The 144,179-nt window shown below is 44.1% G+C and overlaps 1 protein-coding gene across 1 annotated transcript; it reads right to left on the bottom strand.

Moving 5' to 3' along the window:
- Positions 1-35,983: 35,983 nt before the first annotated feature.
- On the bottom strand, positions 35,984-127,483 carry LOC125447247 (vesicular glutamate transporter 1). The gene is made up of 12 exons (XM_048521515.2): positions 126,841-127,483; positions 93,032-93,284; positions 89,339-89,457; positions 70,480-70,594; positions 66,962-67,049; positions 64,545-64,631; positions 61,525-61,667; positions 58,898-59,047; positions 53,537-53,669; positions 51,130-51,240; positions 50,793-50,920; positions 35,984-46,622 (listed from the first exon to the last, which is right to left on the bottom strand). Exons 1-12 carry the CDS (start codon positions 126,900-126,902, stop codon positions 46,299-46,301), a joined length of 1,713 nt encoding a protein of 570 aa, XP_048377472.1. The 5' UTR covers positions 126,903-127,483; the 3' UTR covers positions 35,984-46,298.
- Between the last annotated feature and the right edge of the window lie 16,696 nt (positions 127,484-144,179).

Below are 144,179 nucleotides of genomic sequence, written 5' to 3'. Positions count from 1 at the left end.
CTCCAGCATCTGCAGTTCCCATTATCTCTTAAAAATATGCCCCCTGGTTTTGAACTCCTCCACCCTAGGGAGGAGACCCTTGTCATTCATCTTATCTATCCCCCTCGGCTTTAAAAGAGCCTTAAGTTACCACCTATAATGACACTGTATGGGGTGGCGTGGTGGCTCAGTGGTATAGCACTGCTGCGTCACAGCACCAGGGACCCAGGTTCAATTCCAGTCTCAGGTAACTGTCTGTGTGGAGTTTGCACATTCTCTCCATTATCTCTGAGTGACTTCTCCCTGGGTGCTTCAGTTTCCTCCCACAGTCCAAAGACATACAGGGTGGGTAGATTGGCCATGCTAAATTGCTGTGCAGTGTGCAGGCTAGTTGGATAAGCTGTGGGAATTGGTGCACACTCAATGGGCTGAGTGTCCTCTTTCCACACTACAGTGATTCTACATGTGGATGTTTGGGGATGCACAGCAAATGACTTAGATTTACCATTGGGTCCCCCTCATAGACACTGTTACAATGTCTTTCATAGCATTGTACCTTGTACCTAATCACAAACATGCAATAAGTTCCATCTCGTTTAAGATATGGGCCTCTTCTCTTTAGACCAACACTGGCTTTTGCTTTTTTAATCACACCAGACCCAGCGTGCCCTATTCTATATTACCCTAAAAGAGGATGAAAGCAGTAAGATTGTAGCCCAGTGTGCTTCTTCAATACTCACTCCCTCCACCACAGACGCTCAGTAGCAGCAATGTGTACTATCTGCACGATGCACTGCAGAAATTCACCAAAGATCCTCGGACAGCGTCTTCCAAACCCATGACCACTACCATTGGGGAAGGTGGCAGATACATAGAAACACGACCACTGCAATTTTCCCTCTAATCCACTCACCATCCTCACTTGGAAACGTATTGCTCTTCCTTTAGTGTCACTGGGTGGAAATTTGGGGACTCCCTCCCTTATAACACTGTGGGTGTCTCTACACCACAGCAATTCAAGAAGGCAGCCCACCACTGTCTTTCCCAGAGAAATTAGCAATGGTTGATAAATGCTGGAAGCAGTGCCCATGTCCCATGAATGGATATACAGCGTCCTGCCTTTGTCTGACTCCTCGCGCTTGCCAAATAAGGGATGTCACCATTCAGGGTCAAGTGCCTGGTCGGGTTGGTACTTGCTGAAAGTCTCCTTTATTCATTAACAGGATGAAGACATCCCTGGCTAGGCCAGAATTTATTGTCCATCCCTAATTGCCCAGAGGGCAGTTCAGAGTCAACCACATTGCTGTGGGTCTGGAGTCATATGTAGGCCAGACCAGGTAAGGATGGCAGCTTCCTTCCCTAAAGGACATCAGTGAACCAGGTGGGTTCTTCCGACAATTGGAAATAGATTCACGGTCATTGTTAGATTCTTAATTCCAGATATTTTTTATCAAATTCAAATTCCACCATCTGCCATGGCAGGATTTGAACACAGGTCCTCAGAATGTTACCTGGGGCCACTGGATTAGCAGTCCAGCGATAATACCAGTAGGCCACTGCCTTCCATAATTTCTTCAAGGAACAATGTTGTGTTCCAACTCAGATACGAGATGCTTAGGGGAATCAAGCCGAGGATTTTCTGCACTGCATGGCTCACCTGAGCTACTTTCTACTCTTCAAGTGGGATGGCGGAATCATCAGCACAAGAGGCCATTCGTCCCAGATTCAGTAACTTCCCCTTGGCTAGCGGCCTGTGGTTTCGACTGAGTCTCTCCCTCTCTCTGCTAAGCATTCATTCAGCTTTCGCACACTCAATGATGCACCGCAGCCAAACTCTCCAGTCAACTTGAACATTCTCTGGTGTGTAAATGTCGTTAACTCTCTAATGGCTCCTGAAATAGTCCAGCAAGCCACTCAGTTCAAGGGTAATTAAGAACAGCAAACAAATGCTGGCTTTGCCAATGATAGCAATCTCCAATGAAAGAATAAAAACAGTTCTTTCACTGTATCAATTCTAAGCATTTACCTGATTTCATTCTCATTCCTTCTGTTGGTCATCCCTCCAGCTAATGGCATTTTATATTTTTTGACTGTCTTTCCAGTCTAATTCCCATTTGCACCAAGCTGAGCAGGCCCAGTGCACAGCACTGGCTTGGGCCTCTTGCTGAGAAGATAGTAATTCCTTAGAGCTAGCCATCCAGAGATTCCAGGCAAATGCTTTAGGGAGACATGGGTTCAAATGTGCAGCTGATGGAATTTGGATTCAATTGGTAATTCTGTAATTGAAAACTATCTGGACAGGTACATGGATGGTCAGGGAGCAAAGGGATACAGACCCTTAGAAAATAGATGGCAGGCTTATACAGAGGATCTCGATCAGTGCAGGCTTGGAAGGCCGAAGGGCCTGTTCCTGCACTGTAATTTTTTTGTTCTTTGCTCTTTGTACTCTCAATAACAGTGCTACGAAGCCTCCCATTATTGAAAAAGCCCATCAGATTCACTCATGTCCTCTTGGGAAAGAAATCTGCCATCCTTAACCCTGTCTGGACTATCTGTGACTCCAGACCAATGTGGTTCATTTTCAACCACCCTCTAAAATGGCCCTAGCGAGCCACTCGTTTCCATGGCACTTGAGGACGGGCAATAAGTGCTGGTGTTGCCAGAGGCTGACAGATACACCATAGTAAGCATTCTATCTGGATGCATTGCAGCTTGGTATGACAGCTGGTCTGCCCAGGAACCATAAAAAACTATGGAAAGTTGCGAACACAACCCATCATGCAAGCTAACCTTACATCTATTGACCCCATCTAGACTTTTGATGCCGCAGAAAAGCAGCCAACATCATCAAAGACCCATCCCATGCTGGTTATAATCTCTTCCAACCTCTCTCGTTGGGCAGAAGATACAAAAGCATAAACACACGCACCTACAGCTTCATTCCTGCTGTTATTAGATTTGTGAAAGGATCTCTCGAATTTCAAATCTAACGTTAATCTTGCTCTTTGTGCACCCTCTCTGCAGCTGTAACTTTGCATTTCTTGCTCTGTTCTTTATCCTCATGCACTTTGTGTGATCTGCCTGTAATATAGAATAGGGCATACTGGGTCTGGTGTGATTAAAAAAGCAAAAGCCAGTGTTGGTCTAAAGAGAAGAGGCCCATATCTTAAACGAGATGGAACTTATTGCATGTTTGCATTGTGTGATCTGCCTGTACCGCACTCTTAAAACAAAAAAAACTTTTCACTGTGCTTAGGGACATGTGACAATAATAAATCAAATCAGATATTCACACCCATGAAAGATTAACTAAAAGAATGAATATTGTCACAGCTCTGCATGTTTCCCTACTGTGTGGAAACAGGCCCCTCAACCCAACAGGTCCATACCACCCCTCAGACCATCCCACCCAGACCCATCCTTCTATAACCCACCTAATCTAAATACATCCCTGAACACTACGGGCAATTTAGCGTGGCCAATCCACTTAACCTGCACATCTTTGGACTGTGGGAGGAAACCGGAGCACCCCCACACAGATGTGGGGAGAACGTGCAAACTCCACACAGACAGCCGCCCGAGGATGGAACCGAACGCAGGTCCCTGGTGCTGTGAGGCTGCAGTGCTAACCGCTGAGCCACCGCGCATCAGTGATTTTGCATTTCTGAATTGCATGCGTCGGTCTCACACACAATCAAAGGATTTGGGGGGAGGATTTCACTTTGCAAATATGCTGCCCTGGTGTTAGATCCCAAGAGGGCTGATGTCTGCTCTCGTGTTGGTCCTCAGGTGCTGTACATTGTTTCCAGGCTGTGAAACTGTCAGACACCAGTGGTTAATTAGTGGAAGATGATGCATGCTCTCCTGCTCTCCAAACTGAGGGCTGCAGGCACATTCCTATAACAGGATGCCAAACAGGGGGTGGTGAGGCTGCTACGGAAAGGACAGAAGGTGAGGAGAGGAAGACCAAAGCGCAAAATGCACAGAATACGTCATTTGCAGGGAGAGACAGAGGGAAAGGGAAGGGCAGTGAGACAAAAAGACAGATAGGGCAGTGAGACTGAGAGTGAGAGAGAGCTAATGGCAGGCGCAGAAAGCAGAAATGGTGTTTGGGAGGCAAAACGAGGAGAGAGAGGCAGCAAAAAAGAAAAGCAACTCAGAAAAGAGAGGAGATAAACCAATCAGTGGCTTAGAGGCTGAGAATAGATGAAGGAAACACAAGAAAGAGAGCAGGCAGAAAGGGACGGAGACAGAGGAAAAGAGAGGTTAGTTAAGATTTACATCGATAGAGGTAATGGTAGTTATTTTTCCTGAGGATGGGGGATTTGAAGACAGGGGGCATATTTGTAAGATGAAAGAAGAGACATTTCTAAAAAAGAGGCGTGAGAGGCAATTTTCTTTTTACCCAGAGAGCAGTTCATGTGTGGAATGTACTTCCAGAGAAAGTGGTGGATGCAGGTACATTTACAATATTTAAAAGACATTTGGGTAAGTACATGAATAGAAAAGGTTTGGACAGATGTATGCCAGGAGCAGGCAGGCAGGACTAGTCTAGTTTGGCGTGGACTGGTTGGGCCAAAGGGTCTGCTGTATAACCCTATGTGCCGAAATACAATGAAAAGTATTGTTCTGCATGCTGTTCACATGCTCTTGCCACTCTCCGCAGCCATCTGGTTTAAATAGCATGCTAAAAACTGCAATAGCCTGGTATTGCTTAATTTTCTCTCAATATCGACTTGCTTTCCGTCCACTCTTACTGTTCCCGACCACCCACTTGGCCGTGAACCCCTGGCCTCAGCCCCCTCTGCTGTTGCCAGAACCTCTCAACCTATCTGTCTCCTCTATCCATCTTTGACCCCTCTCCCCCTCTCTCCCTATTTATTTCAGAACCCTCTCCCACTCCCCCTTTTCAGATGAAGGGTCTAGGTCCGAAACAACAGTGTTTGTGCTTCTAAGATGCTGCTTGGCCTGCTGTGTTCCTCCAGCTCCACACTTCAGTATCTCAACCAAGTCTGCTGTGGAAGGGGACTGTGCACCCATTCTCCCCGTTGGAAGCGCCAGGCAGCCTGGTCCTGGCATCGCCACCTTTCTGCCCATCTTGTTTGCAGCTACCAGAATCTAGCCAAGGCCAGGTCACTGCCCATCCGCACCAAAAAAATAGTCAGAAAGATCCAGAAACACAGAGAAGGTACAGGTGGGAAATTAGAATAAGTACAAGTCAGAGAATATTAAGAATATCTGCTAGAAGGCAGGGGGCCTAGTGGTGTTATCGCTGGACTGTTAATCCACAGACCCAGGTAACATTCTGAGGGCCCAGGTTCAAATCTCACCTTGGCAGATGGTTGAATTAGAATTTAATAAATATCTGGAATTAAGAGTGATGAGCGTGAATCCATTGTCGATTGTTGGAAAAACCCACCTTGTTAACTAGTGTCCTTTAGGGAAGGAAAATGTCATTCCTTACCTGGTCTGGCTTACATGTGACTCCAGACCCACGGCAATGTGGATGACGCTGAACTGCTCTCTGGGCAATTAGGGATGGACAAATGCTGCTGAGCCAATGAATGAATAAAAAATAACATCTGATAGGAGGCGGAGGCCTAGTGGTGTTATCGCTGGACTGTTAATTCAGAGACCCAGATAGAAGCAGGGAGGGTGTTTCCACTGGTGGATGAAACTACAGCCAGGGGAATAGCCTCAAAATTAGGGGGAGAAGGCTCAGGACTGAGCTCAGAGGAATGTCTTCATCAAAAGTGTTGAGAATCTGTGAAGCAGTTGGGGCGACCTTGTTAAATGCTTTTAAGGCAATTAGATTTTTGAACCATGAAGGAATTAAGAGCTACTGTGAGAGGTTGGGTTAGTGGAGCTGAGTCCACAAAGAGATCAGCCATGACCTTATTGAATGGCAGAGCAGGCTCGAAGGGCCTGATGGTCTACTCCAGCTCTTAGTTCTTACGTTCTTATGGCGCAGGTAATGTTTGGGGACCTGGGTTTGAATCCCGCAACAGCAGATAGTAGAATTTGAATTCAATGAAAATCTGGAATTAGGAGCTTAATGATGACCATGAAACCAGTGCTAATTGTCTGGAAAAGCCCATCTGGTTCACTAATGTCCTTTAGTGAAGGAAACTGCCATCCTTACCCAGTCTGGCCTACACGTGATTCCAGACCCACAGCAATGTGGTCGACTCTGAACTGCCCTCTGGGCAATTAGGGATGGTGACTAGGCGCTGGCTTTCACAATGGCACCCTCATCTCATGGATGAATATAAAAAAATTTATCAAATGACCGACAGACTGAAAGTGCATAACAAAAGAAAGATTGATGATATGAAAGAGATACAAAAGGAATTGTTACGGGAAAAGCCTGGTATGGAGGGAAGGTCTTACGAGGAAAGGCTGAGGGGCTTGAGGCTGTTTTCATTCGAGAGAAGAAGGTTGAGAGGTGACTTAATTGAAACATATAAAATAATCAGAGGGTTAGATAGGGTGGATAGGGAGAGCCTTTTTCCTGAGATGGTGACGGCGAGCACGAGGGGGCATAGCTTTAAATTGAGGGGTGAAAGATATAGGACAGATGTCAGAGGTGGTTTCTTTACTCAGAGAGTAGTAAGGGAGTGGAACGCTTTGCCTGCAACGGTAGTAGATTTGCCAACTTTAGGAACATTTAAGTCATCATTGGATAAGCATATGGACGTACATGGAATAGTGTAGGTTAGATGGGCTTCAGATCGGTATGACAGGTCGGCACAACATCGAGGGCTGAAGGGCCTGTACTGTGCTGTAATGTTCTATGTTCTATGTAATACACAGTGGGAGAATGAGGGAGGCTGGAGAGAGACTAATTCCTGTACTGCGGAATCAGCTTTGAGTCATATCTGAGGTGATTGCAGAGAGCGTCAGCCTCTTGCTATCTGCTGTCAGTTTTCCCTGAGCTAAAATACACTGGAGGGTAGGATCGCACATATCAATAGGTCACAATTCCTCCATTATTAAGTTGAGATCTTGAAGTGACAACGGCCCTGAGTTTTGGGTTTAATGTTTCCAATTTTGACAGAACGTCTATATACATTTTGTTGATATCATCCCAGTTAAAATTCAAGCAAGCATTTACAATTCCTAATATCTCTGAGCAGAGAGCTCAAGCAGGCTATGAAGTTCATTTATGGCATTTGGGGAGGGATTGATCTGGAGGAAAGGAAGGGAAATAAAAAAAATTCCACACTTAAAACAACACATAAAGTTTCAGTCACAACAAATCTGTGGCATTTTGATAACATACCCCTTCTGCCTGCCTTCTAGCTATGTAGAGACTTAGAGATATACAGCATGGAAGCAGACCCTTTGGCCCAACTGTCCATGACGATGTCCTAAGTTTATCTAGTCCTATTTGTTAGCATTTGCCCCATATCCGTCTAAACCCTTCCTATTCAGGTACCCATCCTAATGCTCTTTAAATGTTGTAATTGTACCAGGCTCCACCACTTCCTCTGGCAGCTCGTTCCATACCAGCACCACCCTCTGCGTGAAAAAGTTGCCCCTCAGGTCCTTTCTATATCTTTCTCCTCTCACCTTAAACCTATGACTTCTAGTTATCTTTCCAATCCACACTTATGAAAGTTAATAAAACAATCCTTTCATGTGAGATGGGCATCTATGACCAACGTTTGTTGTTCATCCCTAATTGCTCTTAAACTGAGTGGCTGGCGAGTGCCATTTCAGAGGACAGCTAAGATTTAGCTGTGGGTCTGGAGTCACAGGTAGCTCAAGTGGGCCGAAGGTAGCAGATTTCCACCTCTCCAGGGAATTGACAAACCAGATGGGCTTTTGCAACAATCGATGAACGGTTGGCATAGCAACGATCACTAAGACTCTGCATTATATTCCAGATTAACTAAATAAAACCAAATTCCGCCAGCTGCCATAATGGGATTTGGAAATCCTGACATGGAGAATTAGCTGCGGCCTCTGGATTGCTATTCCCGTGACATAAATATTGTGAAGGGCTTTTCTTTATTTATTCATGAGCAGGATGAGGGTGTCACTGGCCAGTCAGCATTTATTGCCCATCCCTAATTACCCAGAGGGCAGTTCAGAATCGACTTGTGGGTCTGGAGTCACACGTAGGCCAGACCAGGTAAGGGTGGCAGTTTCCTCCCCTACAGGGCATTAGTGAACCAGTTGGGATTTTTCTGACAATCGACAATGAGTTCATGGTCATCATTCGATTCTTAACTACAGATTTTTTTTGAATCTAAATTCCGCCATCTGCTGTTGCGGGGTTCAAACTGGGGTTCCCAGAACATCTCCTGGGTCTCTGGATTAACAGTCCAGCAATAATACCACCAGGTCATCACTTTCCTGAACCCCGGTAATGGTTCTGAAGGGGTTATGTTCATTTTATATTGGCTACATCCTTTCTATTGATATCATCGAAAATCTGGTAATGTAAACAAGGAATTCCACTTCAGATTTTGGAGGGAGCAGATGTATCTGTACCAGCTCCAAAAGGTGCTGGAATCATCCCTAACCCAATATAATTATGTTTCTTTCTGTCTTTATTTGTTCATTTACCAGCCAGTACTTATTGCCCATCACTAACTGGGCAGAGACCAGATGAGAATTAATCACATTGTTGTGGGTCCGGAGTCACATGTGGGCCAGACTGTGTAAGGATGGCAGATTTCCTTCCATAAAGGACATTAGTGAAGCAGGAGGGTTTTTCCGACAATTAGCAAAGATTTCATGTTTATCAGTAGACTCTTAGAGTCATAGAGTCATGCTACAACGAAACAGATTCTTTGCGCCCATGTTGCCTAAACTGAGCTAGTCCCATTTGCCTGTGTTTGCCTCATATCTCTGTCAACATTTCCTATTCATGCACCTCTTCAAATGTCTTTAGATGACACTTATCCCAAATTCTTCTTGAATTCAAATTTTACCACCTGCCAGGGCAGGATTTTACTCTCTGAATGAATAATCTAGTGAGAATGTCTCAAGGCCAACACCTGCTCTAACATGTAATTGACCTTCTTGTTATCTCAGGGCAATGCCTCTTCTGTATGTACTCTTACCGTCAAGTCTCCTCTGTCATTAATCACAGGATAGGCCCAAAAGGAAGCAGAGACAACAGAGGATTGATGGCAGCAAATTACCTCAAAGTGCCTTCACCCAGTAATACAAAAAGGTGGAGATGGCAAATCCTGCAAGGTGCCAGGGGTGATTGTCTTGAAAAGCACCCACAATTACCACTGTGCTACCAGTCCCTTTATTGATGAGTTGAATACTTAGGAATGGAATTAATCCAGTAGCTGCCCATGAAACTTTCATTGGGGTCACCATGGGTGGCTTAGTGCTGCTGTCACATAGTGCCAGGGACTCGGGTTCGATTCCACCCTGGGGCAACTGTCTGTGTGGAGTTTGCACATTCTCCCCGTGTCTGCGTGGGATTCCTCCGGGTGCTCCGCTTTCCTCCCACACTCTAAAGATGTGCAGGTTAGGGTGGACTGGCCACGCTAAGTTGCCCACGGTGGCCAGGGATCTGCAGGCCAGGTGGGTTAGCCATGGGAGATGTGGGGTTACAGGGATGGGGTAAGTGGGTGGGTGTGGGAGGGATGCTCTTCGGAGGGTCAGTGTGGACTGAAATGGCCTGCTCCCACATTGTACGTAATCTATAAAGTCTGAGACATTGAAGCAGGCTTGCACTTGGGGAGCCAATGGCATTAGCTACATTTCACAAGGGGAGAGAGGAAGGATAGTAAGGTTTACATTGACGGGGTCAGATGATAAGGAGCAGGAGGGTGCTCAGGTGCAATGTAAACATGAGCATGGACTTGTTGGGCTGAATGGACTCTGCTCCCCTTCCCTCTGTAGTCCCTGGAGAAGCAGGAGAAATCCACCCCCCCCCACCCAGCCCCTGGGTAGATTGGAATGCTGAATGTTGTGATGTTGCATGTGGTGGGGTTGGTCTTGAGACGGGACCCTCAGCAGAATCTAAATGCCCCCCACCCCACACCACACCATACCACAGACAGAGGCATGTGGGTAGAGCTGGGTGAAGCTTGCCAAAGGGAAGTGCAAATAGAAGCTGGTGCACCAGTGCTGAGTCAGCATGTTCCTAAGCCATTTTGACAGGGTTCTCATTAAAAATGTACCAACTCATTGATCCAACAGATGATTCAGCAGTTGGTGCACAGAGTGTTCCCTTCGACTCATGGTTGACAAATCAATTTCTGTTCTGTAATGCGCCTTGTTCTAAAAGTCCAGGTCTCAAGGTCAGTGTGAAGTAAATCCTGCTACACAGCATGAGCTGGAATACAGTAAAAACAGTTTTCATTCTAAATGTCAAAAGAAAATTCAGATATATATGCAAATGAAAAATGTACTGCGCTCTGAGACACAGAGCACCAGGGACAATTGGATGGAGCTGGAAGGGACACAATGGGGTGGTGTTTCCTTTTGTGCTATAGATTCCTATAATTTTATCAAAAAAGAAATTAATTTCAGCCTTAGTTTTAATCCATGTTCATTCAGGAATATTGCACATTTTCTGATGAGTTGTCACTGGACTCAAAGTGTTTATTTCTCCCTCTCCGCCGTTACTGCCAGATCTACTGAGTTTCTCCAGCAATTTCTGTTTTTAGTTTCGGATCTCCGGTATCCACAATTCTTTGTCTTGCTTTACTGCACATCGTCTACTTTAGTTACAATAGTTGGATGTGAGGCGACAGCTGAAATGATTAAGATTTGTCATTTCCTTGGGGTTTCTGGACGTCCTATCCCACACAGTCATACAGCACGGAAACAGAACCTTTGGTCCAACCTGTCCATGCCGACCATGTTCCCAAACTAAACTAGTCCCATTTGTCTATGTTTGGCCTCTATCCCTCCAAACCTTTCATATACCTATCCAAATGTCTTTTAAATATTGTAAATGTACCTGCATCCACCACTTCCTCTGGAAATTCACTCCACTCATGAATCGAGTGTTAATTCAGCTCCTCCTCTGTGTTTAAAGCTATGCTGGCCTTCATCAATCGGATTAAACAGAACTTCCTTCTAATTAATTGATATGAAGGTCTCCACATCCCCTCACAGCTGAAGCTAGCTGCAGATGCAAGCTCAGAGAGAATATTATATTGCCTCTACAGCCCTGCACTGAAATATAGTATGTTGTGATCCCATACCAGTATCAGAGCTTTATCAGTTTGGATTTCTCTTCCAGTGCAAGGGATCTTAATACTGGACATGAAACTATATCTGAGAACCAGAGGAAACGTCAGAGACTTCCAGGTAAATACAGAGCAAAGCTTCCTTTTGACTATCCTCATCAAACATTGCCAGGACCAGGGCAACATGGGGTTGGATTCAGAGTAAAGTTTTCCCTAATCTTTTAAGCCAAAAGTAATTTTTCCTCGACACTGTCCACAGGGCAGGAAGCACAGTGTTAGATACAGAATAAAGCTTCATCTACTATTTTAAACTGAAAATAAAGCTCTCCCTGCACTATCCCCATCAAACAAGACCGGTATAGCACAGGGCTAGATACAGATTGAAGCCTCCTTTACACTGTCCCCATCAACCATACCCAGGTCAGGTATAGCATGGGATTAGATACAGAGTCCAGCTCTCTCTTTTAAACGAGAAGTAAAACTCCCATTTATCTTTTAAACTGAAAGTAATGCTCCCTTGACCCTGTTCCCATCAAACACCCCAGGACTGCTACAGTAAGGAGTTAGATACGAAGTGCAGAATCTCCCCTGACCCTGACTGATATGAACAATGGTGAGAAAGTTGGGAGAGTCACAAGGGTTGGACAGTGAGAATCTTCCTGACTCCAGCTTAGAGCTTGAAGTCCCATTTTTCAAACAGGCCTTGAATGATGAGAGGAAATTCTTGTTGGTGAGCGGTCAATTAGAGTGCATTAACAGCATTAATGTAGGAATGTAGTTTCCCATTCTCCCACTGGCTGCATCGAATTGAGATGGTGACAATTCATGGCATGAAAGCCAGTGCAGGTACCCGGTGACTCCAGCATGCCAGCTGCCCGTCTCTCTTTCATTGGTCATCACCATCTCAGGGAACCCTCCATGGGCTGCGACTGGATGCCAATACTTCCTCTCTAGCATGCAGACCCTTTAAGGTTCATGCACAGAAGTGACCTCCAACACCTGGGGTGGCAATGTGGCCTTAGAGGGAATGCTGTGGGCACATGCCCGTTTCTCCATTCACCTCCAGATCCCTGTCGACAAACCTGAGTGCCAACTTGCTGCTGTCTGACATGCCTGGGACAAGCAATAGGAGCTGCACAGGACAAAGCAGACTGCCAGCTTTGAATATGGCACCAGTGTCAGGGACACTAGGAGGTTTGGGCAGTAGCTCATATGTTGTCCAGTCGTAAATGGGAGACTAAAATGAGCAGAGGATCACTGGGTGTGGTGCATAGGTAATGAGGTAAGTTTGGAAAGATAGTGCGAGAAAACCTGTTTGGTCTCATGGAGAGATAGCCTGTATGAAATATACCAAAAATGGACACTCAGCCAATTCCTGGCATCATTAAGCTCAGAATAAAGCTCTATCAAACTCTCGGAGCAACCTGCAATATTTTACATTGCGCTGAGAGGGCTCAGGGTGTTAGTATAATGTCTCAACTGAAAGACAGTGGTTCTGACAGCTTAGCACAGCCTCAGTACTAGCACTGAACCACCAGCCTTGACCTGAAGTTCAAATGTCTGGAGTGAAACATGAACCCTCAATTTTCTCAGGCAGTTGTGTATCTAAACAATTGCTTGAAGAAATGAAAATAGTGAATGTAAATTTTATGGTTTGTTTGAAAGGGTTTCTGATTAAGGTGTTTGAAACCATGGAGGTAATTTGAAACAAAGGAGTGCTTTTACTAGTTATTTAATTAGTAACTCGAATTTGCTGAGCTCAGTTGGATGATTGGTTTACAACACAGTTCATTTCCTGCATTGACTGAGGTTACCGTGAATATGCTACCTTCTCAACCTTTGCCCTGGGTGTGGTGGCCTTCAGGTTAAGCCCAGCACCGGCCATCTCTCTCCATCATGAGAGATTGGGACTATCGTGACTTTACCTCAGCTGGTAATAAAGAGGACAAGAACAAGGAAGTTATGCTGAACTTGTGGAAGAGACTGGTTGGTCAGGTCATAGATGCCCAGCGTGGAGCTGCAGGCCTGATACAGGAACTCTCATTGAGTCCCCAATGCCCGGTTCATGGACCAAAGGTGAGGTAGAAGCCTAGTGTGGACGATGTCTTGATTGGAGCTTTGGAGATCCGGCACGTGGCAGCGGCTGAAGGCTTAGCTTGGAGCTTCGGCAGTCTGAGATCCCAGGAGTGAGCCCAACATGACGATGGAGGTTCCCCTGACATCAGTAGCGATGGTGAGAGCGGGGGCAATCGAGCCAGCAAGGGGGGAGCACATGCTAAAGGGCTTTTCTTCACTGGAGAGTAGGAGGTCAAGAGGTGACCCTGCAGGAGTTTATAAAATCAGATTTGTGGTATAGATAGGGCTAATGGTATATGTCTTTTCTGTAGGAAGGGGATTTCAAGACGAGGGGGCACAGTTTTAAGGTGGGAGGAGAGAGATTTAAAGAAGACACAAGGGGGAAATTTTTTTTACACAGAGAGTGGTTTGCACGTGGATCGAACTTCCTGAGGAAAGTGGTGGATGTGGGCACAGTAACAGCATTTAACAGGCATTTGGATAATTACATAAATAGGAAACATTTGGAGGGATACGGGCCAGGACCAGGTAGGTGGGACTATCTTAGTTTGGGATTATGTTCAGCACGGACTGGTTGGACCAAAGGATCTGTTTCTGTTCTGTGTGACTGTATGACTCAGTGAGATTGAGTCCTTGTGGGAAGTGAAGTCCCAGCATGGCTAAATACTCAAGAAAGACTGTGGGTAGAACTTCTGGCATTATTTATTTTTTGACTTAATACTAAGAAGAACTATAATGTTTAACATTTAACTTTGTTCCTTATTTCTTTCTATCAGGTTCTTAATTTTTTTGTACTAAGGTTCCCGTACTTAAGAGGGCACTGTTTATGGTGACATTGAAAACTTTTCATTATACTTCTGTACTTTTGTACTTCAGCACACATAACAATCTAAATCTAAATCTAGTTAGATCCCAGCTAGAGTATTGTGTACAGTTTGGAGCGCAGTACAACGTGAATGATGTGAATAAGATGGAGAGAGTGCAGAAGAAGTGTATGAGGATCATCCCATGAAGGAGATATTCTAGTTATGAAGACAGATTGAGAAGTTGGAGAGAAGATAGTCAGGAAATTTAATGGAAGTTTTCAAAATCATGAGGTGCCAGGATGGGATAGATAGGGAGAAACTATTCCTGCTTGTAAGTGGATCAAGAACTAGAGGACAAAGGTTTAAAGCAATTTGTAAGAGATGCAAATGTACATGGAATGAACTGCCTGGGTGTGTGGAGGTTCGCTTGAGGCATTCAAGAGGGCATTAGGGCTGATGATTTGAACAGAAACAATGTGAAGCGTATGACGGTGAAAAGGCAGGAGAATGGCATAAGGTCATGCTGCCCATTCAGAGAGCCAGTGTAGTCATGATGGACCAAATGGACTCCTTTTGCCATTCTGTGACCCCATTGGAAATCAGTAACTGTGGTGAATAAACTTAAATAAAGCAATAGGCCCAAGACATTTGGATGCAAATAAAAAAAGAACACGCTCAAACCAAGGGTCTGAAGTGGACTTCTCAAGAGTATGATGGAAACAAATTCAATTGTGCCTTTCGAAAGGGATAAGTAAATGAAGGGAAAATGATCTAAAGTAATGGCAGGGTCATAGGTTTGCGTTGTTGTTGCAGAGATCCAGCACCACCAAAATGGGCTGAATGGCCCACTTCTGCACAATGATCGTTCAATAATTTTATGATCGTAGGTAACGGAAGTGGAAATCTAGAGCTCTCTCCCTAGAATGCTGCAGATGCCGCTTAGAGGGCACTCTCCTGGGCAATGTGTAGCTTTGATTTTTCTCTCCTCAAGTGTGAAAGGGGTTTGTATTGAGACCATGAGGGTGAGGTTGGCAATGCGGGGGCCCAGGTTTGTCCTGAGCCTGCTTACCATAGCAGAATTTCAAAGCCCACCATCCAGCTGATGGAAGCTTGCCAAGGGGAGCGTGTCAGTGAATTCCCTTGTCTCTTTGATCCGAAGGGTGTCTGAATGGTGGGATCTTGCTCAATAAGGTAGTTCCATATGGGTCACTGAGATAGGAAGTGTGCATTTGGTGGGGAGGAGGGCAACCATGGAGTGGGTAAGGAAAGTGCAGCACAGATGGTTTCAACCAACCCGTTGGTTGGCATCAGTCCTTGATGTGTGGGGGGGTATGAAGCCTCTGAAAACAGGAAGTCAGGCAAGATGTCTTGGGACGGTTCCAGTTTTGTTTCACAATCTTGCGTTCTATTGAGTGTCAGTTTGTGTGTGTGTGTGTGTGTGTGTGTGTGTGTGTGTGTGTGTGTGTGTACGGGTGTGAGTGTGTGTGTGTGTAAGAGTGTGTCTGTGTGTGTGTGTGTACAAGAGTGTGTGTGTGTGTATTTGAGTGTGTATGTGTGTGTATATGTGTATGTGCGTGAGTGTGTAAGAGTTGTCCGTGTATAAGAGAGTATGTGTGTGTATATGTGCACGTGTATGTGTGTGTGTAAGACAGTGTCTGTGTGCGTGTGTGTGTGCATAAGAGCGTGTCTGTGTGTGTATGTGTGTGTATGCATGTGTGTACAAGTGTGTGTGTCTGTGTGTGTATGTGTGTGTCTGTGTCTGTGTGTGTGTGTATGTGAGTATGCATGTGTGTGCGTGTGTGTGTGTAAGAGTGTGTCTGTGTATAAGAGAGAGTGTGTGTGTATATATTGCATGTGTATGTGTAAGAGTGTGTCTGTGTGTGTGTATGTGTGTCTGTGTGCGTGTGTGCATAAGAGTGTGTCTGTGTGTGTGTATGTGTGTCTGTGTGCGTGTGTGCATAAGAGTATGTCTGTGTGTGTGTATGTGTGTGTGTGTATGCATGTGTGTACAAGTGTGTGTGTGTCTGTGTATGTGTGTGTGTGTGTGTGTGTGTGTGTGTGTGTGTGTGTGCGTATGCATGTGTGTACAAGTGTGTCTGTGTGTGTGTGTATGTGTGGGTGAGAGAGACATTTGGGAGACAGATGCACACTGAGTTAGGGAGTTATGTTGGGTAAATGGATGATGAAGTAGGTGCGAGGGGATGATTGACCTCCTCCTGGAAAAGCCTCAAAGGGCCAAATGGCCTCCTTCCTGATCTGTTACCTTTTACAGGCTGTCTCTCAACCCACCACTTCCCCAATGAAAGATATACATGACCCTTAAGCAACCAACACAAGGAAAAGACAGGTTGGGGGGGGCTCTTCGGGCCTGTGATGATGACCAGGAGGTTGCCTAACATTGGGGGTCAATGGACTGAGTTTGCTGGACAGCTGGCTTGCAATATAGAGTGATGCCAACATTTTGGGTTAAATTCACACACCAGCTGAGTTTACCACATTCTTGCTCCTTCCCTGAAGCATGTTGACCCTGAGGTTAAACTCACAACCAGTTCATTGATTCCCTAGAGTGTGGAAGCAGGCCATTTGGCCCATCAAGTCCACACCAATCCCCCGATGAGCATCTTGCCCAGGCTCACCATAACCCTCCCACCCTACTCGCTCCGTATAGTCCTCCATTTCCCATGGTTAAACCATCTAAACTGCACATTTTTTGGAGGAAACCCACACAGACACGGGGAGACAGTTCAAACTCAGCACAGACAGTTACCCGAGGGTGGGACTGAACCTGGGTCCTTGGCACTGTGGGGCAGCAGTGCTAACCCCTGAGCCACCGTGCCATCTAGGTGTCTAAGTCCAATGACAGAGTTGTCCTCTGAGACCAATGGTGACTTTACCTAATGACCAAAAGGGTTCCAACATGACCCACAGCCTTAAGGCGCGACTTCAGCAGCAAAAGTCAGTGAAAGTGAGAATATTAAATTCACCCTCGCTGCATCACCCAGGCCACCTGCACTCCCCCAACCCCCCACACCATGTGACTAGCCCAATCTCTGCCTTCATCCTATGTCCCTTGGGTTCATTCCAAAATAATGGATTATCCCTGATGTTGCCATGGCAACTCAGAGGGTTGTGGGAGAGAAAGACGTCAACACATTCGTGGTGAATGAATGAAGGAGTCAATTAATCAAAAGTAAGGAAATGTTATGTCATTTGGAAATGGTTCAATTTGAGTGAATGGGCAGAGATATTGTGCAGTACAGGAGTCTTCAATTTCTTGAACTCTTCCTTCCTCACAAGGTGACCCCCTTTCCTTTCAAACATAAACTTATCCCCAGGATGGATAGATGTCAGGCAGGTTGGGGCTGTGACGATCAGAGAGTCACCAAAGAGTGAGCGAGTGACGCAAAGTGGCCGGAGATGTTCTTGGAAGTTTCATTGGCTCCTGATTTAATGAAATTCATCTCAGCAAGCCTTCTCCCAGTTTAATCACACGCGCACACTGCGTGAATAATGCTTTCTCCTGCCAGGAACTGTGCTCACATTTCACTGCTTATTCCTCATCTGTCACTCTTCTGGCAAGTGATGGAACCGTCTGTCACCAGTCTGTCAGCAAATGACACTCTCTACCACTCACTACGCAGCACCCCCCCACTCCATTCCACCACTCAGCCTCATTTTGCTGAAGACCTGTCTTACACTTGGCTACAGTAACTTCTCACACCACTTTCGAACAGCACACACCATCTGATGCAGTCAGTGACATTTCCTGGTGCCTAGATTTAAGATGGCATCAATGCATGGTGACTCTTAGAGAACTCCCTACAGCAGATGTTATTCCTACATAACTTACTATCATTTTGCTCTTTTAAACCTCAATTATTCCTCGCTGTGTTCCACTACCCTTATGCACTTTGTATGGTGTGATCTGACTGTACTGCACACAAAACAAAACTTTTCACTGTGCCTAGGTATATGTGACAATAATAAACCAAATCAAAATTCAGGGATAATGGGAACTGCAGATGCTGGAGAATCCAAGATAATAAAATGTGAGGCTGGATGAACACAGCAGGCCCAGCAGCATCTCAGGAGCATAAAAGCTGATGTTTTGGGCCTAGACCCATCATCAGAGAGGGGGATGGGGTGAGGGTTCTGGAATAAATAGGGAGAGAGGGGGAGGCGGACCGAAGATGGAGAGAAAAGAAGATAGGTGGAGAGGAGAGTATAGGTGGGGAGGTAGGTAGGGGATAGGTCAGTCCAGGGAAGACGGACAGGTCAAGGAGGTGGGATGAGGTTAGTAGGTAGGAGATGGAGGTGCGGCTTGGGGTGGGAGGAAGGGATGGGTGAGAGGAAGAACAGGTTAGGGAGGCAGAGACAGGTTGCACTGGTTTTGGGATGCAGTGGGTGGAGGGGAAGAGCTGGGCTGGTTGTGTGGTGCAGTGGGGGGAGGGGACGAACTGGGCTGGTTTTGGGATGCGGTGGGGGAAGGGGAGATTTTGAAGCTGGTGAAGTCCACATTCATACCATTGGGCTGCAGGATTCCCAAGCGGAATATGAGTTGCTGTTCCTGCAACCTTCGGGTGGCATCGTTGTGGCACTGTAGGAGGCCCATGATGGACATGTCATCTAAAGAATGGGAGGAGGAGTTGAAATGATTCGCGACTGGGAGGTGCAGTTGTTTATTGCGAACCGAGCGGAGGTGTTCTGCAAAGTGGTCCCCAAGCCTCCGTTTGGTTTCCCCAATGTAGAGGAAGCCACAACGGGTACAGTGGATGCAGTATACCACATTGGCAGATGTGCAGGTGAACCTCTGCTTAATGTGGAAAGTCATCTTGGGGCCTGGGATAGGGGTGAGTGAAGAGGTGTGGGGGCAAATGTAGCATTTCCTGCGGTTGCAGGTGAAGGTGCCGGGTGTGGTGGGGTTGGAGGGCAGTGTGGAGCGAACAAGGGAGTCACAGGGAGAGTGGTCTCTCCAGAAAGCAGACCGGGGTGGGGATGGAAAAATGTCTTGGGTGGTGGGGTCGGAATGTAGATGGCGGAAGTGTCGGAGGATGATGCGTTGTATCCGGAGGTTGGTGGGGTGGTGTGTGAGAATGAGGGGGATCCTCTTTGGGCGGTTGTGGCGGGAGTGGGGTGTGAGGGATGCGTTGCGGGAAATGCGGGAGACGCGGTCAAGGGCATTCTCGACCACTGTGGGGGCAAAGTTGCGGTCCTTGAAGAACTTGGACATCTGGGATGTGCGGGAGTGGAATGCCTCATCGTGGGAGCAGATGCGGTGGAGGCGGAGGAATTGGGAATAGGGGATGGAATTTTTGCAGGAGGGTGGGTGGGAGGAGGTGTATTCTAGGTAGCTGTGGGAGTCGGTGGGCTTGAAATGGACATCAGTTACAAGCTGGTTGCCTGAGATGGAGACTGAGAGACCCAGGAAGGTGAGGGATGTGCTGGAGATGGCCCAGGTGAACTGAAGGTTGGGTTGGAAGGTGTTGGTGAAGTGGATGAACTGTTCGAGCTCCTCTGGGGAGCAAGAGGCAGCACCGATACAGTCATCAATGTAACGGAGGAAGAGGTGGGGTTTGGGGCCATCAATGTAACAGAGGAAGAGGTGGGGTTTGGGGCCATCAATGTACCGGAGGAAGAGGTGAGGTTTGGGGCCATCAATGTAACAGAGGAAAAGGTGGGGTTTGGGGCCATCAATGTACCGGAGGAAGAGGTGGGGTTTGGGGCCATCAATGTAACAGAGGAAGAGGTGGGGTTTGGGGCTGAGATGCTGCTGGGCCTGCTGTGTTCATCCAGCCTCACATTTTATTATCAAAATTCAGGGAATTAATTCTTTAGACAATACATTGTTTTTACTTGTTCCTAAACAATGAGTGTTTTTGGCAAACGCTCGTATTTATTTATTCATTTGTTGCCTGCCCCTAATTGCCCCTTGAAAAAGTGTTGGGGAGCCACCTTCTCAAACTGCTGCAGTCCATGTGGTGTAGCTTGACCCACACTGCTGTTACGGTGTTATTTTCCCAGGTGACCATTCCTGGTGTCTTGTGACATTTGCCACTTCTACCAGTGTGTGGGGCTGGGAAAGGGCTATTGGAGGCAGCTCACTGCAACTAACCTTCCCTTGTCTATGTGGCCGCCTAGTGATTGCTGTTGGTGGACTCACCACTGTACAGGATCTACAGAAGAGACACCGTTTATCGATATCAAGAAGGTTAGTGTATGATACTTAAACCTATCTGGTTCACTCACACCCTTTGGAGAAAGAAATCTGCCTTCCTTACTTAGTTTGGCGGACATGTGACTCCAAACACCAGCAATGTAATTGACTCAGAGAAGCCCTAGCAAGTCTCTTAGTTCAAGGAGAATTGGGGATTGGTCAGGCAAATCAGGGTTGGACTTACACTCAATATTAGAGTGCTGGGAAGTGTTGCCTAACCAAGAGACCTCAGTGCACAGGCTCATAGTCCTTTGAAGGTGGTGTCACAAGTAGATAGAGCAGTGAAGAAAGCATTTGATACACTTGCAAGATAATAAAATGTGAGGCTGGATGAACACAGCAGGCCAAGCCGCATCTCAGGAGCACAAAAGCTGACGTTTCGGGCCTAGACCCTTCATCAGAGAGGGTCTAGGCCCGAAACGTCAGCTTTTGTGCTCCTGAGATGCTGCTTGGCCTGCTGTGTTCATCCAGCCTCACATTTTATTATCTTGGAATTCCTCAGCATCTGCAGTTCCCATTATCTCTGATACACTTGCATTGAATTTCGGAGTTGGGAGGTCATGTTGTGGCTGAACAGGACATTGAGTAGAGAAATTTTGGAATGTTGTGTTCAGTTCCGTTCTCCCTGTTATACGAAAGATGTTGTTAAGCTTGAAAGGGTGCAGAAAAGATTTACAAGGATGTTGCTAGGGTTGGAGGGTTTGAGCTATAGCGAGAGGCTGTGTGGGCTGGGGCTATTTTCCCTGAAGCGTCACAGGCTGAGAGATGACCTCATAGCGGTTTATAAAATCACGAGGGGTATGGATAAGGTGAATAGTCAAGGTCTTTTCCCCAGGGTAGGGGAGTCCAAAACTAGAGGGCATAGGTTTAAGGTGAGAGGGGAAAGATTTAAAAGGGACCTGAGGGGCAACATTTTCATGCAGCCGGTGATGTGTGTGGAATGAGCTGTCAGAGGAAGTGGTGGAGGCTGGTACAATTAGAACATTTAAAAGGCATCTGGATCGGTACATGAATAGGAAGGGTTTAGAGGGATATGGGCCAAATGCGGGCAAATGGGGCTAGATTAATTTTGGATATGTGATCGGTGTGGATGAGTTGGACCGAGGAGTCTGTTTCCATGCTGTACAACCGATGTAACTCTAAATGTTGGCTATGCCAGTGTTGCCCACATCCCATGAAAGAATAAAGAAAACAAAACACAAAGTAAGTATGACCGCATTTGGTCAGGCATAATGACTAGGACTTTAGGGAGCTGGTACACGCGCATCTACTCCCTCCAAAAGCTACATAGAACTCTATATCTGCATACACTGTCAGTGTGTGAGACATCAGTAGAAGGGGTGGGAGCAGTGAAATATGAACTTTAACCCCATTACATTACCTTGTACAACATTTAAGAATGGAGCTCCAGGATTTTGACGCAGTGACGTTGAAGGAACAGGAATGTCATTCCAAATCAGAATGGTAAGAGGCTTGAATGAGATAATGGGAACTGCAGATGCTGGAGAATTCCAAGATAATAAAATGTGAGGCTGGATGAACACAGCAGGCCAAGCAGCATCTCAGGAGCACAAAAGCTGACGTTTCGGGCCTAGACCCTTCATGGCTTGGATGGGATGGGAATTCAGAGGCTATAGTGTGCCCAAGCATTGCCATCTTTGTCTTTCTAGCTGTAGAGGTCACAGGTTTCGAAGGTGTAACCAAGGTGTCTTGGTGAATTGTGGATGGTACATGCTGCTACTTCCCTGAGCTCATAGTGAAAGGAGTGAGTGTTGATGGTGGGGAATGTGGAGCTGATCAAGACAGGATTGCTTTGTCCTGTCTAATGTTGACGTTCTTGAATGTCGTTGGAGCTATACTCATCAGACAAATGGTGATTATTCCACTGCACTCATGATTGTGCTTTGTAATTTGGGAATTCGGGAGGCGAGTTGTATTGGAATTCCCAGGCTCTGACTCGTTCTAGTTTTAAAGTTTTAATGTGCCTGGTCCAGTTAGACATATGTTCAATGGGTGACCCTCAGACACTGAAGGTGGAGGATTCAACAATGGTAATCCCACCAGTGAGTGACCCAGGTTAAAAAGTAGCCATAGGATCATTTTAACAAAGGAATAGCTTTTGATTTTTTTTTAAGTTCATTATAACGTCAGCTGAAATAAATGTAGCACAACCTCAACTAAGTCTCCAAAAATACAAGCATTTTGGTGCTGAGTAAACAGAAGTATCGAGAATAAAAGCAAATAAGTTCCACTAAGCCTTAATAAATCACTGGTTAGGTCTCTGCTTGCTATGGATAACATAATTGTGTCCAATTCTGGGCACCACATATTAGCTGGAAAGAAAGGTGTGGGGGTGGGGCGTTAACGGCACAGTGGCTCAGTGGTTAGCACTGCAGCCTCACAGCATCAGGGACCCAGGTTCAATTCCACCCGCAGGCAACTGTCTGTGTGGAGTTTGCACATTCTTCCTGTTTCTGTGTGGGTTTCCTCCGGGTGCTGCAGTTTCCTCCAAGGGTCCAAAGGTGGGTGGGCTGGGTGGATTGGGAATACTAAATTGCGCATAGTGCTCAGGGATGTGTAGATTAGGTGGGTTATTGGGGGATGGGTCTAGGTGGGATGTTCTGAGGGTCAGCGTGGGCTAGTTAGGCTGAAAAGTCTGTATCCACACTGTAGGGATTCTATGAACATAGGGTCTGGCAGTAGGCTGTACAAAGGGGCAGCATGAACTTAATGGATCAAATGGCCTACTTCCACACTGCAGGGATTCTAAAACATCAAGACCTTGGAGAAGGTGCAAAGGAGATTTTTCAGGGATGGCACCTGGAACAAAGAACTTTAACTACATAGAGAATCTGAGGAGGTTCTGTTTGGAGTAAACAAGATTAAGCAGGCATTTAGTGGTGGTGCTCCTCATTGATAGAGCAAGTAGGAAGGTAACATTTTCAATGGTAGATGGGTTGCTGACAGCAGGTTGGTTTTCTTTACTCCTTCATGGGATGTGGATGTCATTGGCAAGGCCATCATATACTGCTCATCCTTAATTGGCCTCGTACTGAGTGGCTTGCTGGACTGTTTCAGAGCACCGTTAAGGTTGAACAACATTGCTGTGGGCCTGGAGTCACGTGGAGGTCAGACCTGAAGGTAACAGGACATGCTGAAGGAGTGGTTAGCCAAGGGTATGGAATAGCCATTAAAAACATTCCAGGTTGAGTTGGCCAAAGATTATGGTTGGACACAAGGGGAAAGTGGAGTGAAGGACACAATCAGATCCTATTCAATGGTGGAGCAGGATTGAGGAGTCAATTCTTTTGTTAATATGGGGCCTTGGGCTTCCTAAATGGAGGCATTGAGTACTGCTGTGGTTAGGCCCAACCTTTGCATTGCCTTCAGTTTTGGTCACCACAGTTTAGGAAAGATGTGAGTATCCTTGAGAGGGTGCACAGGAGAGTTACTGGAATGGCTTCAGAGATGGGGGAATTTTAAATTGGAAAGTCAGAGTGAAGGAGTCGGAGGGTTTGTTTTCTTTTGATGCTATATGGGGAAGAACCTTCTTTTCACATAGTGAATGCTGATACCCTGGAACCTGCTGCCTGCAAGGAGAGTTAAGCCGTTGAATGATTTCAAATGGAAACTGGATGGGAAGTTGAGGAAAATGAACGTACAGGGAGATAAAATAGGGTCAGTGTGGATCTGAGATGCTCTCCAGTGAGTTTGCATGGACTGGATGAGGCGGATGGTCTGCTTTGGCACCGGAATGCCTCTAGGAGTCGTTTGCCCACGTGGGCCATTTTCCCCCCGGCTGCAGAGCTACAGATGGATGAACGGAGTCCTCAGTTAGATCTGAGTTCTGAAGAAGAGTCAGTCTGGTCTCAAAACATTAACTCCCTTTCTCTCTGTCCACAGATGCTGCCAGGCCTGGTATGTTTCTCAAGCATTCTCGGTGCTTGTTCCTGAGTTGGGTGATCAGCCATGATTGTATTGAATGGCTGAGCAGGCTTGAAGGGCCGAACGGCCTGCTCCTACTCCTATTTCCATGTTCTGCTAAGGATTAGACACCCATTTCAATGGCATCAGGAATACCACAGGGATGTTAAGACCGTTGTTTTCCAAATTCTTCGAGGGAGCCGTTTCCCAATCTCTTTAACATGCCCTTGTGACCTCACCAACTGTTTCCTTTTAAATGCAGTGACAAAATCATCCTCATCACAAACGGCAAGACCTTCATTAACATTCTGAGTCCTAGAGACGTGGAACCCCATATCGGAGTGCAATATTATGAGGTCGTACCTATTTATTTACAGTTTTAAGGCTGTTGCTCAGTAACAGTAAGTTTGTTAAGCAAACGCAGAGTTAAGTCAGATTATCTGCTGCGGTTCCCCTGGCTCATAACCCTTCCGTGCACTGTGCCGAGCCCTGCACCATGCTGGCTAAGCTTGAGTTGGTCCACGCCCAGAAAGATGCCAAGTGTTCTTTCCCCTTGGGGCCGTACCCGCGCTACACCTGGATCCATGAGGATACCCCCGAGGACGGCCTGGACAAAACTTGCTACGAGATCTGGAAACGAGTCCAACAGCTCTCGGCTCAGCTGGATTCCAACCAAAAGGAGGCAAAGGAGGCTGAACTGAACCGGAGTGAGGTCAACCTGGAGATGGAGGGCGGCAGCGACAACCTTAAGGGTGCCCTGGACGAGAAGGTGTCAGACAGCAGCGGTAAAGATGACGTTTCGCTCCTGGTGCATTTGGAATACCTAAGCATCATGGGTGAGGAGGCCAACGTGGATCTCCAAAAACCCAAGCCCTTCGAAAAATGCCAGGCAGCGTCTGTCCTGGAGCACCCTGCGAAGAGCGACAAGGAGCTACAAAGTTCTGGCATGGAACTGCTGGATAAGGACAACTTCCTAAATAATATCCTGAAGTCTGTCAGCGGTGCGGAGCAGTTGCCCAAGAAAGGCGGCTTGGTCGAGGAAGAGGCGGCCGAACCGATGCCTACGCAGTGCAGCCCGAAGGATATCCTTCAGCTCGAGGTGAGCACGGCAGGCTCAGTGGCCTCCAACAAAGAGATCTGCCAACTCCTTGCCCAGTTCTCCCTGAAGCACATCAATGAGGCCGAGGCTCCCGACAACAAAGTGGTGATGGAGGAGGCTCAGATCATCAAAGAGTTCCTCCAGAACAATATGTTCAGCTCTGCTGGGGACAAGAAAGTGGAAGCATCCCCCCCACCGCTAAGCTCTGGCGAGTCTCAGGACGAGCAGTCTCGTCGGCAGCTGCCCGTCTTTGCCAAGCTCTGCGAGGAGCTGGTGCCAGCCTCCAAGTCAGACAGCCGCCAGCTGGCTGCCCTCGAACGGCGCATGGAGCCCCCAGCGAGAGCAGCCAGCCAGGCCACCCTGTCGGACGCCCGGATTCAGGAGCTCTCTGAGGCCGGCAGCAACCTGGTCAAGTTGCTCTGTGCGGGGCAGAAGGAAGTCTTCCCCAAGGAGCTGGGAGGACGGGAGTCACCTAGCGCTTGCTCTCCGGAGCCCAGGGATAAGGCCCAGGGAGGCGCCTGTGTCAAGTCCGAGCACAGCTACAGCACATCACGCCACGCACTGAAGGGCATGGCGCCGTCCGCCAGGAAAGGATCTGCCACCAAGGAAGCAGGCAAGGCGAGAGACCACTCGGCGGCCAAGAGCAGGGAAGATTTTGCTTTGGCCAAGTGCGGCGAAACGGGGAAGGAACCGGCTCGCAAAGTGATGGGCTTCGTCTTCTATGAGGACGGCAGGAAGGCTGGCAAGAGAGATGGCCTGGCTCTGGAGAAAGCCAACGACCAAGAGTGCGAACCGATGCCAGACCACGCCATCTTGGACTCAGCTGGGCCTGAGGGCTCGGCCGGTGGTGAGAGCGAGGAGGCTGCTTGCGGGCAGGGCCTGCAACCTCCTCTTCCTCCACTACCGCCACCACCGCTGCCGCCCCTGGGGCCTAAGGAGGTTGAGACCCGGGGCCCCGGGGGCGGCCTGCTGCCTGAGGCGGAGGGCACCGGAGTGGAGCTGGTGCCCATGGCCTACCAGGACAAGAACGCAGCATCGACCGGGGGCGGGTCCAACTTGCAGCCGCTCCCTGGGGTGGCGTACGAGTGCGGGGGCAGCGGGGCCAGTAAATATGTGTACCCAGGCCGCTTCCCCAGCGGCACCTTGCCACTGCCGAGTCGGCCTCCGCTGATTAACTACCCCCCGGTTGCCCCAGCCCCCGCGGCCGGCCCCCAGTCCACTCCCGGATACGCTCAGCACCAGACGTTCTACCAGCCACGTACCATGCGAGTGGCCCACCAACAAACCGCCACCTACCAGCAAGCCAGCTGCTTTGTGCGCCCCACCAACCCATACAACTACAGCCAAATCGCACAGGAGTACGTGCCACGGCAGGCCTACATCCGGGCCACCTATGCGCCGCTGGTCGGCTACTGGTCTTTCGTCCCCGAGTACTCGTACACGGCGCGGAACCCACCCAAGCCTCTCACTCCAGTTGGTGGTGGTGGCAGTGGAGGAGGCACTGGGCCTGGTGGTGGAGCTGGCAGCAATAACAATAGCAACAACGCCCCTCCCCCCATGGCAGGCGATGGGCCCCAGTGCCTCTTCCAGCCTGCCTATGGTTACCTCGAGTCCAACATGGCAGCCACCAGGTTCAGCTCCGGACGCACGGGGCCTGTTTACAACAACAACAACTTCCCCATGTACTACCCAGCTGACGGCAGTGGGTACAACTATTGGTAATTTGGCCTGCTCCCTGCCCAGGTGGGGTTTGAAGCCAAGCCTCCTTGCTCAGAGGTAGGCACGCTACCAGGGCACCGCCAGAATCCCCATTTGTACATTATAGTTGTTTCAATGTTCAGTTATCTTCAATGTGTTCATGCCTCTGGAGAAGGTGTGCCTTGAAGCCCTGGCCTCCTAACTCAGAGGTAGATGCACTACCACAGCACCAGCAGAACCTGATTTGTACATTATCGTTTTTCTTCAATCAACCTCTTGATTTTAATGCCCATACCTCTGGAGCAGGTGGGCCTCCTGTCTCAGAAGTAAGGACACCACGTCTCCTATACCACAACTCCCATTTGTAAATTTTAGTTATTTTGATGTTTGTACCTCTTCAGCCCTGTCCGTACCTCTGGAGCAGGTGGGATTTGAACCCGGATATTCTGTCCCAGAGGTAGGCCCACTCCCACTGCACTACCAGAGCCTCCATTTGTAAATTAAATGCTTTGTAAAATAGAGAGAGAGTGAAAAAAAGTGTGAGCACAAGCACCTCTGCTAACCATATCCAATAGAAACTAAGCTAAGATATATTGAAGGTGTTGAAATGTTCCTTTTTGGCGTATCACTATAAGGCTCTGTTAAACTTCTAAAAGTTCTCAAACTTCTCAAGTGTCTGATGTGTCTCTATTCTTCACAAATGTTCCCAGATCACACTGTTGGGCCCTACAGCATGTATGTGCCTACAGTTGATCTATATGCATACTTTAACTATCTATAGAGCAGAAATACTTCCGTAGTTGACCGGATACATATAATAGATCTTCATATGATGTACATACTTCTCTAAAGTTTGCCGAAATAATGTTTTGTGTCTCTATATGATGTTTTTTCCCCTTTAGCTTACCTGGAGTGTACCTTGGGTTGTTCTGAAATGTATATTGTCCGATAGATTGTATCGCTTATCAACAGGGAGTTGCAGGACTCCACACTGTGTGGCTCTGCCATTACACCATGATGTTAACACGGGCATCAGGCAAATTCAACGGTCTAGGTTCTACGCCACCATTATTTTAGTCCATGCTAGGAGTTTCAGATGTGAAGAACACCTTTGCTTGCTCATCAACACTAGCCAGATATGATTCTGAGGCCAAAGGTGAACTATGTGTATGCATGTGTGAGAGAAACTCTTTCTAAGGCACAGAATTTGTGGACTAGTCACCAATAGATCAGGTCAGTTTCAGACGCTTGTTGGTGCTCAGTTAAAAATTAATAAATGCATCCATAACTCCAGTCCAAAAAAAATCTCAGTTTCTCTTCTTTGTGCTTCTGAACAAGTCTTCTGAAGTTATTTTGGAGTTCAGCAATCTACTTAGACACACCAAAGTCGCACCAACTACAATGTGGTCATAACCAGGTAATCTCCATGTGTTTCTGATTGAGATATTAATATGCGCCCAGAGAACAAGAGAAAATTCTCATTTTCTTCTTCAAAATAGCTGCCAGGTGATTTTCTTACATTCAACCACTCATTGAATAGGAACTGGCCAGGATGCCTGAGACCAGAGGGACCTAAGGGCTAGATAGTCAATTAAAATTAAGGAGTAAGTGCGTGATGATTTGGGAACAAGTTTGTTGAGGCTTTGAAGCTGTATGGGCCGAAATAAAACTCTGACCAGAAAAACCTACGCCTGGTGTGCAGTGAGTAGCTTTGGTCCGCTAACTTGAGGAACAATTTCAATTAAAGAGAAGGTTCAGTAGGATGGTCCCCATATGGAAGGCTTGTCTTAAGAGCAAAGGTTAAACAGACTCTACTCATTGGAGTTTAGAAGAGTGAGAGGTGATGTCACTGAAGCACCTTAAGGAGCTTGACAGGTTAAATGCTGCAAGGATGTTTCTGCTCATAGGTGAGTCTAGGACCAGATGGCATAGTCTCAGGGCACCAATTTAAGATAAAGGATGCCAACTTAAGACTGAGATGAGGAAGAATTTCTTCTCTCAGTGGGTTATGAGTCTTTGGAATTCCTTGCCACAGAGTGCTATAGGGGCAGAGTCCCTGTGCATATTTAAGGTTTAGAGAGATAGATTCCTGATAGGTAAGAGAATCACGAGTTACATAGAAAGGACAGGGAAGTGGATGTGAGGAATATAGGATCAGCCATGATCCTATCAAATGGTGGAGCAGGTTCAAGGGTCTGAACGGCCTACACCTTTTCCTATTTCTTGTGGTCTCGTAATTTTATGGTCTTCGGTTAGGGGAATTGAGGGTTGTGGGGACAGGGCAGGGAAGTGAACATGAGGAATATCGGGTCGGCCATGATGCTATTGAATGGTGGGGCAGGCTTGAGGAGCCAGATGGCCTACTCCTTGTGGTCTTATGGATGCTATCTACCCAACATTTCAACGTCTGGTGCCTAATAAGGTTAACTATCTCATCTGTGAGATGGTACGTTTAGATGGGCAACATTGCCTCAGTATTGCAGTGCGGAGCACCAGACTACATGAGCTGCTGTCTCTGGATATTGTGACTCAGTAGGCTTCCTAATGACTGCAAACCGCTGAGCCACAATTGATGCTGTTGGTGACACAGGGCTACCTCTCAATGTCGCGGGTGACACAACCAAGGAAAAATGGGGACCCCAATGTGTTGATAATATCTGGCCTGCTGACTGGCGATAACCTGAGTAGCTCAACGATTGCTGTTACTTCTTAATTAAATCTAATGACTAAGTTTGGGGGACATCTTGTGGTATAGTTGTTGACATCAGCCTCTGACCCAGAAACCCCTTGCACAGTGGTCTTTCATTCCCAGACAGCAGTTGAGGCGGGGTGGGGGGGTCACTGAATATTTTTTGGTGAGAAGTAGAGAGGTTCTTTGTTAGATTAAGACTGAGGTGGGAGGAGTGTTTTTTTTCTATTCAATAACGGGATGAGGGAATCGATAGGTAGACAGCATTTATTGCCCATCCCTAATTGCCCAGAAGGAAGCTGAGAGTCAACCACATTGCTTATAGGCCTGGAGTCACATGTAGGACAGACCAGGTAAGGATGGCAGTTTCCTTCCCTAAAGGCCATTAGTGAACAAGATGGTGTTTCTTTCATGACAATCAGCAATGGATTGAGGAGTTAAGGCCACCATCATAGAATGGAATCATTGAACCCCTACACTGTGAAAGCAGGCCATTTGGCCCATCGAGCCCACACTGACCGTCCAAAGAGCATCCCAAACAAACCCACTCCCCTATCCTATCCCTGCATTTCCCATGGCTAACCCACCCAGCCTTGGATACTATGGGGCAAATTAGCACGGCCAATCCACCCTAACTTGCGCATCTTTGGGCTGCAAGAGGAAACCAAACTCCACACAGACAGTCGCCTGAGGTTGGAATCAAACCCGAGTTCCCTGTTGCTGGGAGGCAGCAGTGCTAACCACAGAGCCATCGTGCCAACCTGTTAGATGAGCCATGATCTTATAGGATGGTGGAGCAGGCTCAAGGGGCTGAAAGATCTATTCCTGCTTCAAATTTGTGCATTTTTATGTCAATCCTGTCACAGGATGAGAAGGTGTCCCTGCCAAGCAACTATACTTTCCTGGTTTGATGTGCTCACCTCCCCCGGCTCCGCCAGGATTTGGTGGTCATGGAAGCCAGGTTTATAATGTGGTCAAGGAGTTTGAACACCCAACCTACCAATCCTGCCAATGCATGCCATTGGAAGGGATTCCTGGTTAGAGACAGAGCGGTAACCCCCACCATCACTTTCTATAACTCCGAGCTCCAACATGACCATAAATGTGTAGGTTGCCACGGTAACCTGAGCTTCCTGGCGGATCTGTAAACACAACATTGTCGATTACTGTAGCCTTATCCCTCCTTAAGTAAAGAATAATTTGTGGAAACGACCAGCAAAACAACTTTTATAAATAAGTGAAGCTCAGACAATGTCTTTACATTCTGGCAGCTTTCCCACTGAGATTAAGGTTATCATGATTTTACGGTAAACTCATGCTGGGAGGTAATAACCTGCATTCTGGAATTCTCTCCCTAAACCTGTCTGCCTCTCGCTCTCTTCATCTTAAAATCTTCGACCTTGACTGAGCTTTTGACCGCTTGATCTGATAGCCCTTTCAATGGGTCGAGTATTCTTCCCTTGTACTTTCTTTAGATTTCTGTTCTATGTTGCTGGAGCTATATAAATGCAAGAAGGTGTGGCTGAGGTCTTGCTGCACTACCCAAAATGTTTATCAGGACTTGGTGGACACTTGCTTTCTTCCTGAATTGTGAAGTGAACACTGTGAGAAACCTTGTACATGGTTTTTAGACTAACTCCCACTGCCTTAACCCCATAACACTGGGAAAGAAAAAGTAGAAGCATTATCTTCTGAGGGGAGGCTAATCATGGAATCCCTATAAATGTGGAAGCAGGCCATTTGGCCCACCAAGTCCACAAGAACCCTCTGAATAGCTTCCCACCAGGACTGTTCTATCCCTATATTCCATGGATAACCCATCTAGCCTGCTCACATGGGCAATTTGGCATGGCCAACTCACCTAACCTTGCATATCTTTGGGCTGTGGATGGAAACCAGAGCACTCAGAGGAAACGCACACAGAGAGAGGGAGAATGTGCAAACTCCACACAGTCACCCGAGGGTGGAATTGAACCCGAGTCCCTGTCACTGTGAGGCAGCAGTGCTAAGCACCGAACCACCAAACCGCTCTAGATCAGGCCGAATAAGTCAGCATTCGATGGATCTTAGTAGATTGAGAAGTGATGTTTTTGCAGAATAGAAGATCCTGAGATGTCTCAACAGACTGATGCTGCAAGGAGGCTGCCCCTCATGGGACAGAATAGACTGTAGGGATAATATTTAAAAATAAAGGTATTCCCTCCAAAACAGAGATACCTCTCCAAGAAGGTCAGGAATCTGTGGAACTCTCATCCCTCAAGGGCTGTGGAGGCAGGGTTGTTAAATATTTTCAAGGTGGAGATAGATCGATTCTTGACGGGCAAGGCGGCCAAAAGGAATGGACGATAGGCAAAAAAGTGGAGTACAGGCCACGCTCATAAGAACATAAGAAACAGGAAAAGGATTAGGCTCTTCGGCTGCTCCAGCCTGCTCTGCCACTCAATAGGATCATTGCTGATCTGACATTCCTCCTTCTGCTTTCCAACTCTCGCCCTGTAACCCTTCATCCTTCTACTGATTAAAAATCTAGCTGTCTCAGCCTTAAATATATACAGGGCCTCTGCCCCCACAGCTCTCTGTGGCAAGGACTTACAAAGACTCTCAATTCTCCGACAGAAGAAACTTCTCCTCCTCTCAGTCTCAAATTGGTGTCCCTTTATGCTGATCAGCCATGATCTTATTGAATAGTGGGCCAAATTGAAAGGGCTGAATGGCCTGCTTCTGATAACTTGTTTGATGCCACATAAAGAAAGGAATATAGGGACAGAAGGAAGCCATCCAGCCTTAGAAAACTCCTATAACGAGCATCTGTCGATCTCAGTTCTGAAATTATTGATTGATTTGCAGCCTCAACACTTTCTTACCTGGTACCCCATTTTAATTGATTTGGTTTGATATCTTACCGTCACACGCACTGAAGTACAGTGAAAAGCATTGTTTTAGGTGCTTTACAGGCAGATTGTACCATACACTTGTCTCGGGGTAACAGATCAGAGTGTGGGATACAATGTTACAGCTGCTGAAAAGCTACCAAGAGAGGTCAACTTTAACGTTAGGAGGTCCGATCAAAAGTCCGATAATAGCTTGAGTCTGTTTGTACGTGTATGCAAACCTTTATATTTTCTGCCTGATGAAAGGGCATGTAACCCATGGGTGGGAGGGGCATTTGATGATGCTGGTTGCTTTCCTGAGACAGCAGGATGTATAAATGGAGCCAACGGTTGGAAGGCTGGTTTGCATGAAGAACTGGACTGTGTTCGCAACTCCCCGCAGTTTCTTTTGGCCTTGGGAAGGCCAATTGCCTTACCATGCTGTGACACTTCCAGATATTTGCTTTCTATGTTGGTTCCAAAACACATTTGTAGGAGTCTTTATGCACTATTGGCAGCTTACTGCCAGATTGCAAAGCCCCAAGCTCTTGAAATGCCCTCTAGACCTTTGTACCTCTCGCTATTCCTTCAAACCCACATCTTTTGTTTATCTGTTTCTGTACACCCTTCTATATCTTGGGATCAAATTTTGCTTCATAATGCTCCTGCGAAGTACCCTGTGGGGTCATTTTATACTACATTCAAGAAGCTATATAAATGCAAGTTATTATTGTTGAGAGAGTTCCACTCTCTTTATGGGACAGGACGAAGGAGACAAGTGATCACGGGGTGAGGAAAGAGAGAGAAAAAAATCAGGTGGAAGGCAGGAGGAAAACTAAGAGAAAGCTGGAAAGACATACGAAGGAAGGGCAGGGAAATGACAGTCGGAAACTCAAAAATGGGGAGAAAACGGAAGGATGGTGCGTGTGGAGAAGGCAATAAAGAATGAGAGATGAGTGGAGGTGAAGAGGGGAGAAGCCAAACTCTAATTCCTGCACTTGTATAATTTCTTCATGAGTTTTGGGGCCAGGGAAGCATTTTAACACACTTTAGGTGCCATATGAATATAAGTAGTTGTTGTTGGTATTCCACAGTCAGCATACGTGTTATTTATGTTTCGAAGAGAGAGTAATCAAGAAGGACTTTTACATCTTTGAAGAAATGTAACACGTTTTTGTTCTGTCTGGAGTTTACACAGCCCTGCCTGAGGAGATCTGCACAATCTGTTCTCTGCCACATTTGTCATTCATTATCCGATTATTCATTTCTCCCCATCTGTCTGCGGCTCCAAACTAACTGGGGCAGTGTGAGCGTAAAAGAGCAACCGTGGCAAAGATACAATGCGACCAGTAAAGCAGAGATCCAGGCTAATGTGCTCAGGGACGTGGGTTTGATAGCCAGCTGGTGGGATTTAAACTTTAAAAAATCTGGAATTAAAAGCTAACCTGTAATGTGTAACCATTGCCAATTGTCATTAAAACCCAGTGAGCTCTGCCATTCCTTTTTTCGGGAAGGAAACCTGTCATCCAGGCCTGGTCTGGTCTGTATGTGACTCCAGGCCCACAGCAATGTGGGTGATTCTTCAGCACCCTATGTAATGACAGAGCAAGCCACTCAGTTCAGGGCCCTTACAGTGATTGGAACCAGGTTGACCTCATTGACTATGAGGTTCTTGATTGGGATTGATAACCGATCAGGAAAACCTTGGCTGACCAGGATAACCAGGAGATTGAAATTTCCTCATAGGAGGACTGACTGTGAGCTGGCTGATCATAGCCAGTGTATTGTGCAGTAATAAATAAAAGGTGACTTGGTGATGGGATACCGACCTCTGTGCAGTTATTTCAGCAACTAAGGAATAGGAAATAAATACCAGCCTTGGCACAACATCGGATCCAATAGGAATAATAAAAAAATCAGGCTCTCGAACTAGCAGCGAGAGCCCCTTGGGGTCTTTTTGAAAACACAAACTGGGTTTTGGGTATGTGAATGAAACTGGGGTAGAAATAGCACGAGTGGTGATGTAGAGGGAACTTAACAGTACATCATTTCTTACTCCCCAGCTGTGAAACTTTCCATTAGCAGAGTCTCACCACCCAACTCTCCTAAGTTTTACACATAAAAAAGAATCCCTGCTTCTGTTTTGAGGAATGTTGCTCTGGTGTAGACTGTGAATTAACAATTTGCAGTTGGGGAGACTCAGACAGAACAGTAACTTAGAACAGTGATAACAAAGTGTGAAGCTGGATGAACACAGCAGGCCAAGCTGCATCTTAGGAGCACAAAAGCTGACATTTTGGGCCTAGGTCCTTCATCAGTGATGTCTACTGCAAGATCACCATGTGTATAATGTTTATAAATAGTTTGAAGAGACACATTGAGGTCTGGTCTGATCAGACAAACGCATATTAAAACAGTTTGAACTTCTTTTTAATGAAAAGGACACAATATATCCCTCTCCCCACCCTTCTCTGCCCTCTTCCCTCTGAGGTGTCTCCCCTTCTTTCTCGCCCTTTCCTTCCAGGTTATATAGAAGAGGTCGTGGAAGATCTACTGCATTGCCTTGCCAGACCTTACTGGTGAGCGAGAGAAAGGCTTTGCGTGCTTTCAGTCGAACAGAAAGCCAGCTCTCACTTCCCCCTGTCGAGGCACAGATGGTCTATCTTATGCAGGTTATCCTGCCAGTCCTATCAAGGGCAGCAGGCTTGTGTCAGAGTCTGGCCTGGGGCTGCAGTAGACGGAGCGGGAGAGTGGTTGGAGATGTGGAGGGAGCACTGTGGCATGTCGGGAAGTGTAAATGTTGACTCACGGCACTCGTGATGTCAGAGCCCAGCTGTTCCCTACATCTCTGTGGACTCTGAGAGAACAGTAAGCCCTGTTTAAACAGAAGGAAGACTTACGGCAGGGCTTCTTCCAAAGGAAGATTTAAACGACTGACTTAAAAAAAATGAGTTCAACAACATAATTAGAACTTCGTTCATTTCAAGTTGAGAATTTTGTTTCTGATTTACTGAGCAATTATTCTCATCATTGACCCCCACCTTGCCAGGTCAGAGAGTCATACAGTGTGGAAACAGACCCTTCAGCCCAACTCATCCATGCAGACCAGGTTTCCTAATCCGAAGTAGTCCCATTTGGATGCCACTGGATCGTATCTCTCTGATCTTCCCTATTCATGTACACGTTCAAATGTCTTTTAAATGTTGTTATGTGAGACATCAAGTTGTTAAGGAGCAACACCTGTGAATGAAAATAAATTTATGTGGTAACATTTGCATGCATTCTTGTTCCTGGGTTCAACTCCTGGCTCATGAGAATTTGGCATTTTATGGGTCTAGGCGTTTCGGGCCTAGACCCTTCATCAGAAAAAGGATGAAGGGTCTAGGCCCAAAATGTAAGCTTTTGTGCTCCTAAGATGCTGCTTGGCCTGCTGTGTTCATCCAGTTCTACACTTTGCTATCTTGGATTCTCCAGCATCTGCAGTTCCCATTATCTCTTATTCTGTTCCCCTTTTTGGTAGGAATGATAAAGCACATTGCACAATTATTTTCTTTTTCTTTCACTTATTGCATACAATTTTTGTCCCCTTACTTGCGGAATGATGAAGTTGAACTGGAGACTGTTCAGAGGAGTCCACAAGATTGATTCCAGAGGTGAGGGTTTTGTCATAGGAAGAGCGATCGAGCAGTTTAGGCCCATATTCTCTAGAATTTTGAAGAATGTGAGGAGATCTAATTGAGGTGGGTGCGATACTGAAGGGAAGTGGCAAAGTAGACATGGAGAGGATGTTTCCTCATGTGGGGCAATCTAGAATGAGAGGTCATAGTTTTAGGATAAGGGATTGCAGAGTTTAAACTGAGATGAGGAAGAATCACTTCTCCCGAAGAGTCATGAATCTGTGGAATTCATTCCCTCAGAGTGCGGCGGATGCCGGGTCATTGAGTAAGTTTAAGGAGGAGGTAGACAGATTTTTAATTCAGTAATGGGTTACGAAGAGTAAGCGGGAAAGTTGAGTTGAGGTTAGCCGTGTTCATATTAAATGGAGGAGCAGCTTTGAGGGGCTGAATTACTGACCCCTGGGTTCACTGGACACAAGTATTGCCATCAAGGCCAGAACTCGTTGCCCTTGACCTGATGTAGCTTGCCCAAACACATTGCTGTGGGTCAGGAGTCACACGTAGGCCAGCAGATTTCCTTCCCTGAAGAAACATTAGTCAACCTGATATCTTTTTACAACATTTGTTGATAATTACTACAGTCACCATTATTGAGACTGGCTTTTTACTCCAAAGTTATGGATTTAAAACCCACTATGCCGTGGAAGGGTTTCAACCATTTTCTTCAGAGGATTCGATTTATCTCTTCTTCAGAGGATTCGCCTGGGGGCTAATGTCAATAGCCCTAGTGACTTTACTACCAGGCCTCACTCTCACCATCTATGCGTCAGCTCTGAGTCTGAGTGGTCATTGCATGAGAATGGATTTGGGTGCGACGACTCCCACAGTTGAGCAGACTGCTGGCACTTGCTGGCCTGCTCAGATGTCAAGGTCAGTCACTCAGTTGAGGTAACAGAGAGTTCTGTTGAGCTCCACCATCACTTTATGTGACTGACTGCATCTCTGTTGATTCAGCCCCCACAGACTGAGAGGCTTGGTAACCCCTCTCACATTACCGTACCGTTCCTGACATTAATGCATCTCCCTGCAATGTTGAGTACAGTTACTCCTCCCAACATCATGTCTCTTCTGCCTCGCCCCTGTCCTTGCATCTTCATGTGGAAAACAAAAGCACAAACATGAACAGGGAGGTTGAAAGAATGAAAAGTTATCTTGCAGAGCAACTCCCGACAAGCTTTGTCACGAAACAGTTGCTTAATAATTAAGCTGAGGTTAATAAGCCTGGTGTAACGACAGCTTTATTCACTGCGCAGCTGGGACAACAAGCCTGACTTTGACCTTTGAACTCTAGGCGCATGTCGGAAACGTACATCAGGGACAGCAGAGGAGGCTCCTTTGATGTCCAACTCATGTTGCAGCCCCATTTGTATACATGGGGCCATCAGGCATCTCTGTGATTTGATTAATACATAATATGGAGCCCCTCATCAATTGTCAGTGTAATTACTGCTGTCATTGACCACTTGGGAACTCTGGAGTCTTGACCCTGGGCCTACATTCTAGGAACAAAGAGGAATTCATCGAAATTTATTGCTCTTCACGCCTTGTAATATGGGAAATTGCATTAAAATGTCTTGTTGCAGGTCTAAGCCGATTGAATTACTTATCCTCCAGGCCCTATTAAATCTTTTCTTAAGCAAGATCTGCCCACTTTCTCTCTTGCAGGGCTTCTGCCAAAGGAACATCTAAATGACTGACATTTTTTTAAAAAAATGAGTTCAACAACGTAATTAGAACTTTGGTTATTTCAACTTCGAGAATTTTGTGTGTCTTTGTTTTTGTTTTGCTGAACAATTATTTTCACTGCTGAGCCCACCTTGACAGGTCAGGCATTGATACAACATGGAAACAGACCCTTCAGCCCAACTCATCCATGCAGACCAGGTTTCCTAATCCGAAGTAGTCCCATTTGGATGCAACTGGATCCTATCTCTCTGATCTTTCCTATTCATGTTCACGTTCAAATGTCTTTTAAATGTTGTTATGTGAGACATCAGGTTGTTAAGGAGCAATCCCTGTGAAAGAAAATAAATTCATGTGGTAACATTTGCATGCATTCTTGTTCCTGGGTTCAGCTCCTGGCTTAAGAGAATTTGGCATTTTATGGGTGAGTTAACTGGAATGACTGGTTTGCAATGCAGGGTGACCCTAGTCAGTGCGTTGAGTATAGGCGCGGCGAGGTTATGTGTGGCTGTACAGGACATTGGTGAGGCCATTTTTAGAATTCTGTGTTCAATTCCGGTCAATTCAGGGCAGGACTTATAACCTTAATGGAAGGTTCCAAAATGTCCTTGCGTGGCATGTTCATAGTCCCTGGAAGATGAAGTCACAGATACACAGGCTGGTGAAGAAGGCGTTTGTCATGGTTGCCTTCATTCATCAGCATGTTGAGTATAAGAGTTGGGAGGTCATGCTGCAGCTGTAAAGGACATTGGTCAGGCCACTTTTGGAATACTGCATTCAATTCTGGTCTCCCTGCTATAGGAAGGATGTTGTGAAACTTGAAGGTGTTTGGAAAAGATTGACAAGGATGTTGCTCAGGGTGGAATGGTTTGGGCTACAGGGAGAGGCTGAATAAGCTGGAGCTATTTTCCCTGGAGTGTCAGGAGTTGAGGGGTGACCTTACAGAGGTTTGTAAAATCATGAGGGACATGGATAGGATGAATTGCCAAGGTCTTTTCCCCCGGAGTGGGGGGAGTCCAAAACTAGAGGGCATATGTTTAAGGTGAGAGGGAAAGATTTAAAAAGGACCTAAGGGGCAACTTTTTCATGCAGAGGGTGGTGCGTGTATGGAATGAGCTGCCAGAGGCTGGTACAATTTCAACATTTAAAAGGCATCTAGATGGGAATATGAATAGAAAGGGTTTAGAGGGATATGGGCCAAATATTGGCAAATGGGATTAGATTAATCAAGGTCAGTGTGGATGAATTGGACTAAAGTGTCTGTTCTGTGCTGGACATCTCTATGACTGTATGGCTGAATGACTTTTGTTCTCAACCTCTCCCCTCGCTTTGGGCATGGTGATTTTCAGATTAAACCACGAACAGTCATCCTGCTGTAACGGTTTGGTAAGACTAAATTGACTTTACCCTTTCATTGCATGTTAAGGTGTGCATAATAGCCCATCTGATGTTAGGTCCTGTTGTTAGAATGTTCTGGATTAATTGTGTCCAGCAGAGTGACAGAATACATATATTTGACACTAATTGTTACAACAACCTCAAAAGATTCTGTCCGCGTTTCTCATCCACTCTCAGGAAAATTCCAACCCCCTCTCAAGATCCTTCTTATACTTGTTCCACTATGTAGAATTCCAATGTCTAACCACTTTCCTGCCCATTAAATTCCAATGGACCAATCTGCCCTTCCAGAGTCCCAGGCTGAACCCCAGAGTTAGGCATTAGGCCGAAAACTGAGGATGTCTCCAGGCCACCCTTGGGCCTAATGTGAGTGATCTAACCCCTGAGACAAACCAGAGATAACAGTTTGGAGCTGGAGGAACATAACAGGCCAGGCAGCATCAGACGTTTCAGGTCAGGTCCCTTCTTCAGAAAACCAGCTCTTCTGGCCACTGATGGAAGTCCACAAGCAGAAGCTTAACCTGACCAGTTTGATCATTCCGAGGAGACAATAAAATGATCTGTGCTTAGTATGGATTTTTTGAAACTCCCGCCGGCAAACCCACTAAGCGCTTTCAGTCAGCAGGGGACCTTGGGGTAACTTGTTTCACAGGTAACATGGCAGAATGGCCAGTCCGTCACATGAAATCATAACAATTAGCAGCAAACATACATAGCTATTTGGCCCATTGAGACTGTTCTGCCATTCAATAAGATCATGTCCTGATTGTAACCTTGGCAGTGCTTTCTTGCCTGTCTCCATGACTTGTCAGTCAGAAATCGAACTCAGCCAAGAATACATTTAATGACCAAGCCTCCACTGCTGTCTGAGGAAGAGGATTCCTCAGTCAAATGACACTTTCAGAGAAGATTTCCACCTCGACTCCTATCCAATGGTAGACCCTTTATCTACAGACTGTGCTAATCTAGTTTTAGTCTCCCCAAAACAGGGAAGACCCTTAGTTATAATTAGTCAAGATTTTGTATCTCTCAATAAGATTGCCTTTCGTTGATCTAAACTCCAATGAGTGTAGGTCCAATCTCACCCCCAAAATGCACTGCTGACGGTGGTAGTCGAGTCAGATACATTAGGGACATTTAAGCGACTCTTGGATAGACACATGGATGACAGATAAATGAAGGGTATGCAGGGTACTTTGTTCTGAAAGTAGGATAATAGATTGGCACAACATTGTGGGCTGATGGGCCTGTACTGTGCTGAGATAATAGGAACTGCAGATGCTGGAGAATCCGAGATAACAAGGTGTAGAGCTGGATGAACACAGCAGGCCTAGCAGCATCTTAGGAGCAGGAAAGCTGACTGTACTGTTCTATGCTCAAGTCCTTCCATCCTAGGAGTCAGTTGAGTGAGCCTTCTTGGAAGGTTTCTGAAGCAGTGATATCTCTTCAGAGACGGAAACTGTGCACAGCACTTTAGGTGCGGTCTCACCAAATGTCCTCACTGTTTCCACTTCATTAAGTGGTAAACATTTGGACAACCCTGCATACAGTCAAGAATCCAGATTCTGATGGAGAGGATTATGTGTCAACATGAAATGAGTCCTGGGAACTAATGAATATATCTCCATTCTTTTATCAATTTTTCTGTGCCTGATTTTCCAAACTTAAAAGTGTGGAAAAGAAATCACTACCCAACATTGGAGAGGAATGAGAGAAGGCATATACAGGCATAACTGAGGGGTTTTTTTATGGACATATGGCTTCGCAATCCCATCTTTTATGCACTTCCTCTGAATATCACCTTAATCTTTACTGCTTTTCACAACATGCTCTAGTGATGTTGAATGACATCTGAGAAACAATCATGAAAACATTACTTTTTAAGTAGTTTCCTTGTGCGATATTTTTATTCAATTTTCTTTGCGATGGTTTGTGAATAACAAAGGTATTATAATCGGCTACGGGGGACGTGTGATGTGGGAGAAGGGGTGGGGGAGGGATTTGGTGGGTGCAAAGCGGCAGACACAGAACAATGACATTTCAGCTGAGGCCAAAATACAATGAGGAGGGTGAAGAGGGAGGAGGGTAGCAGTGAACCAGGATTCTGTTTCTAATACGATCAGAAGGAGACCATTCGGCTCTTTGAGCCTGTTCCTATACTGAATCGGTTCTCAGCTGATCTGAATCTCAATTCCATTTAACCTGACTTTGTTCAATTAAAATCCTGAACTGGAATAAACATTTATGATTTGTTTTGAGATAGCAAAGTGTGGAGCTGGATGAACACAGCAGGCCAAGCAGCATCGTATGAGCACAAAAGCTGATGTTTCGTGCCTAGACCCTTCATCAGTTCCCATTATCTATGATTTGTTTTGATACCACTAGGTGATGGCATTTGTTGGCAGATTGGTTGGGATGGTAGCTGGTGGTATACTCTACTAATAGGCAGTTTGAATTCCTTTTATGTTTATTGCTTTGCTTCTCACACTGTCCCATATTGTTCTCTTGTTACATTTCCCCCTTTGTATGTTCTTCTCCTTCACTGTCGAACATTTTGTTCGATCTTCTTCGATGTGAGTTTTATTCCCTTGGTTTAGGTGTTTCAAGCTGACTTTCTGGGCTCTTGTTACTTTGGAGAATGGGATGTTTGCTTCTCTGAGGAACTTCTGAAAAACTCCTTGACTTGTTTTGTTTTATTTGTTTCATTGGATTTGGCCGTTGCTAGCTGGGCCAGCATTCAATGTCCATCTCTCATTACCCAGAGGCCACTTAATGATCAGCCATATTGCCGAGGGTCTGGAGTCACACATAGGCTACAGAATGTAAGGATGGTTGATTTCTTTCCCTAAAGGGAACTAGTGATCCTGATGGGATTTTTTCGCACAATCAACAACAGTTTCATGGTTATCATTGTGCTAACTTTTTAAATACCGATCTTAGCGAATTCAAATTTCACCATCGACCACGTTGGATTCAATCAATGTTCCTCGAACATTGACCTGGGGATCTGGTTCATGGATCCTGTGACATTACCTTTTTGCCATCACCACTGCTATTGCGACCGCCTCTCTAAGCTCCAGCTGATGACTTGCCTTTGTATTTGCACTTTGAGAAGCCAAACAATCTGACTTCATGCTTCTCTGGCACTTCTGACTATGGGTTGGGTCATTGGGCTGGGATCTGTGTGTGTGGGAATTCCACAAATATTACATGACATTAACCAGTCCCGCTGTAGTCTCTAGGTTAGTTTGACACCACCTTCTAAAAATCTGTAACCATCACCATCTTTAAGGACAAGGTCAACAGATTAATGGGAACATCACCCCTTCAAGTTGCTCTCTAAATCACACACCATCCTGACTTGGAAATATATTGCTGTTTCTTCACTGTCGCTGGGTAGGAGTCCTGGAAATCCCTTCCCAACAGCGTAATGGGTGCCCCAACAGCACATGGGCTGTAACGGTTCAAAAAGCAGCTCACCACTATCTTCTCAAGGGGCAATTAGGGATGGACATTACTGATGCTGGTCCAGCTAGTGACATCCATTTCCCGTGACAGAATTCATGAATAGTGTTCATATATCCTGGATAAAGTGACCACACTCACCAATACTTCCTTAGCTATGGAACATGTTGGAATATCCTGAGTCTATGAAGCAATATAGAGAAATGCCACTCCCCCCCCCCCAACTTGCCCCCTTCCCTGCACAATACAGCAGTTAGGTTTATTTCAAATGTTCTTGGATGGATCTGCCACATCTTATCCTCTACAAATGTGAAGTTACCTAAAACTCTGCCTTGTCTTAACTTACACTGATCCCTGTTTACTTCTCACTGACAGTGCTCACTGGCTTACTTTAGCTCAATCTCAAGCAATGTTTTGATTTTGAAGTTGTTTTTATTCATTCACAGGATGTGGATGGCCCTGGCCAGGCCAGCATTCATTGCCTATCCCCAATTGCCCAAAGGGCAGTTGAGAGTCAGCCATATTGCTTAGGTTCTGGAGTCACATGCAGGCCAGGCCAGGTGAGGATGGCAGGTTTCCTTCCCTGAAGGACATTAGTGAACCCTTGCCAATCTTGTTTCCGAATTGCTTCATGTCCTCATCTCTCCCTGATTCTGTAATCTCTCTCCAGCCTACAAACCTACAAGATATCTGCACTCCTAAAATTCCAACCTCCCAACTTCTCGGATTTTAATTGCTCCACCCTTTGTAACTGCAGGTGCCTGGGCCATATGTTCTGGAATCCTCACCCAAACATCTCCACCTTGTGTTACCCCATTAAGACATTTCTTAAAGTCTACCTCTTTGACCAAGCTATTTGCACATCTGACTTAATCTCCTGAAGAGGCTCAGCATCATACTCGTTTTACAACACTCCTGCTTTTAAGGGACCTGCAAATAAGTGGAAGGTGCCATATAAAAACAAGTTGTTATACAGTGGCATGGTGAGGTGATAGGCAGGAGCCTCTGTTTGGAAGTCTGTTAGACACTGTGGCATGATGAGGGATAATAGAAATCATTGAATCCCTACTGTGTGAAAGCAAATCATTTGGCCCACTGAGTCCACACTGATCCTTATCTCCTCCTATGCCTGTAAGCCCACTTTTCCCATGGCTAATCCTCCTAGTCTACACATACCTGGAAACTAGGGGCAATTTAGCATGGCCAATCTACCCAACTTGCACATCTTTGGACTGTGGGAGGAAACCTGCACAGATTGTCACCTGAGGCTGGAATTGAACCTGTGTTCCCATTGCTGTGACGCAACTGCACTAAACCACTCAGCCACCATGTCATTTATTGGAAGATCCTAGTTCTAACACTGGAGGCAGCACTGGGACTGATTCACTGGAGGGGTCAGTGACAGTGACGTCTCATGCCTAGTCTGGAACATGGATCACACAGGAGATTTACATTGTGGTCATTCAGTATTTTAGAGATTAGCCTCTTAATGTGGGAGGAGGCAGAGTTATGGAGTCGGGTATCCATGGGGGGAGTGACAGAACCTAAATGAAAAGGAACAAATGTACACAAATGTACAGTCATATACATACACTCTCAACGTCCTTGCCCATTATAATATCAAATTGCAAGGGAAATTTGGTCCCCAGTATTGGCCCCCAGGTACTTGGTGGTATCAGTCAATCAGCAGCTATCAGTTCAACTCAAATTCCCTCCCCAGCAAAACAGTGGGTGTACCTACATTGGCCTGAAGGTCACATCTATCTTCCCACATCCCATGAAAGATTAACAGAGAGATCTCCTCCGTAGCACAGCACGATCTCCTTCCCTGCCACGGTGTTAGGAGAAAGGGGAGAAAACTGGTGGACAGTGTAACATGCGTACATAGTGCTGTTCCTTTCATCTCTCTGTGAATGTAAAAACAGCTGGGCTGTCTGCTCAGTGAAGTTTCCCAAACCTTTACTTTGTGAGAAAACAAATTACCATTGCTTCCACAACAGCACTGTGGGGTTGTACATGGTCTGCTGTGGTTCGAGTACAGGAGCCTCCCCACTACATTCTCAAGGGTACTAAAGGGGTAGGCAGCAAATGACAGACTGGCCCGTGCTCTTTGAACACATGTGAATAAAAAACAGAGGAGGAAACCATAGCATTAGCCACAATGGACAGGGCAGCAAGTGTGGGTCTTGGAGAGCCCAGTTTCCCTTGTAAGGGGAGGTCACAGTGGGTTTCAGGGGATGGGGTGGGCAAAGAAACCATAAACTCCACTTCACCACGTGCCCTCATTTCTAGAGGGAGTGGGGGGAATGGAGTGTCCTTAGTTGGTAGGTGTGCTGGCAGTGTTGCTTGTGAATCAGCTTTGATTGCTCTATCTCCATTGTCACAACTACCTGGGAGATACATCAGGGCTCACTCACTGGGGTGCAGGAGAACTCGGGCTGGGGGCAGGTCCTCTGCGCTTTTTTAAAAAAAATTCACTCATAGGATGTGGGCTGCACTTCTGCAGATCCCTAATTACCCAGAGGGCATTTAAGAATCAACCACATTGCTGTGGGCCTGGAGTCAGACGAGGTAAAGATGACAGATTTCCTTCCTTAAAGGGCATTAGCGAGCGGATTTTTCCAACAGTTTCCTGGTCATCATTAGACTTTTTGTTTTTTAAGAAATCAAATTCAAATCCACCATTTTGAATGTGGACCCCAGAGCATTACCTAGATCACTAGGCTAATAGGCGAACAGCAATATCACTATGTCACCATCTTCCAGTTTCTCAACCTGTGTAAACACACACCCCCTCACACACAGTCACATACACCCACCTTGCTTGGGATGCAAAGTAAGGTGGAGTTCCGCCATTAAACATTTGATTTGAGCGAGACTGTGTGATTTCTGTCCCTGCCTCTTGCTTAACACCATCCCTCCTTTTGCAATCGGTAATCCCTGTCCTCTTCCACCTCCCACCCAGAACAACGAAGGGAATTAAATACAGGGGAGAAGCAGTTAGGACAGGAAGTGGTATGTTATGAATTGAAGGAGAGAGACAAACAAAGTTTTCAGTTGAATGTGGCCTGGCATGTTAATAAGGAACAAATTACTTCCACCACCCGTCTTTCTTGGATAACAAGGTGTGGAGCTGGATGAACACAGCAGGCCAAGCAGCATCAGAGGAGCAGAAAAGCTGACGTTTCGGGCCTAGACCCTTCTTCAGCAGTCTTTCTTGGCTGTGCAAACACACACACACACACACACACACACACACACACACACACACACACACACACACACACACACACACACACACACATACACACACACACACAAAGTCATTGGAATAGAGGGCCTTTCAAACCTTACATGGGGTGAAAAATAAGGTGAAGTTCCCCTTTAAACAATTGGCTATTTATATACATTAGTTTCTACCATGCCTCCTCCACAAGACTCAATGCCCGCGGAAGTATCAGTTGATGATGGGGAGGGGAGGGGGGCTTGGTGTATTATTGTGCGCGAGCTGTGTCTCCCCACCCCAAAGCCCTTGGACCCAGCCCCAGCTCAGGATAAGTCTCTGTCTTGGACACTGCCATACATGTAGGGATCTTTGCCCTGCTCCTGGACGAATTCCTCTTTCTTATCCCACTCGCTGGTCCATCCACCGTTGGTGATACTGGTGGTACCCGTGGTACCGTAGCTCCCGTAGCCATCCTCCACCTCGGCCGCCAGCTCGTCTTCGTACATGAAGCCGCATTTCTCGTCGCTGAGCTCCTCGGGTTCTGCCCAAGGCTGCTTCTCCCCCGACGCGAAGATGCCGTAGAATATCACCCCGGCGTAGTGAACCAGGGAGGCGATCAGGAAGACGTACTGCCACTCTTCGCGGGTCTTTTTGTGTCGCAGGGGCCAGCGTGTCAAAGAGAGAGAGAGAGAGAGGGAGAGAAAATAATCAAACACAATGGCTCATTAGAAAAGGCTCAGAAAAGAACCTGGCAGACTGCCACGGTGGGACACTTCGGCCGAGAAATTAACCACGTCAAACAACAGATGGGAGAGGGTTAAAACATAATCACTAGAATTGTGGAATCCCCACTGTGCAGAAGCAGGCCATTCGGCCCATCGAGTAAGAGCATCCCACCCAGACCCCACCCTCTCCTACCCTCTCCCTGCATTCTTCATGGCCAATCCACCCTAACCTGCACACTGGGGCAATTTAGCATTCCAATCCACCCGAACCTGCACATCCCTGCACACTATGGGGCAATTTAGCATGGCCAATCCACCCTAACCTGCACATCTTTGGGCTGTGGGAGGAAACAGGAGCACGCGGAGGAGACCCACGCAGACATGGGGAGAACGTGCAAACTCCACTCAAGGGTGGAATCGAACGTGGGGGGGAGGTCCCAGGGTAGGAATAGGCAATGTCAACATTCTGCATTTTTTAGTATAACAGTGAATGTTGTGGACCGACAGAGTCCTCTCATGAATGCTGGAGGTTACTTTTACAAAGATCCTTTCAGAGCATGTGAGCCTGGCTGGCTAGGCCCCTAGTTAACCTGCTGAAGTGGGTGTTTCACTGCTGTCTTGAACCGCGATAATCTGTGAGGTATCAGGATACCTACATACAGCACTGTTAAGGAGGGAGATCTAGGATTTTGACACAGTGAAGCTGAAGGCCCAGTGCTAAGTCAGGATGGTCTGTGGCTCACAGGGGAACTTGCAGGGGGCTGGGGAGGGGGTGTTGGTGGTGGTGGGGAATGGTGGTATCCCCATGTATTAGTTATCTGTGTCCTTCTTGGTAGTAAAGATGGCAGGTTGATTTAACCTGGGCACTTGACCTTGTGTTTTGGAAATTTAACATTGATGGTCATTGCATGGACTCCCTCAGGACTTTGGGAGGCTCAGGCAGAGGTAGGGAGATGAGATTTGCAAACTCCACGAGATTCCCTAGGCTGTATTACTCCCTCCGCCTGTGGGCCAGAAGTGAGCAGGTGTGCTTTCCCAAGGCCTTTCAGTATAGTGTGCCCCTGCCCCCCCGCCAAAAACAGGACTCTATTCCTCGGCGTGTGCCCTCAAGCGGCTTCAAGCCTGTAGCTTCCTTCCATTGATTTCACCTCCCCACCCAGACTTACCCTGCAGTGCAGAGACACATGGGAACACCACCATCTCCAAGGCACGCACTGCCCTGACTTGGAGACATGAGACCATCCCCGAATTGCCAGTGAGGAGGGGTGATAAAACCTGGGAACTCTCCCTTTAACAACGCTTGAGTTGGGAGTTGGAATACTATTCTCTATGGACTGCTGTGGTTCACGAACATAGACCTGCAAATTGACAGGCCGAATAGCCTACCTGTTCTCCTACATCTTATGGATCTAATGGCTGAGATTGATAGGTTTTTAATCAAAGAATCAGGGGTTATAGGGTAAAGGAAGGAAAGTGGAGTTGAGGATTGTCGGATCAGCCATGGGTGCATTGAATGGCAGCGTGGACTCAGTGGGATGAATGGAGTACTTATGTCCTTAATGGTCTTAGCACCTTTCCAAGAATAAGAACAAATGATAGGAATAGAGGGAGGCCATTCAGTCCATTTGGCCTGTTCTGTCATTCAATGAGTTCATGACTTATCAAGAATGCCATTTTATCCAATCACCTTTGCCCTATAACCTCTTAATACCACAAAAAAACTATCTATCTCAGATACAAAACTAACAATTGTTTGAGTTATCAATTGCTATGTGTTCTAAGGAGTGGCAAATGGAGTTAATTTAGATAAATGCGAGGTGCTACGTTTTGGAAAGGCAAATCAGGGCAGGACTTATACAATTATTAGTAAGGTCCTGGGGAGTGTTGCTGAACAAAAAGATCTTGAAGTGCAGGTTTATATTACCTTGAAGGTGGAGTCACAGGTAGATGGGGTAGTGAAGAAAGTGTTTAGCACGCTTGCCTTTATTGGTCAGTGCATTGACTATAGGAGTTGGGAGGGAGGTCATGTTGCAGCTGTATGGGACCTTGGTTTGGCCAATTTTGGAATACTGTGTTCAGTTCTGGTCTTTCCTCTGTAGGAAAGATGCTGTTAAATTTGAAAGGGTTCAGAAAAGATTTACAAGGATTTTGGAGGGCTTGAGCTATAGTGAGAGGCTGAATAGGCTGGGGCTATTTTCCCCAGAGCATTAGAGGCTGAGGGTTGACCATGTACAGGTTTATAAAATCATGAGGGGCATGGACAGAGTGAAGAGCCAAGGTCTTTTTCTGAGGGCAGGGAAGTCTAAAACTAGAAGGCATAGGTTCGAGGTGAGAGGGGAAAGATTTTAAAACGGGCCTAAGGGGCAACTTTTTCCCACAGAGGATGGTGTGTGTGTAGAATCAGCTGCCAGAGGAAGTGGTGGAGGCTGGTATGATAACAACATTTAACAGGCATCTGGATGGGTATATGAATACAAAATGTTTGAGGGGTATGGGTCAAACGCTGGCAAATGGGACTAGATTAATTTAGGAAATCTGGTCAGCATGGACGAGTTGAACCGAAGGGTCTCTTTTCGAGCTGAACAATTCTATGACTCTATGCCTCTATAAATGTCTGCCATTCTTTGTATGTTGAAGTGTTTCCATTTGGTCCTGTAAGGCCTGGCTGTAACCTTTAAGCTACATTCCCTAGCCCTAGAATTCACAACTGAGTTGGCAGAATGTCAAGGTGGGCCCTATCTTCATTCCCCTACCTCATTCAGCCAAACTATGCTTTAACACTAAAACATATACCTTGCAACATGCCCTCGCTTTGCTTGCCAAATTCAGAGCCCTATAGAGGGAACAGACCATCTTTAAAGCTATCCCTTTGACAGAAGGTTAAAATTAATAATAAAAAAACACAACCTCAGCTAAGCTTACTGAACAGTTGGAAAAGTATTAATAACTCAATGCATCCTCAGGGATCTCCAAACATAGACGAGTAACATTTGCACCACGCAAATGTCAGGCAATGATCATCTACAATAAGAGATAATCTAATCGCCATCCCTTGACATTCAATGGCGTTACCATCACTGAATCACCTGCTATCAACATTATTGAGATTACCAATGGCCCGAAACGCAACTGGACTCACCATATTAACAGTGGCTACAACAGCAGGCCAGGAATACTGCGGTGAGTAATTCACCTCCAGGCTCCTCAAAGCCTGTCCACCATCTACAAGGCACAAGTCAGGAGTGTGATGGAATATTCCCCACTTACGTGGATGGGTGAAGCTCCAACAACACTCATGAAGCTTGATACCATCCAGGACAAAGCAGCCGCTTGATTGACACCACATCCACAAGCATCCACTCCCTCCACTACTGACGCTCAGTAGCAGCAGTGTGTACTATCTACAACATGCACTGCAGAAATTCACCAAAGATCCTTTGACAGCACCTTCCAAATCCACGGCCACTTCTATAAACAAGGACAATGGCAGCAGATACAAGGGACCACCATTACCTGCAAACTCCCCTCCAAGCCACTCACCATCCTGACTCAGAAGGATTTTGACATTCCTTCAGTGTCACTGGGTCAAACTCCTGCAATTCCCTCGCTAGTGGCATTGTGAGTTAACTATAGCTCAGATACTGCAGCAGTTCAAGGCAGTAGCTTGCCCCCACCTTCTCAAGGGCAACTAGGAATGGGCAATAAATGCTATCCAGTCAGCAATGCCCACATCCCACAATTGAATAAAAAGAAAGTTTGTTAATGCATATTCCAATTTTCTTGAAGTATGTTGAGAATGCTGAATGTCTTAACTCTGAAACTACAGTCTTAAAGGGAAACAGAAAATGCTGCTAAAGCTCAGCCGGTCTGGCAGCATCTGTGGAGAGAAACCACAGTTAACGTTTCCGGTTGAGTGACCCTTCCTCAGAACTGGGGTCATTCGACCCGCAACGTTCAACTCTGTTTTCTCTCCACAGATTCCGCCAGACCGGCTGAGCTTTTCCAGCGATTTCTGCTTTGGTTTCTGATTTCCAGCGTCTTTCGGCTTTTATTTAATCTGAACCTGTGGCAATGCCTTCACAGATTGCTCACCTTGTGTTTTGTCATTGCTCCCACAATTAGAGGGCACACCATCCCGGATAAAGTGCCCACACCGTTGGATAAGCCCATTAAGATGCTGGCGTAACGTGGCGCAATGTCCAGATGGTTAACGTTGAAACCTTCAGCACAAAGGCAAACAGAAGCAAGAGATGAGATGGATTAAGTTGAGTCACGTCCCCATCTGTGGGTGCTAAATTGTGAGAGAGACAAACATATGCTAACTTATGGTAATACAGTCGCATTTATGCTAATGGCTCATGCTGGCAAATTGGGTCCCGAACAGTACCTGGTAAAAATGACAGGAACTGGGGATGAGATCACTAATCACCTGAAATTGCGAACCCACTGAAGCCAACAGCAAGGATGAGAAACGAAATGGCCACTCCTTTCGCGTGAGAGAAGCCCACCACTAACAGGAATGTTGCTTCCATTCCGAAACCTTGAGACAGGAAAAATAAAAATGAACAGTGGAGCATTACATTAATTTTATTGAATATTCCATACAACAGCCTGCATTTATATAGCATCCCAAGGCAGGTGCACACCAAATAAAGGTTCATCACAGGGCGATGCTTCCCGATCTGAGGAAGAGTCTCAAAATGTTAACTCTGTGTCTCTCTTCACAGATGCTGCCAGGCCTACTGTCTTTGTTTCATATTTCCAGCATCCGCAGTATTTTGCTTTCGTAATTCGATTTTAGGGGAGGTGACCAAACCTTTGGTCAAAGAGATAGCTTTTAAGGAGCATTTTAAAGGGAAGGCAGATGGGTATGAGGAGGAATTTCGGAGCTTAGGGGCTTATAGGAACTATTTTCACAGTTGACAGTTTCGTGGCATTAACACTGGGCTTTTGACCCAGAGACCAAGGTAATGTTCCAGGGATCTAAGATCAAATCCTGCTGTGGCAGATAGTGGAATTTAAATTCAAGTAAAGTCTGGAATTAAGAGTCTAATGATGACCATGAGTCAATTGTTGGGAAAAACCCATCTGGTTAACTAATGTCCTTTAGGGAAGGAAACTGCCATCCTTACCTGGTGTGGCCTACATGTGAGTCCAGACCCACAGCAATGTGGTTGATTCTTAACTGCCCTCTGGGCAATTAGGGGTGGCCAATAAATGCTGCCTGGCCTGTGGCACATCCAGCGTATGTATAAGTTTAAAAAAACTTGGTATGCAGTAATGTTAGCACCAAATCGTGGCCACAAGACCACTGTGGATGTTGCCATAACTACAGAACTGTGGGCCCAGGGTTTAAACATGGAGCCAATGTCAGGAATAGTCCAGGATTCCCATTAGTGGTGGGCACTTTTGCTTCCCCTTGTTGACAGGGTTGCCTTATGAGAACAGATTGAGTAGACTGGGACTGTGCTCATTGGAATTTAGAAGAATGGGGAAGAATCTTATAGAAATACATAAAATAATGCAGGGAATAGACAAGATGGAAGCAGGGAGGATGTTTCCACTGGCGGAACTAGAACTGGGGGCATAGCCTCAAAATAAAGGGGAGCAGATTTAGGACTGAGTTCAAGGAGAACTTCTTCATCAAAAAGTTTATGAACCTGCGGAACTCCCTGCCCACTGAAGCAGTTTAGGCTACCTCATTGAATGCTTTTAAGGCAAAGATAGATTTTTGAACAGTAATGGAATTAAGGGTTACGGTGAGCGGGCGGCTAAGTGGAGCTGAGTCCATGACAAGATCAGCTATGACCTTGTTGAACTGCAGAGTAGGATTGAGGGCCAGATGCCCTACTCCTGCTCCAGTTTCTCATGTTCTTACATAAAGCCTTTAATGACAGCAGGACGTTCCAAAGTATTGAACAGCCAACGAAACACTTCTGCAGTGCAATCACCGAGGCAAAGTGGGAAGCATGTGGTTGGCTATTTTTGAGCTAATATTGGAGATAGTCCTTTTGTGTTCTCCCTGCTCCTTGCTAGCAGCTTCAGGTTGCTCTTGGAACCTTAGAGTTTGAACTGCTTGGTTCTGTTGTGAAGAATGGCTTAAGGCAAGCTGCTTAAGCTTTATCCATCCGTCTCTGTAACTAACCATAGTCTGTAAAGGGAGCTTAGGCATCTTTCTCTCTCTGTTAGGGAAGGGGGAGGCAAGTGGCTACAGCTGATGGGCATCAAACGTGATGGACCCGCAATTCTTTGGCCGCCTGCCATCAATGTGTTACAAAAACGGGCAATTTAATTATCAGTCTACTGGAGCCAATGTCATGAATGCATGGCCAGCAACCTGGTACTTCTGGGTCTGAGAGAGGGTCATTACCCACTGCATCTGAAGCCCTGTCCAATGCAAATGATGGAAAAAGGGAGAGTGGGGTGCTGCAAATTTGCTGTCATGGCGTTAGCTATTCCAGAAATGTAACGCTTTTTCGGGTGCATTTAATAGATAGATATCAATTTTTGAGCAACTGCTTTCATTTATATAACACCCTAGCATAGTTAAACAACCCAGTATTTTGTAAGGAGTTTTATCAGAAAGAAATGTAGAAATGGTGTAGAAATGTTGCCTTAGGGTAGGGGCTACAGTAGTTTGGATCACCTTAAATTTCTGGAGCCGGTAACCAGGCCAGCTGGTAGCATTGGAATAGTTAGGTCCAGAGGTAGCAAAGGTATGAGGACATAGAGTATTGGTCCATACACAGTCCCTCATGCATATCTAAGAGTTACTAATGCAGTTGATGATGGTGACGTAGAGCAGCAGATTGCTGGCCTGGCTCGCAGAAACACACCTCCACAGTTCATCATCTTCCTGACGTTGGTGGTGGACATGATTTTCTTGGCTCGGAGGTAGTCCGCTAACTGTCCACCAATGGGCACTATAATCGTCATGACGAGATGGGGGAGAGCAGACAACAAGCCGACCTGTGTTGAAAGGGAGTCGAACACAGAATTAACAATCTGAAACGAGAATGGTCGCTTACTGGAAAGAAAAGAACCTGATGCCAAAGTTTTTATTTTGGTCTTGGATTCATCAGGACATATGCAAGAATGCCAAATTTCATACCACAACAACTCATACCAGAAGAGAAAGGAATGCTGATTGGCTAGCCTCAGCTATGTCTTGCCAATCAATCAGCATAAAAGTCCAAATTGTTTCAGGGTTCTGAAATTTGACATTCTTGCATCTGTCCTGACAATTGCAAGTCGGAAAGCTTCAGTACCATGTCTCTCTTATAAGAAATTGTCAAATCTGAAATCCAATGGGTCCATGTACTATCGGCTCTTTGTCTACTGACATTGGCAGACAGCTTTTCAAAGATAACACAGAAACGGGCTATTTGGTCTATTTGCTTTATACTGATATTTATACTTCACATGAACCTTCTCCAACCCTCCTTATCCCACCCTATTGGCCTATCCTTCCATTCCTTTCTGCGTCATGTGTTTATGTAGCTTTCCCTTAAATGTATCCATGCTTTTCACCTCCATCGCATAGCATCAATGCCACATCCTCACTGCTCCCTGGGCAAAGATGTTTCTCCAGAATGTACTGCTGGACGTATTAGTGACCATCTTACATTTATAGCCCTGAGTTCTCATTTCTCCCACAAATGGAATCATCTTCTTTACATCTACTGTGTCAAATAATCTTAAAGGCACCTTTCACATCTCTTTTCTAGAGAAAAGGGCCCCAGCCTGACCAAGAGATTAGCAATAACTGTAGATACTGGAGTCAGGGATAACACAATGTGGAGCTGGAGGAACACAGCAGGCCAGGCAACATAAGAGGAGCAGAAAAATTGACATTTCGGGCCGGGACTCTTCTTCAGCAGTGAACACAGTTGTAGTGTTCCTCCTGATCCACACTTTGTTATCCCAGCCTGATCAATCTTTCTTAACAGCCAGATCTGCTCAGCTCTGGAATCAGCCTGGTAAAACTTGCATCGCTCCTTCTCTAATGTTTTCGTTCCCTCTCAGTAGACTTGAAGAATACAAGAACCGTGCTCTATCATCTTAAGTGAGGCCCAAATGGAAAGTGAGTATAGGGGAGATCCAGTTTTGAATATACAGACCAGGTTCTGATGGTTTTGTTATGGCCTGACTGCAAGCTTGTCCCAGGTCTGTGTGAATTGTCGTTCTCTCATGACTTATAGTAAGTCAGTTTGCGATAGCAGAACAAAAAGTTCAGGAGAAATCAGCAGGTCTGGCAGCATCTGTAGAGAAACAGACTCACCTTGAAGTGTCACATTAAAAATCAGGAGTAGGCCCTTAAATATTGAATATTATCATGGCTGATCATTCATCTCAACACCATATTCCTGCTTTCTCCCCAGACCCATTTAAAACCTAAAAACTATCTATCCATTTCTTGAATATATCCAGTGAACTGGCCTGCACTGTCTCTTGTGGTCGAGAATTCCAGAGATTCACTATCCTGGCAGTGAAGAAATTTTCCCTCATCCCAGTCCCACACAGTCTACTTCATAACCTGAGACTGTATCACTGGTTCACGATCATAGAATCCTAACAGTGTGGAAGCAGGCCATTCAACCCCGCAAGTTCACACTGACCCCCCCATTAAGAGCATCCCATCCAGACACATCCCCCTATATATCCCATGGCTAACCCCTATATCCCTGGGCATTATGGGCAATTTCCCATTGCTAATCCACCTAACCTGTACATCTTCGGACCATGGGAGGAAACCCATGCAGACACAGCAAGAGCATGCAAAGTCTGCACAGGCAATTGCCTGAGGGTGAAATCGAACCTGGGTCCCTGGCACTGTGAGGAGCAGTGCTAACCACTGAGCTACTGTGTCGCCCACGATTTTGGAAAATTGTATCCATAAGCATAAGTTAGTTCTGGTCTCCCCAACCAAGTGAAAACTTCCTCCTTATATCTGGTCTATCCAGCCCAGTTAAAATGTTATACCTCTCAACCAGATTCCCTTTCATCCATCTAAAGTCACAGATGTTTGCAGCACAGAATCAGGCCCTTCAGCCCAACTTGTCCCTGTCGCCCAGCTTTCACAATTAATCTAGTCTTATTTCCTCATGATAGACTGGTTAACAAGGTTAGATCACATGGAATACAGGGAGGAACTAACCATTTGGAATCAGAACTAGCTTGAAGTTAGAAGACAGAGGTGGTGGACCATTGTTTTTCAGGCTGGAGGCTTGTGACCAGCGGTGTGCCACAAGGATCGGTGCTGGGTCCACTGCTTTTCGTCATTTATATAAATGATTTGAATGTGAACATGGTAAGTAAGTTTGCAGATGATGGGAAGTGTAATGGACAGCAAAGAAGGTTACCTCAGAGTGAGATAGGATCTTGATCAGATGGGCCAATGGGTCGAGAAGTGGCAGATGGAGTTTAATTTAGATAAATGTGAGATGCTGTACTTTGGAAAGGCACATCAGGGCAGGACTGAAACTCTTAACGGTAAGGTCCTGGGGAGTGTTACTGAACAGAGACCTTGGACTGCAAGTTCACAGTTCATTGAAAGTGGACTCTCAGGTAGATAGGATCATGAAGAATACATTTGGTATTCTTGCCTTTATTGGTCAGTGCATTGAGTACAGGAGTTGGGAGGTCATGTTGCAGCCATACAGGACAATGGTTAGGCCACTTCTAGAACACTGCATTCAATTCTGGTCTCCCTGCTACAGGGAAGATGCTGTGAACTTGAAAGTGTTCAGAAAATATTTACAAGGATGTTGCCAGGGCTGGAGGGTTTGAGCTACAGCTGAATAGACTGGGGGTGTTTTCCCTGGAGTGTTGGAGGCTGAGGGGTGACATTATATAAGTTTATAAAATCAAGAGGGGCATAGATAGGGTGAATAGTGGAAGTTTATTCCCTAGGGTGGGGGAGTCCAGAACTAGAGGGCATAGGTTTAAGGTGAGAGGGCAAAGATTTAAAATAAGGGGTAACTTTTTCATGTAGAGGGTGGTGCTTGTTTGGAATGAGCTGACGGAGGAAGTGGTGGAGTCTGGTACAATTATAACATTTAAAAGGCATCTGAATGGGTAAATGAGCAGGAGGGGTTTTAAGAGGCATATAGGCCAAATGCTGGCAAATTGGACTGGGTTAATTAGGATAGCTGGTCAAAATGGACGAGCTGGACTGAAGGGTCTGCTTCCAAGCTGTACAACTCTATGACTCAATGACTCTATTTGCCTGTGTTTGCTCCATATCCCTCCATACCCATCCCATCCACATACCAGTCCAAATGTTTCCTAAATGACAAATTGGGCTCAACTCCAGCACAACCTCTGACAGCCCATTCCAGACACTCACCACCCCTCTGTGTGAAAACATTCCCCTCTGGACCCTTTTGCATCTCTCCACATTCATATCCTTTGATGCCTTTAGCTCCAAGTACTATATCCAACTCCTCTTGAAAACATATAGTGTTTTTGTGTTAGCGAATTCCACAGGCCCACCACACTGTAGGCGAAGAAATTTCCTCTCAGCTCAGCTCTGCCCTTTTCTGACTTTCTCTGCCAGACCTGCTGAATTTCTACAGAATTTCCTGCCTTCGTTTCAAATCTCCAGCGTCTGCAGTACATTGGTCTTATTAAGTCTGTTTGTGAAGCAGGTCAGTTCCTTTTCCTACCCCACCCTACCCTGTCGACCTTGAGGGAGGTGCATTTCATGAAGAAAGGGGAGAATTTTTCTGCTCGGGTCTTCACATCACGCTCGAGCTAAGGCTGCAAGTGGACATTGAGGCCATATTGTACATTGTAGTCAGGGAATGGAGGCTGTGTTGAAGGCCAAGATAACTTTTCTCACTCCTGGTATATTAGCTGTTGTTTGTAGATTTACAGTACATCGTGCAGATTGATGGGCTGCATGGCCTCTGAATTGATGAAGCTCATGGGCTTGTTCCAGACCAGTCTGTATGCTGGAGGTTTGTGGTGTGAACTTGACATCATGAAACTTGACTGACCTGGAAACTCTTCTAGTATTGTCCCCTGCCATTGTTGTATTGTAAGGATTTACAGGATAGATGGGCTGTCTGGCCAAGTCATGAAATAAAGAAAACTGAAATTAAAAGTTTAGTGGTGGCTATGAAGCAATTGTTGATTGTCTGAAGGACCCATCTCATTCACTGAAGTTCTTTTGGGGAATGCGGCTGGCATCCTTAGCTCATCTGAGCCTTCGTTGGTTAGGCTACAGATGGAATACTGTGTGTGGTTTTGGTCACCACACTAACTGAAGGACATAATTGTGCTGGAGAGGGTTTTTTTTTAAAAGGTTCAACGGATGTGGGAATCTCTGTCCAAGCCAGCATTTGATATAAATGGCTAATTGCCCAGAGGGCAGTTAACTGTCAACTACACATTGCCGTGGGTCTGGAGTCACATGTAGACCCGACAGTGGGGGCAGGGTTTCCTTCCCTGGGGTATTAATGAACCAGAGGGTTTTTTTTTCCCTGACAATTGACAATGTTTTCATGGGTATCATTGGAATCCCAGTTTCAGATGTTTATTCAATTCAAATTCCACATTTTCCATCGCAGGATTTGAACCCAGATCTCCAGAACATTGCCAGGTTCTCTGGATTAATAGTCTCACAATAATAGCATTAGGCCGTCATCTCCCCAAAGGAGATTCACCTTCATGTTGCCTGAGATGAAATATTTCCATTATGAAGACAAATGGGCTAGGCTGGATTTGTTCTCCTTGGAGCTAAAGGGGAATCTGATTGATGCAAAATTAAGAGGTGTAGTCAGAAGATTGTGGGAGTCTGTTCCCCAAGGCAGATATGTCTGAGATCAGACAGCATGAGTTTAAGGTGAGGAACAAGTGGTTTAGAGAAGATATGAGGAGATTTTTTCACCCAGAGGGTGAAGAGTTGAAAGCATTCTGCAAAAGTGGGTGGTGGAGGCACATATGCTCACAGCATTTAAAAAGAATCTACATGAGTACTTAAAATGCTGGGGCATAGTAGGCTATAGGCCAAGTGCAGTTGAAAGGGATTAGTGTAGTTTGGTCTTTGGTCGGCATAGACATGGTAGGTTGAAGGGCCTGTCTCTGAGCTGTATGAATCGATATCTCTATATCTAATTTTTTTTTAAACAATTGTTGAGAAAGCCAATTTTTTAAAACGCAAAAACATACATGAAAAGAACACACTTGGTTACCTTGCTGATCTCGAATCCAAACACTTCCTCAAAGTAGGCTGGCTGGCTGATCAACAGCAGGTAGAAAGTCCAACTGCGGCAGAAGTTGGCGACGACAATAGCGTAGACAGGCATCGATGTGAAAAACTTGCGCCAGGGCGCCTTGAACTTCTGCTCAAGTAACATGACAAACCAAAACACGGGATCAATTCTTCTCACCCATTCAGCCTAGACCTACGCTTCTCGCAACTGTGAACAACCTGCCCAGGCTGCGATGAATCCTTTATTTCATTCTTTCAATGGGATGTGGGCATCGCTGGCAATGCCAGGATTTGTTGACTGTCCCTAATTGCTTGCTTGTGCATTTCAGTGCATGGTTAAGGTTTGTGGGTCTGTGGAGTCTCCTTTAACCAGCTAACGACGCCAGCTTTCCCTCCCAAGAGGATATTAGTGAACCATATAGATTTTTACAACAATTGGTGGTAATAGCTGTTACTGAGACCAGCTTTACAGTTCTAGAATTCTTTCATTCGTTCATGAGATGTGAGCATCACTGACCAGGTTAGTATTTATTGCCTGTCCCAAATTGCCCACCAGGGCAATTAACCATATTGCTGTGGCTCTAGAGTCACCTGTAGGCCAGACCAGGTAAGGATGGCAGATCTTCTTTCCTAAAGGATGTTAGCAAATCCTTCAATTGACATCAGTTTCGTGGTCATCATGAGACTCCAAATTCCAGGTTTATATTGAATTTAAATTCCACCATCTGTCATGGAAGAATTTGAACATGCATCCCCAGAATGTTACTTGGGTTTCAGGGTTTAATAGGCTAGTGATAAGAACCATTAGCTAGTCACTTCCTCAAATTTACTAATTGAGTATAAATTTCACTGGACACGATGGGTTTTGAACCCATGTCTTGAGCCTCCAGCTTATTTCCCCGGTGGCATTAACACTAAATCACCCTGTCTCTCAAAGTTACCAAACCATGTAGTCAACAGATTAGAAATTGGTCCTATTTCCCCTTCTCTTTCCTGGTGGTCCTGCAAGCTCATTTTCAGTTTTCTTAAATTAGTTCTCATGTGGCTTTTTGCAACTATTTTCTTCCAATTTATTCCCACGTAAACTGTCGCAATATAATTGCAAGCTTTGACCAGTGTTTGGCACTGTGGAGCAGGTTAGTGAAATCTCTCAAAGTCTTTGCAATCTTCTCTGTAATAAAGTATTTACATTTGTCAACTGTCCATGGGCAATGTTTTAAAGATGTTAATATTAGCAATTATTTACATGTTCTTGAGGCACAGTGGTGGTAGTCCTACCTCTGAGCTAGAAGGTTTGGATTCAAGTCCCATCTGCTACATGTTCGAAGAGGTTGATTACAAATATACATTTAAAAAAAAATCATTTATTTACTTTGGGATTCCTTCACAATGTTAACCAGTCGTATGGTGGCTCAGTGGTTAGCACCACTGCCTCATAGTGTCAGGGACCAGTGTTCAATTCTAGCCTCAGGTGACTGTCTGTATGGTGTTTGCATGTTCTCCCAGTATCTGTGTGGGTTTTCTCTGACTTCCTCCCACAGTCCGAAGATGTGTCAGATAGGTGGATTGCCCATAGTGTCCAGGGTATTCTCAAGGATTGGGTGGGAGGGTCAGTGTGGACCTGATGGGCTGAATGGCCTGCTTCCACATTGTAGGGATTTTGTGATTATTTCTGGAGCTCATAACCTACTTGCAGAAAACTGGCTCTGACTGTGCTTATCCACAGGTAGAAAAGTAGTAGGTCCCCAAATTATGAACACAATCCCATATAGGCGTGTAATTTTAATGTCTGTGCATATGAACATGTTCTGAGCTTGCAAATAGCTGCTTTACATTGTTCTATATTGTGATTAGACTTGCATACAGATCTACATGCAAACAGTCTCCAGAATGGAACCAGCTTGCAGCCCAGGGCCTGCCTGTATACAAGCACTGAACATGTGTGATCACAGCATGGCTAAGCACTTAAAGAAACTCTTAATACTAAGAAGGATCATAATATTTAATTTTTAACTTTGTTCCTTATTTCTTTTTACTTTGTTCTTAAGTTTTTGCACCTAGGTGCTTGTGCATAAGAAGGCATTGTGTGTGGTGATGTTGAAAACTTTTCACTGCACTCCTGTAGTTATGTACTTGAGTGGATATGACAATGAAGTCTAAATCAATGGCAACTATGTACTTTTGCAGTATAGTCACTGTTGTAATAAAGGAACTTTAGCAGACAATTTTTGTACAATAAGCTCGCAGAAACAGTGATGCGATAATGACCAAATTGTCTGTTTGTTTTAGTTTTGATTGAGGGGTGAAAGTTGGCGGGGACTGTTCTCGAAAATCTCAACAGGGATCTTTTATGCCACTTGAAAAGCCTTAGCTTCTCATCCAAAACAGCACAGCTCTCCCTCAACGCTATGTGGGAGAATCAGCCTCGATATTTTGTGCTGGATTGGGACTTGAACCCAGAACTTTTGTGATTCCCAAGCAAAGCTGCATAGGAGCTGGCAATGGGGAGGGAATAGCTTGGGGGTGGTGACACGAGAGCTTGGACATTTGGTTTGTCCCCAGTACTGGGGTGGGGGTGGGGTGGAATAAGAAAATATGCGCACTCACCACAAGAGGGTTCATAAGGTTGGCACCTTCTCCGATAGATTCCTCTATATAGATCTTCTCTTCCTCGGTAATGGTTGGATGTTTGGCTGGACTCTCATAAGACACCAGCAGCCAGAATATGTACCACACCATGCCAAAGCTCCCTGCAAAGAAGAAGTCAAACAATATATTTTCTAATTCCAAGGCTTTCCTTTCCCTCAGATCCTGTATTGGTCAGGTAGACTGTACAGCAGGGATGGCTGCAAACTGGCCACACCTAATGGCTTTTGTTATTGGGACTGAAGGAGGAGAATCAAAGAATTACCCATTTCCCATCCTTGCTCAGTGCCCATACAGGTCAACTGGGCCATAAAAGCCGTGGGAATGGGATGGCTTCACTGAGCATTTCCTCTCACCCACTACCTCTCCTATCTTACCACTCACTTAACTCAGGGGAGTTCAGCAATAAGATGATTCTACTGACTCCTGTTGTCATCTTTGGCTCTGAGCGACTCTGCTCCTCCCTGCCCTCACCTCTTCACCCTCCTTCAGCCCCAGATGCAGCTTCAGCTCCACCTCCACTCAGATTCCACGGTTGACTCAAAATGCTAGCGGGAATATTTCTTAGAGATCTCCACATGGCTTTTTAAAAATTCACTCATGGATGTGGGTTTCACTGACTGGACCAACGCTGATTACCCATCCATAATTGCCCTTGAGAAGGGAGCTGCTTTCTTGAACCACCACAATCCACTTGGTCTAGGGGCAGCCATAATGCCATCAGGGAGGGACTCCTAGGATTTTGACTCAATGACACTGAAGGAACGGCAATATATTTCCAAGACAGGACGTGAGTGCTCAGAGGGGTATCTGTAGTTGATGATGTACCCAAGTATTCGTTGCCTTGTTCTTCTAGATGGTAGTTTGGAAAGATGAGGAATCATTAATAATTTCACTTAGCGTGTGACCGCAGTGCAGCAGAAGAATGTATTCAAGCTGCGACATATTCATATTTCAAATAACACAATATGATAGGGTGGACAGTGAGAGTCTTTTTCTGAGGATGATGACTTCAGCTTGTACGAGGGGGCATAGCTACAAATTGAGGGGTGATAGATTTAAGACAGATGTCAGAGGCAGGTTCTTTATTCAGAGAGTGGTAAGGGCGTGGAACGCCCTGCCTGCCAATGTAGTTAACTCAGCCACATTAGGGGCATTTAAACAGATCTTGGATAAGCATATGGATGATGATGGGATGGTGTAGGGCGAGGGGCTTAGATTAGTTCACAGGTCGGCGCAACATCGAGGGCCGAAGGGCCTGTTCTGCGCTGTATTGTTCTACGTTCTATGATGCTTTTATTCCTCTAATTCGGGCCACTTGAGAATCTCTGATTGTAATCACCGCATCATTAGTTGCTGTGCCTTCAGATGCTGGGTTCTAAGCTCTGAAATTCCCTCCCTAAACCTCAGCACCTTTCTCTCTCTCACTGAAGACAGCCCTTAAAACAAAGCTAACAAAGTATGAAGCTGGATGAACACAGCAGGCCAAGCAGAACAAAGCTGTTGGACAAAAACTCTTTGTTAACAGGTCTTGTATCTCTTTATATCAATTATCATTTTATAAAGCCCCCATGAATTAGCTTGCCATGGAAGTGAACAAAGCTTATTTTCTTCCAGCAAAGTAGATGTGCATTTTCTGTGCACCAGAGCCAACACTGAGATCGACACGAGCCAAAGGGAACAGATGGGAATGAATCATTCTCTCCACACTGAGACAAATGCATGGGCAAGATAGTACCAAGCAGGGGTGAATCATTCCCTGTGACCTTGAATGTACCATATATTTTTGGACAGAAACCCTAGCACAACAAATATCCAAGTTGAAAGTTGACCCTAGAACAGATACTACCATTGGGTTGTCATTGCTCCAATAACTCTGAAGGATTCCTAGCCGTAAACCAAGCAAACTTTACTATGAGATAGCAAGAACTGCTGATGCTGGAGTCAGAGCTAACACAGTGTGGGGCTGGAGGAGCGCAGCAGGCCAGACAGCAACAGAGGAGCAGGGAAGTTGTCATTTTGGTACAGAACCCTTCACTATAATATTTCTAGGTAAGGTAAAGAGAATGTCAGAGTAGTGACAGGGTAGATAAACTATTTCATTGGTTGGGCATACTAGAACAAGGGGGCATGGCCTGAGAATGAGGGCCAGACCCTTCAGGAGAGATGTTAGGTAGCATGTCTACACTCAAAAGATGTTTGTAACTTACTTCCACAAATGGCAGTGGATGTTGGATCGGTTATTAATGTTAAATCTGAGCTAGATAATTTTTTTTCAAGCAAAGGTGTGCAGAGATATGGGCCAAAGGTGATTATGTGGAATTATGTGGAATCAGCCATGGTCTCATTCAATGGTGGTACAGGCTCAAGGGGCTGAGTTGCCTTCTCCAGTTCTTATGTTCCTAAAGTTGCTACAGTCCCATCAGGCTGCTGTCTCATTAGACTGAGGCTGGCGGTAGTTTAATCTGAGGGTCACCACGCCTGAGATGAAAGATAAGGCCGAGAAAGTGGAACTATCATGGTAATGCTGAACCCCAATACCATGTCAGCAGGTACGAGAACACACGCCTATTTTCGTTCCTTCTCTCGTTTTTCTCTACGGTGGCTCAGTGGTTAGCACTGCTGCCCCACGACACCAGAGATCTGAGTTCGATTCCAGCCTCGGGTGCCTGTCTGTGTGGAGTTTGCACATTCTCCCTGTGTCTGCGTGGGTTTCCACCGGGTGCCCCAGTTTCCTCCCACAGTCCAAAGATGTGCGGGTTAGGGTGGATTAGCAGGGTTATAGGGATAGAGTAGAGGGCGGGTCTGGGTGGGATGCTCTTTGGCGGGTTGATGTACACTCAGTGGGCCGAATGGTCTGCTTCCTCACTGTGGGGAATTCTAAGATCATGAGTGCATGCCGCTTCTTTATATGACTGTTACAGTTACCCCTTTCTCTAACTTACTTAGTCTAACATACTTCATGATAATACAATACATACCATAGACATAGAAGACTGAAGACCACCCTGAGTACTGGACGAGGACCCCTGCCAGTGGCATTGCTATCACTGCCCCTGCATAGGAACCTGCAAAAGAAAGAGTGCGCATCACAAAATTCTGCTGAGGTCGGACATTCTTAAACAGTGGAACATAAGCAATGGGCAGAGGCTATTCAGCCCCTTAAATGTTTTCCCAACATTCAATATTTGTCTGAATCCTATCAGAAATTGGCTAAGTTTCAGTTTTGGTGGGCATCATGAGGGTTTCTCTTGCTATCTTCCCAAATACACCTCTTTACCTGTGCTGCACAGTCTTATGGCCTGTTTTGTTCTCCCTGGACACGCAGATGGGCACCATCCAGGATTCCCGGCACCAGTGCCATCCTTAATGCCATCTGTATACCTGTGGATTGCTGGCACAGTTCACCTTATTTGTCCTGGACATGTCAGGCAGAGGGTAATCACCATTTTGCTTTTCAGACGAGGATCTGACAGTCCTGCTGGACTGTGTTTTGGGGATTAGGGGCCAAATTATTTTTATGATGTTGATTGAAGGATAAAAGACTCCAGGCAGAACATTCCTGCTCATCTTCAAAATAGCACCACAAGGAATCTTTAATGACCATGTGGGAGGGTAGATTGTTTAATGGTACAACTAGAATCACCAATCGCACAGCATCAAAGATAGTGGGATGGGGTGGTGGGGTGGGTCTAGGGGGGATGCTCTTTGGAGGGTCAGTGCAGACTCAATGGGTTGAATGGCCTCTTGCTGCACTGTAGTGATTCAACGAATCTTCAGTCCGCAAGATGTTCAGCTTTGAGTGAGAATTCCAGGCAGGCCTTCAACCAAAGTTGGCAAATCTGCAGGATAGATGCTTTAGAGCACCACTATAAAACAAAAAGTGGATTAATAAATGCTTGGAGACGAAACTAGTCCACTTCAAGTGGCAGCGCAAACCAGGCAGCTTCAGATGAAAGATGGACCAGGAAAAATGGGGAAGACTCAGGGAAGGCTTCCCCATCACATAGGTTTGATGTCATCACAAATTTAGCCAACCACCACTTGTCCCCTGACATCAGTGAACCACTCTCAACTATCAAGGGTTGTATACTTTCTAAACGTATTTAGCTAATCTATCACATCTAAGTTGATATTAGTAAAATTGAACAAACATTCTTAAAATTACTTACTAATAAACAAGGGCTTATCTTTTATATTTTGTGTCCCCAGGACCTTATTTTAAATGGGGAGAAATTGTAGAAAGCTGCAACACAAAGGGACTTGTGGGCACAAAACACAGAAAGCTAGCACAGAGGTGCAGTGGATAATCAGGAAGGCTAATGGTCCTTATTTCAAGGGTGTTGGAGTATAAGAGCAGGAAATTCTTATTGCAACTGTACAAGGTGTTGGTGAGACCACATCTGGAGGAGCACTGTGAGCAGTTTTGATACCTTTAGTTAAGGAAAGATATTATTTCATTGGAGGCAGTCTGGAGAAAGTTTATTAGGATGACCCTCAGTATGGAGGGATTGTCTTATGAGCAAAGGCTGAACAGGTTGGGATTCCATTCATTAGAGTTTAGAAGAATGGGGAGTGAGCTCATTGAAATATATAGGATTCTTAAAAGTCTGAACAGGGTAAATGCTGAGAGGATGTTTCCCTTTATGGGAGAGTCTAGGACCAAAGGGCATAGTCTCAGAATAAAGAGACCCCAATTGACGACTGAGATTAGGAAGAATTTCTATCTGTTAGAGGGTTGAGTTTTTGGAACTTTCACAGAGAGCTGTGGGGGCCAGAGTCCCTGTGTTTATTTAAGACTGAGATAGATAAATTCTTCATCAATAGGGGAATCAACGGTTACAAGGAAAGGGCAGGAGATTAGACGTAAGGTTTTTCATTCAAGGACATCAGTGAACCAACTGGGTTTTCCTACAATTCACAATGGATTCACTAGACTCCTAATTCCAGATTTTTATTGAATTCAAATTCCACCATTTGCTGTGACCGGATTCAAACCAACCTGGGTAACCTGGAACATTACCTGGTTCTCTGGATTCACAGTCCAGCAATAATTCCACTCAGTTATCATACTTTATCGTGCAAAGGTAAGGCCAAATTTAGCTGATGTCCATTCCCTAACAGGGAGTAGAGATTGGCCCAAAGGGTTAAAGGACTTAAGGGTGCCATAGAGAGATTGGAATGTTTTTTCAACTATGACCCATCTATGTAAAGTCTAGGTGAACAGCATTAGAGTTTGGAACTGTGCACATGCTCAGTCCCGAATGAGCGCAAATGCGTAATTGCCCACAGTTGCCAGTGGCAGCACAAACACTGCCTTCATAAAACGCAGGTCAGGCCTCTGTCTGACCACCCTATGAAACAGTCTATTGTTTAAAGGTCTAAAGGGATCGATTACCACAGAAGGAGGTAGTAGCGAGCCGGCTTCGTTCCAAGGGAGGTGCCCATTTGCTCCAAATTCCATGGCATGCCGGATATGTAACCCCCTGCAGGCAATAGAACACAAGAAAACATCATATTGTAGGGTCTGGCCTTGCCAGAGACAATTAAAGTAAATTCATTGTCTCACAGATGATCCTGCCACAGAAAGTGAGAGGCGAGGTCAATTTTTTAATTGATTATTGTCCAGTATGTAAGATATAATTTACATGTTCATCACTCATCTCCCTGGAGGGTCTGGTTTATAGAATCAAGGAACCTTACAGTACAGAAGGAGATCGTTCAGCCCATTATGCACATCCAGGTCCTTTGTAACTCCTGTTCAATGAGATTTATTTTATTCATTTGTGGGATACAGGCATCACAGGCTGGGTCAACATTCATTGTCCCGCTCTTTCCCAATAGCCTTGCATTTTGTTCCCGTGTTTGGTACTGAACTAATTTGCTGTTGAAGGTTACGCTGGAATCTGTTGCCATGATTGTTGCAAATTATGAAGCGCAAATCACAATAACTCGTTGCGTTAAACAGAAGAGTCCCCTTTGTTTCCTTGGACTATTATTTCAAAGCTGTGTGTTTTGACCCACCTGCCATTGAAAATAGCTTCCCTTTTGCCTCTATCAAATTCCTGGAGCGGCTCTAATAAATCTCACCTGAAAATTGTGGCTACAAACAGCTATTCAGAGACTCAGAATACTGCTGAGAGGAAATCACCTCCTGACCACAGAGCCTGTTCACCATCTACAAGGCACTAATCAGGAGTTTGATGAAACATTCTGCACCTGCCTGGATGGGTGCAGCTCCAATAACACTCAAGAAGCTTGTCACCGCATGACGAAGCAGCCTGCTTGATTGGCACCACATCCACAAGCATCCACTCCCTCCACCAGGAGCAGCAGTGATAACTATCTCCAAGGTGCACTGCAGAAATTCACCAAGGCTCCTTAGGCAGCACTGTAAATAACCATTACCACCTAGAAGGACAAGGGCAGCAGATGCATGGGAACACCACCATCTGCTAATTCCACCATCCTGACTTGGAAATATATCACTGGGCCAAATTCATGGAATTCCCTCCTTAAGAGCACTGTGGGCCTACCTATGGCACAGGGACCATAGTAATTCAAGAAGGTAGTTCACCACCATCACCTTCTCAAGGGCAACCAGGGTTAAATAAGAACCAATCAGTGATGCCCATGTCACACGAGTGAATTAAAAAATTTCAAGGGGGCAAATTCCAGCTCCCCTCATCTGAAGTCCCTCATCCCTGATACCATTCTGGAATATCCTGTCTGCACCCTGTCCAATGTCTTGCTAAATGCATGGCCCCATGTCCCTGATGGGTGGACAGCAACCTCTAACAAACTCCTCACCTATTGGCTGTCCCTCGTGTCACATTGTGGAGGTGGATGCTGAAAACCTATTAAAGATATCACAGGCCTGACCTTGCCTCTCAGGCAGTAATCATCTAATAGCGATGTCCAAGGAAGGGACAGAGATTTCTGCTACCTATCACGCAGGCATTCAACATAGTTGCCGACTCAGCTCAGACCCGAGGCAAAATACAAAATCGATATGTTTGGCTCAGTGTAAAAAAGAAATGAACAATACAGAACAGATCCATCCCAGTGTTTATGTTCCCCTTGGTCTTCCATTCACTCTATCATCTTCATTTCATCGTCCCCGCTTAACCACTTATTCCTTTCTATATCATACCAGTGCAATGGTGATGTCGTGGTCATGTTTGCCAGAACGGTAAGTCTAATCGTGGGTCTGAATTTCACCTTAGCAACCACTAGAATGTGAATTCAATACAAAGCTCGTCTTCGTGATAGTGACCATGACAACACTGGTTGAGAAAATGCACTTGGCTCACTAATGCCCTTTAGGGTGGGAAATTTGCCATGCTTATCTGGCTTGGCCTACATTCTACTCTATGCCACAGTGATGTCCTTGACTCTTAATTGCCCTCTGCCACTCATAAGAGCAGAAGTAGGCCATTCAGCCAATCAATTCTACTCCACCATTCAATGAGATCATGGCTGATCTCAGAGTCATCAACTCCAGTTTCCTGCTTTTTCTCCATTACCCCTGATTCTTTTACTATTTAAAATTGTATCTCAGCCTTAGACATACTTAATGACTCAGATTCACAGCCTTTTGAGGAAAGAATCTGACAGATTTACTATCCTCTGAGGAAATAAATTCCTCCTGAAGCAAATAGTTAGGCGCTTGTTTTTGACCGGTGCCAACTCGATGGGCCAAAGTGCCTTTTTCTGTGATGGACACCTCTATGATTCTATCTCATAAATGGGCAACCCCTTACTCTGAGATTACACCCTCTGGTCCTGGATTCTCCCACAAAGGGAAACATCCTTTCTGCATTGACCCTGTCAGGGGCCCTGAGAACCTTGTATGTTTCAGTAAGACTGCCTCTCGTCCTTCTCAACTCCAATAAGTACAGACCCAAACTCCTCAAACTGTCCTCAAAAACAGTCCTCAGTCACTGAGTTCAAGCCAAATTGGAATGGGTGACAAATGCTGGTATCACTCCTTGATCCCATGGAAGAATAAAATGAGTCTGCCTAGCTTTCTCTTAATTACATCTTATCTGCTCAACTCATCCACTGTGGCAAGCTACACACTCTCACTACAGAGTTATTCCTGAATTCTTTACAAAAACTGCAGATGGTGGAAACAGAAACAAAAACAGAAATTGCTGGAAAAACTCTTCAGATCTGGCAGCATCCATGGAGAGAATGGGTTTCATTATAGTTTTGCCAGCAATTTCTATTTTACTCATGAATTATTTTATGAGGTAAGTGACTTTATGATTTTATTTTTTTAAAAAATTGACTTATTATTGTCACATGCACATAGGCACAGTGAAAAGTTTTGCTTTGTGTGAAGTACAGGCAGATCATACGATACAAAGTGTATTCTGGTAATACAACAGGGCAAGGAATACAAAGTTATGGCTACAGAGAAGGTGCACAAAGAGCAGGATCAACATTCGATTTAAAATTTGAGAGGTCCATTCAAAAGTCTAAGAACAGTGGAGAAGAAGCTGTTCGTGAATCTGATGCTACATGTGTTTAAGCTTCTGTATCTTCAGCCCGACAGAAGATGGTTGGATGAGATTATAACTGGGGTGGGAAGGGTGTTGGATAATGTTGGCTGCCCTCCTAAGGCAGTGAGAATTATAGATGGAGTCAATGGATGGAAGGTTGGTTTGCAAAGTGGAGTGTGCTTTGTTCAGAACTCTGTTGTTTCTTACAGCCCCTAATTTGAGACACCCTCAGAAACTGAAGCATCTTGTCCTGGCTCTTTATCAGCTTGACGTTCCCTACTCCCAGATATTGACTAATCTTGCTCTTAAGGTTGTGGAGATTCCAGGGAGTTTTGAAATGTTGTTGATAGAGAGAGGTGAATTGAATGGTTCCTCTTATGCTTTGTGGAGCAACATTTTGCCTACTCACCTCGACCAGACCTTGGAGAATCCTGATTAATATAACACAACTGAAATGGATTCTGGCTGCAGAAGGTATCAGCATGTTCAGAGAGGATGTCGCCATGATCGCCCAGCCAAACACTCTGCCAAGAAAAGGAGAGAGAAGTTGATTCAGATCAATTTTAAGAATGGAAATTAGTCTTTTTCAGAAGAAATTCTGCAAGAAAACAAGCACAAAACAGCTTCTGCCAATAAATGCAGATAAACTATTTCACTGAGTACAAGAGCAGGAAGTGATGGTGCTGCTTTATACGACTTTGGTTAGGCCAAACTTAGAGCATTGCCTTCAATTCTGGTTGCCACATTAGAGGAAGAATATGGGACCTTTGGAAAGTGTGCAGAAGAGATTTACCAGGATGCTGCCTGGATTAGATCTAAAGAGAAACTGGACACAAGGATTGTTTTCTCTGGAGCAGCAGAGGCTGAATGGAAACCTTATAGAAGTTTATAAAATTACAAGAGGAGTAGGTGGGGTTGACAGTCAGAATAATTTTCCCCCAAGCTGAAATGCCTAATAATAGGGGACATTTAAGGTGAGAGAGGGAAGGTTCAAAGGAGATGTGAGGGGCAAGCTTTATTTATACAAAGAGTGGTAGGTGCCTGGAACATGCTAGTGAGGGAGGCAGATACAATAGGTGTGTTAAAGGAACTTTTAGATAAGACCGTGAATAAACAAGGAATGGAAGGATAAAGACCATGGCAGGCAGAAAGGGTTAAATTAATTTGGCGTCATGTTTGGCGCAACATCGTGGGCCAAAGTGGGTACTGTTCTGTGTTCTATTGAAAGTAGATTGGGACACCATCTCCCCCAGTATGCAATGGGAGAGTCATGCTCGATTTTTACACTCGGGACTGGGAATTGAACTGTCAACCCATCAACTCATGGGCAAGGGTGCCAGCCACTGACCAATGATTGACAGCCTGTGTGGCTGGGAAGTCTTGGCATTAATGTGCCTGATGGGTTTACAAGGTAGCTGCGACTAACTGGGAGTGACCCTCTCCAGTATGGATGGGCTGAATTATTAGAATCCATCAGTGTTCCCACCTCTGTCTGTTGGATGCTCCTGATAGTCAGGGAAGGTCCCTGTTATTTGCTGCTCATTAATATGCACGCAGCGTAAATCACCAAATTAGATAGTGACAGCGGCTCTGGAGGAAGCAGCTTGGAGAGGGGGTGGGTGTTGAGCAGATGGGCGGTAGCAGACGTGTTATCTTCTTTGTGTAAGTTAATGACTCATGTTAACTATTTCTTGATCATTTCTGGGTAGGAACGGGAAGTTTACTGAAGCAAGGTAAAGAAATACGGGTGTCACAGTGGTTAGCAGTGCTGCCTCACAGCACCAGGGATCCATGTTCGATTCCAGCCTCGGGTGACTATCTGTGCGGAGTTTGCATATTCTCCCCATGTCTGTGTGGGTTCCCTCTGGGTGCTCTGGTTTCCTCCCACAGTCCAAAGATGTGTTGGTTAGGTGAATTGGCCATGAGAAATAACCCATAGTATCCAGGGAGGTGTAGATTAGTGGGTTATAGGGGGATGGGCCTGGGTGGATGCTCTGAGGCTCGGTGTGGGCCTGTTGGGCTGCAGGGTCTGCTCCCACACTGGAGGATTCTACGATTCTATGAAATACAACTTCACTTAACGAGCTGTGTTGTATTTGACTCAAGAATGTTTGATGGGAGCAATTTAGTGGGAGCCAATTTAAAAATACTGCCCATGTTTACAGCAGTAAAATCTTAAGATCTCACCAAACAATTACCTACCTATCCAGCTAATTATGGAAAAAAAAACAATATCGCCTTCTTTCCCTGCACCAAATTCCCATGATCATACTTGGTCTTCAACAATGGCTGTATAATAGCAAAACCTATCCACTTCTATAGTGAATCGAAGACTAACCCATTCTGTAGTGAAATAACTCCATAGAAGCCAGTATTCCGTTACCAAGTCACCCTTTATTTATATGTGGATAATACATGACACTGACCCAGCTAGCTCAGAGCCAGCTGTAAGAGTGAAGAGAACCACTGACATTCCTGCTTATTCAACCTATTTTCCTAATCATCCTGTTTGGAGGTGTTACTACAGACCTCTGGAGCTAGTGGGGCTTGAACTAGGTCTGTCAGTCCAGGGCTAGGAACCAGACCTGGAACAGGAACCACAAGAGGGCTCCACATTCCTGCTTATATCTGTCAGCCAGGGCTCCCTGATTAGATCAGGTTAACAGTCCCAATCAGGGAACTCATATTCTATGAGGTCCATCTGGCTGATCTCATTCCAATCACTGCACGTATCTTCCCAAGGAGTCTCTGATGAGACAGTGTAGAGGAAAGTTCATTTTGAATCTGTCAAGAGCAAGAGTAATAAATGAAGTTCTAATTTCAACGACCAAACAAACTCTGACTTAGAACTTTAAGACTGCAAGCTACATATAGAGCCTAAATAAAAACTGAAAGAACTGCAGATGCTGTAAATCAGGAACAAAAGCAAAGTTGAGCTTTTCCAGCAACTTTGTTTTTGTACTTAAAGAGCCTGTTTGACACAAAATACTTGGCACCAGCAATTATTGGTTAATCAACTCAAAGCGAATAGCTGTTGATCACTGTAGCAGGAAACTGCCTTCACAGTTACACCTTGGGTGTGAGTCATTGATTCACTATAAAAGTAGATAGGTTTTGCTATCATACAGACAATGTTGAAGACTGAGTGTGATAAGGTATGAGTGTTAACTTGGGAATTTGGTGTAGAGAATGAAGGTGATGTTGATTTTTATATATTTCTTTCAAATCCTTAATTAGCTGAACAGGTAGGTAATTGGTGAGATTTTTAGATTTTACTGCTCTAACAAGGGCAGTATTTTAAATTGGTATTGGGAAGATATGAGCATTGCACTAAATTTTTAGCTTAACAGATTAAATAATCTGATATAACAACTGAGTGACATTTCTAAATTTGAAACTTGATTAATTCAATTAAACATATTAAAGGTGGTAAGGTAGATAATATGTTGCAGCTGTAGTGTATGGAAATTGGTAGACACTAGAATGATCCACATCTAAAGCCTTTATCTGCAACTCAAGGAACAGCAGTCTGAGTTAGTAGAAACTGCTGATGCTAGAGCCTGAGGTAACAAGTTGTGGAGCTGGAGGAACACGCAGGACAGGCAGCATCAGAGGAGCAGGAAAGCTAACAGTTTGGGTCTGGACCCTTCTTCAGAAGTGGGGGAGGGGAAGGGGGCTCTGAAATAAATAGACAGAGGGGGAATGTTGATAGAAGGTGGATAGTGGAGCAGATAGGTAGAGGAGAAGATGGTCAGGCCAAGGAGATGGGGACGGGGACGGGGACGGGGACGGGGACAGTAAAGGTGAGTGTTGGTAGGGAGATGTGATGGAGTGGTCTGAATTGATGAGCTGAATTCAATGTTTTGGATACTGTGATACATTAGGGAGAGGATATGTTACCAGGGGGCACTCTCAAATTTTAACTTTGGTGCTTTAGGTTTGGTCTGTGATCAGAGTAAGGGCATCTTTAATGATAGAGCAAGTAGAAATGGAGGAGGCAAAGGGATGATGGCTGTGCCCTAAATATTCAAAGATATTTGACATTTTGGAAGATCAGGAAGAAAGAAAAGGGAGGTGGAGTGGTTCTGTTAATGAAGGACAAGATTAATGCAGTCATGAGAAGTGTTTTTGCTTTAGAGATTCAAAATAGATGGGGCAGAAATGAGAAATAGCAAAAGAAAAAGCATGCTTGGAGTGGTTTATAGGCCTCCTGACAGCTGGTCTGCAGGACAAAGCATAAATCAGGACATAAATAGTGGGTTGGATGAAAGGTGCTAATCATTGGAGATTTTATTCTTTACAAAGATTGGACAAACTAAAATGGCTAAAGTTGCCTAGAGGATGAGTCCAAAGAGCAAAACCAATTCAGTCTCTATCAACAATGCATTCCAGAACCAGGGAACAATCTATTTTAGACCCAATAATTTCATGCCCACCTACATACAACTTCTATTGCCTCATAATCCTCCTTCTTCCAGTGAGAAGTTTCTGTATTTTATACACCCTACCCCAGGGGTAGGAAGAGAAATAATGAGCCCTGAGTAGAGGTGAGATGGGATTAATTAATGACCCTCTCATTAAGAGTAATTGTAGCATTTCACATTCAGTTTGAGGGCAAGAAATCTGATTCTGAAATTACTGCCTTGCATCAGCAAGGTAATGAAAACATTTAGGTATGAAGTTGGCTGAAGTGGAATGGGAATTAAAAAGGTCAAATGGTAAGACAGAGGAGAAGCTGTATCAGATGTTTAAGGTGATATTTCACAATTTTCAAAGATATAGTCCATTCAGGAAAAAAGAGATGCTGGGAGAAAGATTGCTGAATAACATGTTTCAGGACACCATCAAATGGAAAGAAAAGATATAAAAAGATGCAAAGATTAAGTGTAGCCCAGGAGACAGAGGACAATGTAAGACACCAACAAAAGGTAAATTAAAATAAGTGACTGGAATATGGAAGAAAACTAGCATATAAAAAAAATTATAAGACAGAGGAGAGAGGGCAATGCTTCCCAAACTGTATAGATACTTCCCACTATGAAAGGAAAGCTTACAAGGCAGTAGAAGTTGTAAGTAGGTGGGCATGAAAATGGCAGATGGAAAATGTGAAATATGGTAGGAGGAATAGAAAAGCAGGATATTATCTAATTAGATAGAGTATGCACAATGCTGTGGTACAGGGGAGTCTGGGTCTCCCTGCACATCAAACACAATGAATTAAATTGGAGGTTCTGAAAGTGATTAGCAAGGCAAAAGTTATGTTGATCTTTATTACAAAAAGGATGGAGTAAAAAAAAGTATAGAGGACTTGCTGTAACTGTGCAGGGTATCGGTGAGGTTGCGTCTGGACTACCAAACACCGTTCTGCCTCCTATGCATGTGTTGGAAACAGTTCAGAGAAGGCTGGCTCCACTGATTCCTGAGATCAAGGGTTTGTCTTGGGAAGAAATGCTGAGTAGATTGGATCCATACTCATTGTACTTTCACTGCATGAGAAGTGGTCTAATTGAAACATATGAAATTTTTTTGGACCACGATAGGGTGAACGGTGAGGGGATGTTTCAACTTGTGGGAGAATTGAAAACTAGGGACACAGTTTAAAAATAAATGGTCTTATATTTAAGACAGAAATGGGGAGAAATTTCCACAGTGTAACTAGTCTTTGGTATTCCTCACAACAGAGAGCTGTAGAGGCTGGATCATTGAATATAACCAAGGCAGAACATTTTTATGGAGTAGGGGGTAGTACGCCACTTCTGGTCCAAGAGACCCAGGTTCAAGACCATCAGGTTGATTAGAAAACGTCTATAACCAGGACAGAGTTGAGCAATGAGGGAGCAGACAGGAAATTGGAGCAAAGGTGCTTAGACAGATCTAATAAGCTTATCAATAATCATATTGATTACAGATGGCAGGTATACAGGGATCATTAAGCAGGGCTCAAACCATGGAGATACACCAGGGAATAATAAATGAGGCCCTGGGCTCTGGTTAATCAGTGTTCAGGCGGGGGTGAGGGGGTGCTGAGTTCAGGCAGGGGTAGCCAGAACCACTCTAATCAGACTGGGGTAGGCATCACCGTGCTCAGGCAAAGGTGGGGCTAATATGCCAGGCTGGTGGTGGTGAGGCCCTTGAGCCCAGATGGTGTTTGGGGGGTGGGTGGGGGTCACGGTACTAAAGTTGGGGGATGGTTTGCGAGCAACACTCAATGTTTCTGACTCTACCTGTTCGGTTTGAGTAGGTAAAATTCAGAATTTCCTCCCTGGTGAAGGGAAGGTTGTGCAGTGATATATTGCTGTTTTTTGAACTGATAAAATGGATATTGAGAGGCCATGCCTGAAGGCACCTAAATTTAAAAAAAAAAAATCTGTTGAAACAAATATTTCAATGAGTCAGTGATCAATTTATGGACCATCTTCTTTCGAGAGATAGTGAAAGCAATTAGTATTGATTCATTCAAATATAAAATGGATTTCCCTGCCAAGAAAAGCATTTTACGTTTATGAATAATTTGAGACATGATGTGTATCGAATGGAGCTTTGGGAAGAACAGGAAAATTTGAAACCATGGTTCTCTTCTTCTCCTGGGGGTATTCCTCACCTCATGCTTGTGCCTGTGATAGACTCATTGATAGAGATTGAGCACTGTGATTTGTCACCACTCCATTATATTGTGTCATGTTTGTTATTGTTCATTCAGGGTACATGGGCTTCGTGGTCTGGACCAGCATTTATCCAGAAGGTGGTGGTGATCTGCCTTCTTGAACCTCTGCAGTCTATTTGGTGTTAGGGAGTGAATTTCAGGTCTCTTTCAGCAACACTGAAAGAGCAGTAGGTTTGTTCCAATTCAGGAGAGTGACAATCAAGGATGGAAAATTGATTGGAACAGTGTAGAGGGAGCTCTAGTCTTTATTTTACCCTGGTTTTTTACCTGTTCTGAGAGTTTCATGGGGTCAGTGCAAAAGGCTGCTTTACTCTTTATCTAAACCCTGTGCCACATTTGTCCTGGAACTGTTTGATGGGGACAGTGTCGAGGAGTTTTCACCCAGTTTAAGAGTAGAGAGAGCTTACTCAATGTTTAACCCTGTGCTGTGCCTGTCCTGACAGTGTTTGATGGAGATAGCGTAAAGAGAGCTTCATTCAGTATCTAACCCTGTGCTGTACCTGTCTTGACAGTGTTTGATGGAGACAGTGTAGAAGAAGTTTTACTCAGTATTTAACCCTACGCAATACTGAACATGTTTGATAAAATAGTAAAATGGAAGTTGAAATTGTGATCAGAGATAATGGGAACTGCAGGTGCTGGAGAATCTGAGATAACAGTGTGGAGCTGGATGAGCACAGCAGGCCAAGCAGGTTCTAGACCCGAAACGTCAGCTTTTGTGCTCCTGAGATGCTGCTTGGCCTGCTGTGTTCATCCAGCTCCACATTTTGTTATCTTAAAATGGAGCTTGGTCTTGTTTGCAATCTGCATTGTGACTAAACTGGAAAGATTAATGAGACAATGTGCGTAGTTTGTCACGGAAGGAGAAGTGGAGTTCAAAATAGGCAACCAGGTGTCCAGTGTTTCCTCATCAAGACAGGATTGGCAAACTGTCCCTTGTACCTTGGTTGCTCTGGTTCATGGCTGTTTCCTGTTCAAAGTCAAAGTAGCTACAGGGTAAAGCCCACTTAAATTTATTAAAGTAATGGAGAGACCTCCTGATTCTGGATTTTAATTGGTCCCTAAGGGTTACAAAATTATTTATGAATTGCTTTGCCTGCAACCAAGTTAGAATTACAATGTAAAGGGTAACACTAATTACTAACCCATCTGCATCACAGACACCACGTCATGGGCTAGGGGTGAATTTCTCTTTCTTTCATGGTTTAGAAAGAAGAGCAGTTGGACCCTCTTTGCAGGGTAGCTGGTATTGTTTTGATCCCTGGAATTATTCATCTTATCAAGAAGAAAGACTGAAAGAGTTCCAGCAGTTTTTGTTCCCAGTGGGGCAGATAAGCTATTTATAGAACAGCACCAATGTTGCCTCTAAGCTGTACAGCTGCCTGCCAATGCATTGACTTCATTGCTGCGCACGGACCTCCGAGATAAAACAAGAGAGAACTTAGGTCAGCATCTTCGAAACCCAGGACCTCTCCAACCTGGTAGGATAATGGCAGCAGTTGCATGGTGAATACCACCACCTTCAGGATTTCCTTCCAAATGATACTTAGCATCCCAACTCGGAACTAAATCGGTGTTCCTTCACTGTCGCTGTGTCCAAATCCTGGAACTCACTTACCAACAGCAATGTGTGTGTCACTACGCCACATGGCTCGCAGTGGCTCAGGGCAACGCGTTTTCAAGTGCAGTTAGGAAGGCGTGACAAAGGGTGGCCTGATCAGTGTCACCCCCATCCCATAGATCTGCCTTCACGCTATGTTATCACCAAAGCCCTTCTGTCAGTCCTCTTCAGATTATAATGTTTCCTTCCACTTTCATTTGTCCCAGTTTGTTCCTTTATGATCCTGAATATGGATATTCTATTTTCTCTAGGGTTGACTGGCTGAGGGTTTACACAACTGAAGAAAAGGTTGAGGGGTGATTTGCTTACGGAATACAGAATCTCGACACATGAGTAGTTAGGGAAAAGGTGTTCCCAACTGTGGGAGATATTGAGGATACAGATTTAAGACAATTGGAAAAAGAAGCAATGACAACACTAAGAGTATTTTTTCTTGCAGCAAGTGGTTGGGATCTGGAATAAATGTGTTGCAGAGGGGGCAGGAGTACTGATTATTATCTCAGAAAGAATGTACAGGGTTATGGGGAGAAGGCAGAGATTAACACTTTTACTACTTCTAAAGCCAACGCAGAAATGATGGGTCAAGTGGTCACAGCACAGAAGGAGACCACTCTATAGTTTTGTGGAACGTCTTGGAGGTTTCTAGAACTAAAAGCAGCCAGCTATTAGTACATCAATTTGCATGTTTATTGTGACATTAAAATTACTAGTAACCTTTCCTGCACCTTCTGAGGTTCAGCCTTTTCCAAGGGAGAATGCATTTAAGCTGATAGTGTCTAAATAATACAACCTGCACTGAGGATATTTATCCCTTTCTCGTCTTCCCTCCCGCTCGCCCCTCCCCACTTCACTTTCTGAAGGTGTGGACCATTCAGAACACAAATGACCACAAAATATCTTGCCTCTAAGCTAGCTCCTTCAATCATATCCCAGACTGGGCTGTGTTGCATACTGATGGTGTGACATCTATCCCTGTGTTTTCACTGCTATTGCCACAACCGAAATTGGTAGTTTGGATATGTTCCTTAAGAACTTGTTGATTCCATACCTTGAAATAGTCAAGGATTCCCAGGATAACAGTTGTCTTGATTATAGGAAGATGGTGGTGTAGTGGCATCATTGTCTGGCAATCTAGAGACCTCGGCTAGTGCTTTGTAGTTATGTATTCAAATGTCAGTATTGAAACTGGTAGAACTTACATTAAATTAATCAAGAACAAAAAGAAAGTTGCTGGAAAAGCTCAGCACATCTGGAAGCATCTGTAAAGGAGAAAACAAGTTAACGTTTTGGGTCTGGTGATCCTTCCTCAGAACCAAAATTAATCAAATCTGGAATATAAAATTAACCTCAGTAGGGGCAACCATGAAATTATCATCGATTGCCTTATAACCCCAAAAGGTTCACTGGTGTTCTTTTGGGAAGGAAATCTGCCATCCTTACCTAGTCTGGTCTAATGTGATTCCAGCCTGGTTGATTCTGAGCTGATAGACCGGAGACCATCTCAGTTAGAGGGCATTTAGTAACGAGCAACAAATCAAGGTCTTTTCAGAGATCCGCACATTCCATGAAAGAACAGATGTTGTGGTCTAAATATTCCTTCCATGTTTGTAAACAAGTTCTCACCCACTAGTAAGCTACGCATACAGGTATTAAGGGCTTTTGTCCTCTAAGACGATATTATTGTGCCCAAATAAAGGCTACAAATTGAGGTGGTAAAAATGAAGTGCATTTGTCCGCAGGACTTCATAAGTAAACAAAAAAGCCATGGGATTTCACAGCCCACACGATGAGGGGAGACCGTTAACCAGAGAACATCTCAGATATACAAACCTTGCCTCATCCCTGGTGAGGAGAAATTGGCTTTGAGCCTGAGTTCGCATCCACTACCTGTATCCCTGTGCATAAGTAGAGTCATAGTGTCATACAGCACAGAAACAGACCCCCAACTTGTCCACGCCAACCATAATCCCAACTAAACTAGTCCCACCTGCCTGTACTTGGCCCAAATCCCTCCAAACAGTTCCTACTCATGTGCTTATCCAGGATGTCTTTTAAATGCTGTAACTGCAGCTGAATCCATCACTTTCTCTGGAAGTTCATTCCACTGTCTGCTCCTCGTCTTTTTTAAATCCCTCTCCTTAAATATGCCCCCGAGTTTTGGAATCCCCCACCCTAGGGAAAAGGCACCTGCCATTCACCTTATCAATCACCCTCATGATTTTACAAATCTCTATTAGGTCACCCCTCAACCTCTTGAGCTCCAGTGAAGAAAGGTCCTAGCCTACCCAGCCTCTCCTTTTAATTCAAAGCCTCAATATCTGGCAACATGCTGGTATACATGTCAAATGTTCCTGCAATACTGGACAAATCCCTCTTTCTTTGATCACTGTAAAAGGTAGCTACACTCAGAAAAGAGGCATTCATTTCAGACAGGTAACTAGCAGAAGGATTTCCAATGGAGAAGTAATGAAAACTGCACGGTGTAGAGACTGGGGATTTTTCCTTGCAAACATAGGTCATGGAGTTGTCAAATGCACAACGTCAAACATGAAAGAATTTCAAGACTGGGGGGCACATCTTTTAGGAGAGAGATTTTAAAAAAAGACATGAGGAACAATATTTTTAAAGAGACATGGTTCATTTGTGGGATGAGCTTCCTGAGGAAGTGGTTGATGTGGGTACAATTACAAAGTTTAAAAGGCATTTGGATAAGTACACGAACAGGGAAGGTTTGGAGAGATATGGGCCAGGAGCAGGCAGGTGGGATTAGTTTAATCTGGAATTATATTTGGTGTGGACTGGTTGGCCCAAAGGGTCTGTTTTTGTCCTGTATGACACTATGGCTATGAAAATAAAGTAGCGTTTCCTTGCCCTGTACTGTATTCTTTAAATAAATATTTCCAAAGAGGATTGAGTGGCTTCTTTGCAAAATAAAGATTTGTATCAAAAATCATTTCTGCACATCCCTTCACTGCCAGTGAAGAGTAAAGATAGGGATCAATGAATATGTAGAGAGGCCTGTGATAAGTGGGATTTACTGTGGCATTAGTAGTTGTTCTGCTAATAGGCTGGCCCTCTGAAAACTCAGAGCATACTGCTCTGTAGCCTTCCTGTCACGTGCAGTGTATTAACAGATGTTGTTCCATAACCTGGAAATCTGAACTGAGCATATCGGAAGACACGATGAACCAATGTAAGGACATATTACAGCATGACGTATTTTGGAAGTGTTGCCATAAGGAGGGCATGTGATGACCGATTTACAAACAGCAAACTCCGTTAACAGAATATTCCTTGGTCCAAAGATATGTAGGTTGGATGGATTGGCCACGCTAAATTGCCCATAGTGACCAGGGAATGTGTAGGCTAGGTGGATTTGACATGGTAAATGTAGGTTTACAGGGATAGGTTGGGTCTGGGTGGGATGCCTCTATCTGCATTGTAGGGATTACATGATCCTATGAATGTGATAACGACCAGAAAAACGTTTTTGTTAATTATGTTGGTGGAGGAAAAAATATTATCCATATCATTGGTGTTGGTACCATAGCATCTTTTATGTCCATCTTAGAGGGGTAGTAGGACTTTTATGATTTAACAGCTCACCTGAAAGAGTCCCTGTGAGTACTCTGACAAAACTGTGTTGGGCATGACTGCTCAGATATTTACCTTTGCATCTCCAGAATGGGACTTGAAATGATATTATCTGGCTCGTAAGGTGACACTACTATCCACTAGTGCCCCACCAGTGCAGTAATGATGGAAACCCTTTTGGGGTTGGTGGGGGACTTAACGGAGTGACCTGGGAAGCTGAAGGGTTCTGTGAGGGCTGGAATGTTCTTTGTCAACATGGCAGTAGCATCCAGTTCATAGCTAAAAGCAAATTGTCAGAGAGTCTAAAAGGCTGGCAGCTCGGTGCGCTCCATGTCTGGGCAAGGTGCCAATCCCTTGGCACCATGCTTCAAACTCTGTTAATTAATCTTACCATGAGTTGTCCTGCAGGTCATTGCATCAGCAGAAAAAGGAGCATTAAATCATTCATTCAATGCGCAATACCATCTCTCTAAGGGAAAGAGAGCCGAAAATTATCCAGACGTTTAAGCTTGCAGAGACGCTGCTGATGCCATTGTATTGGCAAAATGACCTATATCTCATGCTTTTATGGTACTGATTTATCTCTCCACAACTTTGTGCCCCTTTGCCCTTCTCTTCAACTAAGAGTACTGACCCTTGCCAAGTAACAGGTGACCTGGCATCAATGTGAACCTTTGCCCATTACTCCTGAGCAAACAGTAAATGCTAGTGGCAGACTGTTCATCCGTAAGAGTTTCTTGGCTGAGCCCAATTAAGTTAGAGCCAATGTCTTACAAAAGCTTTTGCCTGTGAATTGTATCAGAATCAGGGGGCATTCACACTTGACTAGGAGTGGTGTGGGACTTGGTGAGTGGGGCTTAAGTGTTCAGGGTGTTGGAAAGTCACCTTGGAAACTTCCACACAAATTATTAAAGGTCACAAAATGTCAAGAAAATCCAAAAAGCTAGCAGGAATGTTGTCTCTAGCTGAAGGGGTTAAAATGGACGGTGTTATTTTTCCAGTTCTTACAAAGCTGGGGTTGGGGGACATAGATTTAAAGTTCTGTGTGAGTGACAATGATTTAGAACTTGCTGCCCAGAGGGTTTGGTAGAAGTCAAAAGGAAATTGGATGAGCACATGGAGGGGGGGTGGGGGTGCGGGGGAGAGACTCTCTCCAGGGGAGGTGATGGCCTAGTGGTGTTATCGCTAGATTATTAATTCAGAGACCCAGATGGTGGAATTCGAATTCAGTAAAAATTTGGAATTAAGAGTCTAATGACCATGAAAGCATTATTGATTAGGGTGTAGACATGGTCACCAAGCCCATTGGTTTGGTTGCAAGCAAATCTTCTCAAACTTTTAGCATTACATAGAACATAGAAAAATACAGCACAGTACAGGCCCTTCGGCTCACAATGTTGTGCTGTGGAATAATCCTAATCCAAAAATAAAATAACCTAACCTACATTCCCCTCAATTCACTGCTGTCCATGTGCATGTCCAGCAGTCGCTTAAATGTCACTAATGACTCTGCTTCCACGACTACCACTGGCAAACTATTCCATGTGCTCACAACTCTCTGGGTGAAGAACCTCCCTCTGACAGCTCCTCTATATACCTTCCTCCTAACGCCTTTAAAACTATGACCCATCATGGCAGTCAATCCTGCCCTGGGGAAACGTTTCTGGCTATCGACTCTATCCATGCCTCTCATTGCCTTGTACACCTTGATCAGGTCACCTCTCTTCCTCCTTCTCTCCAGACAGAAAAGTCCGAGCTTAGTCAACCTCATAAGACAAGCCCTCCAGTCCAGGCAGCATCCTGGTAAACCTCCTTTGCACCCTCTCCAACGCCTCCACATCTTTCCTATAATAGGGTGACCAGAACTGGAGACAATATTCCAAGTGTGATCTCACCAGGGTTTTGTAGAGCTGCAGCAAAACCTCGCAGCTCTTAAACTTGATCCTCCTGTTAATGAAAGCCAAAACACCATATGCTTTCTTAACAACCTTATCCACTCAGGTGGCAACTTTTGAGGGAGAGGAATTGTTGATTGTCAGAAAAACCCATCTGGTGCCCTAAAATTCTTAGGGAAGGAGTCTTCAGTCCCTACCTGGTCTGGCCTGCATGTGACTCCAGACCCACCACAATTCAGTTGACATTCAGGAATGGGCAATAAATATTGGCCTGGCCGGTAACATTCGCGTCTCATAGATGAATTTTATAGAAATGCAGGAAAATGCTGGGATATTCATTGGCAAATGAGAGAGACTGGATTGTTCTAGCTAGCATAGACTTGATGGGCTAAAAGGCCTCCTTATGTGCTATAATGACTCACTCACTTCATGGCAGAGGATTGGACCTGTAAATGCAAAGTGCAAAAGGTTTACTTTTTTTAGCAAGTTACTTTGGCATTGAGGCTTTGGAGAGCAAATGTTATGTGAATTATAATTTATAAGTTCTATAAATGTCGTCATATTTATGCAGTTTTATTTATATATTCTCATAAAAGAATGTAAAATAAGTGAGAAACATGTTGTGAGCACTCGTTTCCAGGAATATTTGTAGTCAGGTGAAGTGAGAGGAATGTGGAAATGTAGGCTGGCTCTGCAGTTTAGCACTGTGTGTGATGCACCTCCAGAAGGGAAAAATAACTGTTAAACATAGCGAAAGACACATACTCATCTGACTCATCATGTACACTTCAAAATGGAGCTCCAGTACAACCACCACATTTATTGCTATGTATTACTGCCCTTTTCCATTTCTCTTTTTAGAGACAGTCTTTCGGTTGTAATATAAAACCGAGATGACCCCAATTCTCTCGGAGGTAAATGGCCCGATAGCACTAATTGAGGAAGAACGGGGCATTCTCTATGGTGTCTTGAGTCAATATTTAACCCTGCGTCAAAATTATTAACATGGACTAATTGGACACTATTGAGTTTAGTAGGTTGAGGGGTGATCTTATGGAGGTTTACAAAATTAGGAGGGGCATTGATAAGGTGAATAGCAAAGACCTTTTCCCTAGGGGTGGGGGAACTCAGAACGACGGGGCATAGTTTTAAGGTTTAAAAAGGGACAGGAGGGGCAGCTTTTTCTCACGGAGGATAGTTCATACATGGAATGAACTGCCAGTGGAAATGGTAGATGCAGGTACAGTTATAACATTTACAACATTTAAAAGGCATTTTGACAGGTATGAGTAGGAGTGGTTTGGAGGGATATGGGCCAAATGCAGGCAAATTGGATTAGTTTAGTTTGGGAAACTTGATCAGCATTGGTGAACTAGGCCGAGTAGTCTGTTTCCATGCTGTATGACTCTGACTGTATGCTGTTTGTGGAATCTTGCTGTGCACAACTTGAATGATGTGTTTCCTACTTTGCAACAGCGATTGTATTCACTGTCTGTAAACTTCTTCAAGATGTCCCAAGGTGACTAAAGGCACCGTAAAAATGCAACTTTTGTATCCTCTAACCGCCCTACGTCAGATGCTGAAGCCCTCATTCAATCCTTTGCTATGGACAGCTCCTATGTCCTCTTGGCCAGTCTCATTTTTCACCCTCTATTGACAATGGGGCAAAGGCCTTTCTTAATAAAGCTTCCGCCAACCCACATTCACATTGGTCCCACGCACTCTGACCCACATTGGCTCACGTTCCAGCACAGCATCAGATTTATCCTCATCTTCAAATACCTCCATGGTCTCACCCCTCTCTATCTCAGTTACCTCCTCCAAACCACTAGGATTTCTGGCCTTTTCTAATTTTGGCCTTCCATGCCTGTCGTAATCCTACCTGTTAAGGCCCTTAACCCTGGAATTTCTTCCTAAACATTTTATTTCTCTCTTCCTTGCTTTAAATATGCTGGCTAGTTTAGTTTAGGGTTATGTTCAGCATGGACTGTAGGACCAAATGTCTGTTTCTGTGCTGTATGACACTATGACTGCATGACTCTGTGATCAAGTGTTTGATCATCTGACTTGTTATCTCTTTTCTTGGCCTGTTAGGGCCATTACTGATTTTTTTGAGTTGGGAGCTTCTGGACTTTGTGAAACAGCTTGGGGGTCAAAGGAAAACAACAGACTGAATAAGTGTTGGTGATAAAGGGAACTGCAGATGCTGGAGAATCCAAGATAACAAAGTGTGGAGCTGGATGAACACAGCAGGCCAAGCAGCATCTCGGGAGCATGTTGCTTGGCCTGCTGTGTTCATCCAGCTCTACACTTTGTTGTCTTAGACTGAATAAGCATTTCTTTGACGCCAGGCCTGGAGGCTACTTGCAGACTGAATCTTGATCAAAAGGGTGCTTATAGATACAGTGGGCCCCAAAAAAACAGTGTTTAAATGGTAAGCTGACGTTGGCTCTTAACAAGGCCAGAGCATGGGAATGGGTTCCAGCAAGTGTGGAAGAGACTCTGTTTGAGCAGATGGAAGTTGAATGGTAATTGAGGCCTTGGAAAGAGATGATCAGTCTGAGGATGGAATCAAAGTTGGAGTTGTTTTTGATCTGTGTTTTCTGGAGGAGATAAGCTTGGTGGCTGCTTTGCCTTATTTTCCACAATAGCTTCTGGAAGTGCAAACTGTAGAAAGCTGATTGAGAAGAATTACTGCCTATGCTTAAGAAGCTGAGAAGGTAGCCCGATCAACATTTCAGAAAAAGTGAACAAAGAATTGGAAAAATCATCAGCTTCACTGTCGTCCAGGGGAGGAAATCTGCCAACCCTACCTGGGCTGACCTACACATGACTCCAGACCCACAGCATTGTGGTTGTACACTTAACTGCCCTCTAGATAATTAGAAATGAGCAATAAATGTTGCTCTGGCCAGTGGCACCTACATCCCATAAATGATGGGATGCTCATAAAAAAAAACACATCATGAAAGCTAGCCATTTAAGTATCCGGCCAGTTTTGTTACTTCCTTTTATTAATTCCTTAACTATGCTAGTTTGGCTCTCTGTCTTTGGTGCAAAGGTGCTGAAAACAAATGTTCTGGATTTAAAGCATTGACAATCAGTTTACCTTGTTTATTTTTGCCTCTGTTAAAGTTATTGTGTATTTAATAAATAGTTAAGAATTTTGGTTGAGATAAAAAGAAACTGGTGTTGGAATTAATTATTCACAAAGCCTGGAACTAGCTATTCAAGAGTCTGGTTAGGAATCACTGGAAAATTATCAGGGGTCTTCAGTAGTTTAATGTTATTGTGTTGTAAACAGAGGTAGAAAGACTGTTAGTTTGACTGTTTGTTTGTCTCTGCTTCAGAACAAATCCTATGTCAAACAAAAACTGAAATAACTATAGGTGATGTAAATCAGAAACAAAAGCAGATAGTGCTGGAAAAGCTCAACAGGTCTGGTAGCACCTGTGGAGAGAAATCAGATTTAACATTTTGAGTCCGGTGACTGTTCCCCAGAACTCCTCAGATGCCATGTCAGTTCTGTTTCTTCACTAAATCACTGGGATTATTCATTATGGTTGAATACAAATAGGATTGAAAGTTCTGTGGAAAGTGAAGTTGAACTTTACATTTAACAGTTTGTGCCATTCTGGAAGGACTCTTTACCCATTTCAGAGACGCCTGCCAACTATTTTTAGATCAGACTCCCTACAGTGTGGAAACAGGCCGTTTGGCCCAAGTCCACACTGTCCCTTGAGGCATCCCACCCAGACCCATCCCCCTATAACTCTGGACACTATATGGGCAATTTAGCATGGCTGATCCACCTAACCTGCACATCTTTGGACTGTGGGAGGAAGCCAGGGCACCCGGAGGAAACCCACAGGGAGAATGTGCAAGCTCCACACAGACAGTCACCCGAGGCTGGGGACGAACCTGGGTCCCTGACACTGAGGCTACAGTGCTAACCACTGAGCCACCGTGCTGCCCTTGTGATCTTCACAAGAGCTGGTCCTTTACTTATTTCTCCCCACCTTTAGTTTTGAATTTCCCTTTCCAATTGGTTGTAGGGACCGCCTGTTTTCAATTTCAGTCTGTTTAATATCATTCTATTCCTTGTTCATACATTTGAATTTAGGAGTAGACAATCCAGCCCTTCGAGTCTAATCATCCAGATCATAGCCAATATGATTATGCCAGCTTCCCACCTACCGTCCTAAACCTTTTAGCCCTCTGCTCGCTTCTCAACAACCTATCTATCTCTGCCTTCAACATATCCAAAGACTCTGTTTTCACTATCCTTTGAGGAAAAGAGTTCCAAAGACTCCTCTCAATCTGAGAAAAATATTCTTCTACCTGTCTTAAATGAGTGACCCCTCATTTTAAAAAGTGATCCTTAGCTCTAGGCTCTCCCACAAGGGGAAACAGCTTTTCAACATCCACCCTCATGTTGTCGATTAACAAAGTCAGTATGTGGGAATTGGTTCCTTCTAATCTCAATCTTAAATTGGAGCTCCTTTATTCAGAGACTGTGGTTCTAGACTCAGAACTTCTGGTTCTAGACTCTGTCTCGGAGAAACATCCTCTCAGCATTTACCTTATCAAGTCCTTTAAGGAGCCTATATGTTTCAAATAGATCACTTCTCATTCTTCTAAACTCCAATGAGTCCCAACCTGTTTAAGCTTTGCTCATAAGGTGATCCCTTGGTATTGGGGATCATACAAGGGAACATTCTCTGAATTGATTTCAAAAGAGTAATATTTTTCCAAATAATGCATTCTTTGCCATTGCTATACTAGCTCTGCGTTCTTTATGACAATTAGCTTCTGCAAAGATGCTTTCTCTTTCCTCTTAACCTCTTTAAATCAGAAGGTTTTTTCATCACTGTCCTTTTCCAATAATAAGTCACGGGTTGGTTGTGTGGTAGTTATCTCTGGGTTAGCAATCCAGAGACCCAGGTTAGTGCTCTGGGATCGTGTTAAAAATGCCTAAACTCAATTAGTAGGATTTCGAATTAGAGTGAGCATGTCATCTGTTGTCAATTGTTAAACCCCATCTGATTCACTAATCTTCTTTGGGGAAAGAAATCTTCCACCCTTACCTGGTCTGATGATCCACATAGGGCTCCAGACTGACTCCCAAATCTACTCATTAGAGTTTAGAAGAATGAAAGGTGATCTCATTGAAATATACAGGATTTTTAAGGGTCAAAAACTGAGGGTGCTTCCCCTTCTCGGGAGAGTCTACAACCAGAGGGCATAGTCTCAGAATGAAGGGGTGCCAACATGCTGCCCTCTGAAATGGTGTAGAAAGTCACTCAGTTTAAGGACAATTAGAGATGGGTAAACAATGCCAGTCTTGTTAAAGATGCCCACATCCCTTATCTCTTGACAGAATGAATAAAACATTTTTGTCAAACTTCATAACATTTTGCCTGTTAATTTTCATTTTGCAAGTTTTCGCCACTTCACTCATTTTATCTAACCAATGGTTGGAAAAGTTCTGTACCTGTTGGCAGCAAATTTCTGGGAGATGTAGCCTCCTGGAATTTGCGTAACAATATAGCCCCAGAAGAAGGATCCATGAATCATTCCCACCGTCTCTGGATCCCAGTTAAATTTAGCTTTCTAGAAAAAAAAGGAAATGAATTAGATCTTTACTATACATGCTATTCCTTGAATCCATGCATGGCATAAAATAAAAACTTTCCTCATCTATTCCTCTGATTCTTTATCAGTTGCCTTTATTTACAGACTGTTTATTTAGGCAAAACCCATTACAATGTCTAGTTAATCTGTTATGTAAGGTATTCTGGACCCTGGAGCAATGTTGTGGAGATGTTGCTGAGTTGCACATCACTAGGTATAAATACTACAGTGTGGGCTGAGTTAGAACACACTACACCAGACAGGGTTAGAAATTTATTTCCAGAAAGCACGCAGACACAAACACACAAAGAAGAAAGAATAGTTGAGGGGCCTGAATAGGGCCAAGGTCTTTTTCCTAGTATGAGGGAGTCTAGAGGGCACAGGCTTATGGTAAGAGGGGAAATATTCAAAAAGGACCTAAGGGGCAACTTTTTCACGCAGAGGGTGATGCATGTTTGGATTGAGCTACCAGAAGAAGTAGTGGAGGCTGGTACAATTACAACATTTAAGAGGCATCTGGATGGGTACATAAATAGGAAGGGTTTAGAGGCACAAGGACCAGTTGCTGGCAAATGGGATGAGGTCCGATTGGGATGTCTGTTCGGCATGGGTGAGTTGGATGGAAGGGTCTGTTTCCATGCTGTACGACTCTATAACTTACCTAGTGCAATTATCAGTCAGAACCTGATATATCTATGATTACCTTGCACAGCAAAATTAATGTCAGCATATAACAGGTAGTGTAACTTTGAAGTCTAAGCCTGAAAACAGATTTTGGCTTTGCTTTCTCCTTGACCATTCTGTCTTAACACCATCTTATAGAATGGCACCAAACCAGAGGGTAACGGATAATTGTTCCACAATCCTCTCTGTTGTATGGAAGTGACCCTTGAATTGAGCTCTATGGGCTTCAGGGCCCCATGATATAATTGAATAATGAATAAAGTCAGGTGCGATATGATTTTTAGAAATATCTACTTAATGGGATGTGGGCATCACTGGCTGTGCCTGTGATTTTTGCTCAACCCTAATTGCTCAGAGGGCAGTCTGAGAGTCAACCACATTGCTGTAGATCGAGTCACCTGTAGGCAACTACAGGTGAGAACAGAAATTTCCATCCCCAAAAGGGCATCAGTGACCCAGATGGATTTTTCCCCAACAATTGGTTTCATGGTCATCTTAATTCTAGACTTTTTAAAAATGTTGAATTCAAACTCTCCCATGGTTGGATTGAACCCAAATCCCTAGTCCATTACCTAGATCTCTGGATTAAGTGTGTAGTGATAATACCACACCACTAGGCCATCACCGCCCCACTGAATGGGCAGTAGTTGCACTACGGGTAACCTACCTGACCCACAGCTGGTAAGGTGGGTAGACTATGGGTGTGGCTCCCCCCCCCCCCCCCCCCCCCCCCCGCATTGCTCCTGATTTTACTTGATACCAATGTCCCCACATGCCAGCCTGTTCCTGGGGGTGAGGGAAGGCTGCAAATGTGAGAGTTGTAGAATTCTGACTGATATTGAACTAATTTGCTCTGTAAGGCCTCGAGAGCTGTCTCTTCTCAATGTACAGATTGCACATAAGAGCTGCCCCCTTCTCATCATCAATGGTCACTCTCTCTCTCTCTCCTTTTCTGTGAAGGATGAATGAAATTGCAGATTGTCACTTGGACACTCAAAGTGCAGTACGTGACTAAAGAAGAGAGCTAGCACAAACATATAGGGCTGAATGGCCTCCTTCAGCACAGTAACCAATGCTACGAATCTATGAATATGACCATCAGAAATGCTTTCTTCAATCCACAGACACATGCCCCTTCAAATTCCATCATTAACAAAAAATAATCTTTCCTAGGAACAATTAAGAGTTGTTCCTGTTGGAGAACCATCAACAGGGGCTGTGTGTCAAAGAACAACTGCTCTTTCAAAGAATTAGCACAAGTACAGTGAGTCCTTCTGTGACCATTACAGCATTGTCCCAGTGAAGAGGGAGGATATTCAGCCCATTGTATCAGTACTGACGCTCCGGAAGAGCACTATGAATTTAAGCCATGCTCCCACATTTTCCCCTTAACACTGCACATTATTTTCACTATTTTGTGATCATTTTCATAAAATAAATTGCCGTAAAAATTACTGGAACATTTGCAGGGGCCACCTGCACACCATACCACCCCTCGCCCGTCCGTTCCAAAAATATAATTTGGTTCGTGGGTACTAGTATGTGGTTCAGTGTGAAACCTGTTTGGTAATTGATGTGGAGAAGTAAGAGGTTAACGGAGTTCGTGGAGATGAAGTTTGAGTATCAAAGACAAAAATTGCTGGAGAAACTCAGCTGGACTAGTTGGCAGCAGCTATTCAGAGAAAGCAGAGATAACATTTTGGATCTGGTGATCCTTTTGTGGAACTCTGATTTCCATGTACAGATACTACCAGGCCTGCTGAGTTTTTCCAGCAATTTGTGTTTTTTGGTTTGATTTCCAATACCTGCAGTTCTTTCAGTTTTTAAAAAAATGAAGTCACTGTAGTTGATCAGCTCAAGCATTTTCCCCCTCTGTTTATTCAAATCTGCATCTTCTACCAGTCTGCTTCTCTATAGAATCTGCTTCCCAGAGATGCAAGGCTGTGAATGATGTAGGCCAAGACTGGGAATGGTTTGAAACCATTTGCTCATGCAGAATTTTATATAAATAAACTTTTCCTGCTGTACTTGATCTCAGAGTTGAGACAGAACTTTCAGAGTGAGGAAGAATTCAGGATTAGAGCTTTCAGAGATAGCTATAGCTTTAGAGGTAGAAATCAAGGGACTTCAAGAGATATTTAGAGAGAGTTAGGCATTAGAATCTTTTGCTTCATAATAAAGTTTTTAACCAACTTTGAGTGGGCGACAGGGAGAGGCTGAATAGGCTGGGGCTATTTTCCCCAGAGTGTCGGAGGCTGAGGGATGTTTATAAAATTAAGAGTGGCATGAATAAGGTTAATAGTCAAGGTCTTTTCCCTAGTGTGGGAAATTCCAAAACGAGAGGGCATAGGTTTAAGGTGAGAGTGGAAAGACTTAAAAGGGACTTAAGGAGCAACATTTTCACAGAGTGAGTGTGGAATGAGCTGCCAGAGGATATGGTGGAGGCTGGCACATTGACAACAAGCATCTGGACGGGCATATGAATAGGAAGGGTGTAGAGGGATATGGCCAAATATGGCAAATGGATCGGGATTAAATTAGGATATCTGGCTGGCATGGACAAGTTGGACCGAAGGGTCTGTTTCAGTGTTGCTTATCTCGATGACTCAGTGACTGAGTGCGGCATATATGCCACAACAGTGATATTCTGTGGAATGTGTATAGCTATGGTTGAGGCACTTTATACAGGCAAACATTATTGTTACTGTTGCCAGCTTCTTTCTAGCACCAGTAAAGGCATAGTCCTGCAGATGCTGGAAATCTGGAACAAATGCAGAGAATGCTGGAGAAACCCAGCATGCCTGGTAGCATCTGCAGAGAGAGAAACAGAGTTAGAGTTTCAAGTCTTCTTCAGACTTCTTCCTCCTACCTCCATGATGAGCTTCCCGTTGCTGTAGACTGTGTTGTTGTTCACCATGCTCACGATGGCTACCCCGAGATTACAGCGGATCCCAAAAGAGATGCAGAAGCCCAGGCCGCTCATCATGGCAATGACGTAACGCTTTGGCAGCCCAAAGCATGTGCAGTCCACAATGGGCTGCCTTTTCTCTGCCACTCCAATCGCTCGACCATCTTCAGTCAACTCAATTGTTTCTCCCACATTCTGCCGCTTCTCTAGGATTCTGCATTGGGAAGAAATAAAAGCAAGGGAGTTAGCATCTTAGGAAAAATGGGAATGGGAACATTACAGAAACAGAAGGAATCTTCTACAATTTCTCAGCGGAACAAAGAGGACCCAAGAGCTCATGTACATAAAGCATTGAAGATCTGTAAAACTCTTTCACAAAAAGAAAACACACTGCTGTTAAAAAAAAGACACTCCAACAAAACTTTTCATCTTGCAAGATGCAAGAATACCAAACTTTCAAGGGACCAACATTAATACTCCTCTTGCAACTTGGCATTTTTATACCAGTCTTGGTGAGTAGAAGTGAAAACCTTTACCACCATGTCTTATTTTTCTTAACAAAACTCATATTAACAAGGTGTCCAATGTCACAGGAATTTGGAGAAAGGTTTCCTTTTGGGGGAAAAAAAACTGTCTAGAAGATTAGTGAAAGTGCAGATTTCTGGTAGAGAGAACAAGTCAATGGTGACAAAGATACTGTTGTCTTAGCAGCGTCCAAAGGACTTCGGGCTAAAGGGAATGGCTTAACTGACATTAGCAGAAAAATTCCAGTAATAGAAGACAGTGGAAGCGGAGCTCAAGTATGGCATGGTGGCTCAGTGGTTAGCACTGCTGCCTCACAGCGTTAGGGATCCGTGTTTGATGCCAGCTTTGGATGCTTGTCTGTGTGGAGTGTGAACATTCTCCATGTGTCTGTGTGAATTTGTTCTGGTTTCCTCCCACAGTCCAAAGATGTAAAAGCTAAGTGGATTGGCCGTGCCAAATTGCCCATAGTGTTCAGGGACTTGTAGGTGAGGTGGGTTAGCAATGGGGAATGCAGGGTTATGGGAATGAGGTAGAATGCTCTTGGAGGAGCAGTGTGGACTTGATGGGCCAAATGGCCTGCTTCTGCACTGTAGGGATTCTATTCTATGAATTCATGTTAAGAAATAAGTGACCTTTGTTAGCAATTTGTTTAAGGATCCCATGAAGAGATGTTAACGAAACAAGGTAGTATTGACTGAATATAGAGGTTTGCTGGAAAGACACTGAGTGTGACCATGATCACTGAAGAAGAAACTTTTAAAGTGGAAATGTGGTGACCCTTCATTGAAGTTTCCAAATCTGTGTGGTTGTTGTCGAGGGTTGAATTTTTATTTCTGATATTTGTAACAAAGACTGTTTCAAATTGTTTTAATACAGGATTATATAATTTGTTTATTTTTTTTCTGTGTAATAACCTGGAGGATCTTTTGCTAAAAGCACATTATCAATATCTTGTGAATAGACTCAATGATTGACCACGATAGCAAGCAAGTGGCAAAAATAAATGTTATGCCTATTAAGTCAGGTTTCAGTCTGGGATCTGGATTTACCCAGTATTACTATCCAGTACTCCCCATTGAATTTATGAAAGAGTATAATTCCCAGTTCTGGTCTCCAATACAAGTGGAAACATCCATTTGTCAATCTTATTGAGCTCTTTGATAATTTTAAAGGCCTTGTCTAATGGATGCCCCCACCAGCCCCCGACATCTTTTCCACAAGCCCCCAGGAGCTGGAGTCAGTTTTGTCCCAAAGAGTTTTAACATACAACAGTGCCAGGACTGTGTCGCAGATTGTGGGAAAATAAAGCCCATTTTTAAGTGCCATTAGCATCATGAAAATGACTGGTTTCAACTGATCTCTGAATAGATGTTATTTGTGACAAGAATAATCAATGGTGATGAAAGCAAGACTGCTCCGCAGGCTTTAATCAGGATTAAGGATGGATCAAGGCTTCCATGAAACTGCAGATAAAAATAGCTATGCTAAATGCTTGTAGCACATCCCATGTAATCGTTAATTCAGCAACTCGATCTATATAAAAGCAACAGAACACTCTGGCTAACACTTTAATTTCTAGATGATCAGGGTGCCTCTCAACACCAATTGGAAGTGAATTGATTACATTGTACTGTACAAGCTTGTTGTTAAGTGCAGAATATTTGAGGTCAAAAAATTTTCCTTGAATAGAAATTCTTGTACATTTGATGTAATGGTAAAAGCTTTAGTCGATCAGATAAAATTCTGTGTACCAAAAGGATCAGTGAGTTACCATCGCAAACAAATGGGAACTGTTGAGTAAGAAAGATCGTAATGGGAGGAATTGGTTTGGTTGCTTAGAATTCCTCAGTTAGAGACAGTTGGTACACTGGAAATTAACAGTGCGGGTAAATAGGAAAGAGTTTTAGTCATAGGAATACAAAAGTATAAGTGTATGGGAAGGTGGTTTTTTTCCCATTGGAATACAGTCTTTGTGGGTGAATGGGAAGGGTTTAGTCTATTAGAATGTAACAATGTGGGTGAATAGAAATGGCTTTGGTAAATTGGAATGGGATAGTGTGAATGAATGGGCAGGGGGTTGAATCTATCAGAATGCAATAACATGTGTGAATAGGAAAGCGTTCCTGATAGGAGTTTATAAAATAATGAGGGGTATAGATGGAGTTAATTGTAGTTGTTTTATTTCCATAGGATGGGGGATTTCAAGACCAGTGGGCAGATTTTAGGGTGAGAGGAGAGAGATTTAAAATGGACACGAGCAGTAAATGTTTTGCACAGAGGGTAGCTCGCATGTGGAATGACTGTCCTGTTGACATGGTGGATATGGGTGCAATTACGACATTTAAGAGACATTTGGATAATTGTCTTCAGGAAAGGTTTGAAGGGATATAGGTCAGGAGCAGGCAGGTAGGGCTAGTTTAGTTTGGGATTATGTTCGGCGTGGACTGGTTGGACCGAAGAGTCTGTTTTCATGTTGCATGACTCTCAGACTCTACTGAAATGTAATAATATGGATTAATAGGAGAAGATTTGGTAGGCTGGAACTTAATAGTGAAAGTGAATGGGAAGGGGTTTGGTCTATTGAATGTAAAGATAAAGTTGCCATAGTCTTATCAGATTGTAGGCCTGCTCTCTCATTAGAGAGAGACTATTGGTAACGATTTAATTTGACAGTCAGCACACCTCAGGAATAGAAGAGGTTAAGAAGGACAGGCCTTCATTGTAACCTCAGCTGGTGTAGAAACTGAATCCACGCTGTTACTATCCTTTCACATTGCGAACCAGTTGTTGAGCCGACTGAGCCATATTGTTGATGCATAGGAAGGGAGTTTGTTTACTGGGCTGTTATGGTGAGGATGAATGAGAAGAATTTTGGTTTATTGGAATCTAATAGCGTTGATGAATGGGAAGAGGATTTGGGCCATTGGAATGGAGTAGTGTGGGTGAATAGGAAAGGGTTTTGTTCAATTTGAGTGTAATACAGTCAAAAGGAAAGGAATTTGTGATTAAAGTGGAGGAGCAACTCTCAACATATCCCATGAAAATGATATTGGATAGACCTATATCTGCAGTTGTGGATCTTCCTGTGGGTCATACAAACATTATAGATCAAGCATGTGGTGGAATGACCACAATTATGAGCACTCTCCTCTTAGTCGAACATGGATAGTGAATTCTTTACCATTTCACACAGCAATGGAGCAAACATGTCCCTATGAGTTCCAAGTTCAGCAGGTTTGGACAAGCAGCTTTACTAAGCGAGCCCTCCAGCCATGTTAGGAGCAATGCTCTTTGCACAAGTGTCTGTTTTGGAAATGAACAAGTAGGGAAAGGCGGAGTTTGTGAAACACTGAATGAAGATACATTAAACTTTCAGAAGAAAGTATCCATAAAAGCAACAAACAAGTTACAAGAACAAAGTTGCTGGAAAAGCTCAGCAGGTCTGGCAGTGTCTGTGGAGAAGAAAACAGAGTTAACAAGTTAGGTTAAAAATGTATCAGATAATGGGAACTGCAGATGCTGGAGAATCCAAGACCAAAGTGTGGAGCTGGATGAACACAGCGGGCCAAGCAGCATCTCAGGAGCACAAAAGCTGACGTTTTGGGCCTAGACCCTTCATCAGAGAGGGGGATGGGGTGAGGGTTCTGGAATAAATAGGGAGAGAGGGGGAGGCGGACCAAAGATGGAGAGAAAAGAAGGTAGGTGCAGAGGAGAGTATAGGTAGGGAGGGGATAGGTCAGTACAGGGAAGACGGACAGGTCAAGGAGGCGGAATGAGGTTTGTAGGTAGGAAATGGAGGTGCGGCTTGGGGTGGGAGGAAGGGATGGGTGAGAGGAAGAACAGGTTAGGGAGGCGGAGACAGACTGGGCTGGTTTTGGGATGCGGTGGGGGAAGGGGAGATTTTGAAGCTGGTGAAGTCCACATTGATACCATTGGGCTGCAGGGTTCCCAAGTGGAATATGAGTTGCTGTTCCTGCAACCTTCGGGTGGCATCATTGTGGCACTGCAGGAGGCCCATGATGGACATGTCATCTAAAGAATGGGAGGGGGAGTTGAAATGATTCGCGACTGGGAGGTGCAGTTGTTAATTGCGAACCGAGCGGAGGTGTTCTGCAAAGCGGTCCCCAAGACTCCGCTTGGTTTACCCAATGTATAGGAAGCCACATTGGGTACAACGGATACATTATACCACATTGGCAGATGTGCAGGTGAACCTCTGTTAAATATGGAAAGTCATCTTGGGGCCTGAGATGGGGGTGAGGATGGAGGTTTGGGGGCAAGTGTAGCACTTCCTGTGGTCGCAGGGGAAGGTGCTGGGTGTGGTGGGGTTGGAGGGCAGTGTGGAGCGAACAAGGGAGTCACGGAGAGAGTGGTCTGTCCGGAAAGCAGACAAGGGTGGGGATGGAAAAATAGCTTGGGTGGTGGGGTCGGATTGTAGATGGTGGAAGTGTCAGAGGATGATGCGTTGTAACCGGAGGTTGGTGGGGTAGTGTGTGAGAACGAGGGGGATCCCCTTTGGGCGGTTGTGGCGGGGGTGGGGTGTGAGGCATGTGTTGCGGGAGACGCGGTCAAGGGCGTTCTTGACCACTGTGGGGGGAAAGTTGTGGTCCTTGAACTTGGATATCTGGGATGTGCGGGAGTGGAATGCCTCATCGTGGGAGCAGATGCGTCGGAGGCGGAGGAATTGGGAATAGGATGGTGGGTGGGAGGAGGTGTATTCTAGGTAGCTGTGGGAGTCAGTGGGCTTGAAATGGACATCAGCTACAAGCTGGTTGCCTGAGATGGAGACTGAGAGGTCCAGGAGGGTGAGGAATGTATTGGAGATGGCCCAGGTGAACTTAAGGTTGGGGTGGAAGGTGTTGAAGTGGATGAACTGTTCAAACTCTGGGGAGGAAGAGGTGGCGCTGATACAGTCATCAATGTAACAGAGGAAGAGGTGGGGTTTGGGGCCTGTGTAGGTGCGGAAGCGGGACTGTTCCACGTGACCGAAAAAGAGGCAGGCATAGCTGGGGCCCATGTGGGTGCCCATGGCCACCCCCTTTTTCTGTAGGAAGTGGGAAGAATCGAAACAGAAGTTGTTGAGGGTGAGGACGAGTTCGGCTAGGCGGATGAGTGTCGGTGGAGGGGGACTGGTCGGGCCTGCAGGACAGGAAGAAGCGGAGGGCCTTGAGGCCATCTGCATGCGGAATACAGGTGTATAGGGACTGGATGTCCATGGTGAAAATCAGGTGTTGGGTGCCAGGGAATTGGAAGTTCTGGAGGGCGTGGGTGGTGTCACGGATGTAGGTAGGGAGTTCCTGGACAAAGGGGAGAAAATGGTGTCCATATAGGTGGAAATGAGTTCGGTGGGGCAGAAACAGGCTGAGACGATGGGTCGACCAGGGCAGGCGGGTTTGTGGATTTTGGGAAGGAGATAGAAACGGGCCGTGCGGGGTTGAGGAATAATAAGGTTGGAGGCTGTGGGTGGGAGGTCCCCTGAGGTGATGAGGTCATGAATGGTGTTGGAGATGATGGTTTGGTGCTCGGGGGTGGGGTCATGATCGAGGGGGCGGTAGGAGGTGGTGTCGGAGAGTTGGCGCTTGGCCTCGACGATGTAGAGGTCAGTGCGCCATACTACCAATGCGCCACCCTTGTCTGCGGGTTTGGTGAGGTTGGGGTTGGAGCGGAGGGAGCGGAGGGCTGCCCTTTCTGCGGGGGAGAGGTTGGAGTGGGTGAGGGGTGGAGAGGTTGAGGCGGTTAATGTCTCGACAGCAATTGGAGATGAAGAGGTTGAGGGAGGGTAGGAGGCCTGGGGGTGGTGTCCAAGAGGAGGACTTTGGTTGGAAGCGGGTGAAGGGGCCAGTGGAGGGAGGGTTAGGCTCCCAGTTGAAAAAGGAAGCGTGGAGGCGAAGAGCAGTTTTTCTGCCGCCTATGTCCAAACGTGACTGGTATTCGTTGATGTGTGGTTGTAAGGGGGGCAAAGGTGAGCCCCTTGCTTAGGACTGACCGTTTGTCCTCAGTCAGTAGGAGGTCTGCAGGGATGGTGAAGATTCGGCAGGGCTCTGTGTGGCTGTCTTCTCTGGGGTTGCTGGCTGTGGAGGTTGTGGGCGGGGTTCCGTCAGCGTGGGCGGAGTTCCATTGGCTTCGGCCGTGGGCAGGGTTCCGTAACAACTGCACCTCCCAGTCGCGAATCATTTCAATTCCTCCTCCCATTCTTTAGATGACATATCCATCATGGGCCTCCTGCAGTGCCACAATGATGCCACCCAAAGGTTGCAGGAACAGCAACTCATATTCCGCTTGGGAACACTGCAGCCCAATGGTATCAATGTGGACTTCACCAGCTTCAAAATCTCCCCTTCCCCCCACCGCATCCCAAAACCAGCCCAGCTCATCCCCTCCACCCACTGCATCCCAAAACCAGCCCAGCCTGTCTCCGCCTCCCTAACCTGTTCTTCCTCTCACCCATCCCTTCCTCCCATCCCAAGCCGCACCTCCATTTCCTACCTACTAACCTCATCCCACCTCCTTGACCTGTCCGTCTTCCCTGGACTGACCTATCCCCTCCCTACCTCCCCACCTATACTCTCTCCACCTATCTTCTTTTCTCTCCATCTTCGGTCCGCCTCCCCCTCTCACCCTATTTATTCCAGAACCCTCACCCCATCCCCCTCTCTGATGAAGGGTCTAGGCCCGAAACGTCAGCTTTTGTGCTCCTGAGATGCTGCTTGGCCTGCTGTGTTCATCCAGCTTCGCACTTTATTATCTTAACAAGTTAGCTATTTTTTTCACCATGCATGCAGCATAGCCTGCTGACCATTTTCAAACTATTTTAAGGACCATAAGGAAAAGGGACAGCTGTTCAGCCCCTGAAACCTGCTCTGCCATTCAGTGCAATCATGGTTGATGTGACATTCCTCACACTCACTTTTGTTGTCCTTTCCCCATGAGCCTCGATTCCCTCATCTTTGCTCATGAGACAATCCCTCTATTCAGGGGATCATTTTCGTGAACTTTCTCAGAACTGCCTCCAATGAAAAGACATTTTTCCTTAAATAAGAGGACTAAACTGTTCACAGTACTCCATGCATGGTCTCACCAACACCTTGTACAGTTGCAGTAAGAATTTCCTACTCTTATACTCCAACACCCTTGAAATAAGGGCCAACATTCCATTAGCCTTCCTGATTATCTGCTGCCCCTGCATGCTAGCTTTCTGTGTTTTCTGCACAAGTGCTCCCCAGTCCCTTTTTGATGGAGCTTTGTGCAATTTCACTTCATTTAAATAATATTCTGTTCTTTTGTTCTCCATTCCAGAATGAATAACTTCACATTTTCCCACATTATACTTCATTTGCCAACTTTTTGCTCACTTACATGACCTATCTCTCAGTAAACTGTTTGCAACCCTCTTACAACTTGCCTTTCCACCTATTTTAGTGTTGCCTGCAAATTTGGCTACAGCACATTCACTTAATTCCTCCACGTTATTAGTACATATGGTAATCACTTGCAGTCCCAGCACTGATCCATGTGGAACCCCACTGCACACAGTTTGCCAACCTGAAAAAGGACCCCACATCTCCACTCGCTGTTTTCTGCCCCTGAGCCAATTCTCTATCCATGCCAAAATGCCAGCTCCAAAACAAGGGCTCTATGACTTAACATTTTGTGAGATACTTTGGTGAAGCCTATATAACACATCTGCTGGTTCTGGTCTATCCACTTGTTTTGTGACTTCATTGAAAAACTGTACTAAATTAGTCAGACATGATTTACCTTTCATGCAGCTATGTTGACTCTGCTTGATTAGATTAGAAATGCTCTGCTATTACTTCCTTCATAATTTACACCAAATCTTCTCCAACAATAGATGTTGGACTAATTGGCTTATAGATACTGCTTTTAGCCTCTCTCCCTTTTTAATTAGTGGTATTTCATTAGCAGTTTTCCAATTCTCTGGCACTTTTCCAAAATCTCCAGAATGTAATTTGGAAAATGCATCCACTATCTCTGTCTCTACCTCTTTTTGGATTCTAGAAAGCAGATCATCAAGGCTAGGGTATTTATCTGCCTTTAGCCCCATTAGTTTGTCTGCCATTAGTTCTCTAGTAATGGTGACGGTTCTTAATTCCTACCCTGTATTCTGTAGTATTAATGGAATGTTCGAAGCATCTTTCACTGTAAAAGCTGATGCAAAATATTTGTGTAACACCTCTGTTGTTTGCTTGTTCCCGAAAACTGTCTCTCCAAATTTATTTTCTCAGGGTTTGATGTCCACTTTGACCTCGTTCTTCCTCTCGATATATTCACAGAAGCGCTTATTGTCAGTTTTTATCTCTTGCTAGTTTGACCTCATAACTTATTTTCTCTGCCTTTTATATTTTTAATTCTCCTTTGCTAGATTCTGAATTTTTAGGGCCATTACTGACTTTGGCCTCCTTATGTGCTTTTTCTTTCAATTTAATACTCTCCTTCCTTGGTTAATTATGCTTGGTTTATTCCTCTCTGAGAATCTTTCCTCTATACTGTGATGTATTTTTGCTGATAATGATGCATTACTTCCTTAAATGTCAGCCACTGTGTTTACTTACAGCCGTTCTCTGCTAATCTACCACCCACTTTACTCGCTAATTCTGTCCTCATTTCATTGTAATTCCCTTTATTTTAGTTAAGCACAATTGCTTCTGACCCAAGTTTCTCACTCTTGAACTGAATAGCAAATTCATCATGTTATGATCACTACTTCCTAGGGATCTTTTACTCGGAGATCATTTATTAAAACTACCACATTACCCATTACCAGATCCAGGATAGCCAGCTCCCTGCTTGGCTCCTTGATGTTGTGCTCTAGGAAAATGGCCCTAAAGCTCTCTATGACTTTGTCATTGTGGCTATCCCTTCTAATTTGATTGACCCAATCAAAGTGGAGATTAAAGTAATCCATTATTATTGTTCAATTCTTTTACATGCTCCTATTATTTATTGATTGATAACCTTTCCCACCGTGTGGCTATTGTTTGAGGATCTGCACATGACTCCTAATAATGCCTTCCTTCCCTTGCTGTTTTTTTAACCTAATGGACTCTACATCATCACAGCCTGGATCACCTCTCGTAACTGTCCTCCTTCCACTTCTTATTAACACTGCTACCCCACCACCCTTTCCATCTCTTCTCTCTCTGTAAGGTCAAATATTCCTGAATACTGCATTCCCAGTTTTGTTCTTACTTCAGTCACCCAGTATCCACAATATTTTGCTTTGTTTTGGGATGGGAATGAACCTATTTAAAAAAAAACAGCCAGTTTTACCACAGCTGAAAAGATTATATCTCTGAGTAGATGCAGTCATGTGATGTGATTGTCACAGCAACAATTAAATTGTGGAATTAATCCCTTCCTTTATGTAACTGGTTATTGGGGATTGGTTAGCTCAGTTGGCGAGAGGGCTGGTGCGTAATACACAGTGAAGCTGTGGATTTCCACATCAGCTGAAGTTGCCATGAAAGACTCTCCTTCTCAAGCTCTCCCCGGTCTGAGGCATGGTGACCCTCAAGTTAAAATCACCACAAATCATCTCTCTCTAATGGTCCTATGGTCTGTCTAACAATGGAGTCCTTTCATTTAATTTTTCCATTATCTGTATGTGATTTGCAAAATCACAGGCATAACTCTTTGCCATATAAACATTCCTTTTGCCTGGAATTTGGAATTTTAAGGGGTAACTTAATCAAAATCTTCAGCTAGCAAGGGGACCTGATAGGGTAGGGACAGAGAGAGAGAGATTGACTCCATTGGCTGGGCAGCAAAATTTACAGAGCCTTCTAGACATAGTGTTAGAAAATTTAGGAACACCTTTCCACAAATGGCAAGTAACGTTGGATCAATTGTTAATTTTAAATCTAAGATTGTTTGATTTCTGTTTACTAAAGGTCTGAAGGGATATGGACTATACATTGGGTTGTATAGAGATAGGTCACAGTTCATTGATTTGCAGAAGAGATCAAGCGGATCAAGCAGCCTACTCCTTGTTCTTTCACTTGTATTCATTCATTTATTGCTCATCCCTTACTGTCCTTGACATGATGGTGTTGAGCTGCCTCCTTGAACTGCTACAGTCCAGGGAAAAGTAGGAACACCCACAGTGCTGTTATTGAAGGAGTTTCAGGATTTTGTCCCAGTGACAATAGAGGAATTGGGTGGCATGGTGGCTCAGTGGCTAACAGTGCTGCACAATGCCAGGGGACCTGGGTTCAATTCCACCTTCAGGCAACTGACTGTGTGGAGTTTGGGCACTTTCTGCCTGGGTGGCCTCTGGATCCTCCCACAATTCAATGGCTAGGTGGATTGGCTATGCTAAATTGTCGCGTGGTGTGCAGCCTAGGTAGATTAGCCATGGGGAAATGCTAGGTTGTAGGGACGGGTGGGATGCTCTTCAGAGGGGTGACATGGACCTGATGGACTGAATGGCCTGCTTTCACGCTATGGGGTTCTATGATTCAAGGAATGGTGGTTTCACTCCAGGTCAGGACAGAGTGTGGAAGGGAACTTAAGTCTGTCGCTCCCATAAATCTGTTGCCTTTGCAGGTGCTAGAGGCCAGGGTTTGGAAGGTGTTGTTGAAGGAGCTTGTGCAAGTTTCCATAATGTTTGTTGTCGATAGTACACATTACTGTTGGTAGTGGATGTGGTGCAATCAATGAGCTCCTGCGTGCTGTGTGGTGACAAACTCCTTGAGTGCTGTTGGAGCTATACTTGGGGAGTGTTCCAGCAAAATGACTTGTGCTAAAGTCCCCGTGGCTTCAAATGTATGATTTCCTGAACTGTTCAATGCAGATTCTATTTCATGCTTGGGTTTGATTTTGACCGACTGTGCGCACATGCACGCCACACAATCTATGAAAAGCTTCCCTATATATACATAAATGTTAATACACCTATGCAAACAAGTGACTCAGTCCTGCACTGAGTCTTTCCCAACTTATTGAAGTGAGATGATACAGATGCTATAAGATTTTGGACTTAACATTAGGCTGTTAAACACGATCCAGATTTTCAAACAGCTAGAAATAATTGTGCGATCATACAGCACAGGCCATTTGGCCCATGGGGCCCATGCTATCTGTTAGGTTGTGCTATTCAGTTCATCACACTTCCCTGCTACAGAATTGTGTTGAACCTTGAGGATGCTAAGTACACACTTGGATGCCTGGAACATTTAAAGTCTGTCTCTCCCACCAGCGCCGAAGGATTTATTCAGGCAAGAATTAGCCACATGCTGTGGAATCAGAGCAAAAGCTGCCAGTCGAAGTATGTAGAATAAAGGCTTGGCCATGCAGTGCACTGGGCTATACCCTTTGCTCACCTCCAGGTAGTGCAATTTGCGGGGATTTGCAGAGGATAGCAGATCTGAACTCACCACCATCAGCGATGAGAAGTCAAACTACAAAGAACAGTAGAAGGACATTAAGTCCCTTCAGTTTGTTCAATTAGACTAGGGCTAATCTGCACCACAACTCCATCGATCAGAATTGTTCATTGCCCTTTAATACCCTTGCCTACCTCTTTTTATCCATCTATTGTAAGGGGTGTGGGCATTGCTGTCAAGGCTGGTGTTCATCACCATCCCTAGTTACCCTTGAACTAATTGATTTTCTTGACCATTTCAGATGGCAGTTAAGAGTCAAAATCATTGCTGTGGGTCTACAGTCGCATTTAGGTAAGGATAGACCAGGTAAGGACAACAGATGTCATCCCCTGAAGGACATTGGTGAACCAGGTAGGTTTTTACATGGCCACCATTAGACTAGCTTTTAATTCTAGAATTTTTTTTGCTGAATTCAAATTTCACCAGCTGCCATGGTGGGATTTAAAACTATAGGATATAGAACTAGAATTAGGCCATTCAGCCCATTGAGTCTGCTCCACCATTCAATCATGGTTTATATGTTTCCCAATCCCATTCTCCTGCCTTCTCGCTGTAACTTTTGATTCCCTAACCAATCAAGAATCTACCAATGTCTGTCTTACACACACTCAGCGACTTGGTCTCCACAGCCTTTCTCAGCAATGAGTTCCACAGATTCACCAGTGTCTGGCTGAGGAAATTCCTCCTCAGCTCACAATCAGCAACCCCAGAGCATTAAACTGGGTTACTACAACATAAACAGAAATAACTGGTGAAACTCAACAGGTCTTGCAGCATCTGTCAGCAGAGTTAATGGTTCAGTGTGGTCACTCCACGTCTGATTCTGTTTCAGATCACCACCGTCTGCATCTCTTTGTTTAATTCGCACTACCGCAATGTCAATTACTTCCAACAAAATCTGTCGAACTGAGCTTTGAAATTTTCAGCGAACCCCCAAACTCAGCAGCTTTATGGAGGAGGGACAAGCAGTCTGCCTTTCGAGCTGGCTTTGGATCATTGACTACCCGAAGCAACGCTCCCTTACAGCTCCAAACTTCAGTCCTTTGTTTCAAACGGGTGGCTGGCTGGTTGACTGGTGAGATCCTTAGGATGGTGCCCAGGTGGGTATTAAATATGGTGTTTTACACTAAAAAGGCCCTTTTGTTTAATTGTTATAAATGGGAACTAAAAGTTAAGATAACAAAGTGTGGGGCTGGATGAACACAGCAGGCCAAGTCTGATGAAGGGTCTAGGCCCGAAACGTCAGTTTTTGAGCTCCTGTGATGCTGCTTGGCCTGCTGTGTTCATCCAGCCCCACACTTTGTTATCGTGGATTCTCCAGCATCTGCAGTTCCCATTATCTCTGATCACTAAGAAAGCTGGTTTGGTTGACAGGGAAGAAGCATTCAGTTGAATAAGAAAGGGACTGTTCACTTTACAATTAGCCATGGGAAGGTGGTTCAAATTTCAACATTCAAAATTCAAATTTCACCAGCTGCTTCGTGGAATTCAAACCTATAGGATATAGAAGCAGAATTAGGCCATTCAAATTCAAATGGTGGTCGGTGCTATTTCATTGGTTAAATTTAAATCCAAGATTACCAAATTTTTATTAAGCAAAGATATCAAAGGATATGGGCCCAAGGCAATCATATGAAGTTAGGCCACAAAACAGCCAACGATGGTCATGTGGGATATTGAATGGCAGGAATCTGAGGTAGGGGGTTGGACAGTTGCAGTGGAACACCCAGTGGGATGCCTGAACTGTGTCAGCAAATACAGACGTTACTGGAGAAACTCAGCAGCACCTTCGAGAGAGCATTGTTAATGTTTCGAGCCCAGTGACCTTTCTTCAAATCTTGTGTTCTCACAGGAGGAACAGGGTCGAGTCTTAGAGCAAGGAAGCTCTTCGCTTCTCAGTGATGACCAAGAAGACCATCCACTTCCTTTCATCCCCTCAAAGGAACAGAAGAGGCTCAGTCCTTCCTGACAGTGAGATTACCTCAGTGATTTCCCCAATCCAGCCCCACTGGAGTTCCACTGCTGTTGGAGCACCATAATTCGCATGGATCCTGCCTGCTTCCCATCAGTGAGCAGCTAAAATAGAGTCAAAAAGGCGGTTCAAATAGGAACAGTGCTGTGACTCTCAATGTTCCATTCCAATGGACCCCACCCTCTCTGCGCCCCCCACCTTAAGCTTAGTTACACTTGGGCACGTTGGGGTTAAATGAAGTCGTATTCTGTCTTCATGGCATCTACTTTGAAAGCTCAGGTAAGGTTCTGGGATAATCCTGTTGTAGATATAAGGCTGAGAATGTTTATTAACATGTCTGACGAACAGGCATCAATTTTGAGAAGTGCTTTCGGATATAAAATATTGCTCATCTTTTACAGAATATGTTGTTACTAGCCACATAAAAGTAAGCCTATGGTTGACCTCAACAAAGCAATAAAGACATTACGCTCCAATATAGAGAAGCAATAGATCATACACTCTAATACAGGGCGATAGTAACATCTATATTGCAACTCAGCTCAGTAAATAAATCTTACACTCCAATACAGAGTTGAAATTGAACGTACAGTGTAGGTTAGATGGGCTTGAGATCGGTATGACAGGTCGGCACAACATCGAGGGCCGAACGGCCTGTACTGTGCTGTAATGTTCTATCTATCTATAGTCTTATATAGAACAGGAATTGAGTCTGTACTGCAATGTATAAGAACAATAGCATTTATACTCTGATACAGACCAGTTACGGAGAGTAATCACTCATAGGTAGATCTGTTACTGGCATTCTACTTTCCGTAACAGAATAATTTCAGCCCATATTTGAGGTTAGTGGGGAAATGACATTAATGGCTTCTAACCTTGAAGGAAACTGTGCTGAGAGCTGGCAATTTCTTAGTGAGAAATTGGCATCTCTTGATAGGCATTTAACTGCGGCGTTATATAATGTGGATCTGCAGTATCAAATGGCAGTGATATTATCAAGCTAGTTAAGCCACCAATCGTATTAAAGAAATGTTTACATACAGTCAACCATGAAATGATCAGCACTAATTGACATTTTCAAGATATTATGGAGAATGAAATGAAGAATTAATCATATTTGTATGATTAAAATGAATGTTGATATTGTCATAGAATAGAATCATGGAACCCTACAGTATGGAAGCAGGCCATTTGGCCCATCAAGTCTCACTGAGTCTCCGACGAGCATTCTACCCAGACCCACCCCTCCACCCTATCCCTGGAACCCTGTATTTTCTGTGGCTAATTCACCTAGCCTGCACATTCTTAGGCACTATGGGTAATTTAACACATTATGAACAACCACTTTTAAAAATAACAATTTTGAAAATATAATTTAAAATATCTACTAATTATTCAAAAGTAGTATTTTAATGACGTCTGTTACTTTTTCAGGATCAGCTATGTTGTTCAGCAGTAGTTATTATTCAAATTGTCATCAAAAACACAGTTCACTTGATTCAGTGAGCTCTAATTATGTTTTTGTTTATGGTGGTGTGCATTCTTGGGCTCTTTTACAATGAAATGTCAATGTTCCCTCTCATTAGTTCTCTGAATCAGATAGTGAACTCATGATGGATTAATATTGAAATCCTGAGGCTGCAATTTACTGATTCGCCCACAAGTTATTCTAAGGTGGCTCCAGTCCACCAGAGCCATAAATCAGGAACAAAATTGGTGAAGAATTCCCCTTTTATCTTCTAATGCTGTTGCACTAGTGTCTCACTAATTTTGTGGAGAGTTGATACTTCAATGCAGAAAATAAGTGTTTAGTCAGCAATGGGAATACGAACAGGAGGCAGAATCTCATAGGAGTTTGAGTGATGTGGGTCTATGGTGACATATTGGATGAGAAGTTTGAGGTTGATTTGAACATTGGGAGCAACTCACACCATCTTCTATGCTTTTAACAAACGGGTTGATGAGATTCTCAAAAGTCAGTAGCCAGACGCCAGTTGACAGTGATTATGGCTTGTTAACAGTTTAACACGCCTCATTACTATTCAGCCTCCCATTTTACCAAACTCTCATCCGCCCTCCAGATAGATGAGGCTGTAGTGGCCCAGGTGGTAAGCTCAGGCCAGGCTGGCAATGTCTGGTGTTGTGGCCTCCACTCCCTGTTCTGAGGGAAGTGAAAATCCTGTCTGTGTACCATCAGGACTCTGCCTGCAAAGTGGGCACTTAACTACCCCTGTCTGCCATACTTAGGGGCAAATATCTGGAATTGTGCAGGGCAGCTCCAAACTGACTGTGCTTCTCTGGCTTTTAAAGATGGTGTGGGTGCGAAGGGATGCCAGTGAATTCCGGGGTATCGCTGAGTGGCAAGCTGTTCCTGGAATGGCACGTGGTAAGATGGGGCAGAAGTTGGGTGCGAGAGACTCCATAGGGGTGAAATGGATATGTAATGAGTTGAGTTTGGTATTAAAAAGCAGGAAAACTTGCTAGGTTTGTGGCAATTAACCCCAAAAAAACTTGCAAAATCTTAGCATAACAAGTAATATTCAGGCCCGTGACTCTGCACCGCAATAATAGATTCTATTTTCCAACACAAAATATCCATAGAATTTATGCTCCACGCTGAATCAAAACAGTGATAGAGATTCAACGCAGCAATAGGAAACGAAATCAGAAAAGCTCAGCAGGGCTGGCAGCATCTATGTGAGCGAGAGGGAGGTTAACATTTCAAGCCTGGTGACCCTTCTTCAGGCCAGTGTTCCAATTCATCAGATTATCTTTAACACTGGGGTATACGCAAGTCTACTGTAACAATGCAGAATTAGGTCTGTAATGAGACACTACGCATCCACAATAAATGTTCAGATACATCACAATTCACAATCTTCATGTCTTTATTGAACTCACATTTGTCAGCCATATTTATTCCATTCTTGACTCTAAGGATTGGGCCATGACCTTCCTTTGGTTTGATCTCTGCTGGTACTGCCATTGCCTCCTGCAGGATGACTGACCAGGAAGCTCACTCACACTCACCACCATGTTTATACACTGACAATCAGATACGCGGCCACATTCCAAACATACCTCTCATCGCCCACACATCCCTGGTGTGGGACTCAAACTCGGACCTTCTGGTCCAAAAGTAAGTTCACCATCACTGAACCTCAAGACCTCCTTCATGGTTATGTTCCATGATTCAGAGTACCTAAGCTTTACACATTACACCTCCACTTTGAGGTCATTTCATTACTTAGCATGAGGACAGAACAGGTCCAATGGCTCAGTGGTCAGTTCTGCTGCCTCACAGCAGCAGGGACCTGGGTTCGATTCCACCTTTGGGTGACTGTGTCTGTGTGGAGTTTGCACATTATCCCCATATCTGTGGATTTGCTCTGGTTTCCTCCCACAGTCCAAAGATGTGCAAGTCAGGTGGATCGGCCATGCTAAATTGCCCCTAGTGCCCAGGGGTGTGCAGGCTAAGTGAATTAGCCATTGTAAATATGGGGTTATGGGTACAGGCTGGTTCTGGGTGGGATGCTCTTCAGAGTGCAGACTTGATTAGCTGAATTGCCTCTTCTGAACCCTAGGGATTCAAAGATACTAATTCCAACTTTGATCTCTGTATCTCAGTGGTGCACCGAATAAAAGGATACATACAAGAGATGTGAGAATAACAACATGGAGACAACAATCACAGTGTGGAGCTGGAGAAACACAGCAGATCGGGCAGCATCAGAGGAGTGGGAAAGTTTTGAGTAGGGACCCTTCTTCAGAATTGGGGTGGGGGAAGGGAGCTGGGAAATAAATAAAGGGAGGAGGGGTGGGGCTGGGGAAGGTGGGTGGGAGGGTGGATGTGTCAGGTCAAGGAGGTGAAAGAGGTGGGGCTGGAAGAGGAGAGGTATGATTGTGGTAGGTGGATGCAAATGGGGGGTTGTGGAGATTGGTTTGTCAGAAGGGTGGGGCAGATAGGTATGAAAGAAGATGGACAGGGAGTGTCAGGTCACGGACGTGAGAGGGAGTAGGGGTGGGGCTGGGGGAGGGGAGGTGGGATGTTGATGAGTGGGGAGCATGGGGGGAAGGGTGGGGAAGAAGGTGGATGGTTGCGTCGGGTCAACGAGGCGGGGATGAGAGGGAGGGTAGGATGTGGGATGAAGCTGGGGGGTGTGGGGAGATTTTAAAACAGGTGAACTGTGTTAAGAACATGGGGCTGTAAGCTAAATGCATTTAACGCTCCTCAGTCTCTTCTAATCATTTTCTCACTATAGTCACACGGACTTCTTAGGCCACATGGTTTCACCAGCTTTAAAAATCCTTCAAGATCATCTTACTGCTATAAGCATCAACCTGAGATGTCCAGATTAGCATAGACATGGCAGGATAAATTTTACTCATTCCATATTAATCTTAACAAAATTTCCTTGCCTTGAACCCACAATACATCCTAATCTAGCTGTTTCTCTGAATCATTGTGACCAGCCCAGGAAAAATGGGTGTAGAAACAACAGGAATTCTCACTCCCACAACCTGTGGTTATTTTTGGAATCAGAGTGGTCACAGTACTCCCTGCCCTGGCCCTCTTGCAAGAAATTCACCCAGTGTCACTCCCTAAGCTTTTCCCTGTACTCCTGCAATGTTTCCCTCTTCAGCTAACGATCTAATTTTGAAAGCCATGCTTGGATCTGTCTCCTTCCCTCTATCCTTTCTGTCAGGAATTAAACAAGTATCACATATTTGGTCATTTTGGCCTGTTCAGTCTATAGGCTATGGCCACCCTTGTTTTTGAACACACCTTTTGCAGTGAGTCAAAATTCACTGAAACCGCACCAGCGGAGGAACTGGGCATAAATATTCAAAACAATCTACTCATGCACACTTCCAGTAATGGTAAGATTTGAACCTAGACCTCTATCCCAGAGATAGGGTCACTACCATCCCACCACAAAACATATGTACCATTTTGCTAATTGAATCAGTTCTTATCAGAACAATGAACTCCCTCCAGCTCACCTGGCCACTAGGATCAGAAGTTGTGCAAGCCTTGTCAACTCCATCTGTGAGATGATTAATTTCCACATCATTTTTTGATTCAAACCTATTGAAACTTTAGACTGCATTTCTGCAGCTCCTTCTTCCAAATAGTGATTATTGTCACTGTAGACTTGATGCAGGCTCAAATACTCAGTTGACGAGACCAATTAGAACAATGGGGTCCAACTTTAAGATGTATACATCTGATCGTTAGAAAAGCTGGTATTAGGAGTGGGAAGGCTGTGATGCATTGGTAAGGTCACTGCATGAGTAATCCAGAGCTCCAGGATCATGTTTTCGGATCTTGTGCCATGGGGTTGGTGTCCTATCATTGGGTTTAGAAGAGTGACACGGAATTTCCTAGGTGGACAATCATACCTGCTCGCAAACGATTCCCAATGATGACCTTTGGGTTAAAACTTCCAGGTTCAAGTCCCACCTGCCACAGCGATGTGTTGTAACAAGCCCAAGCTGAGAAATTCACAATAAAACACCTGGTATGAGGATGCAACTTCTGTGTGAACGGTCTCCCAAATCCACAATTATTGCTTTATTTAATCTCCGCACTTCAACAATACATTGCTCCATTCAGTGTGGTAAATTATCCTTGGCTCAATAGATATCACACACATACTTGTCGTCAAATTTCTGACAAAATCTCAGATCAATTTCTTTGTCTCATTTCCGATCCGTATAGATCCCCAGGGAGTATCAAATAATCCCCTTAAACGTCAGGTGAATTTTCAATACAAAAGGTGTTGTTCAGTGATTCTGAAAGGGAATTAATCTGACACCAGAAACACAAAAGCTGCCAGTGGAATTCACTCCTTTGTACTTCAAATGAATACAACCTGAGGCACTATCAATGTCAGCTTGTGTCAGCTTTCCGTAACTTTGAAGGAAGCTTGAAAATTAAAGCTTTCATCAGCTAAAGAGTCGAACTGTTACTTTTGCAAAAATGAGAAGGATGTGGATGCTTTGGAGAGGGTGCAGAAAAGGTTTACCAGGATGTTGCCTGGTATTTTAGCTGTGAGGAAATGTTGGGTAGACTGGGTTTGTTTTCACTGGAATGCAGGAGGATGAGGGGAGCAACTTGATAGAAGTTTAAAAGATTGTGAATGGCATGGATTGGGTGGAAAGCATAAGGTTTTTCTTTTCCCCAGTGTGGACGGGGTCAATTAAGGTTCAAGCTGCTGGCTGGGAAGTTTAAAACAGATGTGCGAAGCAGGTTTTTCACACAAGAGGTGGTGAGTGCTTGGAATGCATTGCCAGAAGAGGTGGTGAAAGCAGGCACAATAACTGCTTTCAAGAAACACCTGGATGAATACATGAATAGGAAGGGACTAGAGGGATACAGATCCTGTAAGTGAAGGCAGTTTTAGCACTGAAGGGCAAAATGTGTCAGCACAGGCTTGGAGGGCCAAAGGGCCGGATACTGTGTTGTATTGTTCTTTGTTCTTTGTGCATCTAAAACAGCAGGAATCATGAGAAAACCTACTAGCTAAGCATTTGTTGAAACAATTCTGCAGTACGAACAAAACGCATGATGTATTCCGAACTTTATCATACACACAGCAAAGGCAATCCTCGTTGGTTGCGAAATGACGAAAAACAGAAAACCTCTCCTTTCTTTCATCACTGGTCACTCATTCCAGAGACGTCAAGACAATAGAACAACCAAAGCGATCTCTATTCATTGATTCCTTAGTTTTGGACAGATAGTCCTGTGCTGAGGGCCTTCAGTTTAGATAAACAGGGGGAAGGCAGTATAAAAACAGTAAGTGCTGGAGAAACTCAGCCGATCTGGCTGCATCTGTGGAGAGAGAAACAGAGTTAACATTTTGAGTTTGATATAATTCTTCTTCCGAACTGGAAGGGGCTGCTAAGTGATTTTTTTAAAAGGCTGTTGACAGTGTAGGGGGGAGGGGAAGTAAGTGGAAAGTATTGTGAGGGTGCCCAGAGCAAAAGACAAGGGGAATGCTAATGGTGGTAAAGGAATGATGGAGGTGTAAAGTAGCTATAAATGCAGGTATAAAAAGAGGAAAATAGGTCCGCTTTTCTGAAAGCAAGCCTAATAAGACATAAATAAAACATGTTCAGGGAAAAGTTGGGGAAGGTATGCTAAATTGAGGACAGAGCTCTGAAGTTGTGGAGCTCAACTTTGTGTCCTAGAGCCTGTGATGTGGGAGGTGGTTAAATAATGGTGTGCTGGTCATGCCATTGGATTGATAACCCAGAGCTCCAGGCTTATGCTCTTTGGATGTGGTCTTAAGTCCCACATGTGGTGAAAATTGAATTCATTTTCAAAAACAGCAACTGCAATGGAAATGGTGACGTTCTAACACTGTTGATTGTCATTAAAAACCCATTTGATTCAGTAGAGTCCATCAAGGAAGGAAATTTGCCAAAATGGCCTGCATGTGACTCCAGAGAAGTGTGAGTGAATCTTAACTGCCCCTGGGCATATGACAATAAACAATAAATGATTGTGACACCCACATCCAACAAAGGTATAAAAGAAATTGGGATTTTTCTCCAGTGAGAAGGGATCCTCTGATTCTACGAATATATCCTTCCCAGGCTTGACACTTTAGGAAAGATATATTGGCCTTAGAGGGACTACAACACACGATAGCTGAACTTCAGGGGTTACATTATGAGGAGACATAATACACATTGGGCCTGCTTTCACTAGAATTTTGAAGGTTAAGAAAAAGTTAGTTTTGATTAAGATAAACAATTCCCACTGGCTGCGGGTTCTAGAATAGTTGAAAAATTAGAACCAGACCATTCATGAGAGATAATGGGAACTGCATATGCTGGAGAATCCAAGACAACAAAATGTGAGGCTGGATGAACACAGCAGGCCAAGCAGCATCTCAGGAGCACAAAAGCTGACGTTTCGGGCCTAGACCCTTCATCAGAGAGGGGGATGGGGTGAGGGTTCTGGAATAAATAGGGAGAGAGGGGGAGGCGGACCGAAGATGGAGAGAAAAGAAGATAGGTGGAGAGAGTATAGGTGGGGAGGTAGGGAGGGGATAGGTCAGTCCAGGGAAGACGGACAGGTCAAGGAGGTGGGATGAGCTTAGTAGGTAGATGGGGGTGTGGCTTGGGATGGGAGGAAGGGATGGGTGAGAGGAAGAACAGGTTAGGGAGGCGGAGACAGATTGGACTGGTTTTGGGATGCAGTGGGTGGGGGTATGAGCTGGGCTGGTTGTGTGGTGCAGTGGGGGGAGGACACGAACTGGGCTGGTTTAGGGATGCAGTAGGGGAAGGGGAGATTTTGAAACTGGTGAAGTCCACATTGATACCATTAGGCTGCAGGGTTCCCAGGCGGAATATGAGTTGCTGTTCCTGCAACCTTCGGGTGGCATCATTGTGGCACTGCAGGAGGCCCATGATGGACATGTCATCTAGAGAATGGGAGGGGGAGTGGAAATGGTTTGCGACTGGGAGGTGCAGTTGTTTGTTGCGAACTGAGCGGAGGTGTTCATTCATGAGAGATACTAGGACGCTCAGAAGGGGTTATAGATGTTTAGAATTATTTTCTATGAATGGATGCCAGATCAGTTGTTAATTTTAAATCTGAGATAAATTCTCGTTAAACAATGATATTAAGGAACATGGGTACAAGGCGGGTAATATGGAGTCAGGCCACAGGTCAGCCATGATCCCGTTGAATGGCAGGCCGGGCTCAGGGGGCTGACTGGCCTACGTCTGTTCCTATGTTTCGATCTACGTCTCCCTCTTTAGTTCCTCCCTCTTTTCTGACCCTTCCTCTACTTTTTGTTGTTGTGGCACTGAGTTTGTAAATGTTTAGGCAGAGAAAAAATACCAATGCCTGACAGTGTGGCAGAGGCACTTTCACTGACGACTTTCAAAAGGCAATTGGATAATGTGCTGAAATGGTCATATTTACAGGACTACAGAAAAAGGCAATGAACTTGCTTAATTTCCTTCACAGAGAGCTAGTATGAACTGTGTGGGCTGAATGACCCCTCATGCTGCACCCATTCAATGGTGTTTTGGGCTAGTGTAATGTACGGTGCATACGGCATAACAACGGCAAGGCTACAGGCAAAGCTAATTGACTGGCATCCAAACACAATGGGGCAAGAGCATCATAGGTTGGAAGGAGGCCCATGACGAAGCGTCATTCTTCCCAGGCAAGATGAGCCTGCGGTTTCCTGAGCAGTGGAGTATCAGACACCCTCAGGAGGAGTGCAATGGGGAGGTGGGGAGACTGGTTTTGGAGGTCAGATGGGGGGGTGTGGGAGTTACAAAGTTGGGGGAAGCATTGAAGGGGGCGAGGTGCAAAGTGAGGGAAGGCACAAAGTGGAGAGGGGAGAGGGACAAAGTGGAGGGGGGAGAAACACAACAAGGTGGGAGAGGCACGAGGGGGTGGAGACATAGAGGGAGATACAAGGGAGGGCACATGGTGGGGGAAGACTAAAAGGAGTACAAGAGGGGAGTGCTCAATGGGGAAACACCAGACTGGGGTAAGGGTTTACTCATTGAGGTGTGGGGTTGCCACGGGTGACATTTGCCAAACGTCTTTCCTGTCCTTTTGCCAAATTTGGTGAAAATAAACAACTTTCCCATTCTCGCTCACCTTCGCACTGCCTGAGTGTTTTATGGCACACTGGGCATTAAGTGTCTCAATGGACATAAATATGAGCAGCCTAGTGGGCACTTTACACAGCCCATGCACCTCCATAAGTTGGAGAATGGGTCAGGGAAGTGATGGTCACATGTTGTGCCTCTCTCTTACTAGCACACCACACTGAAAACACCAAGCCTGTGATATCCAGTCCCATGTCTGAAACTGACAATTTTTGCACAACCATTGTAATCTTTCTCCGTAACTCATATATTTTAATGGAATTCCTTTACAACATTTGTACGTCATAGCTCTATATAATAGACTCATAGAATTGTTGAGTCATACAGCACAGAAACACACCCCATCTAATCAGTCCATGTTGCACATAATCCCAAACTAAACCAATCCCACCAGTCTGTGCTTGATCCATATCCTTCCAAATATTTCGTATTCATGTACTTATCTAAATATCTTTTAAACATTGTAATTGCACTCCTGACCTGCATGACATTTGTTATGTCTCCCTATTGCTTTACTTACCTCTCTCCATCGTGAGAAATGCTCAAAGGCACGAAATGTACAGTTACCTTCCAAGCTTCTGTGGAGAATGGAAAGTTTGTGGTTAGGCTTAGCCCTTGCTCTCACTACACTCCACTCAACTTCTGCATTACCAGAACGCTCGGTGAACTGTTGCAGGCCAGCACAAGTATGAAGTGCTGAAAAGGCTCCTAAATGCTCTTCTTCTGAGGCCAAATTACCACTTGCGCCACACAGCATTGTGACTCCTGGGTTAGTGAAAGTTAGGAGGAGGCACAAGAGTTTGCATGTTCTCCCCATGTCTGTGTGGGTTTCCTCCATGTGCTCTGGTTTCTTCCCATAGTCCAAAGATGTGCAAGTTAGAGCATTGGCCATGCGAAATTGTCCATAGTGTTCAGGGATGTGTAGGTTAGGTATGTGAGCTACAGGAAATGCAGGGGTAGGGTAGAGAATGGGTCTGGGAGGGATGCTCTTCAGAAGGTCTATGAGGATTTATTGGGCTGAATGGCCTGTTTCCACACTGTGGGGATTCTATGAGTTTGCAGCAATTAAGTTGGCTGATCAAACATGAGACCCTAGGAAATCCTCTGCACAACAGTGATTTAGGGGTGGGGTAAACCCTGTTGCCTGTTTGTTCTCTACCCTGCAACACTTCCATTCTCTTCACAAGCTGTGTAGGGGTAGAGACTCCTCTAACTGGTAACCCCACCATATGTCTCTGTCAACTTCACATGCTGCAACTGAGGTATCCTTTTCTCTAAGCCATGCTTCTCTGTTTTGTAGGATGCAGTATCCAAGCAGACCACATTTTCCAAAAGTCATTAATCACCGATATCCAGCATCATTCCTGGCTGCTGCTAACTGCTTTATAGGTTCTGCGGAAATGGCAGGAATTGCAGATGCTGGAGAACCTGAGAATCTGAGATAACAAGGTGTAGAGCTGGAAATGCACAGCAGGCCAAGCAGCATCAGAGGAGCAGAAAGGGTCTAGGACCAAAACGTCAGCCTTCCTGCTCCTCTGATGCTGCTCGGCCTGCTGTGTTCATCCAGCTCCACACCTTGTTATCTCTATAAGTTCTGCTATTTGTTTTTTTCATTTCTGGCTCCTGGCATCTGGATTTTCAACATTTGACACAAGACACAGTTAAACCCTAAGAGTTTATGTTTTAACTGGATGCTCTCTCTCTTTGACGAGATGTTTGGTTTGTTTTTAGTTCATTCACAGTGTCACTGGTTAGGCCATCATTCATTGCCTATCCCAGAGGGCATTTAAGAGTCAACCACATCACTGTGGGTCTGGAATAAAATGTCGTCCAGACCAAGTAAGGACTGCTGTTTCCTTCCAGATGGGTTTCCCCCCAACAAACATTTCATGGTCATCACCAGACTATTAATTCCATATTTTTATTGAATTCAAACTCCACCGTCTTCTGTGGCAGAATTTGAACCCGGATCCCTGAACATCACCTGGATCCTTTAGTTAACAGTCCACTGACAATACCACAATGTATTTGCCTCCCAATGTTGTGGCTGTCTCCAAATGCTTGGCATTATTTGTAGCCCTCTCTCACAAGTGCAAGCACCCCTCCATCCCCAGTATTCAGATTAAATTTTAAAGAAATGACTGGGACTCAGAATGTTTCTTGATCACCCCGTTTATGTTGTGGCTCTTATAGGACAACTCACACCCTTGAATTCAATATGTGGGCACGCCTCCTCAAAACAATTCCACCGTCATGAGAATTATCACGCCTGGCTCAAGAAGATGTCATCAGAAATCACATGACACCAGGTTATAATCCAACAGGTTTATTTGAAATATCAAGCTTTCACAGCGCTGCACCAATGCTCTGAAAGCTTTTGATTTCAAATAAACCCGTTGGGCTATAACCTGGTGTCGTGTGGCTTCTGACTTTCTCCATCCCAGTCCAACACCGGCACCTCCACATGAAGATGTTGGACTGTTTTCTTCTTCATGTTGGCTCTTTAACCATTGAGTATGCTTGAATTAATAGTAACACTGCGGAATCAGGTCATTAATGAGACAGCACACTTCACAATCCCAGGGCAAATTCATGAGTCTGTATCAACTCATATTATACTATCTATTCTGTGTATTTGGATCTCCCCCTTCACTATTCCAGTATAATTATCACAGACACTGATTTCCTCACAAATCCTACACTAATTCTGCTATGAACTCTACATTTTATTTCCGATACACCTACATTAAAGTGCATTAAAGATGCAGACAATTGACATAAGAATAATGAAAGAGAAACAGCAAACTCTTAACTCTTCTCAAACTCTGCTAATCATTCATGGTCATTACCATTCAATTTAGCTATGCGTTCACAATCTGTTTGGGACAAATTTATTAGTCTGAGCACATCTTCCAGGTTTTTAAAAACACGGATGAATGAATTTCATATTATCTATGCAACCTCTTAATCTTAAGGAAACTATCTTGCTTTAAGCCTGCTTATGTAATGCATCCTAATTTTAGCAGAAATCTCATTTAATTCATTGTGTCCTAATGCCACAAACAGATCACGACATTGAGTTACTGTGAACTTGCAATTCCACTCTCGTAACCGGAAGGAATATGATCTACACTCCAGTATGTAACAGTAATAGAGCAGACAGAACAATTCAGAATAGGGAAAGAAGTTCGCATAGAAATACAGGTGGATATTTGCAATGCAGAATAATAATAATATACTTTACACTGCAATATAACACAGGAATGCTGTCAATACTTAATTATAGAAAAGTACTAGAGTCAACACTTCAGTATAGAACAATGTTAGGATTTACACTCTAATACATGTAATTATTAGATGCTATAGACAACTAAAAACAGTAATTAAACACTCCAATACAAAACACCATAATAGTCTGTATGCACGAAAGGAGATCATATTCTAATACATTAGAATCTATTCTTCACTAAAATACAGCTACAAAGAAGAGTACAAAATAATCATTGACAAAACAGCTGAATTCAGAGGTCCACTTAGATTAATTGCTCTTCACATCAAAGCAGCACTTGACCAAGTGTGGTATCAAGGGCCCTTCGAGTCAATGGATATCACTGGCTGCAGTCACACCTAGCACAAAGGAAAACGACGGTAGTTGCTGGAAATCAATCACTTCATTTCCCGGATATCTCTGCAGAAGTTCTTCAGGATAGTGACCTATACTCAAACATCTTCAGCTGCTTCATCACAATATTCACAGAAGATTGAAAAATGATCAACACTACTTGGTTTTTGTCAGATGTTAAAGCAACCCATGTCCATTTGCGGTAAGACATGGACAACATTCAATCTTGGGCTTACAAGGTACAAGAGACATTCATATCACAAGTGCCAGGCAACAACTGTCTCTAACAAGACAGAATCTAACCATCTCCCCTTGTTCCATAGCCTTATAATCTCTGAATTCCAATACTTTAAACATCCTAGGGCTTATCATTGTCCAGAAACTGAGCTGGACCAGCTACATAAATATTGTGGCTACAAGGACCATAAGGCAGGTCAGAGGCCAGAATTATAAGCAAATAACTGATCTGTCTCCCGAGTGCTTGCTCACCAACTACACAGTCAGAAGTGTGAAGGAATAGTCTCCACTTGCCTGGATGACACAGATATACAACACTCAAAAAGCTCACAACGTCCAGGACAAAGCAATCAACTTGAATAGCACCACATCCACTACCTTCAGCATTCACTTCTTCCATCATTGATGAACAGTGGTAACAGCTTATCCCAGTTACAAGATGCATTGCAGCAACAAACAACGGTAACGTCAACAGCATATTCCAGATGCATGACTTCTACCACCTACAAGGACCAGAGCAGCACTTGAAAGGGGCCACCACCAGCTGCATGTTTCCTTTTGGGTCACACAAATTCGTGATTTGGAAACATATTACCACTCCTGTCACTGGGTCAAGATCCTAGAACTCCCTTTATAACAGGGTTGCTAACAGACCTACGCCACATTGATATTGCAGTTTCAAGATGGTAGCTCACTGGCACATTCTCAAGGACGATTAGAAACGAGCAATAAATTCTGGCATGTTCAGTGATGCCTACATTCCATGAATGACTGATAAAAGTAAAAGATGTATTTGAGGGGAACTGGAGCTACCATTGGAGCTTGGCATTGTTTACTATCAATAAAATGAGGCTAGAACCCAATTTAGGACTAGACCCTTCATCAGAGAGCCCGAAACGTCAGCTTTTGTGCTCCTGAGATGCTGCTGGGCCTGCTGTGTTCATCCAGCTTCACACTTTGTTATCTCAGATTCTCCAGCGTCTGCAGTTCCCATTATCTCTAGAACCCAATTGTTCACAAGACATAACCAAGATGCAAAATCATTGTTTGCGTTAATCAAATTATTATGTATTTAAAGTATGTATAAATAATTAATTAAATAAATAAATATATAAAGCTTGGATGAAGTTGCACAGGAACAACTCGAAAGATTATTTTCAAAAAGTGATTTAATACATCACAAATTTGTATGCTACCTCTGCCTTTCAAATGTTTTAGTTCAGGTGCAGCCAATTCTACGTTGAAAGCTTGAACCTATATTATGGATTGGAATATTCCTTTACATCTGGACAACATCACATTGGAAAATCAGCTGAAAAGCAAGAATCTTCCAAAAGTCTTGGTGATTAATTCAGATTTGTCAAAAATATGTACTGAATCTTATAACTAAAAACTTCGTGCACTGATTAATTTTTGATGCATTCTAAAATTGTGAACCAAAATAAATTTTTGTGGTGTTATCATCTCTGTATTGGATTACTTGTAAATAAATTGCATTATTAATTATAACCTGAACACATTATTTTGTCAATGGACTGTGCATTATTTTGGAGTAATCAGCAAAGTATTTTGCATAATCTTTGTAAAAAGGCAACTGTTAACTCTTTGAAGGGGAGTTAATAGTTAATAGTTAACTCTCATCCAACACCTTTAAAACAGATTACCTGGTCATTGCATATAGAAATTGATGAGATTTTGTTCTGCAAACATTGCTTGCTGTATTTCCTATACTTAAAGTAAAAGATGCTGTGTGATTGGCTGTTGAGTGCTTTGGGAGGTCCTGTGACGGAGGAAGATGCTACGTAAATGTAATTTCATTCTTCTGTTCAGAATGGCAAGTTTTCCCATTGTGAATAGCAGAACTAGAGAGACAGTTGTTACTGCTCAACAGCCCTTGAAGGAATGAATATGCATTCCTGAATAGATTTCCCTTGGGCTGTTCTCTGATAAGAACATGGGAAAGCCAAGAACTCAACATTTAAAAAAAAATCTTTTCCCGGGATATTAATATTATTGACAAATCCACTTATATTATAGCCCGTCCCTTAATTGTCCTTGAGGGTTGTGATGAACTGCCTTGTTGGACCATGGTAGGCCCCGTGGTGTTCATGCCCCATAGTGCTGTTAACGAGGGAATTGCAGGACCTTTACTCAGTGAAGATGAAATAATGACAACCGAACTCGGATTAGACAAGCATAGTTTCCATTTAATTATTAATAGGGTCAACATATTTGCCTCTGAATTCATCCAGCTCACATTTACCAATAGGCTGGGTTTTTATTTTCCTGAGAGCAGAGGAGGCTGAGGGGAGATCAAACTGAAATACACAGAATTATGAGGGAGCTAGACAGATTGTGAGAATCTTTTCCCTGTGGCAGACGCGTCTAAGATCAGAGGGCATAGGTTTAAGGTGAGGAGCAAATAGCTGAAAGGAGGTCTGAGAGAAAAAAAAAACACCCCTGAATGTGGAATAAAAATCGAAAGAACTGCAGATGCTGTAAATCAGAAAGAAAGACAAAATTGCAGGAAAAGCTCAGAAGGTCTGGCAGCACCTGTGAAGAAAAAAGAAGTTAATGTTTTAGGTCTAGTTAAGTTTTTTTCCCCCTTCACAGATGCTGCCAGACCTGCTGAGCTTTTTCAGCAATTTCTGGTTTTGTCACCCATGAATATGGAACTTGGTGGAAACAGGTACTCTCTAACAATTGAAAAGCATCTGGATGACCACTTACCATGCTAGGGTTTAGCAGGGTTTGGACCACCTACAGGTAAATGGAGGATTGATATAATTTGGCCAGCAGTAGACATACTGGGGCTGAAGATCCTGTTTCCTTGCTGAATGGCTCCGTGACAGCATAAAATATTGACTCTCAATAAGTCACTCTAGTGAAGTGTTTTTATGTTTGCTTTTCTTGCCTGTGCGCGTGTTACAAAAGCTAAATCGTTATCCAGACATGTAGAGAAAGAATTACAGACAGGAATCCAATTGCAGGGTTTGACTGATCACATCCGGATTCTTTTTCTGGTCAAGGCCGGAAATCTATTTGGGAATATTACGTGTTTGACGGATAAAGGATGGACAGAGATGAATTGCCAAAAAGGGGGTTAAAACTGGTATAAGATTGACCCCGTTATTTCGGGACATCACGTGCTCAATGACTGGTTCGTAATCAGCTGCCTTCCCTGCCCCGTCTCCCTCCTGGACCTGGGCCACTTGAGCACTAATCTTGTCCCTGTACTACCAATACATTCAACAACCTATTCATCAAGGATAATCCGCGCCATGGACGATAAGTATGACTTTGGAATTAAATATGAAGTGAGTTATAATCCTCAACAGAGGAAGGTTCACAGGAGCCGAAACATTAACTCTGTTCCACTCTTCACAGACGCTGACAGACGTGCTGAGTTTCTCCAGCAATTTCCATTGCTGTTTCAATATTACATTAGGCTGAATGGCAGTGTTTTGTTCCGAAGGGTCCAGACCCGAAACGTCAGCTTTCCTGCTCCTCTGAGGCTGCTTGGCCTGCTGTGTTCATCCAGCTCCACACCTTGTTATCTCAGATTCTCCAGCACCAGCAGTTCCTACTATCTCTTATTGTTTTGTTCACGGTCTCTTTGCCTGAATGGGCTGGTGTAGAAATATATCCTATTTCTTCCCACTAAAAAGTAGGGAGGCGGCTGTTTCTCTCAAAGTCACAGACCAGGCGCAGAGGGGAACACGGGAGGACAAATAAATGATGTGTTCCGCCTTTCAAATCTCAGAGACAACAAACATCTCTGACCTACACACAGTCACGTCCAATAATTCAACTTGATTATATGCAAATAAAATCTGTCCAGCCCATAACAAATCGATAACATTAATTATTAACGACTATCATGAATATTCGCCGAACTGTACGATATTCTTATGAGACCACCGACAATTTAATTAAAGTCTTGCAGAATTGAGAGTATTATTTGATTCTCATCCGACATTGATGCCGAATATTATTTATCTATCCCTGCCCAGGTACATTTCACATGGAAGTTAGGGAACCAAAAGTTGCTTCGATAGAAGGAATATTTCAGCGTCGCCCTGGCGCCAACTTTTCGTTCGAATTTCCGCAAAGCGGAATTTCGGAGGCTCCTGACAATGAACAAAACCCAGATTTTAGGATGGGCCGCTATTCAGGGGATCGTCCTGAGCCCAGAAAGAGAGTGGATAATTTGCAAGTTTAGCGCCGTTCGCTAAATTTTTACTTCCCAAATTTCGTTATACCTGGGCTCACAGATCTGGGAGTTCCCCAGATAAAACGAAATTTAGAAAGTAGAAATTTAGCGAACGGCGCTGCGCTTGCAAATTGATAAAAAATATACCTCTTCTGTTTTGCAGTTTCCGTTGCAATGGAAGGGATTCTCCGTTTGAGAACGGCAAAAAGAACGGGAAAAATCAGCATTTTTTGTCTGTTAAGCTCCTAAATAATTTAAGCAACCCGGCTGGCGCCTGTTAAACACTCAGCGGCCAATCCCCCTTCAGCTTTCTTCTCAGATCAATTTAATTCCGATTGGAAATTAAAATCCACTTCTTCATTAGGGTATGGGGTGCTTTTAAAGTTTGTGGTACCTTTCCCCAAACGTTTTAATGCGACAGAGGCGCTAGATGTGGGATCAGACAGTTCTGAAATACCAGCACTCCCCCAACGCGCTGCAATATTAATAAATGATCATTTATACATGAACGCGGGCTGTTTGCTGCTGGGATTTGAGAGAGGGAAACGACATACACAGGCACTCAGAAAATCGTAGGGTCAAAACATATTTATTCACAGTTCGCTGGCTGCTTTGGTCGGGAGCTATTTCAAATCTGTTCCCCCTTTCTAAAATTACGACCCCGTGTCAAACTCAGAAGGCAGATTAAATCCATAATGTGTTTTTAAGACTATCAAAGTAATCACTCTCTGACAATCAAAAGCATATTACATGCTGCTGGACGTATAGGTGCAGATTAACCTGCAAATTTGTACAAATTCTGCTGAAAAGAATCTTTTTTTATGTGTGTGATTGTACACAGCTGAAATACACAAGAGAGTAGGGGAAGGGAACAGTTTGCGCCTCATCACGATCAGCCGGAAATAATCCACTCAACAGGAATTTCAGTAGTGTCAGCAAGACAGGAATGAAAATGGGGGGGGGGGGGGGGGGTCTCCCTTCGAGTAACTGCATTCTTAATCAGAGTATAAGTGTCAGAAGGCAGTTAATAGTCGATGAAACAATATCTGATTATTCAAACAAAATCCGACCGTTAAATTCCAACACTGCAAAACGAACCAGAAACTCGCGTTCATTTAACAATGAAAGAAGGCAAATATTTAGAAGGAAACATGCTGTGGTTTAATGGCTCCCACCTTCGCACGGTGTCTCTGATTCAGAGATAATCGAGGCCCAGTGAGTAAAGGCAGCACAGAGCCAATAAAACCTTTGTTAAGTTGTTTGTGAAATGATTGCAAATTGACAGGGATTAAATCCGAATCTTTGGGGCCCGGCGCCTGTGCAATCCACCCTACGCTGTATTCTCCTTCAGTCTGGTGTAAAGTACACTGCGGGTAAATTCTTCCTGTCCAGGCATGGCAAGGCCCTGTTTGACTTTGTGAAGGAGCGGGCGTGCCCTTGCTGATTGGTCAAGGAGACATCTTCCGTGTGTATTTTTTTAAAGGTTTGATTTTGGAAATCGTGTTTAGCAATTTGGTAAAGTACAGGTTGGAAAGATGACCAAATGCCCAGTGCACTGGTGAATGAGCCCATAGTGACTCACAGATGAATTGCAAAAGTATTAATTTACAAGCTGCTTGTTCGAAAGGCAATGCAGGAATTAGTGCGGTAGGAAATGAAACCGATATATTTGCACTTAACTTCGGATATGGGAAGTTTCAAACGTCATTTATTTCTGGTTTCCAATTTTAATCCCCATCATAACAAACGCGCCGTGCAACGAATATTTTAAAACAAAATCTAATCGAACGAATGTTTGGAATCGGATCATTTTATATTTTTAAAGAGTGTTTATAGAAAAACGTTGATCGGGAAAGCCCTGGTCCATGAATAATGTTTCTAAGAGGATTCCTGTCGCTTACAGAAATATGGAAAGGAGAGAAAATAAAGACACGGGTTACAAAGATAATACCCGAGAAATTTAATAAGAAGAAAATTTTAACAACTCCTTAGAAACCGCGGGAAAAAAAGCCCCGACAGACTTGCACCAAAAAGAAGCGACAGGACCGACGAATACAACGAACAATCATTTTTGATTAAAAATTATATCCAACGCTGCATGAATTATTTACAAAGATTTTTGTGAGGGAGTAGGAACAAACTCACCTGTGTAACTTCCCCAAGGTGTCCCCCGCTAATTTCTTCAATTGCTCTTTTCTTATCTCCATAACTCTGACCAATAACGTTAACCGGCGATGTTATTCTAAGCAGAGGACCTTAAAACAATTCCAATTCCAATCATCACCGAGCTAAAGGCCGATTGCTACAGTACAATACTCCAAGAAGTTTGCAAACACAGACCTTTTTTTTAGCCAGTGTCCTTGGCGTTATCTATTGATTTATGGCAGCGGAGAAATAGCGCGCCCCGTGGACCAGATTGCAAAAGAGATACATGTTTCTCTTCCTGCAGACTACATGTGATCAAACCACATTTGCTTGAACCATCATATCACGGATCAGCCGGTGATGGGGAAGGCTGTACAAATCTTGCACCCCCAAGTGCATGGAATGTTTCATTAGAATTGGGGAGCGTCTTTCGATTGAAAAGTGGTCCAAGTGAAGTCGATGAGCAGGTCCGTGTGAGTAATTCAGAACCGGGACTGTTGGACAGCTCCCAGCGCGTATTTCAGCACCACGGCTAGCTCACGCCCATGCCTCGCCCTCTCCCACCTTCTGAAACTTTTCAGACTGCAGGGAAGCACGTAATTCCAGGGCCTGGGCTTAGCTTGAAACTTCATGGCGCTTGCCAACCGTTTGCCGTCTTCTGCCATCGCTCATCGCTTTAGTGAACGAACGCAGTTTGTCATTGGATGCCCGCTCTGACAATCACCGTTTTCTGGCTGGATTGGTTTCCTAAAGTGGATGCTATGGTAACCAACTGAGATTTGATCATCTTAACTGCTGGGAACATATGGTCACACAATACAGGCTGATGGTGTGAAGCAATGCACCTAACTATCTCTGTATCTAGACAAAAAAGAGCATTTCTGCTCCTGGCAGTGTCTGCAATGTGGGGCATTAAACATGAGACCTTTGCTGATAAATCCAATTAAGAATTCAGGAGGAACCCCTTTAGCCTAGAGAGTGGTAAAATGTGGAATTCGCAACCACGGGGGTGTGGTTATGTTGAATTGCCTAGAGCTATTTAACCAGAAGCTAAATAAATATGAGAGAATAACGAAGGAATAAAAGAATATATTGATAATGTGAAATGAGTTCAGTTGAAAGGTGCAGAGCATAAATATTGGCATTGAATAATTGGATTGAATGATTTCCTTCTGTGCTGTTAATTCTTTGCAATCCTGTATTCATAAAATGATCCATTCAGCTATCAATCCATCCATTCATTTATTCATCCATCTATTCAATCGCCAATCCAACCATCCATTTTAGGTCCTACTAAATCAAGCTTTAAGCTCCATAGTTTCCAAAACATTTGAAATAAAATGTTCATGTAGTGAATGGATATCATTCATGGAGTATTGAGTACAGTGATCCAGAATTTCCTTCTGTTTGTAGTGGCTCAGTTGCTATTGTCTTTCCTTCTGAATATGAAAGATCTCTATTTCAGCCCCACTTAGCACCAAGAACAACATTCCACTGCCAATGTTGAGGGAATGCTACACAATTGGATATGCTGTCTTTGGGTTGAGATGTTAAACAGAGGCCCCAGAATGTTCTCTCAGGTTACCTGCTCACTATGTTGCACAGATCTCTCCAGATTTTGAACACCTCAATCAAATTTTTTCTGAGTCCTCATTTCTCCAATGTAAACAGGCCTAACTTCTCCAATCAATCTTCATAACTTCTCTAGAACCATTCGTGTGAATCTATTCTGCAATATCTCCAACTTTTAACATTTTTATTAATCTATCCATGATGAAAGATTATGAACCTGAAGTACCAACCCTGCTTATCTCTCTAAGAATGCTACTCAACACCAGAGAACTTACAACATTTCAAATTTGTGTGTAAGAGGCTTTATTTGGCAAAGGAATGAGAAACAGATCCCATATGCACTGATCAATATTTATCCTACAATAAAAAAATCATAAAACTAGATGATTCAGCTTTTATCATATTGATGTGGGAACTTGATGTGTGCAAATTGGTTGCTATGTTTCCTACATTACAACATTGACTACACTTCAAAAAAAACTATATTGACTGTAAAGCACTTTGGGAGGTCCAGTTGTCATGACAAGACTGCATGCTGTAAATCGAAGTACATCATTCTCCTTTTTATAAGAGAATCAAATATCATCAATTTGTATTTTGAAGTGAGTTCATTGTTGAGAAATGTTTGCCTTGTTTGCAATTAGTATTCAGTGCACAATAAATCCCAGGCAGACTATGCCAGAGATTCTGAGTTTTCATGTGAGATTTCCAAGTTATGATTGAATTTGCTTCTACATACCCTTAAAGATTGCACACCATAGCATGCTGTATTTGAAATAATCTCCTTCCCTCTTCTCTGGTTCTCTTGCCAATTTTCTTCAATGAATTTAAATTCTGCCAGCTGCCTCGTTAGGATTTGTATCCACTTTCCCAGACCATTACACCTGAATTACCAGCCCACATTACATTGCAGCAATCTCTGTCAAATTTGGGATGGGGGTTTGGTGTATGAGGAAAGAATAGGCTCAGCCTACATTCCCCAGAATTTTGAAGAATAAGAGGGTCTTATTGAAAGATCCAAAATAATTCTTCAATGGACCAGCCAAGGCATATGTTGGGGAAGATACTTCATTGACTGTAGCGATCTAGAAGACACACAAACAGGCAACAAGAATAGGCCATGCAACATCTGGGGTCTTTGCCACCATTCAATAAGATTATGGCTGATCTGATTATAATGTCAAATCTGCGTTCTCATCTATCCCTGATAACCTTTTAGCCCCCTGGCTTACAGAATATCTATCCACTTCTGGTGTAAAAATATTCAAAGAGTTTGCTTCAACTATCATTACAGCTCCAGTTCTCTGAAGAGAAATGACCTACTGGCTGTTTTAAATGGACATACCCTGATTTTTACGCAGGGACCCCTAATTTTGATTCTCCCATAAGGAAAAATGTCCTTTCCACATGTACTGTATCAAGAACCTTCAGCAATTTATGTATTTCAATCAATTTATAGTATTGCTGATCCTAAATTGTTGAATTTTAGCGAGAAGGATAAAAAGACCACATTAGCATGAAATCACACAATACCAGGTTATAGTCCAATAGTTTTATTTAAAATCATAAGCTTTTGAAGCACTGCTCCTTCATTATGAATTAGCAATTAATCAGGCATGCTGATAGAATGCTATCATTTATTGTGAGGGAAATTCAATACAGAGGCAATGCTTCACTTAGACAGGGTACTGGTGACACCACATCTGGAATATTATGTAGAATATTGGTCACCATGTTTAAGGAAGTGTGCAAATGCATTTGAAGCAGTTCAGACCATATTTACCAACAAATTCAGAATGCTTTTCTGAAGAAGGATAACTGGTCTCAAAATGTTACCTCTGCTTTCTGTCTAGAGCTGCTAGCAGGCATGCTGAGTGTTTTTTTTTGTATTTGACTCAGTTTTCTAACATCCTCATTTCTTTATTTTATTTACCACTCTAAAATCTGGAAGAGGTCATTTATTTTGTGAAGAAAATCTAGGCAATATCTACAGGAGTTTAGAAGTCTAACAGGTGATGGAACTGATGTGGAGAACCTTCAGCAAATGATGTTGGACTGGGGCGGACAAAGTCAGAAGTCACATGACACCAGGTTATCGTTCAACAGGTTTATTTAAAATCACAAACTTTTGGAGTATTGATCCAATCAGATGGAGTGGAGGGAGGCACACTGGATCAGAATATATAGGCTCCACTTTGCCTGATGAAAGAGCAGTGCTTCAAAAGCTTATGAATTTAAATAAAACTGTTGGACTATAACATGGTGTTGTGTGACTTCATTCTAATATGGTCTTTTTATTCTTCTTGCTAAAATTCAACAATTTAGGATCAACAACAATATAAGTTACATACTTTTTTCATTAATCTGTTAATAATAAAATAATTTCTTTACTCTGAGTATTATGGATCTTTGAAATTGTTTACCTGGGAGGGTTAAGCATGCTGAGACAATGAATACGTTCAAAACAGTGATTGATATATTTTTGGATGAGGGGTCTTAGTGATATTGGGATATTGCAAACTGTTGGATGCAGAGGAGAACATCATTCATAACCACATTGAACAGGGCAACAAACTCTTATGACTGAATGGTCTTCACATCCTGCATTTTTATATTTTTACAAGGGAACACTGAGTGTGTGTGTGTGTGTCCTTCAGACATTTTAATATCTAGTCTCCTGGATATTTGGGAAGTTAAAATAATGAAGAAACTTAATACGTTTCTGTCTGAGGTTGTGACCATGGATTACCACAACATCCCTATTATTGGCGACTTTCAGATTTAAACATGTTCCTAGCTACACAAACCACGGGATTGCAAGTTGCACAATGTATTAATCGAATAGGCATAGACCATTTGTTGTTTATGTATATTTATTATTTTGTGGGAAAGATAGATAGATAGATAGCTGGATAAATTTAGATAGAGATAATGAGAAGTATCAATACATGAATATTTATAAGAAAAAACTAAGATTCTGAGAGATCAATTGATTTGTCGGTTTCCTTTGCATTATTCAGTGATGTCTCCTTTGGGTTATTTATCCATGAGTGGGAATGATTGCCCATTGGCTAGGCAGCCTTACCTCAGTGCGTGCTCCAAATACTTTAATAATAGATGGAAGAATAAATGGATGTTGTAAAGTGCTTCCAATATTAAAAATACATTTCAGCAGGATCCATCCCATGATGCTGAGAAGCTCTTACTATATTTGGTCAGAGTGCTCTGCAAGCTACATCACACCAAACACAGCTTGCAAACCACAAAGGATGTGCTTCAAAAGTAACAGAACATTTCTGGAGCATTGAACAACACAGCAATACAATGCAAAGGAAAGGCAAGTTGACAGCTGCAGTGAAAGTGTACAGGCAGACAGCTGCTTATTAACAGGATGGGATTCCTATCTAGGTCTGGCTGTGCACTTTGCCTCGTGGCCCCAGTGCAACACAGGAGTAGCAAAAAAAAACAGGAGTTGCTGGAAAATCTCAGCAGGTCTGGCAGCATTTGTGAAGAGAAATCAGAGTTAATGTTTCGGATCTGGCAACTCTTTCTCTGAACTGTTCCGTCACCAGACCTGAAACATTGACTCTGATTTTTCTTCACAGATGCTACCACAACTGCTGAGATTTTCCAGCAACTTTTGTTTTTTGTTCCTGATTTACAGCATCTGCAGTTCTTTTGTTTTTTTTTAAGCTATAGCAAATTCACACTGCAGATATGTCAGGAAGCAAACATGACCTGCCTAATACAGTTCAATCAGTTTTGCCATGGACATAAATCGTCCTTTCCAATTTTCCCCACTCCTTTATTGACAACCTCTGGCTCACCTCTCCAACTGTTTTCATCTTTGGCTGGGTGTTGGTATTTGGCTTGGTCACTGTTGTGAAGCATATTTCATCGGTGTGCTGTTGTCATTCAGCTCATTGAGTCCAAGCAGGTTTTTGGATTCACATGAGCAACGTCTCAGTTTTTCTCAACACAACAAATCCATCAATCATCTATCCACATTTTTCCTTCATGTACTTACAGCTTAAAGACATTGATGCTATTTTCACCACTCATTTACAGGATATGGATGTCACTGGCTAGGTCCAATATTTATTGTCCATTAATTGCCCAGAGGAGAGTTAATAAAATGCAGGTCAGGCCAGGTTAGGGTGCAGATTACCTTCCCTAAAAGACATTAGTGAACCAGATGGGTTTTCTTCACCAATTAATAATGGTTACATGGTCACCATTAGGCCAGATTTTTAGTGAATTCAAATTTTACCATCAGCTACGGTGGGATTCAGGTGTTGATATGAAATTCTGGATTACTCATCCAGAGACATTATTACTATTCAATTGCTTCCTCTATTTTTGTCAACTATTCCTTCTTTTATTGGCATTCCAAATTCGCGTTAATCCCTGGAGAAAGTTGCTACAGAATTGAAAGCATCACCCTTCGAGGTGGAACAATAGTATAAGTGGTAATATCACGAGAATAATAAATCAGCCTCGTTTGATGTTCTGGCAACTCAAGTTCAGATTTCCCATTCCATGGCAGTGGAACATTTCAAACTCAATGAATTAATAACTCTGGAAGCAAATGTCACATCTTTGCAATAGTGACTATAAAAATGTTGCCAGAAATTAGATTAGAAATTAATTGTGTTCAACATGACTTTCAGGCATGAGTCAAAGGTTGGGGAGCTACATCAGAGTCCAATAACCAGGTGAGGAGCTGGGCATCCATGCCAGAGGCAATAAGGGGACCCATGGTTTCTTTCCCTGCCACCACATTTAAGGAAGGACAGCTGCCTTCCTTTCCTGGTCCACCGTACATGTGACTCCACACCCACAGCAATGTGGTCATATCAGACTGCTGAAGTGAGTTTTGGCACTGAAGTTGTACATTTACCAGGCACTCTGTGATGTGCCAATCTAGTGTCACACTTCAGTTGTGTCAATGGGCTTGTGAATCCTGGAGGGTGATGTAGCTGATTCTGGTCCTGTCTTCTAATAGGAACCCACTGCAGATGGATTGGGGTATGGTGGCCAGGGAGAGCTAGTTATCTCTTTGCTTGTGCAAACTATTTCAAGGGCGTCAAACCGCAGTGAATCTGACAGTGATCGCCTGAGTGATTGGAGACCAGGAATCAGACTAAGAATGCTTCCTTGCCTAAGATATGATGTGGAGATGCTGGTGTTGGACTGGGGTGGATAAGGTCAGAAGTCACACGACACCAGGTTATAGTCCAGCAGGTGTATTTGAAAACGCAAGCTTTGTGAGTGCTGCTCATTTGTTAGGTGACGAAGGAGCAGCACTCCGAAAGCTTGTGATTTCAAATAAATCTGTTTGACTATAATGTGGGGTCATATAGGGGAGGCAATGGCGTAGTGGTATTATTGCTGGACTGTTAATCCAGACACCCACCACAGCTGATGGTGGAATTGGAATTCGATAAGGACATAGAACTAGGAGTAGGAGTAGGCCATCTGGTCCCTCGAGCCTGCCCAGCCATTTAATAAGATCATGGCTGATCTTTAATAATTCAATAAATATCTGGAATTAAAAATGCAAAGAAGACCTTGAATCCATTGTCAGTTGTTGAAAAAACCCATCTGGTTCGCTGGTGTCCTTTAGGGAAGGAAACTGCCATTCTTAACTGGTCTGGCCTGCATGTGACTCCAGACCCACAGCAATGTGGTTGACTCTTAACTGCCCTCTGGGAAATTAGGGATGGGGAATAAATTCTGCCTGGTCAGCAGCACCCTCACCCCGTGAATGAATTAAAAAAAAATTGACTTCTGACCATGCTTAAGATAGGCACCAGAATGTTTAAAACTATAAAGATGAGAAGTAGGAATGCTGGAAGAGGAGGGAATAGAACAGGCTTTAGCAATGTCTGTGCAAAAATGTAATAAGCAGGTTCGATGGAGAGGTAAGCAGGCACAAAGAGTTAAAGGCGATGAAGGGTTAGAGGTCATGGGGCTGATGAGTTGTCAAGTGAAATATTCTCTGCCTGCTATAATCACTCCAGGGAAATCATGAACCAGTAATCTAATCAAGATGATCAGATAACAAAATTAAACAATGAGAAGAGCTCAGGCAGTTTATAACAGACATCTGAGAGATTATTGTTATAGCATTTTTCCTTTGCCGATTCCTCACCCTTCCCACCTGATCTGTCTCAAGTGACAATGCTACACTGTAGTTTCAGGGATGACAGAAGAAATGCACTTGCTTTGGAAATAGTTCAGAGAAGTTTACTCAGCTGATTCTCTGGATGAAGGGTCTTGTCTTATGTTGAAAAGCTGTGCAGGTTGATCCTCTACGAATTGGAGTTTGGAAGAATGGCAGGCAATCTTATTGAAACACAACAAAATCTGGGAAGGAATTTGTCAGGGAGGACACGGAGAGGTTGTTTCTATTGGCGGGGGGAAGTGCAGAACATTTTATCTGAGGTAGCCTTTAATCTTTGGAAATCTCTTCCCTGGAGACCAGTGGAGGCTGAGTCACTGGATACATTCAAGGCTGAGTGAGATCAATTTTTAATCTGCAAGGGAGTCAAGGGTTATGGGGATAGACAGGAAAGTGGAGTTGAAACCACAATCTGATCAGCCATGATCCTGTTGAATAGCAGAGAGCCACCTTGAAGGGTCAAATGGCCTACGTTAGCTCCTAATTTGTATATTCCCGTTTACATTTCAGTGAGAACAGACTTTAATTTTTCCATTAGGCATCTTTCTAAATTCTACTGTGACCAGAGCTCACCAGCTGTAAGGTGATATGGATAGCCCCTTGACTCACCTTAGCTCATGCTAGCGTGCTATTTTGAAAGAGTGTCATACCACTGAGCATCACTGACAAATCCAATCTTTATTACCTGCCCCTAAACATCCTTGAAGATAGCAGGAAGCCTTTGTTATGCACTACCGTGCACCCAAGGTACGCACACAATATTGTGAGGCTGGTTAATGCTTGCAGTGCTGTAGCTTGCTAGGCCTTTTCAGAAGACAGCTAAGAGTCAACTGACATTGCTGTGTGGGTGAGGCAAACAAGACCAGGTTGGAATGACAGCTTTCCTTCCCTATTAGGCGAGTGAAGCAACTGGGTTTTTATAACAATCCAACATCCACTTTTCGTGACATCAGTGCCACAATCTTGGAATCCTGCCTTACAGCTCTACATGTGCACCAACATCACAAGGTCTGCAACTGTGCAAGAAGGCAGCTCATCACCATCTTCTCAAGGACGATTAGGACAATGCAGCAATGCACACATCACAAAAATAGATTTTAAAAATAATCAGATGTTAGAAAAAAGTGAACTGTTTCCACTGAAACGTCAGCTTTTGTGCTCCTGAGATGCTGCTTGGCCTGCTGTGTCCATCCAGCTTCATACTTTGTTATCTTGGATTCTCCAGCATCTGCAGTTCCCATTATCACAGGGGAAACATCCACGTCTACTTTGTCAATCCCCTTTAAAATCTTACATAACTCATTTAGATCTCATCTCATAGTTAATATATGCCTAAACAGTTCAATCTCTCTTTGTGAGACAACCTTTTCATCTTTGCACTTAACCTAGTGAACTGTTTCAAACATAATTACATCCTTGAGTCTGATATCGTGATATTTATTAACAACACTAGCTATTTAAATGGCAACAATATCACAGGTTTACACACACAAGTGTGCATTATGTGCTTACTTATGTTACTGTACATTACATGCACATAGCTGTCTGAGTGAAGAAGCTGCTCTGAACCCATGACACACAGAGAGTAATTGAAGGTGAGGTGCATTCATAGAATCCCTATGCTGTAGAAGGCCATTCAGTCCATCGAGTCCATGCTGACTGTCTGAAGAACATCCTATGTAGTTCTCCCCCATACCCTATCCCTGTAACTCTTCATATACCATGGTTAATCATCCTAGTCTGCACATCCATCAACACTACGAGCAATTTAGTATGACTACTCCACCTAACCTGGAAATCTTTGGATTGTGGGAGGAACCAGACTATGCAGAGGAAACCCAAGCTGACACGTGGAGAATGTGCAAACTTCCCACAGACTGTCACCTGAGGGTAAAATTGATCCCGAGTCCCTGGTGCTGTGAAGCAGCAGTGCTAACCACTGAGCCACTATTTATATCAGAACATTACATGCGACGATGTCATGTAACTGCCTTTAAGGTACAGACCAGTTTGGTCTGGGATCTATAATACAACCCAATGTTCAGGAAAACAGCCAAAACCCAGACAGATCAATAGGGGAAGAAAAAAGTCCTCTTTGGCATTGACTCTGATTTATTTGACAACTGACTACCTTTTCTGAGATAGTGGGAACTGCCGACGCTGGAGAAAGTGAGCTAACAATGTGTGGAGCTGGATGAACACAGCAGGCCAAGCAACATCTTAGGAGCAGGAAGGCTGACGCTTCAGGTCTGGAACCTCTTCCAAGGGAAGAAGGCTTCTTGGAATGAAGGTCCAGACCCGAAACATTAGCTTTCCTGCTCCTCTGATGCTGCTTGACCTGCTGTGTTCATCCAGCTCTACACCTTGTTCCCTATCTCTTCTAAAAGGCTTATCCACCCTAGAAAGGGACAGACACAACTCTTGCTTAGGATAAATCCGTACTTACCACGTGAAATGGTAAACTGCCCAAAGACATCCACATTCTCTGGAAATAGAGCGACTTACAACCTTTTAGTACAAGAAACATAGTCTCAGTGTAATGTGCAAAATTAGACAAGATTCAAAAGGGTATGTGCAGACTGGATGTTCTCTCTCTCTGGAGGAAGATCTTTGAGAACCAGGGTTCATAGTATCAGAATAAGCAGCAGGCCATTTAAGATTGAGATGAAATGGAATTTCTTCACTTAGAGGTAGTGAATCTTTATAATTCTCAACCCCACAGGGCTGAGGAAGATCTATTATTGAATATATTAGGTTCAGAAATGAGTAGATTACTAGATATTTAAATACACTACAGGCACAGCATGGTGGCTCAGGGGATAGCACTGCTCCCTCACAGCGCCAGGGGCCTGGGTTTGATCCCAGTCTCACAACTGCCTGTGTGGAATTTGCACATTCTCCGCGTGTCTGTGCTGGTTTCCTCCGGGTGCTCTGGTGTCCTCCTACAGTCCAAAGGTGTGCAGGTTAGCTGGATTGGCCATGCTAAATTGCTCATAGTGTCCAGGGGTGTGGAGGCTTAGGAGGATTAGCCATGGGAAATGCAGAATTACTGGGGTATGGTAGGGGGTCTGGGTGGGATGCCCCTCAGAGGGGTTGGTGTAGACTCAGTGGGCTGAATGGTCTGCTTCCATACTGTAGGGAGTCTGTGATTATGGAAATTGTGCTTGAAACTGGCTTTGAGATTGTCTGCCATGGTCTGCAAACTTGAACAGTAAAATAACATACACCTGCTTCTATTTCCTATGTTCCTAACCTAGTTTACTCCTTTCATAACTTGTAATCCCTAGTAAATTAGGTCCTTTCTGACATGTCCAGTTGAAGGAATTTGGTTTGTGAAACATTATTATCCAGTGAAGCAACCTTCATTATCCTATGCTCCAAAATTGAAATGCAACATTTTGCAATTATATAGCACCATCAATGTTGATAAATATCTCAAGGTGCATTATTCAGGTATATTGGGCAAAATAGATGCCATTCCAATGAAAGGATGAAAGGGAGGAGGGGAGATGGAGAGGATTAGGGATGAAATTCAGGCGTTTAGGAACAAGAAGCAAGAGTTGACAAGATTGCACCAAACAAACTGAGGGGATGGGCAATACCAATGCCCCCTTGTCTTAGCAACATTTTGGACTGAACTTTCAAATTCTGGATTCCCTGCTTCTGCAACATTTTCCACCTCACATGCTGGCAAAGCAGTTTCAGCTCAATTTCAGACACATTAAAATTGAAATCTGCACCCAATTATAAAGCTGTAAAGTGTTTGCATTTCACTGTTCTCTCTTTTAGACTCAGTCAAATTGGTAATATGTAAAATGCTTATTTATATTTCAGCTGCGGGAATGACTTCAGGATTCACAAGGGAACTGTGTCAGTGATTCTCACCAGTCATGTATAAATAGATTTATCACATCAGTTATTACACTCTCTATTCATACCTGAATGGTGTAGCAAAATTAATTAAGCGTTACAAAACCAGCAGGGAGCCAAAATCAAATTTAGAGAGAGTGCAACAGAGGTTCACCAGAATAGTTCCTAGGATGAGGGGGTTGCCTTATGAGGAGAGATTGAGTAGCATAAGCTTCAATTCCCCTGGAGTTTGGAGGATTGAGAGGTGACATAATAGGGCGTTGAAGGGATGAACACTGAGAAAATGTTTCCCCTAGTTGGGGAGTGTGGAACACAGTGTCACAGACTCACACCGTGGAGCTGGCCATTCAAGATTGGAAGGAAGAGAGATGTCTTTAATTGAAGGGATTGTGCATCTGTGGAATTCCCTACTCCACAGAGCTACTGATGTTGAGTTACTCAGTCCCTTTCACACAGAGATCATTAGATTGGTTAATATAAAACCCCTGGATAGAGATATCTATTAATTATGTAAGCAATGGATCAGAATGGAACATTTGTTCCTTTAAACCTGGTCTTCCGTATTATAGCGTGATGGTTGTACATTAATTTGAAATCTACTTCCCTGCATAAGATTCCTTATTTCCATTAGCATTGAAGAATCTATCAATCTCTGTCTTGAATATAATCAATCCATAGCTGCTTGGGGTCAAAAATTTCAAAGATTCATGTCCCCATGAGTGAGCAAATTTCACCTCATCTCAGTCCCAAATGGCCAATCTCTTTTCTTCTGAATCATGACCTTTAGCTCTAGATTCCTCAGACATGGGAACCATTGACCTAGTTCTACTTTGTCAAAAATTGTCAATAAAAAACTCTCATTTTTCTAAATCACACGGCCTATGTTCTAATCTCTTCTCATAGAACAATCTCCTCCTCTGAGGCCTTACAAATTACTCAAAGGACAGGTGGATGAGATGTAGGAGCAAATTACTGCATAAATCTGTACCAACAACAACAATTGTTGGAGATCACAGTGGGTCAGGTAGCATCCATGGAGAGCGAGCAAGCCAACATTTTAAATCTGGATGACTCTTTGTTACAGCAGGTGGAAGACATGGTTCAAAATGCCATGAGAAGTAGGAGCTTTCGCCCAATGAAGCCTGCTCTTTCATTCAATAAAATCAAGGCTGATCTAATTGAAGCATTTTATGAAGAAGGGTCCCAATTCAAAACGTCAACTTTCCTGCGCCTCTGGAGTTGCCTGGCCTGCTGTGTTCTTCCAGCTCCACGCTGTGTTACCTTGATTTAATTGAAGCCTGATCTCCACTTTAATGCCTCTCCCACGTATTCCTTAACTCCTTTATTTCACTGTTCCTTCAATAAATTCAATTATGAGAAGCAATGGCACAGTGGTATTATCGTTATTAATTCGGAGATCCAGATAATGTTCTAGGGCCCTGGGCTCGAATCCTGTTATGGCAAATGGCAGAATTCAAATTCAATAGAGAATCTGGAATTAAGGGTCTAATGGTAATGATTGTCAGGAAAAAACCTCATCTGGTCCCTGATGCCCTTTAGGAAAGGAAATCTGTCTTCCTTACCTGGTCCAGCCTAAGTATAATTCTAGTTCCACAGTGATGTGGTTTGTTCTTGACTGCCCCTGGGAAATTAGTTGTGGCTAATAAATACTAGCCTAACCAGAGACAGATTCCATGAGTGAGTTTTAAAAAAATCAATCACCCTGCCTCTACTGCTCTCTGTATGAAATAATTCCAAACACTAACAATTGTTTTGGGGAATGGAAAATGCTCTTCATATCCTTAAATGGGAAATCGCTAATGTTGAATCTGTGCTGCTTAGTTCTTGACTGCCATGTGAGAGTTCTGTCAAGGCTATACTGAAGTTGGTGAGGCCTCTTCGTGAGTATTGTGTCCCTGTCTAGTCTCCCTGTTGTAGGAAGGTGGAGAGGGTTTTGATGAGATTTACCAGGAAATTGCTGAGAATGGAGGGTTTGAGTTATAATGAGAGCATGGATAGGCTGTGATTATTTTCACTGGAGCATGGAAGGTTGAGGGGTGATCTTATAGAGGTTTATTAAAATCATGAGGTGTATATACAAGGTGTATGGCAGATGTCTTTTCCCTCGGGTGGGGGAGTTCAAGTCAAGGGGACTTATTTTTAAGGTGAGTGGAGAACTTTTTTTAACACAGAGAGTGGTTCATGTGTGAAACAAACTTCCAGAGGAAGTGGTGGATGTGGGTACGTTACAACATTTAAAAGAAATTTGGATAATTACATGGCGTTGGAGGGATATTAGATTAGATTAGATTAGATTATCTACAGTGTGGAAACAGGCCCTTCGGCCCAACAGATCCACACCGCCCTTGAAGCGCCCCAACCCAGACCCAACCCCTTATGACCCACACACCCCTGAACACTACGAGCAATTTAGCATGGCCGATCCACCTAGCCTGCACATCTTTGGACTGTGGGAGGAAACCGGAGGACCCAGAGGAAACCCACGTAGGCACTTGGAGAATGTGCAAACTCCACACAGACAGTTGCCCGAGGCTGGAATTGAACCCGGGTCCCTGGCGCTGTGAGGCTACAGTGCTAACCGCTGAGCCACCATGCCACCGTCAAGCACAGGCAGATGGGACTGGTTGAGTTTGGAATTATGGTCAGCATGGCCTGGTTGGCCTGAAGGGTCTGTTTCCTTGCTGTATGAATCTAAGACTCTGTTAAGCCCCCTTAGAATTTTAGGTGTGTCAGCATATATTGAACTATGGAACTGAGATTCGATCGGCTAAGATGACTGAATAGGTGGTTTATAATGCAGAGTGATGCCAACAATGCAGGTTCAATTCTCGTACTGGCTGATCTCACTGTGAAAGTCCCACTTTCTTGACCTAGCCCTTGCCTAAAGTATGATTAAACTCACCAGAGGTCATCCATCTCTAATGAGAGTGTGGGACTATGGTGACTTTACCTATAACTAGAACAAAATAGATTGATATAGGAGATCGATATTTAAATACAGAGATGTATTAGGGAGATTTGATAAGAGAATTAGAGAGATATTGAGATAGAAATATAGGGAAAATGGACAACAATCCTTCCTGGTCAACAACATTGATGTGACAGTCAGAAAAACACAACAGTGCCTTTAATTCCTCAGGAGGCTAAGGAAATTCAGCACGTTCGTAAGGGTTCTTACCAATTTTTATAGATGCCCCACAGAAAGCATCTGAATGCATCATGCCTCTGTATGGCAACTGCTGTGCCCAGTACTGTGAGAAACTACCGAGAGTTGCGAACACAGTGCAGTCCATCATGCAAACCAACATTCCACCTATATCTCCCTCTATACTTCCCACTGCCTCGGGATGTCAGCCAACAAAATCAAAGACCCCTCCCACCCCCGGTTATAATCTCTTCTGTTGGGCAGAAGCTTAAACACACGTACCAGCAGATCCAAGGACAGCTTCTTCTTCTTCGCTGTTATTGGGCGATTATCAGACTGAACGGATGTCTCAAATTTTAAATTTAATGTTGATCTCTCTCTCTCTGTGCACCTTCTCCACAGCCGTAACATTGTATTCTTCGCTCTGTTCTATTACCCTCATGCACTTTGTATGTTATGATCTGCCTGTGCTGGTCGCAAAACAAAACTTTTCACTGTAACTAGGTACCTGTGACAATAATAAATGAGATCAAACCAGAGAGAGAGAGAGATTGACAGATGGATGAAGAAAATTATAAGAGCAAGTACAAATATGTGAGGGACTCAGGCACTGCAGTGGTAGAGTCCCTACATCTGAACCAGGAGGCCTAAATTTAAGGCCCAATTGCTCCAGGAACGTGTAATTTCTCCAAGCAGATTGCTAGGAAATATCTATAGATATAACAAATATCTCTTTGTGTTTGATTATTGCTGGCCATGTCGTGGAGGTGCTGGCGTTGGATTGGACTAGACAAAGTCAGAAGTCATGTGACACCAGGTTATAGTCTAACAGGTTTATTTGAAATCACAAGCTTTCAGAGAACTACCCCTTCACCTAACAAAGGAGCAGTGCTCCGAAAACTTATGATTTCAAATAAACCTGTTGGACTATAAACTGGTGTTGAATGACTTCTGACTTTATTGCTGGCCAGGCCCGTATTTATTACTCAGAGGGCAGTTAAGAGTCAATCACACTGCTATTGCTCTGAAGTCACACATAGACTAAACCAGGAAAAGGTAGCAGAGTTCCCTCCCTAAAGGGCATACATGAGCCAAATGGATTTTTACAATAATTAGGTTGGGTTTGTTATCCCTCATCATTTTTATGAGTTTGAATTTCGCCAGCTGTCACGATAGGGTTTGTACCCATATCCTCAGAACAATCGGCCTAACTCTAACCACTCTATCTCTCAGTTACTGGTCTTTTGATGTTACCTCTCTCTCCCAAAACACATGTTTTCATGTGTGTTAAGTCAACAGGATTTTCAACCCTACTTTAAAAGATTCTATTGATTTTATCCAGTTGGAAGTTAATTCAGTTGCTAATGAATGATCAATAGATGCCAAAGAGACACAATTTTGCTCAGCATTCCCCATTCATTTCACCTTTTCTAATGAAGAAAGGACTATAGTGATAGCCAGTCTCTGTTGCAATCCCTTGGCAACACCCTGACCAAACAGTGTTGACTTCCCTGATGACAAAGTGTAGAGCTGGATGGACACAGCAGGCCAGCAGCATCTTAGGAGCGCAAAAGCTGACATTTCGGGTCTAGACCCTTCATCAGACCCTTTTCTGATGAAGGGTCTAGACCCGAAATGTCAGCTTTTGTGCCCCTAAGATGCTGCTTGGCCTGCTGTGTTCATCCAGCTCTATACTTTGTTATCTCGGATTCTCCAGCATCTGCAGTTCCCATTATCTCTGATACAGTGTTGACTTCCCTGCCTTGAATTGAATCAGTTAAGTAAGATTGATAGTTACAGTTCCTGCTGTGTTCCCACGTTACGCATAGTTCACAATTAGTATTTTTATTTCATCTCCCCCCATTTATGAATTTAGTTTTCTTGCTTTACAGTCCTGATGAGTACCAGATAAAAAAATTTGATTTCATGTCTCCTTTTAGTAAACATAGAATTCCTACAGTGTGGAAGCAGAACATTCAACCCATCAAGTCCATACAGACCCTCAGAAGATCATCCTACCTAGAACCAGCTCCCTACCCTGTATTTCCTATGGCAAAACCACCAATGCTGTACATCTTTGGATTGTGGAAGAAACCAGATCAAACCCACACAGACACAGGGAGATCGCGCAAACTCTACCCAGTCAGTTGCCTGATGCTGGAGTCAAACCCAGGGCCTCGGTGCTGTGAGGCAACAGAGCTAACCACTAAGCCACCATGCCACCCTAAATGTTAAGTTCTGCCCCACTGAACAATGAGATGCCAGAGTGTCTGTTCACGCAACAGAGAAATCCAAATTCCAGCCTTATTGATATCATTCTGTAGGTATGCCCCAGGTGTTTTGCGTGATTTTCGGGAGTTGAGTAGGGGCAAGACAGTGGGAAAAGGCCAAATGAGACTGGCATCTGGGTCTACAGTTTCTGAGCAGAGCTTCAGGGACAGCATAATTTGGGACAGCAGCTAAATCAGGTCTAATTTCTGATTTTACTTAGTAACCAATCTTTCTGCACTTGACCTGGGAGTGGTCACTGCAGATGCTTGAGCTAAA

The sequence above is a fragment of the Stegostoma tigrinum genome, chromosome 38, assembly GCF_030684315.1.
Source record: "Stegostoma tigrinum isolate sSteTig4 chromosome 38, sSteTig4.hap1, whole genome shotgun sequence".
Classification (NCBI taxonomy): Eukaryota; Metazoa; Chordata; class Chondrichthyes; order Orectolobiformes; family Stegostomatidae; genus Stegostoma; species Stegostoma tigrinum.
The sequence above is the reverse complement of the archived record's forward strand: the minus strand, read 5'-3'. Positions and strand labels throughout refer to the sequence as shown.

What these genes read in the sequence shown, in the direction of transcription:
- LOC125447247 (XM_048521515.2), bottom strand. Translation starts at nt 126,902, where the DNA reads ATGGAGATAAGAAAAGAGCAATTGAAGAAATTAGCGGGGGACACCTTG. An exon ending in CGCTACTACCTCCTTCTGTG is followed by an intron (nt 64,632 to 66,961) that starts GTAATCGATCCC and finishes TTTCTTTTGCAG; the next exon opens with GTTCCTATGCAGGGGCAGTG. An exon ending in GAGCAATGACAAAACACAAG is followed by an intron (nt 46,623 to 50,792) that starts GTGAGCAATCTG and finishes CGACACAAAAAG; the next exon opens with ACCCGCGAAGAGTGGCAGTA.